This window comes from Rattus norvegicus, chromosome 11, assembly GCF_036323735.1.
Source record: "Rattus norvegicus strain BN/NHsdMcwi chromosome 11, GRCr8, whole genome shotgun sequence".
Taxonomy (NCBI): domain Eukaryota; kingdom Metazoa; phylum Chordata; class Mammalia; order Rodentia; family Muridae; genus Rattus; species Rattus norvegicus.
Window position 1 is genome coordinate 82176512 of NC_086029.1, and position 111725 is coordinate 82288236.

A 111725-nucleotide genomic window follows, 5' to 3' on the forward strand; every position below is an offset into this window, starting at 1 on the left:
CCCAGTAACCACATGGTGGTTCACAACCATCTGTAATAGGATCTGATGCTCTCTTCTGGTGTGTCTGAAGACAGGGACAGTGCATTCATATACATGAGTTAAATCTTTTAAAACTTGTTAAAAGGGGATATGCAAAATGGTTTACGTTAAGCTTGCTGACCAGAGCTCAGAGTCCGGGATCCACACGGTGGCAGGAGAGGACTGTCATTAGTTGTCCTCTGATCTCTACACATAAAAGAAACTCAAGCTAGGTGTGATGTTGCATTGCAGTAATCCCAGTATTCAGGAGGTTGAGGCAGGAGAATCAGGAGTTCGAGGCCAGCCTTGACTGAAGATCTCATATATAACATGAAATGAATACATATCAACTCATTTATGAGGAGGGTAAGAGGCCACCTTGGCTTAAGTCTTTTATTTATGATTCATGCATGTGCATGTCCGTGTGGAACAAATCTACTATCATCTCCTCCCCTCTAAATCTTCCCTCCCTCTCAGTCCGCGTGTTTTCTCCCTTTCTCTTTTTTGTTCAGATACTTGTGAAGAACCGAAGACTTACAGGGCATTCAGGGAGAGATGTTGAAATTATATTTTGGTTAGCTATGGACATGGTTAATGGTGACAGAAGAATAAACCACACTCTCCATGGTTAACTTCTTTCCTGGGCAGAGACCTTCTAGTTAACATAGGAGCGCACACTAACTAGGCTCTAATAAAAAAGTAAATAGCAAAGTTAAGCAGCTGTTTATGGAAGATCAGAGCTGGGGTTTAGGTCAGTGTGGTAGAACACTGCCCAGGGAGCACAGCACCCTGGTGTCTGTCTTCAGCTCTGGAGAAAAGATCCCTCCTGTAACTTCCAAGCATTTATATATATGGTTGGGAAGACATCAGCCTCAACTCTTGCCTCACTGGTACAATCGCTACAAGTGGATACACTTCCTTTCCTTACTAGCTGGTGGTCCCACTTTTAGGGTTTTGTGTATGTAGTGGAGAGGGAGGGGAAGAGAGGAAAGGCAGGAGATCAGAGGGTTTGGATACAATGAAGCTTGAAGCTTATATCACACCTTATTTTCTTCCCTAGCTTGTCTCATTTACACTACGTCTCTACCTGTAGCTGGCCTACCTTTGCCTCCCCAGTGCTGAGATTAAAGGCATTACCATGTCCGTCAAAAATCACCAATTTTATTTATTTCAACAATGGATACATAAATACACACATATCTTCCTATCAGTGTGGTATTATTTTAGAAATTTTAATTTATCTCCTCTATTTCTGTACATCATTTATCAGAAACAAAGGATACTTTTGTCTTGTTGAAGACAGGATTTCAGTGTGTAGGGAAAGCTAGTCTTTTTTTTTTTTTTAAAGATGTATTTATTTTATTTATATGAGTACACTGTAGCTGTCTTCAGATGCACCAGAAGAGGGCACCAGATTCTATTACAGATTGTTGTGAGCTACCATGTGGTTGCTGGGAACTGAACTCAGGACCTCTGGAAGAGCAGTCAGTGCTCTAACCACCGAGCCATCTCTCCAGTCGGGGAAAACTAATCTTGAACTCTGATCCTCCTGCCTTAGTGTGGAGCGCTTTGGTTACAGGCATGCACCACCATACTAAAGCTAATGTAGGACTGATTAAACTATGAAAATTCTTTAGGACTTAGCATCTAACAAGGAGAATGTAATTGAGACTATTTAATAGTAGCAATCATAGATTTCTTGGCTTTGGTTAAAATTCCCTTCTAAGCCAAGAGGCATATAACTAAGCTATATCATCTGGCTGCAATTAACAAGGTCATGGGCAACCAGGAATTAACAGTCAGATGTGCCAACGTAAGAATTCTCATCCTAGCAAAGTTTCCTGGGACAGGAGTCCAGTAAATAAGGAGGGTTCATTTCATCTGAAGGACACTCCTTTTGTCTTGAACATAAACGATCGATGCAGGCCATTACAGGATACTGGAAATTCACCCCACCCCCCAAAAAGAAAACCTAGAGAAAATGGATAAATCCTAAGACACACATGACATAGTAAAATTAAACCAAGACGACATAAACAACTTCAACACACACATCACAAGCAGCGCAATCCAAGCACTGAGGAACCCACAACAGACGCTGTCTGCCTTTGCCTTTCACCTGCTGAAGTAAACAGTGGCTGTCTGCCCAGTTAAAAATAAACAAGGGTCCACATGACAAACCCACAGACCACACAATTCTAAATGGGGAAAACGTTAAAGCGCTTCTCCTAAGTCAGGAATGAGACAACGGTGTTCCTTCTGCTTGAAATGTCAGTGAGATAATCAAGAGGAAGGAACAACTTGACCCTGTGAGGTCAAGCTTTCTTAGTCAAGCTAGTATAACCTGTGAGCAGGGACCCTCAACTGAGGAAATGCTCCTATTAGACAGACCTGCCGGCAAGTCTTTGAAGCATTTTCTTCATTAATCATTAACGCAGGAGGGCCCATGCCAGCATGGGTGGTGCCACGTCTGGGCAGGCGTCCTGGGCTGCACAGGAAACGAAGCTGAAGACAGGTGGTGGAGGAGGAAGTGGAGGCAGCGTAGACCTTTAATCCCAGCACTCAGGACGCAGAGACAGGAGGATCTTTGTGAGTTGGATGCCAGCCTGGTCTACAGAGTGAGTTCCAGGACAGCCAAAACAAAACAAAAATTAAAGAAAAAAAAAAAACCCAAGCAAATAAAGAAAAGGAAAAAAAAAGGAATTAAAAAAAAGAAAGAAGGGAAAGTAGAGGAGAGAGAAGGGGAGGGGAGGGGAGAGGAGAGGGGAGGGGAGAGGAAGGGAGGAGAAGAGAAGGGAGGGGAGGGGAGCAGAGGGGAGGGAAGCTTAGCAGGCCATGAGTAGCAAGCCCAGTAGCACTACTCCATGGTTTCTGCTTCAGTTCTTGCCCTCCCTCAAAAACTATCTACAGTCTGTAAGGGGAGCCCTCCCTCAAAAACTATCTACAGTCTGTAAGGGGAAATAACCCTTTCCTCCCTACATTGCTTTGGCCATGGCATTTATCTCAGCAATGCAAAGCATACTAGGGTAGAAAGGACGTGAAGATTTGTCCCTATGACATAGGACTCTAAACACTCCTAGAGACCCTAGAGACTTTACGAGAAACCCCTCATACCCAACAAAACACTTTCAGCAAAGTAGCACGATATAAAATCAACGCATAGAAACCACTAGCCTTTCTATATACAAATAGTAGACTTGCCTAGACAGAGATCATAAGAGTCAAGCCCACCCCTAGCCGAAGAGCAGCTGCAGCCACTGGAAGAGGGAGACCTCATTTTTCTTCAGCGGTGTGGTCCACGGTAGGTTGCCCATGCTCCAGTGGATGGCACCCTCCACCCACGTACACACAGAAAGCACTAACTGGACTCCGTGTGTCAAAAAGAAGTCATGAAGGAGGGAAGGGATTAGGGGATATTGTCAGGGAGGAGTCAGAGCTGGAGAGTGGGCAGTGGAGATGCTCCAAACGCACTGTACTCATGTATGAAATGAATAAAGAATTAATAAACAGAACACCTAACTAGGGAGGTAAGGGAACTCTCTAATGAACACTGAAGAAATAAAAACGAGAAAACATTAAGCCTGTGCTTGTGGATTAGAAAAATTAATATCAAAAAAATGTTTGTATTACAGAGAACAATTTAAAGATTTAATGTGATCCCTATAATGTGATCAGAATTCCAGTGACATTGTTTACTAAAAAAAGCAATGGTGGATTTTTTTTTTCTTTCCTTTTTTTTAGAGCTGGGGACCGAACCCAGCTCTGCCACTCACTGAGCTAAATCCCCAACCTCATGGTGGATGTTTTATATCTGTTCTAAAACTGAAACTGTACTGTGTACAGAACCACAGTAACAAAAATCAGCACGATACCAGCACCAGATCAGAAATGCGAGAGGACAGAGGAGCCATGCGTCTACAGCCATCTAGGTTTCAGCAAAGGTGGCGAGGACATACATCAGAATGAGAAGAAAGCCTCTTCAGCACACAGCAGGGAAAACTAGATACCCACACATATAGAAAAGTGAACTAGATCCGTACCTTTTAGTTGACACAGAAACAAATTCCAACAAATATAGCAAACTCCAAATGTGTCAATGACCTTAGAGTAAGACCTAAAACTCTCACACAGATGGAGGGAAACACTAACGTAGGTGGTTTAGGGTTTTACTGCTGGGAACAGACACCATGACTAAGGCAAGTCTTATAAGGACAACATTTAATTGAGCTTTAGAAGTTCGGTCCAGTATCATCAAGGTAGGAGCACGGCAGCATCCAGGCAGACATGGTGCAGGAGGAGCTGAGAGTTCTACATCTTCATCTGAATACTGCTAGTGGAAGACTGACTTCCAGGCAGCTAGGGTGAGGGTCTTCAAGCCCACACACACAGTAGCACATCTACTCCAACAAGGCCGCACCTCCTAATACTGCCACTCCCTGGGCCAAGCATATGTAAACTATCACAGTAGGTGTAAGCTGGAGCTTTGTGGAAAGGACTCCAATAGCATAGGAAACCATCCATTTTTAAAAATTATTTATTTTATGTGCATTGCTGTTTTGCCTGTATGTATGTCTGTGTGAGAGTGTTGGATCCTCTGGAACTGGAGCTGTGGACAGTTGGGAGCTGCCATGTGGGTGCTGGGAATCGAACCCAGGACCTCTGGAAGAACAGCCAGTGAGTGGTCTTAACTGCTGAGCCATCTCTCCAGCCCCTAGGAAGTCATTCTAATTTCTAACCTGTGACAAAGGTTCCGTGCAGAAAACAATCAGCAATAAAGAGATAACCTACAGAATGGGAGAAAGGGGCTGGGGACACAGCTTGATGGTTAGGAACATATACTGCTCTTGGAGGGGACCTGAGTTTGGTGCCCAGCACCTACACAGGGCGACTCATAGCCACCTCAAGCTCCAACTATAGAGGACCTGATGCCCTCCTTTGGAACGCTCAAGTGCCTATACGTACATACACACTGTAAACAAATATCGTGTGGTTGTTTTCTGTCAACTTGGCAGAACCTAGAGTCGCCTGGGAGGAAGTGACATCAATTGGGGAATTAGCTCCACACATTGGCCTGCGGCAATGTCTGTGGGGCACTTTCTCCATCAATATGATAGGATGCAGCCCAATGTGGGCCCTTGGCTGTCTAAGAAAGCAGGCTGAGCAAGCTAGGGGGAATAAGCCGGGGAAAACTCGCCCTATCAACCCAGAGATCCCTCTGCCTCAGACTCCCGAGTGCTGGAATTAAAGGCAGGTACCACCATGCCTCATTTAAAAAGAATGAGCAAATCTAGTTGTATATATAATTATACAACTAAAAACATATGTATCACCTATCTATGAAAGATTTTGAGTTCTTTATATAATGTTATATAGATAGATTATATAAGATGTAATCTAAGGCAGATGATTACATAAAGGAGTCACAATATTAAGCACCAACCCTCAGCCCCAAATCATTTAATCAGTGAGTGGGACAACAGAACCTGAATACACAGCTCTCGGAAGAGCAAACGCTAGTGGCCTGGAGCAGTTCACTGAACTAAACTGGGCACTGAGAAGTGTTCACATCCTTAGTCATCAGAGAAAGGCATATGGAATGGCTCCATAGCCCCAGTCAGAATGGCTATCAGGAAACTAAATATCAACAAATGCTCTTGAGTGTGGAGGGGAAATCTTTATGCGGTAGTGGCGGGAAGGTAAGCTGGCATAGTCTGCATGAAGGTTCAGAAGAAAACTGGAAACAGAGCTACGAGATGACCCAGCTACACTACTCCTGCAACAGCCTAATCAACACAGTACAGACAGACTCGGACATCACGGTAGTGCAGCTCTGTTCACGACAGCTAGGAAATGCAACCAGCCTAGATACCCATGGACAGATGAACCAGGAAAGGAACCGAACATATACACAGGGCAATTTTACTTAGCCATAAAGAAATCTCAATATTTACAGGAGATGGAGAGAAAAGGGAATCATCATGATACACAACATAAACCAGGCTCAGGAAAACCGCATTTTGGCTCCTTTGGTTTTTGTGTGGGTATGGATGTGTGTGTGTGTGGGGGGGGTACTAGAAAGGACACTCTGAGAGGGGCGCAAGAGACTTCCAGTGGTACAGAAGGTAACGAAGTTCATGGCCATGGAAGCAGAAGGGGGATGGCTTGGGAGAAAGGGATCAAAGGGGACACAGTAGAGAAGCGGAGCAGAGAGGAACAGAGGACACTGAGACATATGTCCTCACACTACTCTGTCCTCCAACTCACACAAACCAGGACACCCCAAAACCTGGAAAACAAAATACCAAACTGGAGGACAGAAAAACCGATGAGACTGAACATTGCATTCACGGCTTTATTCGATGCGTAATGGTTTCCTTGTAGAAAACATATGATTTCTATCAATCAGATAACATTCTAGTAAGAACAAACACATCTGCACACAGAGGCCTTGTGAGGCTGCGATCTTTGCACAACTAAACTTACGAACAGGTCTGAACAGCAGCACCTATCGCTCATTGTGGGCAGACTTCCCATTGTACAAACCAGTCTTTCACAGGAAGTGGCTCTGGGTTTCAGAGTAACGTTAGAACACATTTCCTGATCGCGGAGTAGACTTGCCTGCCTTCTGCCACATGTACTTGTAGCTGTGAGACATTTTGCATTTATAGGTATTCCTGTCTACCCCAGAGTTAATGCACACAGGGTCCTAATGAGCACAGGTTAATTCTAGTCTTGTCAAACTATAATTACTCACCCTTTCCCAGATTTTCCTATTTCTTGTCTCTTTACTTCCCCCTTCCCCCTTTGCTTCATCTCGATTTCTATAAAATACATCTGTAGCATTTCAAGGTCAAGCAGGTATTGACCTTTCTACAGCCTTCATCAAATACCTGGCTCTTAGCTTTTTCCTGAGTAATATAATAAAATACCTTTTTACAAGTTCTCGAGTTACTTTCTCTTTAGATTGCAGATTCCTATCTTGTGTTTCTGTGTTTCTCATAGGGCTGTGTAGGACATGTTAAGTGTCTTGGTTTTACGGATCATTCGTGTCTCAGTGTTTTCTAGAACCGCTCTTCCTTCTTTGTGGAAACGTGGCGTAGTCTCAGAACTCATCGACGGATGCTGTGTCCCAGCTGCAGGACAGCAGCTGCTCATCCTGAGGGAACTCAACCTCCACGTCATACACAAAACTGGGGTCATCCTTTCTCTTCTGATTTTTCTCGAAAAGCTCATCCATGATGCTCTTCCTTTTGGCGAGCTCCTTGTCGTCCAGTTTGTTCAGGTCTTCCTCGGGATCAATGGTTGTTTCCCGCTGGATCTGTTCCATTGTTTCTGCCAGGCTCTGCCCCTGTAGGGAACCTCGTAAAAAAACAAACAGCTTCTCCAGCTGCTTCAGGGACACCTGTTCCAGGTAACTCTTGTGCCGTGGGTTATTCTTTAATTGTTCAGCAGCTCTGGTGCAATCTGGGAGGGAGAAGAGTATATTACAGCACACAGCACACCCATTACAAACTACTGCGTGGACGAACACAGACCGAACCCTGAGATCACTTGCTCCGAGGTAGACAACTGGCTAGAGGGGTTTATTAAATCAATTATGCTTTAGAACTGTTTTTTATAATCAATTGAGTTTTAACACTTCTCAGTTACACATGCTGTTACATGGCAGCCTTCCACATTAAAACATCCCACCTTACAGGGAAGTTCCTTCAGACAAGAGTAAACAATTCAAAGTAACACAGGAAATCCCTAAAACTGACCAAATTCACTAGGTTCCTCCCTTCTGGAGGATAAACAAAGACAGCTAAGGGTCACTCTCAAAGGAGCTTAATTTACACACAAGACTCTAGAGACCTGCCAAACAGCCTAACAGAAACAAGAGGCACTCTCCACCCTCTGAGATGCCTGCAGGCTGAGCAGTGTTCCCAGCTTTGTGAGCTGTCACCTATGCTGGCATAGGCCTTGGTGATGCAGCTGTCTCTGAGTCATTTCTGCTCCTGTGAGTAACCCCTCACCCATATTCCTGTAAGTGACCTCAGTAAAGCTTGTGGGTTCATTAAATTGAACTTCAATGGTATTCACACTTTGGTCATGGGTTCACTATCTGAGATAAACACACCTAACTATGTTGTTTCAACCTAGGAGAAGTTGGTCATACAGCACACATATGAAGAGTTGGAAGGACAGAATGTTTGAGGCTAGCCTGGACTATTTAACTAGGTCCTGCCTTCAAAGCAAAAATTACAACAGGGTGGGTATGGTGCTATAGGTTTATAATTGTTTCTCATCCCAGCATTAGGAGGCTGAAGCAGGATACTCATGAGTTCTTGGCCATCCAAGGTGAAGCAGAGAGATCTTGTCTCAAAGAAATACCAAAAAATAACATAATTTTTAAAAAGAATTTCTTTATTTCGACTGTATATGCTGAGTGTTTGCCTGAATGTGTTAGTGTGTACCTTATGTGTGGTGCTGGCAGAGACCAGTAGAGGGCGCTAGATCTCCCGGAACTGGAGTTAGAAGATGGCTGGGAGCTGCAATGTGGGTGCTGGGAACTGAACCCAGGTCTTCTGAAAGAACAGCAAGCCCCCAAATAAAACATTTTAAATAAACAAACAAACAAACTTAACTTTGGTGTGGAGAGAGAAGGATGAACTGTTTCTTTTATTTATTTATTTATTTTTTACTTTGTAAACTTAAAATTACTTTGTAGAGTTGTTAAAAACTTTCAACTGAAGAAAATGTCTAAAGGTAAAAAATGGCATGATTTTTTATTTGTTTTAGACTATGTAGCCTCTGCTGGGTTAGAGCTCACTATGTAAGACCAGGTTTGATCTTAAACTCACAGAGATTCACCTGCCTTCTGAGTGCTGGGACTAAAGCTACCCCTCCTACCAAAAACAAAAGGGGGGGGGGGGCATGATCCTGGAGGCAGGAGCTGATGCAGAGGCCATGGGCTTACAGGCTTGCTCACCACCGCTTGCTCAGCCTGTTTTCTTATACTAAACAGGACCATCAGCCCAGAGTGGCCCCACCCTCAGTGGGCTAGGCCCTCCTACATCAGTAATCAATCAAGAAAACGGACCACAGGTCTGCTACAGATCAATCTGTTGGGGGCATTTTCTCACTTGGCATTCCCCCTTCCTAAATGATTCCAAGCTTGTGTCAGGTTGACCTAAAAATACCAACACAGAAACTGAAGTGGATGAATAAGTGATCTCACAATGATCACAGGCGGGTCTCTGACGATCTAAACCCAGGGTTGTTGAACTCTGAGGAGCCTGTCATTCCATCGCAAGGAACTGAAATATCCTCCCTCCCTCCCTCCCTCCCTCCCTCCCTCCCTCCCTCCCTCTTCCTTTCCCTCTCTCCCTTCTCTCCTTCCCTCTTTCTCTCCCTCCCCCTCCCCTTCCTTTTCCCTCTCAGTAGGACTGACCCAGGACCTTGCACACAGTAGGTCAGGGTTCCACCACTGACTTTCAACCCCTCCCCAACCCATCCCTTTTGTTTTCTGCTCTCATTTTGAGACAGGCTACCTCAAGTTGTCCAGATATTTTGCATTAGCAACTTTCCTGCTTGGGTTATAGGTGTGTGTCACCATACCTGATGATGTCGGGTTATTTTTATTAAACGACTTAAGAATATTTAAGACACAGCCACAGCAAACACAGAGGCGTATGCCAGCAGCAAACCACTGAATTGAGAATAGGACCCCCGTTGAAGGAATCAGAGAAAGAACTGGAAGAGCTTGAAGGGGCTTGAGACCCCATATGTACAACAATGCCAACCAACCAGAGCTTCCAGGGACTAAGCCACTACCTAAAGACTATACATGGACTGACCCTGGACTCTGACCTCATAGGTAGCAATGAATATCCTAGTAAGAGCACCAGTGGAAGGGGAAGCCCTGGGTCCTGCTAAGACTGAAGCCCCAGTGAACTAGATTGTTGGGGGGAGGGCGACAAGGGGGGAGGATGGGGAGGGGAACACCCATAAAGAAGGGGAGGGGGGAGGGAGATGTTTGCCTGGAAACCGGGAAAGGGAATAACACTCGAAATGTATATAAGAAATACTCAAGTTAATAAAAAAAAAAAAAAAAAAAAGAATATTTAAGACAGGAGGTAAGGGCTGAAGAGCTGGTTCAGTGGTTAGGGGTGCTTGCAGGGTTCCCAACTTCAGCAACGATTAGGCTTGCAACTCTAGCTGCAGGGAATCTGATGCCCTCTTCTGGTCTCTGTAGACACCAACTCACGTGGACACAGACACATGAATAAAATAAGCTGACAGCTAGGCAGGAAGCGAGATAAAACGAGGCGTACCTGAGAACTTCGAAAAGTTTCGGACAGGCATGATGCGCTGGCGGCTCTTTCCTTCAGCTTCATTCTCATAAATCAAGATCATGGCCGGAGGCTGGAACCTAACTCCACACTTCTTGGCAATGTATTTCATCGTCTCGTGTAACTCAGGGTAAACTGGAGATCTCATACAGATAGGACAGCTGTGCAACAATTTCCTAAGAGAGGTCAACCACATCGAGCTAGGTGTTGAATAAATCCTTCCCCATCTCCTCGGTGGATCTGGCTGTGGACTAGCCCCGTGATTGTATGCTCACAAAGTTCCAGACTTTGAGGGATACCCTGAAAGTTTAGTCTGGTCCAGGCTAGCCTCAGCTCGTCGGATCTCTGAGTAGGTAATGCCATTCTGTCTGGACCCCTTAGTGTGCTGCACTCGTACCAGAGATTACACACAAACCTCCCAGGGGCCCAAGAACTGACCTGCTGGCCTTCGGAATCACTTTGATGTTTCAGTTAAAGGACTTCTGAGTCACCCTCTATGTATACGTTCTTTTAAACTTTTTCCTTTTTCGAGACACTGTCTCGTGTAGCCCAGATTGGCTTTGAATTTGTTATGAAGTGGAGGATTACCATGAATTTCTGATCCTCCTGTCTCTGCTTCCCAGTGTTAGAATCACAGCATGTGCTATTAAACTTGGTTTATGGGCTGCTCAAGACGGAACCCAGGGATTTATGCAGAGTAGGCAAGCATTCTTTTAGCTATGCTACGTCCCCAGCACTTTCCGCTTTATAAACATTTTGTACTGAGAAGTCCACTAGACCAGATGTAATTGCCTTGTGCTTTCCAAATTCATCCAATTCATTCTTTCTTTCCTTTTCTTTCTTTTTTTTTTTCAAGATAGGGTTTCTCTGCCTATTCCTGGAACTCTGCAGACTAGGTTGGCCTGAACTCAGAGATCTGCCTGCCTCTGCTTCCTGAGTACTGGGATTAAAGGTGTGCACCACCACTGCCTACCCCCACCATTCTTTTATTCATCATTTTTACTTACCATGTATCCTCCCTGTTATTCTATTTGCTCTAGGAAGGCAGGAAGTGTGTCCATTTTCATTAAGCTCTTAGTACATGTCTGGAACATAATAAAGGTAATACTTGTTCAGTGCTGTGTATTAATACAAGCAAAGTTACTATATATTATCCTGGGGCATTGGGGCAGGAGTCAAATGCTGGTACACATTGTTATATAATATGAAGTACTGTTACAGGAATTGTTAGTTTGTGTTGAGGCTTCTCTAAGACCATGTAGGCCAACATTTTCACAGGTCCTTCTCTTAAACCTAGCAGCCTGGGGTGGAACTGTCAGCCCTTTACTCTTAATAGCCAGACTCTGGTTCCTTCCTTCCTTCCTTCTTTCTTTCTTTCCTTCCTTCCTTCCTTCCTTCCTTCCTTCCTTCCTTCCTTCCTGTTTCTCTGAGGATACTACAGAAGCATAGCTGAAGACAGTCATCAGGAGCACTCCACCAGTCTGCACAGGTCTCAGAAAGCCCGGGCTGAGCGGAAGCCTCAATGAGCATTAGGCAGAGGGGCACTCATCATGTTGGCTCCGCGGCAGGTCTGTGATGCATGAAGGGATGTGTTGTGATTGCTGCAAATATTCTGGCCTCTGTCCACCTGGCAGCTCACTTCTGAAGTCACCTGGATACACCCTCATTGTGCTGCTCCCAGCGTTACATGCTATAACATTAGGCTCATTTGAAAGGCTCTGCGAGTGGCCTTTTCCCTCCTGCCTTTGACTGTTAGTATTAGCAGACCAGACTGAGCTATCGGCACAAGGAAGACAAGGTTAGAACTGGCACACTGGTAGCAGCTTCCAACTAGTAACAGTTGAAGCCCCAGGAAGGCTTCCAGAGAGGAAGCAAATAACTGAAGTGGAAACACTGGAGTAGAGGCAGAGGAAGCTATGAGAACTAGGTGCTGAAGAGTTTCAGGAGGCTTCCTGGCCTTAAGCGGTAATACTAGTCATTGTAGGAATGAAGTGTCTGTTGTTATTAAAATCTTGTTGTTGTTAAATATCGGCCTGTACCCATCCAGATAGAGCACACCAAACCAATACGGTTCCACAAGGAGAGATTTATGAAGAATGAGACTAGGGGAAGGGGCAAGAGAAAGAAAAGAAAAGAGAAGGAAGGCAAAGGAAGTCTGCTTTTTATTTGGAATGTGATGTAACTATTCCCAGGTCGAGGTGGGAATTGAGCCAAAAGGTCTTCTGGGAATGTATGGCTGTTGCCATAGCAACAGTGACCAACCGTTGCAGCTGTTGGAGGTAAAGGCAATTCCTGATACCAACAGTGTCTCAACAGTCAAGGCCCCCCTCCAGGATCTGTAAGTCCAGCAGATGACTGCTGCTCTCACTCACAGCCGCTGGGCGCTGAGCATTACAGTGGCTGGCAAATGCTTGCCAAATGAATGCCAACAGCATCCAACCTGAGCACCCAGAGCCATGCGTCACTAGCTTCTAAATCAGGAGCCCTAAGTCCCGACCTCTCAGTGTTTGGAATTGCAATCATCTAGTCTGCTAGTCCAGGCCTTGGACACTCAAGGGCCTGGGAACTTCTCCTACTGATTTCTATCCAGTTAGAGCAACATGACCCCAGCCAGCTGACAGGTGACAACCGAAATATCAATCACAGTTAAAATGGCGGATCTGAACAGGCATAGTGTCTGAGTTCTGTAATCCCAGAACGCAGAAGGCCAAAACAGCAGGACTGCCCTGAGTTCCAGGACAGCTGTTTGAGAACTCTGTTTGTTCCCTTACGTCTCAAGAAAAAAAAGGGGGTAGGGGTGGTGTGTAGATAATCAGCCTCTCCATATGCAAAACAGTAATGTGTATGTGGCCTTTACTACAGCTCATTTGTCTGACTATGGTACTTTTCCAGGTATAAGAAACGCAGATATTTTCAGATTAATACTTTCTGCTCTCTCTTTCCTTCTCTACCCTCAGTGGCAAAGTAGTACACTCAACTTTAAGAATGACTTAGATTCTTACACTTGCATAGTGGCTATGGTTTGCAAATGTTGAAACTGGATTGATGTCATACAGGTGAAGGCAGGTACAAGATAGAACGAGGCCTGTCATTGGACGAGAAGGAAGGATGGGCGGGAGAAAAGTTTTAGAGAGAGGAGGAGACTGGAGGAGGCAGGAGAAGCAGCAGAGAGAACATGGAGGCTGATGTTAAGATTCCTCTCTGCACATTTACAGGTTGTTATGAATAATCTTTTTTTTTTTAAAAAGATTTATTTATTTATTTCATGTATGTGAGTACACTGTAGCTGTCTTCAGGCACACCAGAAGAGGGCATCAGATCTCCATTACAGACGGTTGTGAGCCACCATGTGGTTGCTGGGAATTGAACTCAGGACCTCTGGAAGAGCAGTCAGTGCTCTTAACCTGTGAGCCATCTCTCTAGCCCCCTGTTATGAATATTCTTAAGGGATGGATGTGTACAGGGCTTTTTGTATGTCTAGGTGAGCAAATTATATATTATCAATTGTATCGGAGGTTATTGTGTTGTGTGTTCTTTCATGTTTTAAGTTCAAGAGTATATGTGGTGACTGGAGACGTGTATTTCTGGCATGGTGGCAACCTGCCTTGGGAACTAGATGGGTAGAGAGACTGTTGTCAGGCTCAGAGAGAAGCCATCAGCAGTGTGATATGGGATTGAGCAAAGCGGGTGAGAGGAAGATATCTACAAGATATCTTGGGGCACTAAGGTGCTGGACCTAGTGTGGGATAAATTAAGGCATTTTTAATAATTTTACAGCAACAGAGGTAAGGTAGCATAAGGTAATAATATCTTTATAAACTTAGTTCTGGTAGGAGGACAAGTCTAGGTGCACTGTTTAAGAAACTAACATTATGGGGTTGGGGATTTAGCTCAGTGGTAGAGCAAGGCCCTGGGTTCTGTCCCCAGCTCCGAAAAAAAAAAAAGAAACTAACATTATATTAGTTCGTTATAGAAAAATAGGGGAAAATGGGAAAGAGAAAATGAATATTCATCTAGCTTCTTTTTTTCTAGCTATATATATGTGTACATACATATATGCATAAATATAAAAACTACGGTTTAGTTTTATATCACACATATGGTTTCCTTATTAAAATGAAAATTTTACGGTTGCTAGGTAGACTTATCATATAGGGTCATCATCTGTATTTTCACCCCTAGTGATAGATATGAGATTTTTACTCAGGTTAGTCATAATAAAGAGCTCCTTTTCATATTGCTGTGGTTTGCCTTTGATCTGAGTCAATGACCACTCACTATTCCCAGATCACCTCACTAAAGTGTGATGTTAGTAAACTTTCTAGAACCTTCTAGACACTCTCTGGTCTACAAACACAAGCAAATGGCCACATTTGTGAATAGAGTCGATTATAATGTTAAGGTCTTGACTATGGAGTTTTCTTTTTAATTTATTGTTGTTGTTGGTATTTCAAGACAGGATTTCTCTGTGTAGCTCTGGCTGTCCTGTCATGGTCTCACTCTATAGACCAGGCTGGCCTCAAACGCGGAGATCTGACTGCCTCTGCTTCTCCAGTGCTAAGATTACCCGGCTTTTTGTTTGTTTGTTTCGTCCATATTTCTTAATAGCCTGTTTGTAGTGTTATATTACACTATCTTCCTACTTTTGAGAACTCCGAGCCTTCTGATCTGTAGTATAGCACTCTCTAAGCCTGCTAACACATTCCGCAGTCGGGAGGAATGACATCATATTTAACAAATGTACTTTTATCTAATATACTTTTTCTACCAGGGATCAAGTACTGTGCTCCCTAGAGCACCTAAGGGGATACAGAGTTTCCGATTCATGCGCTTACCAATGCAAGGAGACCCTTCCTACCCTCCGCGGCCCTTCTTACCCTTGAAGACGTACAGGACGTGAAAATCTGAACAGCAGTGAGGGGATGGTTTCCATCCTATCGCCTTGCACAGAGGAGCACTTAGATCGACTTTGAGGCGAGGTGGAGCCTGACCCTGCAGGAAGCGGCGACAGCCATAGCCTACAGGAGTAACCATGGGGTGAATTCAGCGGCAGGGGGCCCGGCCCGCACGCATCCGGTTGAGGACAGGAAGCGGGGCTGAGCGCGGCGAATGCGGTCCTAAAGCAGCTCGTCGGGTCCAGGGCCCGCCAGGGCGCCCCAAAGATCGTTCTCTAGGCAACAGCGGGGCGCGCGAACTGCGCTTGCGCAGCCTCTCGCCCCGCCCCGGCTGAGATGACGAGGGGCGGGGCTAGGGGCCGGCCTCTCAGGAACCTGGAGTTACAGGGGGTCCTAGGGTGGGAGCGCAAGGAGCGTTCTGTCCGGGTCACCGTGGAAGGTGGGGGTACGCTCTGCGTGCTCAGGTTCCTCCCGTGACCGCAGCTTGCTCCGCGCGCCCCTCTCGGGCGTCGGGCTCCGGCGTCCTGGCTGCCAGCGCCCTTGCCTGGCTGCTCCTCTGGGCAGCTGGGCTGGTCGGCAGGCTCGCCGCAGACATCAGCGACGCCCGCTTCAGCGATGGTAAAGGTCAGGGGGCTGAGGTGGGGAGCATTCGCGGTGCCTGGGGTACCAGAGTCCAGAGGAGGTTAGCAACGAAGGCTGCGTGCGCCCTTTCCTGCTTGATCTTTGCTGGGTGTTCCATCCCGGGCTTCAGAGCCTGGCTTTGTCTTCCCGAGGCGGGACTGGCCACGCTGTGACTAAAGTGCTAATAAACAAGAACAGCCAGCCACGAAGCACCTTGAGATGTTTATGGTTCCCCTTAAGATGCTTTGTGCTAGCTGAGAAGCAACGAACCCTCGGCAACCAGCGAAGTGTGAGAACGCCCAGACAGCATGTATGGGAGAAGGGGTGAGGTGGTGTGTTATGTGACACACTTCCTAGAGAAACACGCACGCACGCACTACTCACTCCAGAAAGGTAACCTTTGTACCAGTGTCCGGTCTGGTAAACCAATTAATTTTTTTTTTTTGGTTCTTTTTTTCGGAGCTGGGGACCGAACCCAGGGCCTTGCGCTTCCTAGGTAAGCGCTCTACCCAATTAATTTTTTTATTGGCTTTACTAGTAGGAATATGGGTGAGGGGTTTCTTACTAGGAACAAGGATAACTCAAAAGAAGTTTCATCGCTCATCCCCAAATGGGTGGCTCCTGAAAACTGCAACCCTGGAGCTCACTAAGCAACTTCCAGGCAGATTTCAGCGCCAGCACGATTTTCCCCCCATCTCTTTTCTCTCTGCAGTTTGCCCCCAGCAACTGTTGACTCCCTGTTGGTAGGACCCTCAAGCTTCTCCCATCTGTTTATCTCCTGGCTTCACGTTACTGAGTAACAGGTTTATCAGTGATTCACACTGTGTTTTAATGTTCTTCCCACACATTTCTAGCCAGTGTTTTATAGCAAGGTATCTGGCTACTGAATCTTTAGGGTTTTTTTTGTTTGCTTCTTAATTTGTGATATCTGAGAAAGGATCTCTCTTGGAGCTTGTATGTAGACCAAGCTGAGTGCTGGCATCAAAGGTGTGTGCCATCTTGCCTGTCTTGAATTTTTAGTCACTGAGTAATTGTTTTAGTGGCCAAAAGAAGCATGGAATCAGTTTATGAAGATTTCTGTTTATTCCAAGTGTGTAAGTGAACTGTTTGAATCTTACGTGCCCCTGATTCTCTTACCTTGCCTTTCTTTTCTTTTTTTTTTTTCTGGAGCTGGGGACCGAACCTGGGGCCTTGTGCTTGCTAGGCAAGCGCTCTACCGCTGAGCTAAATCCCCAACCCCCTTGCCTTTCTTTTCAAACTCTCCTAACATCTTCACAGAGTGTCTGTGTACAATTTTCCAAGACTTGTAGATATGGACATATAAGAATACAGAAGCTGCGGGGTTGGGGATTTAGCTCAGTGGTAGAGCGCTTGCCTAGGAAGCGCAAGGCCCTGGGTTCGGTCCCCAGCTCCGGAAAAAAAAAGAATACAGAAGCTGCTGTATTATGTATTAAACATGATTTGGTGAGCCGGGGTGATGTCTCAAGGTCACATGATCAAAGTCCTTTGTGTATGGTAGCAGCTTTCTGACTGTGTCTACTTGTGTTGAATACCTCAGACATCCACAGAGAGGACTGGTCTTACTCAAAGACAGCTGTTAAATGATGGAAAACAGAGAAGCCAATTCCAAAGGTGTTCTCAACCTCGATGATGTACTACTGGGAGTAGATTTCTGTGTAGCTGAAATGTGTACATTTAAAGTTTTTACCTTGGGCTGTTGGTGGTTAGGCTTTTCTAGCAAGTAAAGCTTACTGTAGTAGTTATTTTCTAACTACTTAAGATTTCTTTCCTTGAATGTATTTTCATTTTTAACGTCTTGATTTTTATAGGTGTAAGGGCCACTTGTTCTGAAATTATTTTGAGGCAAGAATTTTTGAAAGATGGTTTCCACAGGTAGGTTGCCCACTGGTTTCTACTTATATTAAGTACTTTCTCATCATTCACAGCAATAAATTAATAGTTGAAATATGGATAAATTGAAAATTTGTTTCTAGGGGTTGGGGATTTAGCTCAGTGGTAGAGCGCTTGCCTAGCAAGCTCAAGGCCCTGGGATTGGTCCCCAGCTCCGGAAAAAAAAAGAAAGGAAAAAAAAAAAGAAAATTTGTTTCTTTTTTTTTTTTGCTTGTTTGTTTTGAGACAAGGTCTCATCTAGTCCAGGCTGGCCTCAAACTTGCCATGTAGCTTGAGATAACCTCGAACTCTTGATCCACCCAAAGGCTGGGATTATAAATGTATGCCACTAAGCCTGTCTTCCTTTTTCTTTTTTTTTTTTAAATATTTATTTTATTCATATGAGTACACTGTAGCTGTCTTCAGACACACCAGAAGAGGGCATCAGATCCCATTACAGATGGTTGCGAGCCACCATGTGGTTGCTGGGAATTGAACTCAGGACCTCTGGAAGAGCAGTCAGTGCTCTTAACCGCTGAGCCATCTCTCCAGCCCTGAGCCTGTCTTTCTTAAAGTCACAGAGTAACAGATTTGTCATATGTGGTTCGCACTTTGAAATGATTACATGATTACAGTGGATTAATCGTTGCTTGCAATGTACATATATGTGTGTAATTTTATTTAATTTTGTATGCCTTTATTTTTCTTCCTTGAGACACAGTATTGCAGTGTAGCTCGAGTTGGCTTGAAACTTTTGTGATCTGACTTAGCCTTCCAACTGCTGGAATTACAGCTGTATACTGTGCGATTCCTGGTTTATTTTGCTCTTATTTTTAATAATTATCTTGCCTTTTGAAAAGATTACTTCTTGCCAGGTTACTATTCCTAATACATAAACTTTTTTTTTTATTAAAGTTTTCTTTATTTATTATATGTGAGTACACTGTAGCCGTCTTCAGACAACACCAGAAGAGGGCATCAGATCCCAGTACAGATGGTTGTGAACCACCATGAGGTTGCTGGGAATTGAACTCAGGACGTCCGGAAGAGTAGTCAGTGCTCTTAACCGCTGAGCTATCTCTCCAGCCCATGCATAAACTCTTAAAATAAGAAATAAAAGGCCAGGGGTTGGGGATTTAGCTCAGTGGAAGAGCGCTTGCCTAGCAAGCGCAAGGCCCTGGGTTCGGTCCCCAGCTCCAGAAAAAAAAAAAAAGAAGAAGAAATAAAAGGCCAGCCTGCAGTGGTAGCACACATCCTTCACTTCAGCCCTCTGGAGGCCGAGGCAGTCATATCTCTGAGTTCTACGCCAGCCTGGTTTACTGAATGTGGTTTATTTACCATTTACGTAGTTACTAGATCATGTGCTGTTACTTTGAGTTCACTGCTTCTGTTCCTTCTTTGCTACCAGCCTTTCTCTTTGTTGGTTTTTCTTTTTAAGCTCCGGCTTTCATACTTTTCTGTTGCCGTCTCCAACTCCCTTGGTCTCTCATTATTCAGTCTCTAATTGCTTTTAATGAGGCATCCAGAAAGCTTACATCTTTTGAAGTTATGGTCAAGTCTTTAAAAATTAAAAACAGACTTAGGCAGTGAAATGGCTCAGTAGGTGCTTGCCCCAGAAGTAACATAGTGGAAGGAGAAAGCTGACTCCCACAGGTTGTCCTGTGACCTCCACATGTTAACACATGGCAAGTGCAAGCCTTCACATGTCCATACACACACCCTATTATGTAGGGTTTCTCATGCTGACTCCCATTTTATATAATAAAATTATATAATAATTTTATAATTATTAAAACACACAAAATAAATAATTATTAAAAACACTTCCCTTTCTCTCCTAAAGTTTTTGCTTATCTTTAAATCCTTGGTCACATTAGGTATATTTACAGATACCTTAAATGTATTAGATTTATTCATTCTATGTAAGTTTTGCCTGCATGTGTGTATGTGTGTACCAGTTGCATGCTTGGTACCCATGGAGGACAGAAGATGGATGGCATTGGATACCCCGGAACTGGAATCGCAGACAGTAGGGAGCCACCCTGTGGGTGTTAAGGATCAAACTCTGGTCCTCTGTACAAGAACAAAAGCTCTTAATCTATGAGTCACGTCTCTAGTCCCTTAGACAGACTTCTAAGGTCTACTTGCCCTTATGATTATTTCATAATCATAATCATAAAGAAGAGAGGTTTGCTTTGGCTCTTGTTTCTGGAGTTACAGGGATGAAGTATGTCTTATGTAGGGTTTCTCATGCTGTGATTAAACACTGTGAACCAAAAGCCACATGGGGAGGAAAGGGTTTATTTCATCTTACGGCCCTCAGGTCACAGTCCATCATGAGGGACATCAGCACTGGAACCCTGAGGCAGGGACCATAGGAGAGTGCGGCTTCCTGACTTGCTCGGCACCGCCCACGGTGGACTGGGCCCTCTCATATCAATCATCAGTTAAGAAAGCTCCCCAACACTTGTCTACAGGCCAGTCTGATGTAGGCATTTTCTCAGTTGAAGTTGCCTCCTCCCATGTGACCCTAACTTGTGTTAAATAGACAGATAATAAATAATAAAAACAAAACACAAGCCCTAACCCGCCCAAGAGGCCACACCTGGTAGGGACTTTCTTTCTTTCTTTCTTTCTTTCTTTTTTTTTTTTTTCAACCAGAGGTAGCACTGAAACAGCAGGTCCAAGCCAGCCTTTTTGTTGACTGGTATTTTTCTTGCTTTTGCTCCTATCATCCTGACTCTTTACATGTTCAGGAGCGTGTGATGAATGTTGACGATGTCAAGACTTTGTTGTTTGTAGTTCCTGTTTTCTTTCTTTAAAGACTCGTGGGTTCTTCCTGCTGTCAGGTACAGTTTTTATTTATCCACTTGATCCTATAACCTCTTGTTGATTTATTTATAAAGTTACGGAGGTCTTCACTTTGAGGCTAACTTATCTAAGACCTTATCCTATAGGATCCGTACCGAGTGCTTGTATTTTATGTGTTGACCAGTCAGAACGTGAAAGCTCTCTAATCATGTGTGACGCTTTGGAATGCTTTAGTCTCCAGCTCTTTTTTCTGGAGCTGAGGACCGAACCCAGGGCCTTGTGCTTCTTAGGCAAGCGCTCTACCACTGAGCTAAATCCCCAACCCCTAGTCTCCAGCTCTTTGGTCACGTTTTGCTCAGGCTTCTGGACTTTCACCTTAGCATGCAGAAATTTCTGTTTGGACTTTTGAATTTTATTCGTTTCTTTAATTTTAATGTAAGCTCTTTTCTGGACTTGGTTCTGTGACTTCCAGCCACTCCGGTCTCTGGCAGCCTGTTTCGCTGTTTCCTTAAGCAAAGCACCATGCTGTGCTTGGATCTCCTCTTCACTGTCATCCAGAATTGCCTCTGGACAGAAAGCTGGGACAATTGTGCATCTTACTTTATTTTATGTCGTTTTTGCTTGTTTTGGGATAAGGTTTCACCAAATAGCCTAAACTGGATTTAAATTTTCAGAGATTCTTCCGTATTGGTTTGAGGGCTGAGATTATAGGTGTCTACCCTTCTCTTCCAGTTTGTAACTTATTTTAAGCTAATTTTTATTATTTCTTATATATTTGGTTGTGAGCCTAGCCTTTAACGGCTGAGCCATCTCTCCAGCCCTATTTTTATTATTTCTTATTAACTATTTTTTAACTTTATTTTTTTTTTTGAGACACCTCCTGGCTTAAACTAATTTTTTTTTTCTTTTTTCTTTTTTTCGGAGCTGGGGACCGAACCCAGGGCCTTGCGCTTGCTAGGCAAGCGCTCTACCACTGAGCTAAATCCCCAACTCTTAAACTAATTTTTAAAGAAGACATATTTTAGCCAAGGATGGTAGTGCCTGCCTTTAATCCCAGCACTCAGGAGGCAGGGGCAGGTAGATATCTGTGAGTTTAAGGCCAGCCTGTTCTATAGAGTGAGTTCTAGGACAGCCAGAGCTACACAGAGAAACCCTGTCTTGAAAAAAAAAAAAAAAAAGAAGCAAGCAAAAAGACTTAGTGTGTGTGTGTGTGTGTGTGTATGATGAGTACCTGTGGGTAGGTATATATATGATGTGTCCAGGTTGGCGTGTGTGTTTGTATTTATGTGTGTGAATACCTGCACGTATGCAGGTGTGTGTACCTGTGGGTATGTGTGAGTGTAGGTGTGTATATATGTGTACCTGTGGGTAAGCGTGCAGCTATGTATACCTGTAGATATGTGTACATGAATACGTGGACCTGTGGATATGTATGAGTGAAGAGAGGCGTCTAGTCTCTCAGAGCTAGAGTTACAGGCTGTGTGAACAACCTGGCATGGGTCTGAAACTGAACTCAGGTTCTCTACAAGAGCAGCACTCTCCTATTAAACACTGAGCCGTCTCCAGACCTAAGTCAATTCTTGTAGATGCTTGTGAAGTAGTCAGTCTTTTTCTACATAGATAACCAGTGTCCCCTCACAGGCTCTTCTCTGGGAAATATTAACATAAGTGTGACTACTTTTGGATTCTATTCCTTCACTCTGATCTTCTGTTTTCACATTAGCCCTGTGCTGTGACAACTCATGGCATGGGTCATGAAACACATGATCTCTTGTGGTGTAAATATTTCATTCAACATGATAATCTACGTTTAGAAAGTGAATTCAGGGCTGGAGAGATGGCTCAGCGGTTAAGAGCACCCGACTACTCTTCCAGAGGTCCTGAGTTCAATTCCCAGCAACCACATGGTGGCTCACAACCATCTGTAAAGAGACCCGATGCCCTCTTCTGGTGTGTCTGAAGTCAGCTACAGTGTACTTATATATAATAAATGAATAAAATCTTAAAAAAATTAAAAAAAAAAAAGAAAGTGAATTCAACAAGGCCCTGGGTTCGGTCCCCAGCTCTGAAAAAAAAGAACCAAAAAAAAAAAAAAAAAAAAAAAAAAAAAAAGAAAGTGAATTCAAAATACAGTGTCTGTGCTATTATCAGTGTAATATAAATCTATCTTGTTTAGTAACTGAGTGAGGAGATTTACTTTAAATACCCTTGTCTTCCAGAGACCTTTTAATAAAAGTGAAATTTGGGGAAAGCATCGAGGACCTACAGACCTGCCGGCTCCTAATCAAACACTACATCCCAACAGGACTCTTTGTGGACCCGTACGAGTTGGCTTCATTACGGGAAAGAAACATAACAGAGGTGAGGATACTGGGGAATGTGTAAAGAGAAATTAATATAGGAACGCTAGGACATGGATTAAGGCAAGATAGCAGGTAAAACATCACTGTAATTTTGTTTAAGTTTTTGAGGTACTTTTTAGCAATAGCGTAAGCATATTCTTCAACCAATGAGTGACAGTTGTCAGGACTAAGCCAACCAGCCTGAGGCAGTTAAAGGCTTTGCAGGGTTATAGTTCATAGGTTAGTGACTAAGAAGGTTAATGTATACACGTGCGTCTCAGCCTCTGAGGAGATAAGGGTTAATAAATAGTGATCAGCTTTGGTAATAGGAAAGACACTGGCGTTTTATTTTCGTGTTTGCTGTGTATGTACTTGAGTTTGTGCATGCGTGAAGGCCACAGGCTGATACAGGATGTCTTCCTCTATCTCTCCCTCTTATATTTTGTTGCTATCTCTATTACTTTCCTATTGCTGTGATAAAACACCATTACCAATACAACTTATAAACAAAAGTTTAATCGGAGTTATGGTTCCAGAGTCAATGGCAGGCTGCTGGACCAATGACTGAGAGGTCATGCATAAGCAGGAGGCAGAGCACACACTAGGGTTTGTGGAGGCTTTTGAAACCCAAAAGCCTGCTCCTCCCCTCGTGACCCCTGTGACCCCCCCCACCTCCTTCAACAGGGACACACCTGCTAATCCTACCATAGGATCTCTCACTGAACCTGGGGTATGGTCCTTTTTGGTTGGACTGACTGGCCAGCCAGACCAGAATCTACCTATCTCCCCTCCCATCCCTCACCAGTTCCAGGGTTACAGATAACAGGACTGTTCTGGCTTTTATGTGAGTTCTAGAGAGCTGAACCCAGGTCCTCAAGTTTGCTCAGTGGGTATTTTACACATTGAGGCGTCTTCCATGCCTCTAGTATTTGGGGATTAATGTCATATTTCCAGGGGAAATGAAAAATAGTGTATTATAGAACAGTAAAAGTAAGTCACCATTAGTAGGTTGCTGCTAAAACTACTTAGGAAGAAATGCATAGTGTCAAATGACTATGTAAGAAAGAAGAAAGATCTTGAGTAAATAAGGGTCTGGAGAGAAGGTTCAGGGGGAGGAATTTCTTGATAAACAAACATGAGGACCGGAGTTCAAGTCCCTACAACTCATGTAAAATCCAGGCGCTGAGGAGCAGAGCGTCTGCAATCCTGGAGCTTCTGTGGGGAGAAGGGAGGCAGAGAAAGGATTGAAGGTGATTCCAGAAGCTCACAATCCAGCTAGGCAGGCATGGTGGGGTCTCAAGTAAGTAGCAAGGCCAGGGCTGACACCTGAGGTTGTTCTCTTGGTGCCCAAATGTGTACATGTTTGCTGTACGTATAAGTGTGCACGCACACACATGCACACACAGACACAGACACAGACGCACACACAGACACAGGTGTGCACACACAGACACAGGTGTGCACACACACATGCACACACACACAAACACAGGCACACGCACACACATCTCAGGACTTCTTCAGGACGAGCAAACGAAGAGGCTGAGAAACAGCTTAGTGGTAACAGTGATTGCGGCCCTTTGGTTTCCAGCTCACAGCTGCCTGTAAACTCCAGCTCCTGGAGGATCTGATCCCTGTATAACAGGAAACAGAATTACTGCAACTCCACAAGCAAGAACAAGTGGTATTATAGGCTAGTACTTAAAGTTTCCACTTATGAAAACAAATACCCTTTTAACGGTAGGTAGGATGGTCTTTAATGAGCTCTCCTGTGCCATTAACGTATGAAGTAGTGGCTGAATACTTGGTAAATATCTTTCCTGAGACAGTGGTTTAATGTGGTCACTTCCGAGGTCCCTTAATGATTCGTGTCTGTAGAGAACATTTGCTAGTGGGTGGTTACTCCTGTGGGTAGGAGGAAAAGAACATGTAAAAAGCATATAGGGCTTGCTGTCACAGCTAAATAGGGAAATTGTAATGCTTACTGCGACATGGAGTTAATGCTAATGGTTTCTCTGAGGTGTATCAGAGCTTAGCATAGAAAACCTAAAGAGAAGAGCGGGGTACGTGAGTATGTGTATGTGCACTTGTGTGCATTCATCCATATATAAATATGTATATATTTCATATCCCTGGATGTGGATTCACAGACGGTACCCCTGGATGTATATGCGGGTATATCTATGACATATGTATATGTGTCACATGAATATTGCTAAGTAAATACATAACAGCATTTCACTAGTTGTTCTTGCTTACGATATCTGCATTAATTCTATTATACTACAGACATTCAAATATCAGAATGTAGCCATAGCCGGCTGTGGTGACACCTGCCGTAAGCCCCACACTCAGGAAGCAGAGGCAGGTGATTTCTGTGAGTTAGAAGGCGGCCTAGTCTACATAGAGTTCCAGGCCAGCCAGGAATATATTTGTGTGTACAGATTTCCAGTGTAGCCAACCTCTGCACCTCTGTATTTCCTCTGCTAGTGTAGAATATGCACCTATTTTTGAGACACAGTAGTCTAGAGTGACCTGGAATTTGCTCACTAGGTTCCCTGGGTAACTGAACGTGTCATAGTCTCAGCTCAGCTGGCCTCACAGGGATTGTCGCACCCTGCTTGGCTTAGGGTTTTTTTTTTTTTCCTTTTCTTTTTTTCGCAGCTGGGGGCCGAACCCAGGGCCTTGCACTTCCTAGGCAAGCGCTCTACCACTGAGCTAAATCCCCAGCCCCAGGGTATTTATTTTAAAATGTTCTAAACACATTTTTGTTTGGCTAGTTTTGTGTTTTGAGACAGGGTCTCACTGTGTAACCCTGGATGGCCTGGAACTCATTATGTAGACCAGGCTAGCCTTGAACTCACAGAAATCCATCTGTATCTACTTCCCAGGTGCTGGGATTAAAGGTATACATCACCATGCTGGCACATAACTTTTTTTTTTTTTTTGGTTCTATTTTTCGGAGCTGGGGACCGAACCCAGGGCCTTGCGCTTCCTAGGCAAGCGCTCTACCACTGAGCTAAATCCCCAACCCCTTATTTTTTAATCCTTTATTTTGCGTGTGTGTGTGTGTGTGTGTGTGTGTGTGTGTGTGTGTGTGTGTGTGCGCGCGCGCGCTCGCGCTTGTGGAGGGCAGAAGAGGGATTGGATTTCCTGGCGCTGGAGTTACAGGGAGTTGTGAGCTGACCAACATGGGCATTATGAACTAAATTCAAGTCCCCTCTGAGAGCTCTTAAACTCCGGAGCCATCTCTCTCTCTAGCACCTGTTTTATTTGGTGTTGCATCCTATGACAGACATGTAGAGATCAGAGGTCAACTTTTAAAAAAGATTTAATTTCTTTATTACTGATTTTTACGTATGCTTATGTACGTGTATGTGTACATGCACGAGTAGGTGTTCACAGAGTCCAGGAGAGTGTGTTGTGTCTTTTGGAATTAGAGTTTGCAGGCATTTGTACGAGTCCATCATGGAAGCTAGGATTCAAACAATGCTCTACAAGACAGAGAAACAGTTGCTCTTAACCACTCAGCCTTCTCTTTAGCCCAGTGGGAAACTTTGTGGAGTCAGCGGTCTCCTTCCGCCATGTACACCAGAGTCTACAGTCAAGCCGTCAGACTTGCTCAGCAAGTCCTTTATCTATGGAACCATCGCTCAGACTTTAAAAAAACGTGGCTTCCTGTTAGGAGTCCTGGTGCACACCTGAAGCTTTAGCACTTGGGAGGGTGAGGCAGGAGAGTTGCAGGTTAAAGGCCAGGCTGAGCTGCAGAGTAAATTCTGATGCAGCCTTAGCCTAACAGTAAGGCACTCTTGTTGGAGGGGGAGGGAGGGAGGGAGGGAGGGAGGGAGGGAGGGAGGGAGGGAGGGAGGGAGGGAGGGAGGGAGAGAATATGAGAATGATGTGTTGCTCAGTGGTAGATCCCTTACCTGTATAAAGGTCCTGAGCCCCAGCACCTCAAAGATAAAAGTGTTTCTCACATTTTCATTCTATGCACACCCTAGGAAGTTGCTGACCTTTGCTTGGCTTCCTGCCTGCACTCTTGTCTTGCTCAGTACCGTCTTACTTCACCAAAAAACAGGAAATGGCCGGGATGATACCAGTCATTTTAACCTAACACACGTTGGGCGGTTTTTGTCAGTCGTTGTTCCCTGGTCTACTCTTTTTTTTTTTTTTTTTTTTTGGTTCTTTTTTTCGGAGCTGGGGAACCGAACCCAGGGCCTTGCGCTTCCTAGGCAAGCGCTCTACCACTGAGCTAAATCCCCAACCCCCCCTGGTCTACTCTTATTATTCATACATCATATCCTGTGTTCTCTGCATACAATTGAGGAATGGCCCATGGCAGGATACAGCTGAAGCTTCTGCCTGTGTGTACAGCAGCCCCTTTGTCTTCTTCATTTCACTCATGTTTTTTCCTCGGTTGATATTTGTTTTCTCTCCCACAGGCAGTGATGGTATCAGAGAGTTTTAATCTAGAAGCCCCCAGCTATTTATCCACAGAGTCTGCGGTCCTCATTTATGCCCGGCAGGACGCACAGTGCATCGACTGCTTCCAGGCCTTCCTACCTGTGCACTATCGATATCACCGTCCACATAAGAAGGATGGAGACACCCTCATTGTGGTCAACAACCCTGACTTACTGATGCACTGTGACCAAGGTGAGGGCGGAAACAAGTGGAAAGGCGTGCTGGCTCAGTGGAGGACGGAGAGGGCAAATGCAGTCCCTTTGTAACTTTTTTGTTACAATTTTAAACTCATAGAAAACCACATACACATGTGATCTAGTGAATTGTTGTAAGGCGGATGCCTATAAATACCACCTAGGTCAGGAACTAAAGCTTCACAGGCCTGTGAGGTAGCTCAGCAGGTACGGTAACTTGCTGGTAGGCCTGGCTACCTGCATGGGTTCCCATGACCCACATGATGGAAGGACAGACAGACTCATGCAAACTCCTCTGACCTCCGAATTGTGCATGGTGCAGTGTACACACAAACACACACACAAGGTACACATGTACATACACACATGTGTACACACACACACACACACACACACACACACACTGTAATGTTTTGTTTTGTTGAGGTAGGGTTCCTCTGTGTGTGGGACAACCCTGTCTTGGAACTCAATTTAGACCAGGCTGGCCTCAAACTCAGAGATCAGCCTGCCTCCACCTCCCAAATGCTGGTATTAAAGGCGAGTACCACCACCGCCCTGCTCTAATTCTTATTTTTTACTTTTTATTTAAAGATAATACCCCGCAGCTATTCCATGTGGTCCGTCTCTGTCACAGTCTCCCCTGTCCTCTAGGACCAACTCGTTTACTTACTCTAACACTTGCTTCCTCTTTTAAGATTTTTAAATTTTATGTATATTTGTGTGTCTGTGTGTGGATATGTGAACCTCGGAGGATAGTGCCCAAAGTGCCCAGAAGCTGCTGTTAGAGTCCCTGGAGGAGCTGCAGTTACAGGCGGTTGTGAGCCACCCACCATGGGTGCTGGGAACCAGACCCAGGTCCTCTGGAAGGGCAGGAAATGCTCTTAACCTCTGGGCCGTTTCTCCAGCCCCAATCCTCAATTCTTTTTTTTTTTTTTTTTTTGGTTCTTTTTTTCGGAGCTGGGGACCGAACCCAGGGCCTTGTGCTTCCTAGGCAAGCGCTCTACCACTGAGCTAAATCCCCAACCCCCCAATCCTCAATTCTTAATGGTAATTAATAATTTTTTTCCTGGTGTTTTCGAGACAGGGTTTCTCAGTGTAGTGGTGGCTGACCTGGAACTCGGGGATCTGCCTTCCTTTGCCTTCTGAATGCTGAAATTCAAGTCGTGCTACGCCACCATCCCTGGCTTAATGAGCACTATTCCTAAATACTATAATTTAGTCTGTTCATTACAAAACAAAACAAAACAACCTCCCCCCAAAAAACAAAACAAAAACGAAAATGTTTCTCTTAAGTCTCTTGAGTTTACAGTTCCCATATCTCTGGTTGATGACTCCAGATTCAGTCGTGTCTGGCTCCTTTTTCAATACCATGGGTAACATGATGTTCTCTTATGAGTAGTCATGAAATAACTGGCCATTTCTCTTTTTAGGGGAAGGAAATGAGCTAAGATCTTCCTATGTAGGTCTCTCTTGCCTTAACAGTCTTGATCCTCTTGCCTCAGACTCCTGAGTGGCGGCATTGCTATACTCCCTTTATGGTGATTTGTCTCCCCTTTGCTGCTTTCTGCTCTATTTTTAGGTCTATTTTATGTATGAATGTTTGTCTTCACGTATGTATATGCACCACGTACTTGCCGTGGGTTGTTGTGAGCTTTGGATGCTGGGAACTGAACCTGGGTCCTTTCGAAGAAGAGTGAATGCTCTTAACTGCAGAATCCCATCCTGCTGTCTGTTTTTACAATGGCTCACAGGGCTTTGAGACTTTCGTACTTTGTCTCCTCTGTCCTGTGCTGTGTTTGTGGGGTTCTGTGTTTGTGAGATGCTGTGTTTGTGGGGTACTGTTTATAGGGTGCTTGCTCACCTGCATTGGTGACAGACATTGTTCGTGAGCTTTGGGGCTCACTCTACAGTTCTGTTTTATGTGGAGATGTGGGTAAATTACAAAACTATTCTTGATGGACTTGGTGGTGCATGCCTCTAATCCTGGTGGCTGAGAGAGAAGGATCAAGAGTTTGAAGGTATTCGAGGCCCTGTCTCAAAAATGCAAGAGGGAAAAAGCCAGGTGTTTGTATGCTTGTAAAATTGGAGTGCGGGGATGGAGAGATGGCTCATCGGTTAAGAGCACTCACTGCTCTTCCAGAGGTCCTGAGTTCAAACCCCAGGAACCACATGGTGGCTCACAACCATCTGTAATGGGATCCAGTGCCCTCCCCTGGTGTGTCTGAAGACAGCGACAGTGTACTCATATACATAGCGGGGATCAGGAGTTAAAGACCATCTTTAGCTCATAGTGAGCTCAAGGCCTATCTAGGCTCCACGAAATTGTTGTCAAACAACAAAATAAGACTAAAAGTCCTCCTTTGATTAGTTCTTCATACCTCAGAATGGAGGCCTTTTCTTTAGTTTGAAAAGCTCTTTGAATTTTGATTTGTCCTAGTGTCCAACAGTGCTGTTACTATTAATCAGCAGAGAGGGGTTTTGATCTTAGGCTGTCTCTGATGATGTGAGCATTGAGACTTTCACTCTGCTCACCTTTATCCAGTCAATTTTCTGTTCCCTTTCATGATACCGTTACTTATCTACATAAGCTTTGAAGAAGTTTTTCTCCTGAGAAAACACAGAATTCTGATACTGTTTGCTTTGATCTGCGCGTTCTTCATAGGGATGTTTGATATGGAAATTTATCAGGCTGTACACTGAAGAAGTCTTCTTACTTTTCTGAATATAATTCAGATACTTCAGAACAGGTTTTTGAAACAGTAGGTCTTTTTTTCTGAAGTGATCCTTCAAAAAGAGGTAACATTACATTTTTAGTGGAATTTATTCTGTTTTGATTCTGTGATCACCATTGCAATTTCATATGTCTTAGGTATCCACGAAAGAACGGACACCAGCATACCAGCCTCTGACAGATGGCTCCGAACCATGTACAGTGTGTGCTGAAATGTTTGCATTCTCATATCCTAGCAGGAGTGACTCTGGTGAAGTGAAAGTCAGCTCTAGCCTTGAATCTAAATACAAATTTTCTGACATCTTATCCCCCAACCCCTTCTTTTTTCAGAGTTCCCAATTTTGAAATGCTGGGCTCAGTCAGAAGTAGCAGCTCCTTGTTCTTTGAAGAGTGAGGAGATCTGCCAGTGGAAAAACATGCAGTACAAATCAGTAAGATGCTCTGTGCTGCTCTTAAATAACACTGCCTCATTTCAAAGTAAAGGGTTAGCATGTTAGATTCTAATACAGAACGCTTTGGCTGTTTTAATATTGTTTCTTCGCTACTGACAGCCACAGTCGGTAAAGTCGGTATCATTTAAATTGGGAGCTGGTGGTGGAGGGCAGTCCCTTTCCTTATTGGTTCAGAGCACACCGTACGTAGTGGGCACCCTTTGTAAGGGTGTGAAATGGCAAGGAAAAGCAGTGTAAATCCATTCCGTCTCCTTTAGCACGAAGACTAGAAGTTTAAGGTTTAAGGCCGTCCTTAACTATGCTGTGAGTTGGAGCCCAAGAGAGTGACTCTTCCTCCCTCAAAAACCATCAACTGCCTGTAGCTCCCTCAGTAGCAGTAGGGCCCTAGAGGGAATTCCAGCTGCTGTGAGCTGACGGTGGTAACAGCCATAGCACGTCCAGAAGTTTACATCTGGCAGCTGTCTTACATCTTCTGGCTCTCATTCTTTCTGCCCCTCTTGTGAGAAGTTCTCAGAGCGTTGAGTGGTAGGAACTTGGTGTGGGTGGCCCATCCGTAGTTGAGCCCTGAATGTGTCTGATTTTCTGTTCCCCTCTCTCCACAGATACTTAAGAATTTGACAGTGCAGGTGCCAGTGGGACTGACTATACACACCTCCTTAGTGTGCTCCGTGACACTGCTCATTACGGTTCTGTGTTCTACTCTGATCCTTTTAGCTGTTTTCAAATACGGCCATTTTTCCCTGTAAGTTTTATGCAGTTAAGTGTTTTCTACCTAATAAATGAGACATATTCATTGTGACAAGAGTGTTCTTTTCAGAATTACCTGGTCATTTTGCCTTCATTTGTGGTTAAAATTCTGTTTGCCAGGCAGATCTGTCAGTTCATGGCCAGTCTGGTCTATATTGTGAGACACTGTCTAGAAAATCAAACGACAAAAAATATTTTGTTCCCCAGAAGAAATTTTGGGTCATTGTCAGATAATTGGAAATTTTAGCTTTCTGTTGTATAACCTTCAAATGCTCTTTGATTGTCTAGTAGAGAAGCTACGTTGTGTTAAATTAATACTTCGAAGTGACTGCTTTCATTTGATATAGAAAAGTGAGTTCATTATTTTTTGTTTTGTGCATAGAACCTTTAATTTACCCTAAACATAGAGATACTCTTATAATTAAGAATAAAGTAATTTAGATGATTATTTATAAAAAGTACAATCCTCAGATGATTTTTTTTAAAAACAAAACAAAACAAAACAAAAAACCCCCAAATAGTCTTGATTTAGTGTTACACTTGGTGGAAACAAAATTGGGACATAAATGCTACAGGTTAATTAACAAACACATTCTACAGCTAAGGGAAACAGTTCAGTCAGTGAATTGCTCACCACATAAGCATGAAGACCTGAGTTCATTCCCCAACACCCCTGTAAAACACTGGGTATGGTGAATACTTATAGTTTCAGTCCTGAAGTGGGTATGCATTCGTGGTGGGGAGGTGGAGGAATGTGGAGGGCAGGAAGATCTCAGGAACTGCCTGGCCAGCGAGCTAGACTAACTGGTGAGCCCCAGGTCCCAGGGAGAGGCTTGACTCAAAGACAAGAACTAAAACCACTCGGTGGATAGCTCCTGGGAACACCCACTCAAAGTTGACTTCTGGCCTTTACAGACACACACACACACACACACACACACACACACACACACACACACACCCCTTTAGAATAAGAATGTTGCCCAGTGTGGGACATGCCTTTAATCTGGCCCTTGGGAGACAGAGGCAGGAGTCCAAGTGTATTGACATTGGTCTATGTCGAGTGATGGGAAATGATAACTCTTTACATACCTACAGTTTCTTACTCTGCTAAAGTCTTTTAGTGTTTTTAGGCAAATAAGCCATTTATAATTTTACATATAAGATTTGATTTGCCACAACAATCCTTATTAATTTAAGTATTAGAAGAAGCAACCCAGTGCCATAAAAGTTAGTAATATTAGGAATCTTTTTTTGTTGTTATTTTTTTATTTTGGTTTTTCTAGGTAGGGTTTCTCCTGCTTCTGTCTCTGCCTTTCAAGTCCTGAGATTAAAAGTGCCACTGCCAGAAATCTTTAAAATGACTATAAAATTTCGAACCAACTGAGTTCCATACCTGTTTTGTGTTTTTATATAGGAAGCAATTCCAGACTGGGTGTGGTAGCACCTGACTGTAGTTTTACACTGTGGCATCCAAGTCAAAAGGAGGATCAGGACTTTGAAGATAGTCTGGAACAGCAAGACCATTTCAAATACATGTGTGTCTGTTTGTATGCATGTATTCACATTATAAATACATATAAAATATATATTTGTAATACATGAATACATAGATACTAGTATATATATAGTTATAAAGAAAAATAAATTTGTTTTATAAGCATTAACTATGAGATTAATAATGTGACATTGAAATTGGATTACTTTTTTTTCTTTTGGAGTGGTGATATACTTACTGTGTTTATTTACTATTAACATCCAAATATTTGTTACTTAATCCCCATATCACAATTAAAATCCAAAGTGTTTTTTTAATTAGCAAACTCAGTCAAAATCCATTACATCAGAATCAACTGTTTCTTTCAAACCACAGTAATACTTAAATAGGATTTAAGAATTGAATGCAGAAACTTGGTTGGTTGGCTGGAAAGCTGATTAAGCTTCCAGCTTGCTTAAATAGAATCACAAAAAGGCACAGTGTGTCTTCACAGAGGCAAAGTCCACTAGACTCACCAGTGTTGGACAACCATCAGGAATTTTTAGAACTAGACATAGTGGCTCATGCATTAACCCCAGTACTCCAAAGGCAAAGGCCGGTGAATCTACGAGTTCGAAGTCAGCCTGGTCAACATAGTGAGTTCCAGGACAGCCAGAGTTTTGTGTTTTTGTTTAGTGTATTTGTATTTAATGAGACCTAACCCCCACCCCTAAATAAAAATAGGCTATTGAGAGGAGAGTGGGGGTGATGGCTTACACCTGTAAACTCAGCACTTGGAGAGGAAGATAATCAGGCTTTCAAAACTAGCCTTGGCTATATAGCCAATTTGAGGCCTTCCTGGATTACATGCTACATGAGACCATTCTCAACTTCCCCCCTCCCAAAGAGAGAACACATAAAATGCTAGTTTTGTTCAGTTGAACCAAATTTCATCAGTCTTTAAACATAAAGTTAATATTTAAGATCGTGTCTTACTATATAATCCAGCACTATATTCATTTATGGGGGTGTTGAGAAGTGCAAGGAAAACATGAATGACACCCACCTTTACTATGGTTCTTGTTGCCTGATCAGTAGATGGTACTGATTTTGATACAAGCATGTGTCTGAGTTTGACTGATTTACGATTTATACTATCGTCCTTCCATAGACGATAACTGAGTGGTGTTCAATATTTTTAATCAGTTTTTTTAATACGGTGTGTGGTCCTTTTTGTCTCAGGCCAAGAGAATGGATATTGTTGTCCTATTCATTATCTCCCAGGATTTGTTCCATTTTTATGATTTATTTATCTTGCAGAGTTGTGTTAGGTCCTTTTGGATGCAGAGGACAGAAAAACAGCTCACCTCAACTAGGGGTGGCGGTAGGGACGCAGGTGTGTGTTAATGTGAATCTCAGTCCCTTTCCAAGAATGTTTATGTTAGCTAGTTATTTTGAAGAATGCTACATGCTTTAGGAAATAAAATCATCTTCTGCAGCTCTATTGGAATATAATGGCTTTAAGGATTATTCTCGGGAAGCTACTTATTTTGATAATCCATGTTCAGTGCTAATTATAGGAAAACAGAATTAGAGTTAAGCAGCCAACATCCATGTAAAGTGACATACAGTCCTATGTTACTCAAGTGTACTGGCTGGTTTTGTGTGTCAACTTGACACAAGCTGCGGTTATCACAGAAAGGAGCTTTCCTTGAGGAAATGCCTCCATGAGATCCAGCTGTAAGGCATTTTCTCTACTAGTGTTCAAGGTGGGAGGACCCAGCCCATTGTGAGTGGTGCTGTCCCTGGGCTGGTGGTCCTGGGTTCTATAAGAAAGCAAGTTGAGCAAGCCAGGGGAAGCAAGCCAGTAAGACACATCCCTCCATGGCTTCTGCATCAGCTCCTGCTTCCTGACCTGCTTGAGTTTCAGTCCTGACTTCCTTTGGTGATGAACAGCAGTGTGGAAAGTGTAAGGTGAATAAACCCTTTCCTCCCCAACTTGCTTCTTGGTCATTATGTTTGTGCAGGAATAGAAACCCTGACTAAGACATCAAGGGTACACCCTATGTTACTAGCAGGTGGCTGAATGTAGGATTTGATAGGCTGCAGAGAATAAAATGGTACACACTAGATATGCACTTCAGAACTGTCCTAAGCAGCCATAGTACTGGTTACTCATCGTCTTGCTTCTTCCAGGATCATGTAGTTTATCTGACCTCCAAGTCACTCTGTATCCCCTTATCCTTCCTCTACCTGCCAGTACTCTAATTCCTCATCTTACTTCAGCCATCCAAGTGCTGGAATTGTATCTTGTACTGTAGTACTTCCTAACCTTCCCATCTTAGACCAAGCTGCAGCTACACAAGTCTTCTTGTGGCTTGACTGTGAGCCTGGCCTTCCACGGTTCAGCCATCTCTCCCAGCCCTACATGGGTCTTCACTGACCATAGCATTCCTTTTCCTGCTTGTACTTCCCATCCCCTCAGTCCTTCTAGGTTTCCTTTTCTGTTTTCACTTTAAATGCTACTTTCTCTGACTACTTTGTCCACAGTAATCCCCCAGGTTTTTTTTTTAACCTTGTAATGGGTATCAATGTTTTGATTATTATGTTTTCATATCTTTAATTTACAAAGACTAGGGGAAGCATGCCCATCCTCAAATCTCTGGTGCCTAATGGTGTCCTTTGTAGATATTAGATAGTGACATAGTTATGGAATAAAAATACATAGATTATGGGTTGGGGATTTAGCTCAGTGGTAGAGTGCTTGCCTAGCAAGCGCAAGGCCCTGGGTTCAGTCCCCAGCTCAAAAAAAAAAAAAAACAAAAACAAAAAAAAAAAAAAAAAGAATACATAGATTAACTCCTCCATTGATAAAAAACAGAAAAATTAAAAAAAAAATCTTTGCAAAGAGAGAGGGCCTAATTTAGCAGCATAATCTGGTTAAATTTGTAGGTTAAAAAAAAAACAAATAATAATAATAAAAGCAAAGTGAGCTGGGCAGTGATTTCCAGCACGCAGGAGGCAGAAGCAGGTGGATCTTTTAGTTCAAAGTCAGCCTGGACTAGAGTGACAACACAAAGAAACCCTGTCTTGAAAACCCACCCCCTCCCCAAAAAGAGCCAAGTGGTGAATGGATAAATTTTCAGAAACAAACACCCTGTATACACAAACATGTACGGATCAGGTGTTCTCCGTCAACATCTTCAGTAGGTAAAACATAACTGCAGACAATGCAGAATGCAGAATTAAATGAGGGACAGGTTTTCTCCTTAATGCCCACTGTCCCGGGCCTCCCCGGCAAATGACTGGACTACGGTTCCCAGCAGCCCTGTGAGAGCCCGCCCCTCGGGGCATGACCGCGGTAGGGGCGGGGCTATCTTACGGTCCCGCCCCGCGCCCTGCCGCCGCCCTCCCCCAGGGTTGTGGCCACGCGCAGAGGCAGCGGTTGTTCCGCTTCCCCTCCGGCCCGGGCCGTCGCCATTGCCGAAGGCTCCTGCCCTCCCCTCCCTGGCTCAAGGGGTTCTGCGCCTCACAGCCTCGGTAGCGACGGCCGCGCCCCGCGCCGCTCCTCTCCGCCCTGCCATCCTCCCTCTCTGCTCCCCAGCACAGTGCTCGCCCGCGTCGGCCCGGCAGCCCGCCCTGGGTCGGGCGGAGACCTTTCCTCTCTGGTAAGTGCGAACACCGCTGGCCCGGGCCGGGCCGAGCCGCCGCCCTCCTCCCGCCTCCGCGGCCTGGGCCCAGCGGCTCCGGACGCCGGCACCTGCGGGCGGGCCCGCGGCTCCGGGCGGTGGCTCATTGTCTGCGCCTTGGCTCTCCTCAGCTTCGACCGAGAGGAAGCTTGCGGGGCTGTGGGGACCCTGGCCACTGCGGCCGCTCTTGCCCTTCTCTCCGGCCGGCGCTGCACCGGACGCCTCGGGTTTGTTTCTGGATGTTCCCTCCTTTACCAGCTGCGTTCTCTGCAGCCTCGTCGCTCGGGAATCCTGAGCCCCTTAAGTTGAGTCTGTAAACTCTTCCTCGTTCTCCACATTAGGAGAAAGTTTTGCAGTGCTCTGGGAGCCTGTGCTTAAGAACAGAACTTAAGGATCTTACAGTTTTTGCTTGATCGTCAGCCAGGAGGTGAAGATTTGCTTCTTAAGGTTAACTTGGGCTGAGGTTGGCTTTTCACCATGTTTGGCTGTCTGAAACACGCGCGCCCTCACTCAACAAAAAAACGTTGCTGCAAATAACTTAGTGGACTCAGCCTTTTGAATAGTTCTAGATCAAGTCGTCCAAGACAGAATGTTTAAAATAATTACCATTGTGGCTTGGTGGGAGGCTCTCCTCATCCCGTCTTAATAGAAATAGGTAGAGTGGAAGTGAGATTTGTTTCCTCTTTGACAAATCACCAACTCCCATCGATAGCCGCCAGGTTCTTCTTTACAAGTGACCTGTGGATCTTCTAGCTTTTCATTTCTAATCTTTTAAAAAAGACAGCCAAACCGGTTAGGCCCAAAATTAGACAACGTCGAGCTGTGTTTTGGATGAAAGCTGTGCACGTCACGTTTTTCCCCTGCTGTGTTCGACTCTTCCGCTCTTATAAGTAGGCAGGATATTGAAATAAATACACAAGAATTTGCTCTGGGGAATTTTTTTTTTTTTTGGTAGAGCTATCCAAAAGAATAGTATGAATAAAATTAGGTTGGGGTGAAGGCAGTGAATAGTAATTTTTAAAGCAGGTTAGGGCATGTCAACTTTGCCAGAAGCTCTGTGGCATTTGTAGAACATTCTTGTCTCTACCTCAGTTCTTCAGGTGTGTGTGTGTGTGTGTGTGTGTGTGTGTGTGTGTGTGTGTGTGTGAAGGAAATATTTTCATGTACTTTTACACCCATCCTCTTTGCCTTTTCTAGTCAGGGCCTCATTCCAGCTCTGGCTGTTCTGACACTCTTCCTGTCTCAGCTTTATGTGCTGGGATTACACGTGTTACCCAACACATTTGGCAGCCTCTGTTTTTAGATCTTTCTAGAGATTAATTAGCCAGGAACACTATTGTACATTTACATAGGGAAGCTAAATTTTATATTGTTGCTTACATAGATAGATAGATAGATAGACAGACAGACAGACAGACAGACAGATTGATATGATATGATAAAGTAACTTTTGGGTTTTGGTAAAAGAGGTTGCCCTAAATTAAAAATGTTTTGTTCTTGTTTTCAGTAGTCTATCATTACCTTTCCCTCTACCAAGCTTTCGGGGGGGAAATGGTTTAGTATCAAGTACTGGCATCCTTTGGTGCTAGGAATTTAGGTGTAGAATTGTCAGGGAATGGAAAAGTACCTTGAAGTGAGCTTCTGCTATTTCTTTCTCTTTTTTAACCCCTCGTACTGGATTGAACCACAGACCTCCCTGTGATGCTAGGCAAGCCCTCCATCCCTGAGCTACAACCCCGGCTCTCCCTTCCCTTTTGAGACGTCCCACCCAGTTTCCCAGGCTGGTATTGAGCTCCCTCTCAATCAGGTGAGCCTTGAACTGGTGTTGATTCTTCTTAATCTCCCTCGTAGCTGAGATTGTAAATCTGTGTCAGCAGAATGGTTCATTTCTTTCCAGAAGCAGGTGTTTGTTTATTTTTCTTTTAAAACTGGCTCTTTCTTTTTTTTTTTTTCTTTTCTTTTTTTTCTTTTTTTTCCGGAGAAGGGGACCGAACCCAGGGCCTTGTGGTTGCTAGGCAAGTGCTCTACCACTGAGCTAAATCCCCAACCCCAAAACTGGCTCTTTCTTTGATACCCAGGTTTGTTTCAAACTTCTGGACTTAAGATCTGTATCAGGATCCTAGTAAGTGGGTTTACAGATGTGCACCATTGTGTTGGGCAAGCATACATTTTTTTTTTTTAAAGAATTCTTGAATATTTCACTTATCTTGGGGCCTTGATTCCAAATTTACCTTTTGAGAGAAAGAGATTAATTCTTCTGGTATCTTATCATACCAGCACTGCAAACCTAAATTTATAAAGTGATAATTTTTAGTTGATATATGTCTAATAAAGGGTTCTCATGTTTCTTTGATCTTTGATAGGCAAGTTTCCAAGTAGACTAGACGAAGGCTAGTTTTCTTGTTCTAAATGAGGGGACTTAGAACCTGTGCTGGTTAGCTAAAGTTAGGCTCTGAATTATACTTTCACAAAGGGCAGGAACTTGTATAGGTAGCCAAGTAGAAAACAAGTAGCTGTGGTTGAATCTTGACTAGCTTCATCAGTGTCGGTTAATACAGTGATAATGTTCAGTATACAGTCCTTTCGGTTTTCTGGATTTGGTTCAAATTGGACTGTGTTCAGTTCTTGCGACTAGATCAGGTCTTTCTCCTCTCAAGCACTTCTAGTTACAGAATTGACTGATTCTTGTCTAATTAGAGGGAGGTTGCTACTAGCAAACTGAGCTACTGAGTTCTCGTATCCTTCTTATTCTTTAAGGAATATTTCAATCTGTATGTGTGTTTTGCCTGCATGTGTGTATATGTACCATGTGGGTGCCCAGGAAGGCCAGTAGAGCATGTCAGATTCCTGGAACTGGACTTACTGACAGTGGTGAGCTGCCAAGGGTGCCCGGTGCTGAACTGAGCCATCTATCTTGCCCTTTTTTATTTTATAAGCCACTGTAGAAGCAGAGAGAGGTTTAAAATGTTCCTAATTATAATCACGGAATACTGTTTTCTGTGATCAAAATTGGTTTTACTGCTTCATTTCTTCCTTCGTTCGTTCGTTCGTTCGTTCATTCATTCATTCATTCATTCATTCATTCATTCATTCATTTGTGACAGGGTTTCTCTGCATGGCCTTAGCTGCTCTGGAACTCATTCTGTAGACCAGGCTGGCCTCACCTTAAGAGGTCCACCTGTTTTTGCCTCTGTAGTGCTGGGATTAAAGTGTGCACCACCACTTCCTGGTTTGGTAATTAGCCTGGATGTTCATTCAGGATAGTGAAGTTCTTGCCTGTCTTGTATAGTGAAATTTAACTCTGTCTATCCCAGGAGCTTGAAGACCTGAGTTTAAGTCTTGGTATTCTAATTGATCTTGGACAAGATAACCTTTTTTTTTCTTTTTGAATTTGTTTTTTGAGTCAGTTTGAGAGAGAGAGAGAGAGAGAGAGAGAATATTCTGATTATTGTAACCCTTAATTTCCCCCTCTCTTACAAGTCTTTTGTTTGGTGTTCCTGAAAACAGTCTTGAGTATGTAGTGTGGCTGGCCTTGAACTCATGATGTCCCCCCTTTTCTGAGCCATTTAAGTGATAGGATTATAGGTTGAGCTACTATGACCTGTTTACCTTGATTTTAAAATTGGAAAAAAGACCCCTTGTATATTGATTTCCATATACGTAACACAATGATGCCTCATCTTTTTAACAGTTATGAGCTGCCCCATTATATGGTACTCTTATCTGTGAGCTGCCCCATTATATGGTACTTTTTTTTTTTTTTTTTTTTTTTTTTTTTGTTCTTTTTTTCCGGAGCTGGGGACCGAATCCAGGGCCTTGCGCTTGCTAGGCAAGCGCTCTACCACTGAGCTAAATCCCCAACCCCAATATATGGTACTCTTATCTGTGTTCATTTATGACTTTCTGATTCTGAGCCTTCAGAGCCTTAATGAGCTTCCATGTATCTGTACATTCTCGTAAGAGGATTAAATGTTTTTATTATTAAAGTTAAAAAGTATTTCATAGTGGAAGGGGAAGCCCTTGCTCCTGTTAAGACTGACCCCCCCAGTGAATGTGATTGTTGGGGGGAGGGCAGTAATGGGGGGAGGATGGGGAGGGGAACACCCATATAGAAGGGGAGGGAGAAGGGTTAAAGGGATGTTGGCCCGGAAACTGGGAAAGGGAATAACAATCGAAATGTAAATAAGAAATACTCAAGTTAATAAAGAAATTAAAAAAACAACAAAAAAAAGTATTTCATGTACATTGTGGGAGGGGACATGTGAAGGTCAGAGGGCAACTCGTGGGACTCTGTTCTTTCCTGTGTTCTCTCCTTCCATGTGTGTGGTATTGAAAATGGTCATCAGGCTTGGCAGCCGGCACCTTTACCCACCCACTGAACCCATTTTTCCTACCAAGAGGTTTTTTTGTTTTGTTTTGTTTTTTTTTTGTTTTTTTTTTTTGTTTTTTTTTGTTTTTTGTTTTTTTTTTGTTTTTTTTGGTTCTTTTTTTCGGAGCTGGGGACCGAACCCAGGGCCTTGCGCTTCCTAGGTAAGTGCTCTACCACTGAGCTAAATCCCCAGCCCCTGTTTTGTTTTTTTTAATTTTTTGAGCCCCGGCTGTCCTGGAACTCACTCTGTAGACCACAGTGGTCTTGAACTCAGATCTACCTGCCTCTGCCTCCTGAGTGCTGGGATTTAAGGTGTACACCACCACCACAACCTACCTCTGGCTGTGATTAAGTTTTTTAATAGTAGCCATCTTACTGTGTATGACGTATCTCATAGTAACTACTAGTGACACTGAATGTCTTTTCATGTGTTGTCATTTCTTAACTTTGAAGTTTTGTCAGATCAGCTCCTTACAGGTTAGTTTTTCTGAGGGCTTAACTTTTCTACTGATGGGGTTAAATAAATTAAGGAGCTAGATTGTGGTAGTGATATATTTAGTTTCATGAGAAGCTTCAGTACTGTTTTCAAAACTGAGTTTTCTTGCATTCTACATCCTTGCAAGCGTGTGGATTTTATCTTTTCTAAAACACGTATTAGCAGTATGTACTTGGTTATTGTTTCTTAAAGTCTTCCAATGATGTGTAATGTTGTAATCTTTTTATTTGTGGTTGTATGTCATCTTTGATAGGCTGTCTCGTAAGCTATTTTGTCCATTCTTTCTGTTGTTGTTGTTAAAGATTTATTTACTTTATTTATAAGATTTTTTTTAATTTATTTATATGATTACACTGTAGCTGTCTTCAGACACACCAAAAGAGGGCATCAAATCCCATTACAGATGGTTGTGAGCCACCATGTGGTTGCTGGGAATTGAACTCAGGACCTCTGGAAGAGCAGTCAATGCTCTTAACCACTGAGCCATCTCTCCAGCCCTATTTTGTCCATTCTTAATAGAGTTCATTTTTCTGTTACTGAGTAATGACTTCTTTGAGTTCATGTAAAAGTCTTATGAGGAACTTTTTTTTTTTTTGGGTAGATATTTCTACTGGTCTGTGGCTTGTCTCCTCGTTCTCCTAACTGGTGACTTTATGATGTGCTCTGGTGTGGTATTGTTTGGTGACAAATAGGTTCTGCATTTCTTGAGGTCCTGTTTACAGATTGTATGTTATCAGTAAAATAATTGTCCTATTTAATATTTTTGTATCTTTGCTTATTTTTGGTATTTATTTCTGTGGTGGTGGCAAAGGTGCATGAGAGGGCACCTTGCAGCATCTGGATCTCACCACGTGGGTTCAGTGGATGAACGGAATTGTTAGGCTTGGCCTCAGGCACCTTTACCCACCTCACCACTCCCTTATTTTCTTTGTGAGAAGGAGTCTCATGCAGCCCAAGCTGACCTAGGAAAAAAATGTCTAGCTGAGGATGAGCTTGAACTCTTGACCCTCCTGGCCTAACCTATCCACTCTCTTAGTGCCTGGGTAACTAGCATCATAGGTGTGTACTGTTTTGCTCTGTTCGGTCTTGGACTTGTTTTAAAATCTTGTTGGTACCCTTTTGACTCAATATATTATTAAGCTTTGTCTTTCTTTCCTTTTGGTTTCGTCTTCTCTTGTAAACTGATGTAGTCTGGGGCAGCATACATGCCTGTGACCCCAGCACTCGGCAGGCCGAGTGAGGCAGAAGGATGGAGAGATGGCACCTAGCCTTCGTTACAGACTCTCAAGAATAACCTGTTATGGTTTCTGTTTTATTCTAAAATGGATGTTTAAAAATGTTTTATTGTAAAAGATGATAATGAGTGATTGCTTTCTGATGTTTATTAATGATTGCCTTTGTAATTGCTGTTGGGAGTTTTTTTTAAATTTTATTGAACCCATGTACTATGAAGTTACCTTCTTAACTTTTTCCTTTACTTTTTCTTTTTTTGGGGATGGGGGTTCTTTATAACAGCTTGTTTATTTTTATTTTATGTACATTGGTATTTTCCCTGCATATATGTCTGTGTGAGAGTGTCAGATCTTGGAATTACAGACAGTTGTGAGCTACCATATGAGTGCTGGGAATTGAACCCTGGTCCTCAGGAAGAGCAGTCTTAAAAAAGAGTGCTTGCTGCTCTTTCAGAAGACCTAAAGCTTGGGTCCCAGAACCCACATCCAGATTTAACACCTTCTTCTGGACTCCATGGGCACTTCCTCCACATGGTATTCACTCACATAGTGATATATAAATTAAAATAAAATAAATCTTTAAAAAATCGTTTTTTCTCTAAAACATGACTTTCCAGATTTAATGATTGTTTTAATAGATCGTTTCCCTTACCCAACCGAAGACTGCATATGCGAAGCACAATCTGACCACTGAGCCATGTTTCGTTTGTGTGTCTGTGTGTGTCAGAGAGAGATAGACAGACACATGACACTCATGGGCACATATGTACTTGCATGTGTGTGGACGTCCCAGGTTGACCTAGAGTCTTCCTTGGTCCTCCTGCCTTATCTGTTGAGTCAGTGTCTCTAGCTGAACCCCACAGCTTGCCAACAGGGCTAGTGTGCTGAACTGGTTCGCTCCTGGGATCCCGTCCAGCAAGTCAGCATCTCACCTGGTATCTCTGCACTAGCACTTCCAGCTCTTGAACTGCTGAGCCATCTCTCCAGCCTTATTCTGGGGTTTTAAGATAGAGTATACTCCAGGAGTGGTAGCACAAACCTGTAATCCCAGCACTCCAGAGGCTGCGGTGAGAGATTGGGAGTTCTGGTCTCAAAAGAAAGAGGAGGAAAGACATGTTGCTACTCAGGCTTGACCTTCATTCTTCATTAAACAATACTTTGTTTTAGACCGTGTGGGCATTCCTTTGATAGGAAAGAATGGAGTTGTCCCAATTCGCTCCTTTGCTGTTGAGTGAAGCTGTGCTTAGGTATTTACTGCCCCTTCTACCCTCTGTTCTGTGTGTTGGTTTTCCTTTCCCATATTTGAATTGCCATTTAGAGTTTGACTAAACTTAAGGAAAGCTAGATCTCCAAGTGTTTTGTTCACTTTTTAGGTTTTAGTAATCTTTGTTGCTTGTGTGCTCTTAATGTCATTGTAGGTCATGTTTTATTCTGAGAGATGGTGCTGGGATGGAGGCCAAGGAGGGAAGCCAGTGTCACAGTGTGGATTACAGAGTTTATTTACACTTGCTGTTTCCTCTGCATACCTGGAACATTCCTTCTTTATTTTTAAAAGCCAGGTGTGGCTTCTGGCTAATGCGTGTAAAATAGGGAGCCTTTCCCCAGTTTACTGCCCGTTAGCTTTACCATGGTGTAGTGCCGTTCTTTCCCCATGACCTGTGCTCAGAACCAGGACTGAATCTTCACTGTAATATAGAACAAATTCGTGCTCTAATAAATAGGTTAATGTCTTGTTGTTTGTTTGTTTGTTTTTTTTAAACAGTCTCTCCATGTAACTCTGTCTAGTCTGGAACTCTTATAAACCAGGAACTGGCCTTGAACTCAGAACAGGCCTGCTTCTGCCTCCCAAGTGCTGAAATTAAAGACATGAGCCGCTGTGTCCAGCTTAAGTAAATATTTGAATGAATGAATGGATTGAGAATCTTTATTCTTAAGTATACTTTTAACTTCTAGTGTGAAAATATTAAAAAAATGAGTTATTTCTAGAAAGTAGGATAATGAGTTCTTATTTTTATTTCAGACTTGATTCTGGATTGAGGGGTTATTTTTAGACATGTTAAATAGGGTTAAGAGAGTATTAAGAAAAAGAGGGGTGTTCAGGAAGACTTGCCCCAGGACATGGGTGTGGTCTGTAAGACCACGTTGTAGTGTTCGAGGTTTGTGTCATGAATGACCGTATACTGCTTTTATTTTCAGAATAAAACACTATTAACACTAACCCCTCACAAGCTTCTACATGTTCCCCATTGCCCAGGAACTGCCAGTGTGGCCTTGATTTCCACCACCTGCCCCCACCGTGTGCCTTCTGACCTTACTGTCTCATGAGCGACATCATACTTGTTCTTACCTGAATCCCGCCTTCTGCTGCTTGCCACTTGGATAAGTAAGTTAACATTCAAGCAAAACCAGAGTGTTAAGGTCCTGGGCTTTGTCTTTAACATGAAATGGTGAAGGTGTAAGGCTTCTGATCTGTCTATCTGATTAGTTGTTAGGATCAAGATAATGAAATTTTTTGTTGTCTTGGTTTTCAAGAATATTACCTTAAATAATAGTGATATGTCTTCTAATATTTGGGTCTTTCTCATCACAAAGAACAAAAAAAGCCCTTTATTCAACTCTAATACCATTGAACATAAAAATTCTTTCATACATATTCACTTTACAGGAATTAAATTCTCTCTCTCTCTCTCTCTCTCTCTCTCTCTCTCTCTCTCTCTCTCTCTCTGTGTGTGTGTGTGTGTGTGTGTCTGTCTGTCTGTCTGTCTGCCTGTCTGCCTGTCTGTCTGTGTATGCTTAAGGGTGTACAAGCCCCAGTGCTCTCCTCCCGTGTGGTCTTGGGAGGTGAACTCAGGCTGTCAGGCTTGGTAAGCAGGTGCTTCCACCTGCTGAGCCGTCTGGCCAGATGCTATCGATTACCTGGCCAGCCCAACAGATACCAGATCCTATCGATCACCTGCAGCGGGCGAAAGCCAGTGCTGAGACTGCGTGAACAGTATGCTTAGCTAGTCAGATGACTCACTTGGTGTGTGCTTGAAGGACTTATAAGTAGTAAGGGAAGAAATATTCATTTACTGTAGTGTTAACTTAGAAGAAAATTAATGCCATGGGTGTGGTTGGCAGTTTCCTGGGGAATGTGGCAGTAGGGCCAGACCTTAGAGTGGTGCCTACTGAATAGCATTGGGGTAGAGGGAGTAAGGTGATCAGCTCTTCCTAGTTTGCCCCGAGGCCTCTGACTGTAGCAATGAAAAGTCTGTGGCTCAGGAACTCCCTTGGTTCTAGAGGAGGGGAACGGTTAATCACCAAGCAGAAAGCCTTTTCGGGAAGGTCATGTGTGAATGTTTGAGGTGGCTGGTAGAAAAACTAAGGAGTGGATATATTTAAAGCTTAGACAGAAAGAGACTAAAAAAACATATCTCTGGACAGAGAAGCAGCCTAGTCCTGAAGGTGTCATTGGGCTTTATCCCAAACCCCTTGAAAAGCTTTTATACAGTGAACCAAAGCATGTGCTATTTCTAAAGTTACTACGTGCCCTGTGAGGGATAGGCCTGCAAGTCTGAGAGTGAAGAGCAAATGAGAGGATAGTTGGGTAATGCATAAGACAGGCTGGAGTGAACGAGAAATCTGGTTTGGGAACTGAAAACTAGAGCAAGGTATGAAAACTCAAATGATTTTAAAAATCATATTCTAAAATGTTAATTTGTTAAAAATAGGAAATAACTAAGTAGTTTTACTTTATTTTTTATTTATTTAAAAAATTTTATATGAATATATTGTGACTATCTTCAGACACACCGGAAGAGGGCATCAGATCCCATTACAGATGGTTGTGAGCCACCATGTGGTTGCTGGGAATTGACCTCAGGACCTCTGGAAGAGCAGCCAGTGCTCTTAACCGCTGAGCCATCTCTCTAGTCCCATATTTTTACTTTGATTACTTTTGTCATTAGTTACTAGAAGAGTAAATCTGGATAAATGTTTGGGACACACATACTTGTACACAGAACTGTGACAGCAGCCTGGTGTGGCGGTGGTGCACAACTTTAACCCCAGCACGCAGGAAGCAGAGGCAGGTGTGTCTCTATGAGTTTGAGGACAGCCTGGTCTATGTAGTGAGCTCTAGAACAGCCAGAACTACATGGTGAGACCATGTATCAAAGAAAAAAGAAAGATGAAATAAAATGCAGATAAAAGTGAATCATAAGATAGAATCATAAAAGTGACTCTTTTCTAGAACGTAGCAGAGTGTGTAAGTGGTTTTGTCACCTTCTAAAGTAGCCGCTCTCCAAAGCTGTGCGACCACTCCAGTGACACTTCCATCATTCAGATCACATTTACAACCTAAAAACTGATGGTTCTTTGTGCATTTTCATTGTGTACCCCAGTCCCACTCTTGCAACCTACCCCCTCAACAGAGGAAAAGAATATCTGTTATGGAAGCTACAATGTGTGTTACAGTATACCCTCTTGTCCATATTTCTTTTCTTGCAAAATGGCTTTTTGCAATGACTCATTGGTCTGGTACGAGGCCTTTGGCTTCTTTCTGCTAGCCTATCAATACTGGAATCTCACTGAGACTCCTCAGAGAGGAATCCTCAAGGATATCCTGTTGTTTGTTGCCCTGTATCATGGAGATCCTGTAGTTTTGGATCTGTGGGGCTGGCCCCTTTATACACTCCAGCAGTTACTCAGTGGGGTAGTTGTTGGCCAACTCAAAGCCCTGGATCTGAGAAGTGTCTGAGATGGTCAGCCTCCTCTGCAGGCAGGCTCACTAGCAACACTTACCACAACCACAGGCACAACCAGAAGCAACTCTACCCTGCTGCCCAGGTGAGGTGCAGGGCCCACTCTTCTGAGGTTACAGTCAGTGAGGGATATGGCCAGTTCTCCCACTTTCATGACCCTGAACCAGCTCTCCCTCTTGCCATGGATGGCAGAGATGATGGAGGGGAGGGGAGGCATCTCTCCCTTGCACACGTCACCACACTGCAGACAAGTGGCGGAGCTAGCTTTCCTACACTCATGCCCTCCGGGCCAGCTTGCCTCTCTGTTCCTCCCAAACATACCAGGATCAACTCTCTGTGCTGCTCAGGCAAGGGGCAGGGCTACTCTCATGATACCAGGGTCAGATCTCCCTCCTGCTGCAGGTGGTAAGGGGTAAGGGGCAGGAGGTATCTCTCCCTTGCCCATGCCAACACAGGGGAGAGCGCTCCCATGCTCATATCCTCTGAGCCAGCCCACCTCCAACTCCTGAAATGTTGAGCCTGCTCTCCCCGGTACTACAGCTGGCTAAGGGCAGGGGCAGCTCTTCTGTTCTCATACCCCTAGGGCCAACTCTCCCATGATACCCAGATGAGGGGTGGGGCCAGTTCTGCACAACCTTCAGACATCAGCATGTCCCCAAGCAGCAACCCTGACCAGGGACATTAGCCTGGCCTTTGGTGGAAACAGGCCCTGTTGCTGCAGGGCCATGGACACATATGACCCTAGTGGCAGCACAGGCCAGGACCCCTCAAGGGTCTCAGGTGGCATCACCAGTTACTTCACATCAGGCCGTTCCTCACTACCCTCGGCTTTCCAGTGCTGCCTCTCTTCATTGTGCCCACATCCTTCAGTTTCTCTTTCTCTTCTATTTCTCCACCACCTACTTGCTCTGCTTAGTGGCACCTGGACCTCTGAGTGACTGGGGTTGTCCAGAGTGCTATGCCCTGCTCACGCACTGGTACCAGGCAGGGTTTATCTTGGGTATGGCCTGCCCTCCAAGGCCTCCCTGGTACCAGATTGGTGGTCACCTCAGGCAAGCTCCCTGTCCATGTCCCCCTGGCACAGGATTGTTATCTCAGCCTCGCTGTTTTCTGGAAATGTTAGGCTCTTAATCATGCAGGTGTTCACAAGTCAGAACACTGAGACTACACATAGCCTGTCTTCTCTGTCACCTACTCATACACAGGTGACACAGCAGCCACACGTGCAACACCTTTCAGGACAGGGTTAGAGCTTATAAAACTTGTTTTAGAAACATTAGTATAGGGCTGGAGAGATGGCTCAGTGGTTAAGAACACTGACTGCTCTTCCAGAGGTCCTGAGTTCGATTCCCAGCAACCACATGGTGGCTCACAACCATCTGTAAAGAGATCCGATGCCCTCTTCTGGTCTGAAGACAGCTACAGTGTACTTGTATACATAAAATAAATAAATCTTAAAAAAAAAAAAAAAGGAAAAAAAGGAACATTGGTATATTCTGCAAAGCCTAGTTATTTTTTTCATAAAATAAAAAAAATTTTTATTTTATATGTATAGTGTTTTGCCTGCATAGATGTCTGTGCATTGCTGTGCTCATAGAGACCAGAGGAGGGGCATATGATCCCCTAAAACTAGAGTTACTCATGTGGATGGGGGATTTGACTCAATCTCTCTGGGAGAGCAACTTGTGCTCTTAACCACTCAGCTATCTCTCTAGCCCTCTTCTCCTTAAAAAATTATTATTATTACTATCATTATCATCATTATTATTATTCCAAACAAAATAATAAAAATGTCAAAATGAAAAGAGGTGTCTTGTTATATAGCTCAGGCTGACCTGAAACTTTTTTGGGGTAGGGGTTGTTCGCTTGCTTGTTTGTTTGTTTGTTTTTACCTTGTGAGTTTCACATTATATATCCCAGTCCCATTCATCTCCCTGTCCCCTCATATTAGCCCTCTGTCCTTGATACTCCCCTCTAAAATAACACACAAACACACAATAAAACAAGCATAGAAAACACCTCGTCATGGAAGTTACTGTATGTCCCATGGTATACCCCTGCCTATGTACCTTCACTTGCAAGGGAGAGAGGGAGAGGGAATGAATGTGACCGTAGATCTGCTCCTTTGCCTGGATCCCTCTAAGCAGAATTAGACAGAGTGGGGGAGTGAACCCTGGAAGGAGTAATAGCACCTAAAGGGAAGTGTAACCAGTAGTTTCTGCATTGTCCCATCCAACACAGTGTGCACTACCAGATTTTATGTGTCGGTGCAACGTAACATGGCAGTGTTGTGGGGTTGGGGATTTAGCTCAGTGGTAGAGCGCTTGCCTAGCAAGCGCAAGGCCCTGGGTTCGGTCCCCAGCTCCGAAAAAAAGAAAAGGAAAAAAAAAAACCATGGCAGTGTTGTGAATTTTACTATGCTGTACCTGAATAAAAAAGTTGACCTCAACAAAAAGCTGTTTGCTGGGGTAGTAGCTTGAGCAAGATGAGCCCAGAGGATCTGAAAAGCTACAAGTAACACAGTATCAGAAACTAATTTTATACTATAAAATGTTTTCCTATTAAGGTGAGCTAAACATAATTATATACCTATATACTTATTCTTCCAAGGCATCCTGAGCCTTTGGTCTCCCATATGTTTTAGAATTTGTCCCATTGTTTCACAGAGGCATCATAGAATTGATGAGGATTGGAAGGTGTCTGTAGATCAGTTTGGGGAATGGTGATTCTTTACAATTTTGAGTAACTTCATAAACATTAATGTCTCTTTCCACCTAGGGCTTTAATGTCTTTCAGTACATTTTCCCCTTTTAGACCTGTTAGCCCCCAGGTCCCAAGCCATGTGTAGAGTCTAGGGCACCCCACTGAGTTCATAGGCACCATGGAGTCTTTTAAGGTTTTAAACAGTAAACAAAGTCTACTGGCCTTAGCAGGCTTCTAGTTCCAGGAAGACTCACTTGGCCATGGGCTTGTAGCGTGGTGTCCAGCTCAGTGAGGTGCCTGTTGAGCTGGACTGATTGCAGTCAGTGTGAAGGAAAGGAGTCAGGTGGGTAAACTGGGGGCTCGGAAACCTGCAGTGTGCATTGAAGGATGCTCCCCTTTCCCCTGACTCACGTGTAGTACTTTTAAATAAGTACTACTTTTTAAAGACATGAATGGCAAATTGTTTCAACCAGTTCAATAAAGAAATGACATGGTTAAAAACTTTTCTTTTGGTGTTGGGGTATCATGCAATAATTAAAATGAGATAAGAGAAATACAGTGAATTGAGAATGTGTCATAGGAACTTTCTACTTTGAATGTTATTATAAATGACAGTTTCATCCAAGCTCGTCTCAGCCAGGTGGTAGTGGTGCACACCAGGGAGCGGAGACAGGCGAATCTCTGAATTGGAGGCCAGCCTGGTCAACAAAGTGAGTTCCAGGACAGCCAGAGCTACAGAGAAACCCTATCTTGGGGGAAAAAAATCAATCAATCAATGATAGCCTTTAACCTTTTCTTGAATTTTATAGGCAACTATTCGTGATAAATAACACTTGGAGACAAAAGAGTTTTGTAATAGAAATTTATTTAGATGATGTGATGGTTAACATTGGTTGTGACCCTGACAGGATTTATAATAACCATGGAAACAAAACTCTGTGTATCTGTGAGAGGGGTATCTGGACTAAGTGTGTTGTGGGAAGAACCAACTCTGGACATAACCATCCCATGGGCTAGTATCCTAGACTGAATAAAAAAGGAGAAAGAAGCTGAGAACTAGGGTTTTGGCTCTGCCTCCTGAATGTGACTTCAGTGTGGCCAGCAGCCTCATTTCCTGCCACCACACCTTCCCTACCACAATGGGCTGTACACTCAAACTGTGAGCCAAAATAAACGTTTCTTCTGTAAGCTCTTTTTATTAGGTATTTTATTACAGCAACAAGGAAAGTAGCTGGTGAAACTTCAAAAATACTTTGCACATCTGCCATTCCCCACCCTGCTTTTGTGAAAGAACAGACAATTCATAGTGTTGATCAGTTTGCTGGTGACTAAAGGAAAGGTTCACTTTGTTTTTAAGATACAACTTGAATGAATGGGAGCAGTTTGCTTAATGTGGCTATCATTGTTCATCTGAAAAACATTTTCAGGTTTTGTTGTCTGTGTAATACCTTGCTATGTACTTCTAGATAATTCAAAAAAGATATGCCAGACATGGTGGTACACATGTGATCCCAGCAATCTGTAGCTGAGGCAGGCAGGTGGAAGGTTCAGGTCCACCTGGACTATGTTGGTTGGGAGCCTTTCCATCCTCCCTCTGTAAACCTATAAAGTTAGTGTCTTCCCCCTCAGGAGAGGAAATAAGATACATCATATTAGGTAATATAGTGGCATTGTCCTAATTTAGTCTGTTTGTTTAATATGCAGTACAGAAAGTTCCCGTTGTAGTTGTCATTGAATATATGAAGACAAGATGAAAGTTAGCAGTCACTGTTCAGTCAGCTTTGTTCAGCCGTTCACATTTCATTCTCTGCCCTCCACATGGCAGCTCACAGTGGTCTGTCTGTAACTCCAGATCCAGGAGATTGGATGCCCCTGACCTCCATCAGCACCAGGCATATATGGGGTACTCATACATTTACATGCAGGCAAACATTTATACACAGAAAATAAACCTTAAAAAGTAGCTGTGGTCAAGCACACCTGTAATCCCAGCACTTGGAAAATGGAAGCAGGAAGACTGAAGTTTAAAGTTGCCAGACTTGGTGGCTATGCCTAATCCCAACACTTGACTTTGAGAGCTAAAGGGTGAGACTCTGTCTAAACAGTTGAATATCATACTCCATAAATAACAAGTTTCAAGTCAGCCTGATACACCAGACCCTGTTGCCAGTGTATGTATGTATCCATGAGTATTAGTTGATAAGAGTTTAAAGCTCATTTTCCTGAAGAGGTTTTATACTGGCTTGTTCTGTTTTTGACTCTTCAGAATGGATGTGGTGGTTCATTTCCGCATCCTCAGTGTTCAGGAGAATCACAAGTTGAAGGTCAACCTTCACTACACAGCAATCAAAGGATGGTGGAGGTAGTTAAGGTTTTTTTCCTTCTTTTATGCCAGAGAGGTTTATTTTTAATTTGTCCCTGTAGACTGTAGCTTTTTAGATCCTCTTTATGTAAAAGGGACTTATAGTATAGCTTTCAGACTTAGGCAAAGTCTGGCATTGTTGCCTATCTCCTTCTGTCTCCCATCAAAGTAGAAGCGTGGTAGGTCTAGTCAAACATCATTGAGAATTAGTAGGCTTGGCCCACTCACTATTTAGAGTGTCTATTTTCAGTTTGTTTTTGGATTCACTGAAATCTTGTTTCATTTACTAAAATTTTAAAGCTTTTGCTTTTCTATTTATTTAATGTGTGTGTGTGTGTGTGTGTGTGTGTGTGTGTGTGTGTGTGTGTGTGTGTGTGTGTGTAAGTCAGAGGACAGTTTGTAGGTAGGTGTAGGCATTCTCTGCACCATGTAGTTTCTGGAGATAGAAAGAACCAAGTTGTCAGGCTTGGCAGAAAGTATCTTTGCCCATTGAGCCATCTCCCTGGCCCCATGGCATAAATCTTTTAATCGGTCCCATGGACTTGTGTTAATCTGAATTGGGTGCAGTCTCCTTACAAGTCCTCCCTGCGTTTCTGCACCTCTCTGCATCGTGCCCTTGCTTTGGCGCTTTGCCATCTTGGCCTGACGTTCTGACTGGCATACTCACCAGGTGAACGCATCACTTCCTTCCCAGTGTGGAGCCTCTGTCTCAGTGTGTGGCGGCACCTGCAGGTAGTTTGGGCTTGTTTCGTCTATATTTATGTATGCTCACAGGGGTTCCTAAGGTTTGGGATGCAATGGTGTCAGCTCATGAAGAGATTATTAGAGTTCTGGTCAATGTTATTATATTAATAAGCTCCTGGAAACACATTTAAAACTTAAGTAATATTTTGAATCATGAACCATGTTTTCTGGTAATGTGTTTTTCACTTCTGTGCCACAGTTGATCCCAGTAGATAATAATAAATTCATTTCCACCAGTGAGACTGACTGATTCCAGATACCACCTCTTTATTTCTGTCGTATGTAGCTACCTCTGGTCTTCTTCAATACACAGTTGAGGAATTGTTTGTGTTTGAGGCTCACCACAGTTAAACAATGGGCCTGTTAAAGAGTACAGTGTGTTTTGGGCACACTTTTTGTTTTGCCTACTTGATTGTTACTGAAAAGTGTCAAAAAGTGAACAGATTGGAGAGAGGCGCTATTTACTTGCCTTTTTTTTTTTTTAATGTAGCATTTTTGAGTAGTGGTAAAACAGAATATAGGATAAATTATCATGTTATTGTGAAGTTTGTTTGACTTGTTTTGGTCTGGGGACAGGGTCTTGTGTATCTCAGGCTGCGTTCAACTCTCTATGCATCCAAGGATGACTTTGAACTCCTTGCCTCCAACCTCTCTGTGGTATGATGTGTGCATCCCTTTGTCTGGTTTTGTACAGTACTGGGGATTGAAGCCAGAGTTTTGCACACTAAAGCACTCTCTACCAATTAAGCTACATCTCCAATCCTGTGAATTGTTCTTGCGTCTGTTATACTTGTCTAAAATACAAGATTAAAGAATTTCAGCCAAACCTTACTAGGGACTTTACAGGCACTTAATACTGTCTATAGAAGAAGCATTGCCCAAAAGCTGCTTTGTGGGAAAGAAACGAAGGCCATAAATCAGCTGTGAGGGGCAAGCACAAATCTTTTCAAAGGTAATCCTGTTACTATGTCATGCTTTATCTGTGTCTAGTGAACTGCTGTGTGAGAAAATGACCACTATATTCAGGAAGGATAGGCTTCATTGGGGACTAGAGTGTGGTCAACATGAGTCAGTCAGCAGTCCTGCCTAAGATAGGCACAGTCCTTGCCCTTCAGGCTGAGTGTAGTTGGGGAGGGAAGTGACATAGGTCATTGACTATTTGTCACAGTTATAATTCAGTGCCAGAAGTTATCCAGCACACTGGATTAGTATAGAGAAAAGCATAAGGAATGTTGGTTTTCTAACATACAGACTTTTACGTCAGACTGATGTAAGGTAGAGATCTTCTACTGCTGTACTCTACAGTTTTTGTAAGCTTAGGGTTTGGTACTAGTACGAGATCTGTGTGCAGGTTTTAGGTAAGTCTTACTTCTTGATACTCGGCTCTCCAGTGTGGCAGATAGTATATGTCAGAGTAACGTGCCAGAGTAGGTAGTGCGTGTGACGTGATCTCTAGAAGAAAGGAAAGCTGCACGGTTCAGAGGGAGGAATAATGTCTGTCTCTCCCAGTTGTTCTCAGATCATAGCTACTTTTCCCCAAGTCCTAGAATTTGAGCTAACTTGAAAAAAATAAAGATTATTTTAAATTTTGTCTGGATATAGTTACTTTCATTTTTGTTGTAGATAAAAGTTTTCTCATAAAACATCAAGATCCAGTTACCATTCGGTACCTTGCTTACTGAGGAGTTGTTTGGTTTCTAACATATGTACTTGAATTTGTGTACTGTAGGGATCTTCTACTGCTGTACTCCACAGTTTTTATAAGACAGACTAGAGCTCAGCTGGTCAGGGTAGCCACCTCCAAGCCTGATGACCTGAGTCTGATCCTCAGGACCCACACAGAAAAAGGAGCAAATTCACTGTCTCAGGTTGTTTTCTGACCTACACACACTCCTTCATGTTCATCCTGGATGGATGGATGGGTGGATGGATGGGCGGGTGGGTGGATGGATGATTTGGTAGGTAGAACACACAAAGCTGGTGTCAGGACTTGAGTTTGGATCCCCAGTATCCATAGTAGCACATTCCTGGTGTTCCTGTAACAAGATGGGAGACAGAAACAGGAAAATACCTCAAGAGACTCATGAGCCAGAGAGCCTGGCATGCACAGCAATAAATGACTCTGGCTCAAAACCTGGTGGAAAGCAAAGGGCTCATACATGAAGTTGTCCTCTGACCTCCGTATGTGTGCATACACACTCTCAAGATTAAGTAACAAAGACAAGGCTTAGACTTGGAGATAGCTTAGCAGTTATCTTCGAGGGGACAAAGTTCAGTTATTGGCACCTTCATCAGGTGAGTCACAACCTCTAGTAACTCCAGTTCCAGTGGATTAGATGTCCTCTTTTGGCTACCTCAGGCACCCCCACACAGGCAGAATATACTCACACAAGCACACACACAATTTTTTAAAAATATAAAAGACAAAATATATATCTATACATGTATGCAAGTGGAGTTAAAATGTCCACCAAGTTAGCTATGAGAAAGATGTTATCTGTCTATCTGAGCAGGGTATTAAAGGTAAGAGTCTTGGCATTACAGTCACACTGATGCTCGGGCTTGCTATACATTTAACTTTATCACTGTACTCATACCAGTCAGGTTTCATATTTCATATTTTCAGAGACTGATCTTGTATGCACAGCACATTCCGTAAATTTTAGTCCTAGTACACTGTTGTATTTGAGTCTTTGATTCCCTACAATGCCCTGTGCTCCCTCTTCCTTGACTTTCCCATTAGATCCTTTTGTCCCATTAGATACTTCTGGGTCAGATAGCTCCGGTTTTCTTGATCCTCTTGTTGGATGCCTATGGTTCATGCCATGGTGTAGTTCCTTTGACTAGTGTTGCAGTGAGCACTGGCCTTCTAATGTCTCCGTGACACGTTGGCTTGGAGTCTGTTGGCAGAGCCATCAATGATACAGCCGGGGCTTACAGAAGTTCTTGTTTTGGGTTTTTGGTGAACTCCACCACTGCTTTCATAACAGATGAACTAGTTTACACTCCCACCAGCAATGCTTGAGTCCTCTTTGGACTCTTTAATAGCATTTATTGTTACTTGTTCCCTTAGTGACTGCCATTCTGATTACCGTTAAGCTGGAATCTCAGCCTAGCTTTGATTTGCATTTCCCCAATGGTTTATTGAGATTGGGCATTCGTCATATTGCTGTCTGTGTTCAGATTTGTTTTGTGTCCATGTGTCTGAATGCCACAGTGCTGGAGGATAAGGTTGGAATTGAGTTCTCCTGCTGTCACCTTATAGGAGTCTATCAAGTGTGGTCAGGCCTGGGTGTGAGCAACTCTGCCTACTGAGCGCCACCCCCACCCCCACCCCGCTGGTCCTTACTTTGTGAGGCCTGTCTGTTACTTTCATTAGCCCATTGATTGATTGTGCTGCTTGATTTGGGTTTTGTTGTTGTTGTTATTTAGGGTTTTTGTTTATTTTTTACTTCTTTGTATATTCTGTCAAGAATGTCCAGCCTGCAGTTCATGGGCCACATGGGTAGAAAGAAACCCAAAACAAAATATTAAACTTAGTTCAAGTATTTGAGGTTTTTGTCTTTGTATGTGTGTGATTTAGTTGTTTTGTTTGTAGGTGACCCTGAGCTTCAGTAGCAGAAGGCTTGAATACACTCGTGTGACACTGAACCTCACCAAGTGTTTTCCCTTATTATCTGGGCTGTCTCTCACTTGATTAACTATTTCCTTTATTGTGAAGAAGCTCTAATTTCATGATGTCCCGTTTGTCGTTTGTTGACCTTATTTCCTGAGTGAGAGGAGTTCATTCAGAACAGTGTTAAGTGTTTGCCCTAGTTTTTCCTTTAGCAGTTTCAGAATTTAAGGGCCCTGTTCAGCACTTCCTTGCACATGCCAGCATCTTAAATCATTTTCCCTCTAGCAGTTTCAGAATTTCAATCTTATAGTAAGATCTTTGATCCATTTCAGGTTGATTTTTGTGAGATATAAGAATCTAATTCTTCTGTATATGGACATTCAGTTTTCCTAGCACCATTTGTTGAAGAGGCTATCTTTTCTCCAATGTAGTATTCTTAGCATCTTTGTCAAACATGAGGTTTTTGTAGTTGCAGGGTTTCATATCTGAGTCTTCTGTTCAGCTGCTCTGGATGTCTGGTTTTGTGCTGTCATTATTACCCTGGCTTCATAGTGTCAGTTGGAGTCAAGTATGGTGTTACCTCCAGAATTCTTAATTCTGATAAGGATTGCTTTGACTCCCTGGGTCTTTTGTGCTTCCTTGTTAACTTTAAGATTCTTTTTCCTATTTCTGTTAGGAGTGGCATTGAAATTTTGATGGTTGCCTTGAATGAGCAGATCGCTTTGGTAAGGTGGCCATTTTATAACACTAATTGTACTAATCCAAGTGTGGCAGGTTTTTTCCATCTTCTGGTGTTCAATTTCTTTGATGTTTTAAAGGTTTCATTTTAGAGGTCTGTTACTTCTTTGGTTGGATTAATTTCTGTTTTATATCTGTTTTTCTTAAGATTCCATATTATGTGATGTGCCATTCCTGTAATCCTAGAATTTATGAGGCAGGAGGAGCCCTACAAGTTTAGGTCTGATTACTTAAAAACAAATGGGCTGGAGAGATGGCTTGATTTCTAGTAGCCACATGGCAGTTCATAGCTGTCTACAACACAGGCAAAACATAGCACATACAATAAAATTAAATCATAAAAAATACAAATGGTTCTATTTTGCTTCTCTAATGCTGTGTTGAAACACTGATATTACGTGGAAATTTTAAAATAAACAAAAATTAAAATACTGACTGAAACCAGTCTGAGGAAGGATATGTTAATTTGGTTTACAGATTGCAGTCTGTTACCAGGCAGAGCTAAGGCGAGAGCTTGAGGCAGAAACCAGGAGGAATACTGCTTATTAGCTTGTTCTTCCCCATGCCTTGCACAGCTTGCTTTCTTATATGGCCCAGGACCCACCCAGGGGCAGCACTGCCAGCAGTGGGCTGGGCCCTCCCACATTAGTCTTTAGCCAAGACACCAGCCACAGGTTTATCCACAGGCCAGTCTGATGAGGCAGTTCCTCAGCTAAGGGTTCTTCCTCCCTGGTGATTTAGTTTGTATCTTGGTGAGGAAAATGAGGCAGTACACAAACGTTTCTTTTGTATTCTGGAATCATCTCAGAATCGCTAGGTAAATTGCTTGTAATGAGTTAGTGTGAACATGCTCTTCAAACATTTCTGTGGCTATTTAGTGAGGATTGATTGGTTTTATGAAATTTGTTTTATCTTTTATTAAAAATTTTGCAAATGTCACTAACTGGATTATATTTTTCTAATTCGCAGCTGTGATGGTGCTGTCTTTCAGCTTGTAATTAATTGGTGCTTTGGGGATTGTCTCTTTCAGGCCGTTTCCTAATTCTGAATCATGTCTGATAACGGGGAGCTAGAGGACAAGCCCCCAGCACCTCCAGTGCGGATGAGCAGCACCATTTTTAGCACTGGAGGAAAGGATCCTTTATCAGCCAATCACAGTTTGAAGCCTTTGCCTTCTGTTCCAGAGGAAAAAAAACCGAGGAACAAAATCATCTCCATATTCTCAAGCACAGAAAAAGGTAAACAGCTGCTGTAACTTGAGAAGCCTCACACTGGCTTATGATTCCTTGCCCATCTTGATATCTTCATGTGAATTACAAACAAATATAAGAAACATGGGGGCTGCCGACATGGCAGGAGTCCAGAGCACTGGCTGCTCTGGCAGAGGGCGACCTGGGATGACTCCCAGCACCCACAGGACACTTTACCAGTCTGTAACTCCAACTCCAGGGGATCCAACACTCTTTTCCGGCCTCTATAGGCTCCACCTACATCAGGAATGCACCTGGTGCATACATACATGCAGGCGTACACCCATACATGTAAAGTAAAAATAAATAAATCCGAAAAAAGAATGGAAACACTTGATGCTGGTCATAGGCACTATTAAACAGAATCTCCGTGGGCTTGGTGGCACACCTCTCACTTAGAACTTGGAAGGCTGGACTGGAGAGACGGCTCAGTGGTTAAGAACACTGACTGCTCTTCCAGAGGTCCTGAGTTCAAATCCCAGCAACCACGTGGTGGCTCACAGCCATCTGTAATGATCTGATGCCCTCTTCCGGTGTGTGTGAAGACTGCTACAGTGTACTTATATAGAATAAATAAATCTTTAAAAAACAAAAACAAACAAAAAAAAAAGAACTTGGAAGATTGAGACAGGAGAATCACTTGAGCACAAGAATTCAAAGCCAGCTAAGAGGTATTTAGAGAGACCCTGTCTCTAAAAACAACAAACAAACAAACTCATTCATTCATTCATTCATAGTCTTACCATCTAGCCAAGCTGTTGCTCCTCCTGGCTGCAGGCATGTGCTGCCATACCTAGCAAGATCACCTTATTAACGGTGACTGATTGTTTAATGTGCTTGCTGCAGATGGTGAATTTCTGCACTTTGTTCTCTGAAATATTTTTACAGCTTCCTAACATTACATTAATGAGATTTTTGATTTCCCTGGTCTATTCTGAGTAGCTTTAACAAAGTATCTAAGTCTAGGTACTTTATGTAGGTATGGTGGTACACACCTTTAATCCCATCACTCAGCAGGCAGGGGCACGGGCACGGGCACGGGCAGGTTGATCTTCACTAGTTGGAGACCAGCTTGATTTACATATTAAGCTCCAGGTCATCCAAGGCTCTATAAGTAAAACCCTGTCTCAACTCTTACTCCACTTCCCCAAAAGAGGTTTGTCTGTGCCTCTGGTGGCTAGAAACTATAAACAGCACAGCCCAGGTGCCTGATAAAGACAGGGTCACAGCATGGTGAAGATTCAGAAGAGGATCCTGTGAGACTATTCAAATCCAGGAGCGGGCTTTTGTGGGATTGTGCTCACTCAGAAGTCATTGTGCTATGGGCAGTAATATTAATCCATTCTGAAGGTGGTCGTGACCCAGGTACTTCTGTGAGGTCCTTCCCCTTAGAGTTGCAGGCCCCTCTCTATATGTTTATTGTTGTTGTTTGGGTTTTTTTGTTTTGTCTTTAGACAGTCTCCTGTAGCTGAGACTGACATCAGTCTCTGTATGTAGCTATGACAGGTCTTGTGACTGCTGGTCTTCCTGCTTCCACCTCTGAAAGAACGTGAATGATTTCAGGCATGTAGAACTGCACCCCCTTTTTCTATACTGCTGACTGGAAGTCAGGCCTCCAGGAGATGAACTTTTAGAGAAAAGTCATAGCTAAACTATAGCAGTGATATTGAGGGTACCTACTCATTAGTCTTATTAGTCTCAGTGTTACCTTGATCATAATCAAGATGGGAACACCTGCCCACTGTGGGCGGTGTTTTCCCTGGTTAGAATCCTGGACTGTCTAAGTGGGAAAAGGGAGCTGAGTGAAAGGCAGAAGCATTCTTCTTTCTTGGTTCCTGATTGCAGGTACAATGTCAGTGAAAGACAATGAAACTAAAACATTGCTGATATAAGAATGGCACTTTGAATGAAGCCCCAACATCCACATAATGAAAGAGAACCAACTGTCCTCTTACTTAAACACACACAAGGGGGGGTGGGGGGGAGGAAATATGGGACAGTGGTGGGTAAAGTGCTTGTGCTGGAAGCCTGAAGGTCTGAGTTCTGACCGCAGCACTTACATAAAAAGCCAAGTGTTCCTGTAAGCCCAGCATTGGGAGGGTGTGGTCAGACACATTCCAAGGGTGCACTGGCCAGCCAGTCAGTAAGAACACTGTCTGACACTGTCTCAGAAAATAAGGTAGAGAGGGTGATACAGAAGGACATCGTAGACCTCTGAACTCCAAGGTACACTCATGCATACACCACACACACACACACACACACACACACACACACACACAAATGACTGCATAGGGGCTGTAGTCTTCTGAAATATGTAGTTGGTTGTGATTAGAAATTAAGAGTTTTTCTAATTTTTCAGTGGTAATGTAATATTTGGTCCTATGTCCTATCATAGTCAGAAGGAATTGATGCAGCCTTAACATGTCTTCTTTTAAGAACTGGCAGAGGCAGAGACAAGCAGTTCTGTGAGTTCAAGATCAGCTGGTTTATAGAGTGAATTCCAGGATAGCCCATGGATATGCAGAAAAACCCTGTCTCAAAAACAAACAAAAGTAGTGGCAAGGGTTGGGGATTTAGCTCAGTGGTAGAGCGCTTGCCTAGGAAGCACAAGGCCCTGGGTTCGGTCCCCAGCTCTGAAAAAAAGAACCAAAAAAAAAAAAAAAAAAAAAAAAGTAGTGACGAACACCTTTAGTCCCACAGTCCCAACACTGAGAGGAAGAGGCAGGGAGGCCTCTGACTTTCAGGCTAGCCAGCCAAGGCTGTGGAGTGAGACCTGTCTCCCCAAAGAAGAAAAAAGTCGTTCAGATCTGAGTGTTGGTTTGGTTGGTTGGTTTTGCTTGTTGAGTTCCTCATATATTCTGGATACTGATCCCTTGTTGACTAGTTTGCATATTTTCTCTCATTCAGGAGGTTGCTTTTTTTATGCTGTTGACTCTTTTATGTTAGAAAGGCTTGTCAGTTTGGCACAGTCCCATGGAATTACACTTTTTATAACAATTCAGACGGGATCCTTTTTGGTTTCCTATTAATGTTTTCATACTGTGTGAGTCACCAGGAATAAAATGATAGGCAGAGCAGACGGTCCCCACCATTATGACACTAGCCCAAAAGCTAGTGGAGCTGGGGCTGTAGCTCCTGGGTTACAGAGTGCCCAGCATGTTGTGAGGCCCGAGGTTCATTTCAGCAGGGTGGGGAAAATGTTGAAGCTTGTAATTGTGAGCTATGAAAAGTGGCACAGCGCTATGGGGAAGGCTTCCTACAGAAATGAAAACAGCTTGACAGTGAAGAGTAAGGATGCAGCAGCATTCCAAGTGTATTCTGTGCCTAGAGAGGAGCTGTTAATGGCCAGGCCACAGGGTCATGTGCACCCATGGGACTTACTACACGCTAACGTAATTTAACAACAGGGCACCTGATAATTACAGGTAAGTGTGATATTCACACAGAACTGCACACAGCAGAGAAGGTGGGGAAAGATCTGGTCACAAAGGGCCTAGTATTCTGTGGTATGGAGTTGAGATTTTTTTGTTTCCTGGGGAACCATTGCAGACTTTAAATCAGGACAAGAGCTGGCCACATTTCTATTTGAGGTACTGGCAGTAGCCATACAGAAACAACATTTTATTGGAGGTCTAAGACTGACTGCCTTGGAAACTGTCAGGCGTTTGCAGGAGCCCTTAGCCGTTTAGTGGTTTTGACAATGAGAACAGGAATGAGCCTTCATCGTGGCTCAGTCAGAGAGCTGTGCTGAGCTGGTGGAGCGGTCTACTGAGCCAGCTTTACACTCTATAGTCTAGAGTGTGCGCATACTAATATCTGATAGCTTACAAAGGTGGTGTGTGAACATCTTTCTTGTCCAGAAACCCAGTATTAATGTTAATACTAGTTTATACTTTAATCTACTTCCCTGAGAATAAATACCCTTGTGTGTGATAGAACAAGTTTAATTTCTCTCACTTGAAGCTATTGCAAATCACAAGAAGAGCCTTCTGTTTAAACAAACAAATATTTTCTTTCTTCCTCTTTTCTGTTCTGGAATTCACAACGGTATTCCACCTCATTCTGCCAAGAGCTGGGATCCCAGGCATAGGACACCAGACTCAGCTTCAGATGAGGCTGTTAACTGTGACTTGAGCTAGGTGAAATGTAGAAAAAGGAGTGGCATCAAGATACCATGTCAGTATGTGCCTTGGGATTTTACTCCTTCCCACTGCTGCTGTTTTGTTTTGTTTTGGGTTTTTTTTTTTTTTTTTTTTTTTGTTCTTTTTTTTCGGAGCTGGGGACCCAACTCAGGGCCTTGCGCTTCCTAGGCAAGCGCTCTACCACTGAGCTAAATCCCCAGCCCCTGCTGCTGTTTTGTAATTTACTAGGTTTCAGAAATGATTCGAGAAGTTTCCATGGTCCATTATTTTCCATCAAGTCATCTGTTACCTGTAGATAACTTATTACGTGTGGCATGCAAAAGTGGGAAATGGACTTATGTTTTTAAACATGACTGTTTTTCTTCTCTAAAGCTAGGGTGTCTCGCATAATTTTATTTTAATTGCAGATGCCCCTCTTCTTCCTCCCCTTCTTTTCCTGCTCCTCCCCCCTCTTCCTCCTCCTCCTCCTTCTTCTTTTTGGTCAGAGGTAATGGTGCACATCTTTAATCCCTGCACTCAGGAGGCAAAGGCAGGTAGATCTCTGAGTTTAAGGCCAGCCTGCTCTGCAGAGCATTCCACAGCAGTCAGGGATATACAGAGAAACTGTATCTCAAAAAAAAAAAAAAAAATAGGCTAAGAGTGGAGACATATCTTTAATCCTAGCACTCAGGAAGCAGAGACAGGAAGATGTCTGTGAGTTCTCAAACTCTCGCCAGGGCAAAATATGACGGGAGATCCTGGCTCCAAACAGACAAACAAACAAAAACATTTACATGAACTGAATCACAGTGCTTGTGGAGAAGTCAAAGGACACCTTGTGAGAGTTGTTTTTTTTTTCCTTCCACCATGCATGTCCAGGAGATGAAGCTCAAGTTGGCGGCTTGGCAGCCAGCATCTTTACCCGCGGAGACACCTTGCTCATCCGCCATTTTCATTGAGTGGACGAATATGTCTTGTCCATCTCTGGGCTGCTTAGTCATGCTCATGTCTGCCTGTAATATTTTCCTCTATATCTCTAACATTTATGAGGTGTTCTGTCCACACCAGCTGGCCTTCCTTATAATCTGGTCACTGGAAATATGGTGATTTTTCTAGAACTCAGATAGTCACCCTATGAAGCAGCTGCCTGGAATGTTAGGTCAGCAGGGGACAGTTGTAGTTGATGTAGCTTGAAGTGGATGCCCATGTTGGACTAGGTATCCATGATCAAGGTCACATAAAAAATGGCATCTTTCCCAATAACACACATTGGGGAATAGTGAGGAACTTCCCAGGATGACAGGGGAAACTCCTCTGGAGAGGATTTAAAAAGATGGATTTAAAAAGGTTTTTCTTAATGCACAAGGTTTTGTTTCTCTGTCATTTCTACAAAAACGATATGCAAATTAAACTGCTAGTTTGTAGCCAGCAAATACTTTTTGTTTGCATTATGAGTTAGAAGTACAAGGACATAAAGAAAACTAGAAGTCCTAACCTCAGATTACTCAAGTCAGTCTGGTGGAAAATGAAAGGTTGCATACGGTAGATGTAATTGTGTGTTTTAGTAAAGACAACAGAATTTTATGCAAGCTTAATAATTGCCATCCCTCCGCTCCTTTCCGCAATCGATGTGACTTGCCTTCCTGCCGAATCTCTTGTTGATGAATATGTGTACCTGGAGGATCTAGAAGAAGTACGGACATTTTTCAGAAATGTGTCATTACTAGTCAAAAACTGGTATTGTTTCCTGTGAGTGTAATTAGTAGTGTCTTTGTGAGCAAAGAGAAGCATGTGCTGGCATGTTTACCTTCATATGTACAGACTTATCAAATAGCAGTGCAGTAGAATCTTAGTTAAACATGACATGTGGACCACGTTTTTTGTTTTTTCCTCCTGGAGCTGAGGACCGAACCCAGGGCCTTGCGCTTGCTAGGCAAGCGCTCTACCACTGAGCTAAATCCCCAACCCCGTGGACCACATTTTTAATTGTTCAAATTCTGTTTAAAAAACACTTTGCTCTCCCCCTTGGGATGACCAAATCTGAAAAGTTGAAGCATCAGAATAAAAAGTAAAGATTTGATCCAAGTCATCACACAAAACTTCTTTTGTCTGCCTTGCTTTCAGAGTACTTTCTGCTTGACCTGGCCCTCAGACCAGACACTGGAAGGTTTCTTTGGATAAACAGAATGTTCTGGAGAAAGTACTTCTGACACACTGAATCCTATCCTGATCTTTGATCTAGTTTGTCTCCCACTTAATTGTGTAATGTTTTTCTGTAAAAGTGGACAGCAGATAGTCACCAGACATCACGGAGACAGAAGAGCCCAGAGCAGCAGGGAGTACCAGATGACACATTCCTGTGAGGCCAGCTTGGACTACTAAGTGAAAAGGCTACATTGCCCTATCTCCAAAAATCTGTAATTTTGTTAAATAGAAACTTAAGGGCTGGAGAGATGGCTCAGGCGGTTAAGAGCACTGACTGCTCTTCCAGAGGTCCTGAGTTCAATTCCCAGTAACCACATGGTGGCTCACAACCACCTGTAATGGAGATCTGATGCCCTCTTCTGGTGTGTCTGAAGACAGCTACAGTATACTGACATACATGAAATAAATCTTTAAAAAAAAAAAAAGAAACTTAAAAGAAGCATTCCATTTAAGCAGAAAACCAGTAAGTCAAATATCTCAGCCAACGCACACATATACACAACCTACTCTTTGAGGACAGAAGACAAATTCACGAAAACTGTTGTCAGAAGAAAATAATGATCAAGTGAGAAATAATTCTTGGGGAATGAGTATTTAAAATTAACAGAACAGGTGGCTGGAGAGCTGTCTCAGTGGTTAAGAGCACTGACTGCTTTTCCAATGGTCTTAAGTTCAATTCCCAGCAACCACATGGTGGCTCACAACCATCTGTAATGGGATCTGATACCTATCTCTTCTGGTGTGTCTGAAGACAGCTACAGCATGCTCATAGACATAAAGTAAATCTTTAAAAAAAAAAAAAAAATCAGCAGAGCAAGCCAGGCAGTGGTAGCGCATGCCTTTAATCCCCAGCACTTGGGAAGCAGAGGCCGGCAGATCTCTAAGTTCCAGGACAGCTAGGACTGCACAGAGAAATCATGTCTTGAAAAAACAAAAATTGGGGTTGGGGATTTAGCTCAGTGGTAGAGCGCTTGCCTAGGAAGCGCAAGGCCCTGGGTTCGGTCCCCAGCTCCGAAAAAAAAAAGAACCAAAAAAAAAAAAGGATAAGAAAAAACAAAAATTAACAGAACAAATGTGTAGCAGTTGGAGGCTGAGAGAAGAATCAAGAAAATTCTCCCACGGTTTTCTTTTTCAAAGGTAACTGAATGGGAAATGTGAAAGATAATAGTTGGAAATAATGAACAAATTAAATAGAATAAGGGAAATAAAGAAATAATATGAAAAAAAGACGCAGGAGTTGGCGAGGTGGCTTGGATTTAAGAACAGTTATTGCTGGGTTTGGTTCCTAATGCTCTTAGGATGGCTCACAGCCATCTGACACTCCAGTTCCAGGAATCTGATGCTTCTTCTGACCTCCGTGGATACTGTGTAAAGGTGGTGCCCTTATATACATATGGTCCATATACATACTAGGAAACAATTTTTTTTTTTTTTTTTAAAGAAACTGGAGGATGGAGAGATGAGTCAGCAGTTAGGAGCACTGAGCACTTGCTGTTGTTACAGAGGATCCAGGTTTGGTTCCTAGCGCTCACATCACATAGATGACAGCTACCTGGAGCTTCAGTTCTGGGGCAGCTAATGGCTTCTTTTGGCCTTTGAGGGTACCTGCACATAAATAGTGCGCATGTACTCAAGCAGACACATGCACATAAAAGTCATAAAAAACTGAAAAGACATTATTATTTGATGAAGGGTTAGAGTAGAATGAGGAGTGATTGCTAATTGAGAAAAGGTTTCTTTTTTGTTTGTTTGTTTGTTTAAAAATTTATTTATTATATATAAGTACACTGTAGCTGTCTTCAAACACACCAGAAGAGGGCGTCAGATCTCATTACAGATGGTTGTGAACCACCATGTGGTTGCTGGGATTTGAACTCAGGACCTCTGGAAGAACAGTCAGTGCTCTTAACAACTGAGCCATCTCTCCAGCCCGAGAAAAGGTTTCTTTAGGGGTTGATAAAATATACTAGTTATATGGTGATAATGATTGTGACATTATGAATATATTAAACCTCATTGGATCATACATACAACTCAAACAAGTAAATACAGCATAGATGGGAAAGAATAATAAAACTAGATTCAGCCAATTGCAAAAAATGATCAATAAAGCAGCCGAAACTGTAGCCTATAGGAACTCTACTTTTTTTTTATATTTTGTTTTGTTCGAGATGAGGTTTCACTGTGTAGCCTTGGTTGTTCTGGAATTTGCCCTGTAGACCAGGCTGGCCTTGAACTCATAGAGATCTGCCTACCTCTGCCTCTGCCTCCCGAGTGCTAGGATTAAAAGCATGTGCCACTACCACCTGTTTATGTGAAGTAGTAGTTGTTGTTGTTGTTGTTGTTGTTGTTGTTGTTGTTGTTTTAAATTGCATGTCAGGTTATAATGAAAGGTTTGCTGGAATTGGGAGTGAAAGCCAGGGCGGAGCATCTGGTTAGCCCATACAAGCCCAGGTTCAGTCTTCACTAAGGCACAATGGAATGTTATATACAAGTATGTACTGATAAATTCAAGTTATGGAAAGTGAATTTTTTTCTTAAACGATATAGATTTCCAAAGTTTACTTTTATAAAAATGATTAAAGACTGTGTATGTCCTAGAAGAATTGAGTTTATAGCTAAAACCCTTTCTACAAAGAAAATTATTAAAACCTACCTATCTTCATTAGTGAATCAATAAAATGTTTATGGATGAAATAAAACAATTCTATATAATTTCCATAAAATAGAATATGAGATGTTTCTGACACATTTAGTGACTTCAGTTTACCCAGACCAAAACATTACAAGAGAGCTATATTTTTCTCTTGAAGTTGGCGAAGTTTTAACAGTGGTACTCCAACAATGTGTGAGAAGAGCGATAGACCAGGGCCAGATAGAGCTTGTTTCATGACTGCAAGGACGATTAAGGTGGTGTAACTTAGGATAAGCAGTGTGGTTGTACAAGTAGAAAAGACACTGAACATAACTCAACATTCATTTCTGACATGTGCTGAGCAAACTTGAAATCAAAGGAAATGTAATAAATTTGATAAAGGGCATGTTAGAAACATTGACTGTTTATTAAACTAAAAAAAACTGACTATTTTCATTTCCTGTTTCAGTAAAAACACAAAAATACTTACTAAGGCCTTTACTTAACCATGGTCTGGGGACTAGCCAATTCAGTAAGGTGCGATGAATGAAAGAGTAAGAAAGCTCCAAATTAGGAAGGATATGGCCACCTCTCTTTGGTTCACTATAGCATATTACTTATAGAAAACTCTGTGAGGCCTACACAGATTTTAAAGTAAGTAAGAGAGTGTTCAAAGGTCAGGCCTAAAGAATGAAGTTTATTTTGTGTTCTCTGGTGGGGCTGATCCCTGTGCTCCAGTCATGCTAAGCAAGCAAGCTACCTCTGAGTTACACTCCAACCCACAAACTGTAGCGTCAAAAATAAGTATTCCTTTACAGAAATATGAAAGTAATGGCAGGGTCAGTATTCTGTCTCCCAATAACTAGCAAACATTGCTGAGAGAAATTAAACTCCTAATTTATAAAGATTTGTTATTGGCCATGGATCAGAAAGCAAAATGTGTATAAATTCTAAGTTGATTTATAGGTTAATGCAGTTCCCGTCACAGCCTGAGAAGGCTTTTTGTAGAAATGTAAAGCATTGTTAATTTCATATAGAAATGTAGAGGACCTGAAATCATCCTAGCAGATTTGAAAACAGTAAAAAAAAAAAAAAAAAAAAAAAAAAGGCCTTAGACTGTTCTTTTGATGTTTGTTATAAGGATGACAGTAATCAAGGTACACGGGGTTGGCATAATGATAGAGAGATGACTTTAAGAGAGCAGAGCATCCAGAAATAGATTCATGGTTTTAAGAGCTACAGATTAGAGGAGGAGGACTGGAGAGGAGAAGGAATTGATGTGTTTAAATGTGCAAAAAATGTTACTGATGTTGCAGTAATTTTTTTTACAGTGCAACTATAGGAGAGTTGGGTAATTTAAAGATGTAATATTTACAGACTGTAATAAAAAGGAAAGTATAAGCCAGGTATGGTGACTCATGCATTCAATCTTAATATTCTTAGGCTATACAGGAGAATTGCCATGAATTTGAGGCCAGTGTGGGCTGGAAAATGAGGCCCTGTCTCAGAAAAGCAAGTTGGAAGAAGAGGAAGGGAATGAAGGAAGAAATCAGCTTTCACAAGTGGCGTTTGTAAATTGTGTCATTGGAGGCCCCCTCCGTCAGGGCGCGAGATGTGTGTACCTGGGTCCTATCATAATTTTATTCATAATTGGTTTCAGGAAAATACAAACACAGTAACAAATGCCATAATTAGCTTTGTTTAAAGAGATAATTTTCTCCCTCATCCCTCAGGAAGTAAAAAGAAAGAAAAAGAACGGCCAGAGATTTCTCCGCCGTCTGATTTTGAGCATACCATCCATGTTGGCTTTGATGCTGTTACGGGAGAGTTCACTGTAAGTTACCAATTGAAGTTTGTTTATTAAAGCAGTGCTGAAAGGTTGGGGAATCGCTCTGTGGACAGAAGCACTCACTAGCTGGGCAGTAGCAGCCTTTAATCCAGGACTGGGGAGGCAGAGGCAGGTGGATCTCTAACTTCAGGACCAGTTTGGTCTACATGGTTTCAGGACAGTCAAAGCTGCATGGAGAAACCCAGTCTCCAAAACGTGAGAGAGAGAAAGACCTACTATGCAAGTATGAGGACCTGAGTTCAAATCTCCAGCTTGCACATAACCAGATAAAGTAATTGTAGTGCTCCTACTATGTAGTGGGGGACAAGAGAGACTGCATGCTCATGGAGTTGTGTGGTTATGGTGACGCAGTAAGAGCAAGCGACCTTTCTCAAGGAGGAAGACAACCATGCCTGAGATGATCCACTGGCTTCTGAAAATGTGCACACAGTCAAAATAAGAAACCAAAAAAGGAACTCCAGCATTTTGTTCAATGTTAGGCTTAAAATTAACTTTTCTCTCTGGTTTTTTGAGACTGGATTTTTATGTAGCCCAGGCTGGCCTCCCACAAACTTTATTTTGTAGTTAAGGCTGGTCTTGAATTTAGTCCTCCTGTCTCTGCTGTCCATGTGCCAAGGTGATAACTATGGGGTCACATGACTGGTATTGAACTTTTCTATCCCATATGATGATCCTTTCTTTATTTGTTGTTGTTGTTTGTTTAAAACAAAGTTCACTATGTCCCAGTAAAACCTGGAATTCTAAATTCTCCTGCTTTTAGGTGTCAGAGTGTGGGGTTATACACTGACTACATAGAATTAGTTATCAATTCTTACTGGTCATAAAAATATTAGTGTGACTCAGAAAATTAGAGCATTTGTTGCTCTTGCAGAGGATCTGGGTTCCGTGTCCAGCACCCACATGTGGCTCACAATGATCCACAATTCTAGTTCCGGTGTATCTGACACCTGTTTCTGACCTCTGAGGGCATGAAACATATAGGTGGACATACGTACATGCAGGCAGAATAGTCAGTCACATACAGAGCATAGCCTTCAAAGGGATTAGTAATTGGATGACCCTTTTCTCCAGAGAGCCAAGCCTATCAATTATAGTTATGAAAAACAGGTACAGAGTGTGATGGTTTGTATAGGCTTGGCCCAGGAAGTGGCACTATTAGAAGGTATGGCCCTGTGGAGTAGGTGTGCCATTGGGTGTGGGCTTTAAGACCCTCATTGTAGCTGCTTGGAAGTCAGTGTGTTCCGCTAGCAGTCCTCAGATGAAGACATAGAACTCTCAGCTCCCCCTGCTCCATACCTGTCTGGACACTGCCATGTTCCCACCTTGATGATAATGGACTGAACCTCTGAACCTGTAAGCCAGCCCCAATTAAATGTTGTCCTTATAAGAGCTGCATTGGTCATGGTGTCTGTTCACAGCAGTAAAACCATGACTAAGACACAGAGAAATGAACTTTTAGGGATAGGATGATGGCTCAGTTGGCAAAATGCTTATCTTGCAAGTATGAAAAGATCTGAATTCAGATCTTTCCTTAAAACTCATAAAAAGCCAAATGCTGGGGCTGGGGATTTAGCTCAGTGGTAGAGCGCTTACCTAGGAAGCGCAAGGCCCTGGGTTCGGTCCCCAGCTCCGAAAAAAAGAACCAAAAAAAAAAAAAAAAAAAAAAAAGCCAAATGCTGTTGCGTGATTCCACGCTCCCAACCTATTTGGTAGCATTTTAGGCCAGTAGAAGATCCTATCTCAAACAAAATTTGGAAGGTACTGGAGGACCACACTAGAGCCTGTCAGTTGACCACATAGTCCTTTTAAAAAAACCTAGACTTTTTGCCAGACATGGTGGCATACACTTTTAATCCCAGCATTTGAGGTAGGTTGATCTCTGAATTTGAGGCCAGCATGGTCTACAGAGTAAGTGAATCCTAGGACGGCTGAGGTTACACAGAGAAACCCTGTCTCAAAAAACAGAATAAAACCACTGTACATTTTAATCCCAATACTAAGGCAACTGTGGGCAACTAAGGCAACTGGAATTTAAAATATTTTGAGTTCCAGGCCAGGCTGGGCTATATAGTTAAAACTCTGTGTCAAAAATAAGTGAGTAGGGCTGTAGAGGGCTCAGGTTCGGAGCACTGGCTGTTCTTGCAGGAGACCTGGTTCAGCTCCCAGCACCCACACAGCAGCTCAGAGCCTTCCGTAACACGACTGCCTGGGTGTTGTCGTTGGCCTGTGAAATGTTTTTCATTAGAGCATTAAACCGTAACTGATTTGTGGATTTCTTTTGGTTAGGGCATGCCAGAGCAGTGGGCACGGCTGTTGCAGACCTCCAACATTACCAAACTGGAGCAGAAGAAGAACCCGCAGGCTGTGCTGGATGTCTTGAAGTTCTACGACTCCAACACTGTGAAGCAGAAGTACCTGAGCTTCACTCCTCCTGGTAAGACCCAGACCGTGGTAAGAGGCTGGACCAGGTGGGAGAGCCGAAGCCCTCCCGGGTGAAAGATGGAGTACAGCCGCTGTCGCTCCCTCTCTCCCGCACAAATCTCCCTTTTCGAGGGTGATGAGGTAGGCCCAGAGCATGTCTGCAGATCAGTTAACCTCATCGTTTTGCCAGAAATAGAGTTGGGGATGTTTGGGCTCTTTGCTTATTTAATCTTTTTCTCTTTGATGCTCTTTTTTTTTTTTTTTTAAATTATTTATTATATATAAGTATCCTGTCTTCAGACACACCAGAAGAGGGCATCGGATCCCATTACAGATGGTTGTGAGCCACCATGTGGGTGCTGGGAATTGAACTCAGGACCTCTGGAAGAGCAGTCAGTGCTCTTAGCCGCTGAGCCGTCTCTCAGCCCCGTTTGATGCTTTTAGATGACTGCCAGCAACGGAGGGCGGAGGCAAAGCTTCTCAATACACAGACAGGTTCATGCCGGAGGTGGTGCTGTGAGTGCGGTAGAGTGGAAGTGACTACTGTGCATAAATGGCAGCTTTGATGTGAAAATGCCTTTCTGTTCATCTGGTGTTTTGTAAAACACCCTCAGTCCCATCACTTAGGAGGCTGAGCTAGGCAGATTTCTGAGTTCAAAACCATGCTGGTCTACATTTCGAGCTCCACACCAGCCAAGGATACGCTTAACCCTATACATGCAATAAATAAAATCTAAAATAGAGATGGGGTGGGGAGGAGAAACAACTATCAGAGACTGTACAGCAAATACCAGGCCAGCCACGACTGCATAGCAAAGCCCTGTCTGCTTGCTTTTTTTTTTTTTTTTTTTTTTTTTGTCATTTCCCAGTTCTCTTTCTCAAATTGTTAATATCTTTTCTGTTTCACATTCAGAGAAAGATGGCTTTCCTTCTGGAACACCAGCAGTAAGTTAATAATTTATTATAGTTTCTAATTTGGGTTGCCTAGAACAAGTCTATTTTTACTTTGCTTGGTAAATATATAAGGACAGGGGACTGAAAAGAATATGAATAAATGTAAACAGTTAGATGTGGTAGGCATGTCTCCAACCCCAGCTCTCAAGAGGCCACAGTCTTGAAATCACTGTGAATTTGCACGACTGAGTGACTAGCAAAACTGTATCTCCAAAAAAAAAAAAACAAACCAAGAGTAAAATAAAATTAACTATCAGATAAATACCTTTTTAGTTACTTTTTCTTTCTTTTTTTTTTCTTTTTTAAAGTTAGCCATTTGATTAATTGAAGAAACTATATTAAGTAAATAGGATTTTCCTGTCGGACAGTTTAAAGCAACTAATCTTCATAATGGCTTACAGAGCAAATTAACTACTTTTCCATTGTTGCCATTTTGAACCTGAATATGGTGAACTAGATGGCATAGTCTCTCCTCCCCAGACCTCCTACCAGTACCATTCTGGGTGTGGTAAACTGTGTCGCATTCTAAATAGGTAAAAACCTTTGTCAGCTCCCTTTCTTGCTTTGTTAACTGGTGAATCTGGATCTTTTAAAGCACTCAAATGTCTACAGATCCAGAGAGCCTTCAGTTTGGTCCTCAGAAGAGGAGTGCTTATTAACAGAGCACCACGTGTGCTTATGTGAAGGGCAGGAATAGTGCCTGCCGCACTTGGGAGCTCTGAAGGTAGCTCAGAAGGTGAGCAGTCACACCATACACAAGCCTCAGGACCAGTCCTTAGCTGAGTCCCCTCCCCACTAAAGTGATACTCAACCGTATATGTTTATTTCCTTTTTAACTGGTTATATTGGAACCAGTGAAGTTCTGTAGTTTTTATATACTAGCTATTGAAGAAATAAGCTTGTAAGACTTTTTATAGGGGAGTCGCATTTTAACCTTTGATGTTATTGGTTTATCCTCCGTTTGCTGCTATGGTGAACGCAGCTGAACACCAAGGGGTCAGAGACATCAGCTGTGGTGACAGAGGAAGACGATGACGATGAAGATGCTGCTCCTCCCGTCATTGCCCCTCGGCCAGATCATACAAAATCAGTGAGTGACAGACTGATGATCTGTAACTGTTTGACTTTTGAACACATTGATCTATGTTTGACCTGCAGTCAAAACATTAGAAAGGCTTCAAGCTTAAAATACTGTACTGTGAGAGACCGAGTTGTCTTTCAGAACCTGTGTTTTGGAGCTGATGAAACGACCCAGCAGGTAAAGGTGCTCGCCACCAAGCTGACTGCTCGAATCCAATTCCTGGGACCCATATGGTGCAGGGAGAGAACCAGCGCCTGCAAGCTGTCCTTTGACTGCCACATGCGCACTGTGGCGTGTGTTCACGTACATACACACAATGAGTAAATTAAAGTTCATAAAAACCCCTTTGAAACGTAATGCCCTGCGTAGCTATGGTGGTGTACAACTTTAATCCCAGCAGGGCAGGTAGTGTCTGTGAGTTCCAGGCCAGCTAGAGCTGCATACTGATACACTAGACCCTGTCTCTGAAGTAACAAACAGAAAAGAAAGTTGACAGCTTCTTCAAAAGTTAGAGTTCTTAACTCACGAGGCTCTCCTTTCTAGATTTTCCCCCTATTCTAAAGAGTATGTATTTCTCTATCTTTCTCAATGTAGGTTACTGTTATATCTAAAACTTAACATCATTGCTGTTCCCTCGGTTATATATTTTAATCTTGTTCTCAAAGGCTGTATGTCTAATGAAGAGGTATTTAAGACTGAAATTACTCACCAACTAAGGAATTTTAAGAGTAGGGGCTTCTATGACTCCAGGCAGTAAGGAACTGCTCCAGCACCACCTTTCCCGCTGTGGTGAGATTGGCATGCAAACTGAGGCTCGTGCTGCCACAGGACTCTGAGCAGGCTCGGCAGACAGGTCTGAGACTGGTTCAGGGATAGACGACTATGTTCTTTATGACTTAGGATAGGCTGTTTGAAAAGAAAGGAAAATGTTGAATTGGTGAAAAATTTACAGGGCAGGTAGTTACAGTTATTTCAATATCAAGACCCGTTTTCTTTTTTCCTAGTAAGTTGTGTTGGGGTTCATTTTGTTTTTGTTTTGAGCCAGTGTCTCATGTAGTCTAGGCTGGCTTCAAACTCACTGTGTAGCTCATGCTGGCCTGGAACTCCTGACCTCTGTCTCTGCCTCTCAAGCCCCCGAATACAGGTGTGTGCCACCATGCCAAGCTGCAAGCTTGCTCTTCTGTCATTTTTATCTGATGTGTAGGAGGTATATATCTGTGTGACATACTGTTCCCATTCTTCAAAACAGTGGCAGAGATAACTTAGTTCTGCAAAAAAAAGGTGGGGGGGGGGGGTCTGCTACCAAGACCGTCTGAGAATGTGTTTTCTAACGCCCATCAATGGACCTGTGTCTCTGCAGATCTACACAAGGTCTGTCATCGACCCTATTCCTGCTCCAGTTGGTGACTCTAATGTCGACAGTGGTGCCAAGTCTTCAGACAAACAGAAAAAGAAAGCCAAGATGACCGATGAAGAGATTATGGAGAAATTAAGTATGCAGTCTGTACTTTAATTTTTAAAGAACATTCGTCCCAGAGCTGGGGATTTTTTTTTTCACATTTGGGAGCACTTGCTTAGTTTGTGTAAAACATTGATCCCTGCCAGCCACATTGAAAGGACATAATGTGGAACTCTATCAAAGGGGGCTTGCATGTTTGTGTGTGTGTTTACAATTTCTCAGGGCAAACCTATGAACATGTCTCCTATGGACTGTCATAGGAGTTTTGTGAGAAAAGTCACAACACCAAGTCTGATGACCCAAGTCCCATCCCTAGGATCCAACTGTAGAACAGACAGAACCACTCCCAAGGTGTTCTGACCTCTATGCACAAGACAGTAAACAAACACCAATGTTCCTAAAGAACATCCTTTTCTGATGTGTCAGCATAAAGTCTGTAGGGGGTAGGTTCTTTGCTTTCCTTTTAACCCACAACCCACCATTGTTGGTTTAGTTCAAGCATTAAAAGGTAACAATAATATCTGCTGGCAAATCTCCAGCAGCTTCAGAGGCTTGGTGGAAGTGGTGATGGTGGTGGTGGTGCTGCTGCTGCTGCTGCTGCTGCTGCTGCTGCTGCTGCTGCTGCTGCTGCTGGAGGTGGTGGAGGTCAGGGAGAGGGAGTCAGGGAATGGTTCGGTGTGGATGGTGTTTAAGACATGGGTGTGCTCTAGTTACTGCTTTTATTCCTCAGTACTTTAAAGTGTGAGCCCGCTGTTACCTTGGCATTTTGTAGAAATACATAATGTTCCTTCTCTTAGGGGAGCTGCTAGAGCAGCAGAGAGATGATGGCTAGAACAGTAATGCCACCATCAAGTCATGACTCAGTTACTTCATCCTCTTTGCTGTGGTTCTCTCTGCAGCTTTGTCTCACTTCAAGTTTTAAGTTTTTGTGTAGCTCAGAGTGAAGCAGCTGGCTTGCAGCGGGGACTTGTAGACTACTCTGAGCATCACATGTTCGTGTCTTACCTTGAGCACATGACAGTGCTGTGTCATTTTCTCCCATTTGACCTAATAGTAAATATGAGTTTAAATTATGAATTTTTCCCAATTTCCTAGATTTAATATCTCAGCATATTGAAGTTTTTTCAGTATAAGTTTTCCATAAGGATACAGAAAGAGAGAGACTGGACTAGAGACATCTGAACAGCCACATAAGGGTTACTTGACTGTTTGTTCATTTTTTCTGATAGTAAGTCATTTCACAGTTTATTAAAGTCCTACATGGGCATGGTGACTCTTACCTGATCTCAGTACCTGGGAGCCTGATCAGGAGTATTGGTTTGACTTCAAGACTAGCCTAAGCTACAGAGTAGGTTCTGAGTTAGTCAAGGCTTTCTCAAACAAATAATAGTCTGAGGAAAGGGCTGAGGATGGAGCTCAGTTGGTAGAGTGCTTGCCTAGCATGTGCTAAGATGTTAGATCCCACAGTTACATACATAGGATAGGATTCTGAATGCTTGCATCCCAGCATTTGTTAGGTGGAAGAAGATTGTCAAAATTTCACGATTATCTTCAGCTATGTAGTGAATTCCAGGCTAGCCTGGGATAGATGAAATCCTGTTTTGTTTTGGTTTTGGTTTTTAAATTAATAATGTTATACTCCTACATTTTGAGGACTCCATGAGTTTTAGACTCACTAAGACAATTGGTTATACTAAAACATCATGATTCTTTTTTTTTTTAATTAGATTTATTTATTTGTATGTGAGTACACTGTTACTGTCTTCATGCACACCAGAAGAGGGCAGCCAATCCCATGGTGGATGTGAGCCACCATGTAGTTGCTGGGAATTGAACTCAGGACCTCCAGAAGAACAGTCAGTGCTCTTAACTGTTGGGCCATCTCTCCAGCCCCCAACATCATTATTTCTAAGAAAGTAATTAAGAAGTCTAACCTGGTCAAGCATGATGACGTACACCTTTAATCCCAACATTCAAGAGACAAAGGCAGGTAGATCTCTTGAGTTTGAGGCCAGCCTGGTCTACAGAGCAAGTTCCAGGACACAGAGAAATCCTATTTCAAAAAACAAACAATCTAACTGATGCAAAAGTACAACCACCTTTTATTGCTTATTCTTGATTTCTTTTCAACTTTAAATTCTGTGTATTAAGCCTTTTGCCTGTGTGTGTGTGTGTGTGTGTGTGTGTGTGTGTGTGTGTGTGTGTGTGTGTGTGTATGTATGTATGTATGTATGTGTACTGAGTGCATATCTGGTGCCAACAGAGGTCAGAGGTGGGTGTTGGATCCCTTGGAACTGGAGTTGGGGTGGATGTGATCCACTACGTGGTTGCTGGGAACTGAACCCAGGTCCTGTGCTTTTAACCATTGAGACATTTCTTTAGCCTCTACTTCTTTTTCATTAGTGTTCATTATTTAAAGCAAATTATTTTTGAAGCTTGGTGTATATGGAAAAGCACTTTTATAATCAATGTAGATTATTAAAAGGAATAATTGTCAAATTTTGTTTACATTTAGTTTGCTTGACTGATTTCTAATTTTTGTTTAAAACAGGAACTATTGTGAGCATAGGTGACCCTAAGAAAAAATACACAAGATATGAAAAAATCGGGCAAGGGTAAGTATTGCTCTCTTGTGACATCATGGCACTTCCCTCTGACATTAAGCACAGAACTGTTCTGCATGGTGCTTTGGGAGAATGTAAATATATAACTCAGTTGTATGTATATTATGTATGTATGTTAAAATAAAACTTGCACTTGTAAGTCGACTGTAATGATGCACCCTTGTAAAACTATCCCCTGAGATGCGAGGCAGGATTGCCACAGGTTGAGGAATAGCCTTAGCTCACAGTGAGACCAGTCTCAAAAAGATAAACGTAGTCCAGCACTGGTTACTAGTAGACCGTCTGCTAGCCTTCCACTGTCTCCCTCTTTCCCTATTCGCCTCCTTTTCTCTTTCTCCATCGTTGTCATTTTCTTCAGTAAGGTTTCCCTATGTAGCCTAGGCTGGCCCTACATGCACTGTGTAGTTCAGATCTTAGTGATCCTCCATCCTCGGCTTCCCTGGTGCTAGGACTCCAGCTGTGTGTCACTAGGTGTGGTTTCCATTGCTTTTTTTGCTGTGTGTCATTTCCCATAGGTGGTAGGAATCAGATTGATAGAAATGTTACACTCACAATGTATTTTAAAGACAATTAAAATATTTATTGCGAACTGGAGAGCTGGTTCAGTGGTTAAGAGCACTGACTGCTCTTCTGGAGGTCCAGAGTTCAAGTCCCAGCAACCACATGGTGGCTCGCATCCATCTATAATGAGATCTGATGCCCTCTTTTGGTGTGTCTGAAGATAGTTCCAGTGTACTCATATATAATAAATAAATCTCTAAAAATATATATATATATATATTTATTGCAGGCTTTTGGCAGTATTGGTTTTTGTTTATTCTCTGCAAATCTTATTTATAGCACTGGTTTTAAAAACAAAACAATGGGGGTTGGGGATATAGCTCAGTGGTAGAGCGCTTGCCTAGCAAGCACAAGGCCCTGGGTTCGGTCCCCAGCTCAGGAAAAAAAAAAAAAAAGAAGTTTTGAGGGGAAAAAAAAGAAGTTTTGAGGAAAAAACCAAAACAATGAAAGTTACTTCTTTTTCGCTGCTGAGGATTAAACCTAGAGCTTTGTGCAATCCAGGCAAGAGCTCTACCACTGAGCGACTTCTCCAGCCTTTTTTCGCCTTTGTGTTTTGCATAAATGATATAGAAGTGACATCGTAATAACGATGGAAGAGCAAGAATAAATCTTATGTGTATGGATGACAGTCATAAAGCCAGCGTTGAAACTGCAGAGAAATTCATGAGACAAAACACTGTAAAGTTTAAAATTAAAGTCAAATATATTTTCTTGAGAAACATACCGATGTCTTTTTGTGACTAGAAGTTCAGAAAAATGTTTAGGAATGGACACATCTGTAAAGTTAGGTCCCAGTTCTTCCTCCCAGCCCCATGCTTCCTGAAAAAGACTCAGACTCAAAATATATTTACAAATCTCTTGACCATGTATCTAGGCCCTTCTCTGACTAGATCATAACTTAGATAACCCAGTTATTTTAGCCTACATTCTGTCACGTGGCTGGTTACCTGTGCTCAGATGCCATGTGTCTGTCTCCTCACATCTTCCCAGGTGATTCGCCGGCCTGGCTCTATCCCAGAATTCTTTTTCCTCCAGGGTGTCCCACCTATTTCTTGCCTAAGCAAATTTACTATTGTTAGTTGCTACATCCATACAGACATAGGTGTTCTTTCTACACATATCAAACCCAGGATACACATAGAACATAAACCAGAGCCTTGTTACAGAGGCGAGGAGGCAGCCTTGAAGTTTGTCGTAGTTCATTGATTTTGATGGTTGATTTGAGTTTTGCTTTCTTGAGACAAACTCTGACATCCAAGTTAGCATTGAGTCAGTCACCACCCTGCCGTATTTCTTTGTTTTGCAGAGAAGGGGTTATTTATTTATTTATTTATTTATTTATTTATTTAGGTTTGTTTTCTGTTTGGGGGGAGGGGCATTGCTTGGGTTTTTTGTTGTTGTTCTTGTTTTGTGTAATAGGGTCTTTCTCTGCACAGCCCTGGCTATCCTGGAATTCACTCTATAGAACAGGCTGTTCTCAAACTCCCTGTCTCCGCCCTCTGAGAGCTGGGCTAACAGGTGTGCACCACCATACCACGTCACTTCTTTTTGTCTTAAGCACAGAGTAGATTTGTGAGAGTATGCTGTTTTTCTATGTTTATAGGTCTGAAATACTTCATGTGTAAGTCTTGGCCATAAGTATTGCCTCTTCATTTTCTCTTTGTTTTTTATAACTCTTGAGTCTAAGATGTTAAATCATGTTTTAGTTGTTCAAAGTCTGAAGTCTTCGAATTGTGTAAATGCTGTAATTTAAGAACTTGGATTTCATTCTGTCTTTGTTTTTTCTGCAGGGCTTCTGGTACAGTTTTTACTGCAACTGATGTGGCCCTGGGGCAAGAGGTAGCTACTGCTCGAGTCTGCATGTTAGCTCTTTGTTTGGGAAAGGGAGAATGCATGCTTCATGGACAGGAATGTGTAGCTACTGCTCGAGTCTGCATGTTAGCTCTTTGTTTGGGGAAGGAGAATGACTGCATGCTTCATGGACAGGAATGTGCAGTGACCGGAGGCTGTCTTCACAGGAAGCCAGCAGCTCTGCTTGCGTGCACTTCCCTGCCCTGGGCTTTATAAGCACAAACCACCACAGCAGGGTTTGGGCTGGAAGGAACTTAGATGGCAAAGAAGGAATATGTTTAATATCATGAATAAAGAAATATTTTTAAAATATTTACCAGTTTCAAATTTTAAAAATTAATTTTTGTATAGCCTGACCTTGGGTTGGTTAGTAACCCTGAAGATAAATCTAGGGTTGGTCAGTGAGATGGCTCTGTGGGGAAGGGCACTCCCAGTCTGAGCTCACCCCTCTGCTTCAGCATGTGTAGCCTCACACAGAAAACAGACAGAATATCATTTTAAAATGTTTGAAGTACAGATTCAAGCATAATTTAGAATCTGTATCACCAAACACTGCGTAAGTTGTATGCATGTGAAAACAGCCTTGCTGTGTGAAATGTACTTGGTGAATCACCAGCTAATTGGTGCTTGTAATTCTGTTAGAGAATTAGCAACGCCGTCATGATGCTTCAAATATGTTTATTACAGGTTGCTATCAAGCAGATTAATTTACAGAAACAACCAAAGAAGGAATTGATCATTAATGAAATTCTGGTGATGAAAGAGTTAAAGAATCCCAACATAGTTAACTTCTTGGACAGGTAACTAAGTATTTTCTTTTTTTTTTTTTCCCCCCGGAGCTGGGAGCCGAACCCAGGGCCTTGCGCTTGCTAGGCAAGCGCTCTACCACTGAGCCAAATCCCCAACCCCAAGTATTTTCTTTAAAAGTGAGACCAACTGAAGAATGGTGAATCATCTCTGTAATCTCAGCCGTGGAGGCTGAGACAGGAGGGTTGAGAGTTCAGAGTGGGCCTGATGAGGGCCTGTCTTTAAAACCGAGATGGATGAAATGAGAGGGCCCAGCACCCGCAGGGCAGCTCTCAGCTGCCTGGAAGTCAACTGCAGAGGAGCCACACCCTGCTGTGGCCTCTGCTAGCACTCACATGTACACAGAAGCTCACTAAGGCAGACATATGCATAAAAAGTCATCAATAAACCTTAAAGCATAAATAAATGAAGAAAGAAACATACACTGAAATAAAAATATGGAACTGTCTGGCTGGAGAGATGTTGAGTTGAGAGCCTTTGAGAACACAGGGTGGTTCCCAGCACCCACATAATGGCTCATACCCACCTGTGACTGTGGTTCCAGGGCATCCGGGTCCCTCCTCCAGCCTCTGTACACATTACATGCAAGCAAAACAAACAAAATAAAACCTGACAGTTAGTACCTACGATCTTTTTAGAAAATACAGAAATTTGCAGTTTGATTGTTTGGTGCTGGTGTAGCACTTCAGATTAAAATGGCAGGGGGCGTCGGGGTGGGGCAAGACAGTCGCCTGCACCGGAGGGAGGGCCTTTCCTCAAGGTTCTCGCTTGACAGTAAAAGAGGGCATCCCCTGAAGGGCTGCTGGTGGTGCTTGGCTCCCTGAAATGAACAGAGCAGAGACACTGAGGAGTGGCTGTCTGTGGTACGTGCTGTGGTCTCAGAGGTCACTAGCCACCCAGTTTGGAACTATGAGATTAGTTGTTTTACAGCTTCCTGGTCTCCAGAGTCTGTCACGATGTCCCTCGGTTCTGTTGCAGACCTTACTTTCCATGTCTCCACCTCAGGTGACTCTCAAAAGGTCTCTGGGCATAGCTATTGTGTTAGACCACAGAGGACAGAATATAAAATTGTATATATTACAAATGATGGGGCTGGGGATTTAGCTCAGTGGTAGAGCGCTTACCTAGGAAGCGCAAGGCCCTGGGTTCGATCCCCAGCTCCGAAAAAAAGAACCAAAAAAAAAAAAAAAAAAAAACAAATGATGTTTTAAAAAAGGAATCACATTTACTTTAGTGAATAATAGCATAGATTATATTAGTTATAATAAATTACAGATAATTTTCTATATTTAAATTTGCTTAGAATAAGGGAAAGATAACATGTTTTGAGACTTTAAGCCTTATTTGTGAGGACTATATTCAAAGAAACAAAATTTTCAGGTCCATTTCCTTGCTTTCTTTTTGGAATCTTCTTTATCTTTTTAATTATATATAGTATGGTTATATCACTTACGCTTCCCCTTTTACGAATGTTTGTAACTGATGTTTATGTATGTGTCTGCTAGTCTGCGTTTGCACTACTTGGCATGATGGTGCCTGTGGAGGCCACAGGAGTGTAGAGCCCTAGAACTGGAGTTACAAGGGTCTTTGAACTCCAATGTGGGCGCTGGGAACCAGACCAAGATCCTCTGGAAAGGCCGGAAATTCTCACACCGAATCGTCTTTCCAGCACTCATTTTCTTGCCTTATTAAAATAACATTTTCACAGTGCTGGAAGGATGGCTCAGTGGTTAAGAGCACTAGCTACTCTTACAGAGGACTGGGGTTCAACTCTGATCACCCACCCACTCATACTCTGTTTCCAGTCCCAGGGGATCCAGTACTCTCTAGGCAATGTGCTACTACTAGACAGTGCACACTGATGCACAGAATAGGTGCAGGCAAAACACTCAAATATATAAGGCAATTTAAATAAGAAGCTGTTTCCCTTGGATGATTCTAATTGTAATAACATATATACACACATATACTCAAGCTGTGGGCAAACTAGCTTTAAAATGATTCTGAAACTTTTTTTTCGTGGCTTTTGTTTTGAGACAAGCCTCTAATTCAGAGTGATCCTTCTAATTGTTTCCTGAGTTTTGGGATTGTCCTCAGCCTGCAGAGAGCATCTTAATTTTTTTGCTTGTTTTTGTTTTCTTCTGTTTGTTTTATCTAGAGAGTCTCGCTGTGTATCTCTGGATGTTTGGGAACTCACTCTGTAGACCGGGCTGGCCTTAAACTCACAGAGATTTTAACTCCTCAGTGCAGAGCCATGTGTATGTCCTGTGTTCTTTTTCAGTTACCTGGTAGGAGACGAGTTGTTTGTGGTAATGGAGTACCTTGCTGGTGGGTCCCTCACTGATGTCGTGACAGAAACCTGCATGGATGAAGCGCAGATCGCAGCTGTGTGCAGAGAGGTGGGTTTGCCCCCTCCTTTGGACATTAGGGAGCTGTGTGCTTGCAAGGGTGAGAAAAAGAAAGGTTCTGTGAGCAGAGATTTTTCTCTGTATGCTGGAAGGTTTTCCTCTACCATGTCATCAGGTAAGAGCTAAAAACAAAACGAACTTTAGCTCTTTCCTTCCAGTGGAACAAGACTTAGTCCTGTGAGGCATGGATCTCACAGGCTGACCTTAGCAGCATTAATCATAACAGTTTATGCCATTCAGATAGGACACTTTCCAAAGTAAAATGTGATAGCATTAAAAATGTGTAATTCAGGACTAGAGAGGTGGCTCAGTTAAGAGCACTGACTGCTCTTCCAGAGGTCCTGAGTTCAGTTCCCAGCAACCACATGGTTGCTCACAACCATCTATAATGGGATGTGATGCTCTTTTCTGGTATGTCTGAGGACAGCTATAGTGGACCGATATAAATAAATAAATCTTTTTGTAAATATGTAATTTAGTAGCGAAAAGCAGAGCCAGTGTGATAAACAAGACATATTTGCTAAAGTGCATTGCCCTTGGTCTTCGTAAAGACCGCTGAAGGTAAAGAGACTAGTTATTTTCTTACATATTTTAAAATTTTTACTTGTATGTGTATGCATATGTGTGAGCATGTGCATACCATGACACATACATGGAAGTAACAAAAAAAAAAAAAAAAAAAAAAACTTGTGGGAGCCTGTTCTCACCTTCCACCATGGGTGTCTGGGGAAGTGAACTCAGATCTTGAGGCTTGGCAGTAGGAAGCCCATACATGCTGCAGAGCCCCTCCCTGGCCTGCCTTCCATATTTACTATTGAATGTCTGGACTCCTGTTTGCCTAAGCCAGAGTGCTAAGTTGGCAATGCTGTCCTGTGCTCTCTGTCATTTGCTTTAGCTTTCAGCAGCTACAGTGATGGATATGTGAGCTGGAAACATTGCATATATGAGATCGTTCTTTTTCAGCTTTTATTAAAGGTGTTTAAAACATGATTCTTAGAAAATATTAACCCATTGCTATGTAAGATAAAGCCTCATGTAGTCCAAGTTGGCCTCAAACAGTATGCAGGGAGGATGGCCTCATGATCCTTGTCTGAGTCAGGGTTTCTACTCCTGCACAAACATGATAACCAAGAAGCAAGTTGGGGAGGAAAAGGTTTATTCAGCTTACACTTCCACATCGATGTTCATCACCAAAGGAAGTCAGGACCAGAACTCAAGCAGGTCAGGAAGCAGGAGCTGAAGCAGAGACCATCGAGGGATGTTACTTACTGGCTTGCTTCCCCTGGCTTGCTCAGCTTGCTCTCTTATAGAACCCAAGACTACAGCCCAGGGACAGCACCACCCACAGTGGGCCCTCCCACCCTTGATCACAGGTTGAGAAAATGCCTTACAGCTGGGTCTCATGGAGGTATATCCTCAGCTGAGGCTCCTTTCTCTGTGATTACTCCAGCTTGTGTCAAGTTGACACACAAAACCAACCAGTACAATCCTCCTGCCTCCACCTCCTGAGTGCTGGTATTATAGGCATGTACCACCATGCCCAGTATGACAAGGTACTGGAGATTTACCCAGGATTTACCCATCCTTGGCCAGTATTCTACCAACTGAACTCTTTCATATCCCACACAGCACTCAGCCCTTTTAAAGCGGGTTTATGTTTGATCACCTAAAAGCTGACTAAGGGTTTGTTTAGTTTTTCTTTTTTTTTTTTTTAGCAGTTCTTCTCAGTTGATATAACAGTTGATATAAAGTTCTGTCATCCATTCAATTTGACTTTCTTTATGTGCCAGCATTTTAGAACTGTAACACATTTGTACATTTGTATAAGTATTTTCCTACCCTTTATCCTTTCCAATAACCTGATTGGGCGTCTGTTTTATTTTTTCCCCCTTTGAGTAGTTGAGTATTTGGAATAAGATTTTTTTTTTAGTTGTTATAAATGGTGTACAGATTTTGTTCCACTCTGATGGGAATAGTTTTTAAGAAAATACAACTGACTTTCCTCAGATTCACAGTTTACAATCTCTGATATTTAAGAGCACTGGACTAGGGGTTGGGGATTTAGCTCAGTGGTAGAGCGCTTGCGCAAGGCCCTGGGTTCGGTCCCCAGCTCTGGAAAAAAAAAGCACTGGACCAAACAGTTTTGTTTTGTTTTGTGTTTATGGGTATTTTGTATGTGTGTATATCAGTGTACGGTGTGCATGCAGTTCCTTAAGGAGGCCAGAAGTGGGCACTGGATCCCCTTGGACTGAAGCCACTGTGAACAAAGACCTCTAGCAAAGTGGCCAGTGCTCTTAGCTTCTGAGCCATCTCTCCAGTCCTCCTAAAATCTCCTTTTCTATTTAAGGAAGGGAGAAACCTAGTCTTTTCTACTCAGTGCTTTCTGGTGTGAAGCATCAGGGTAAAGTTCCCCTTTTATACTGAGGTCTCTCTATCTTGTCTTTGTTGTGCTGGCACTGAAACCCAGAGCTTCATGGGTGCTAGTGCTTTGCCCCTGGCCTACTGCCAGCCCTCATCTCATCAAACTGCATTGGGGAAAGTATGAGAATGTCAGCCTACACACTGCAGCCCTGACCCACAGCCAGACTACCCAAATCTACTTTTTCCATGGCTTACATTAGACCTTGAAATATCTCAGTTTCTTTTTTTTTTTTGGTTCTTTTTTTTTTTTTCGGAGCTGGGGACCGAACCCAGGGCCTTGCGCTTCCTAGGTAAACGCTCTACCACTGAGCTAAATCCCCAGCCCCCAATATCTCAGTTTCTAATGAGAGTAATCACAATTCATTCTTGTATCTGTGTGCCAAGGTCTCATTCTGTCTGGCCTCACAAAAACGCTCCTTCCTCTGCCTCCTAAGTGCTGGGATTAAAGATGTGTGCCTACTCTGTGCCTGGTCATAAGTCCCCTTTACGTTGACATCATTTCTCAAGAACCCGTGTGTGCTTACCAAATGCTGTGTACCTTTCGTCATTTAAACCCCAAAAGACCTAGAAGTTAGAGAGGCCCAGTCAGCATTTTATAAGTGAAGCCACTGAAAACAAGTTTGGAAAATCAGTGGGAAGTGGAGCTTGTAAAGATGGCTCAGTGGTTAAGAATGCTCCCAGCTCCTCAGAGGACCAGGGTTTGGTTCCCAGAACCCGCATCCGGCTACTTTCAACTACCTGTAACTCCAGCTACAGGGGGTCCTCTTCTGGCCTCTGAAAGCGATGAACTCATGTGCAAAACTACCCTTCCTACACATAAATAAATAAAAACTACCCTTCCTACAAATAAATAAATAAATAAATAAATAAATAACTTTTTTTTAATGATTTGGGAAACCATCCTTAGGTACAGTGACTTGCACCTGTAGTCCTAGTACTTTGTGAGACGGAAGCAACAGGATTGATTACGGGGCTCTCCAAGCCGGCTTAGGGTATAGGAGAAAATGCTACCTCCCTCAACCCCCAAAAGCAGTGACCAAAAAAATAAGGAGGCTTTATTTAATAAATCTGGTGAGGCAGGAGGATCAGGAGTTCTGGTCATCTTTTGCTACACAGTAGAATTCAAGGGCAGACCGGGGAAGAAAACCTTGGTTTTGAGGCTGTTTTTTTTTTAATAGTGTTCCTTTGTACAGCCTGCTGCCTCCCAGTGCTTAGATTCTAGTCATGTTGTACCATGTCCACACAGAGTTGTGGCATCATGTCCACACAGAGTTGTGGCTTTGTACTTAACTTTGCAGGTGAGAGGTTATCTTTTCTCTATAGATGTTCAGTCTTAGAGGGTCTCCTACTAGATAGAGCAGTAGTACTCGAACTACTGCAGCTCTGTGTGACCTCGCTTAGACTTGTTGAGCTGTTTCATTGATAGATGTTTTCTCTGTTCAGTGTTTACAGGCGTTGGAGTTTTTACATGCTAATCAAGTGATCCACAGAGACATCAAAAGTGACAATGTGCTTTTGGGAATGGAAGGCTCAGTTAAACTCAGTGAGTAGCAATGAAGTGATATTTTACTAATATATATGTGAATTGGGCACCTTGTGTTCATAGCAAAGCTATTACAACTTGATGAATATTTTGAGTGAGTTACTTGATCTATTTTTGCAGATGTACAATAAGGAAAAAATGTTGGGAATTATTTTTGAGATTAAAACAAAGTAATATTCAGAGGACCAGTGTCTGGGCTACCTTACTGCCTCTTCACCCTCTTAGAATTTTGTGGAGATAGCCTAATTAGAGGAAGGCTGTGTGACCTTTGCCTCAGGGGTGACATGGAAAACAGTCTCCTTTTCCTAAGATCTTATTTGTCAGATGCAGGAAAGTCATGAAACAGCCAGACATTTTTCCTTTAGGAACATAATTCCACAGTGCCAAGAAAACCCTCTGGAGGAGTCAGCAAGACTCAAGAATTCTCTAGTTTCAAAACTCAAAGCATTGAATAAGAAACCAAGATTATTTTAGATCTGATCTGCTAAAAGGGCCTGTTTCCCACTCCCACCCTCCTTTCTCAGAGATATTTTCTAAAATGTTATTTAATAATCAAAAATTGTTATTCTTTTGCTATGGGGCTTGCTGTATAGCCAAAGCTGGCCATGAACCTGCAGCAGTCCTGCCTTTTTCCTCTCAAGTTACAGGTGTCCCACCATACCCAGTTTTATGCAATTTGAGGATTGAACCTAGATAACTCTTCCAAGCTGTGTGTTTATATTTGAGACAGTATCCTGTATTTCCTCTAGCCTCAAGATGTTTGTGTGTGTATTCATTTTTCTTTCCCCTACACATACTAAATAACTTTTTTTTTTTTTTTGTTCTTTTTTTCGGAGCTGGGGACCGAACCCAGGGCCTTGCGCTTCCAAGGCAAGCGCTCTACCACTGAGCTAAATCCCCAACCCACTAAATAACTTTTTAAAGGTTACTTGCGATGTCCCTGGCTTATTATAAATACTCATTTTCACTATAAATAATATTTTACCCAACAGTTACACTTTTAATAGTCTTCATTTATAGAATTACTGAATATATATATGAGGGCGCCCCAGAACATTATAAGGGAAAACTAAAGTATCTTAAATGTTGATCAGAACATTGATATTTAATATCTTTAGTTTTAAGAATTCACCTAATAAATGTACTAAAATGAAAAGATAATCTAAAAATAATTTGGAAGGGGGCTGGAGAGATGGCTCAGTGGTTAAGAGCCCTGACTGCTCTCCCAGAGGTCCTGAGTTCAATTTCCAGCAACCGCATGGTGGCTCACAACCATCTGTAATGAGATCTGATACCTTCTTCTGGTGTGTCTGAAGACAGCTACAGTGTACTCATATATATAATATACATAAATAAATAAATATTGGGCTGGAGAGACAGCTCAGCGGCTAAGAGCACTGACTGATCTTCCAGAGGTCCTGAGTTCAATTCCCAGCAACCACATGATGGCTCACAACCATCTGTAAGGGATCCGATGCCCTTTTCTGGTGTATCTGATGACAGCTACAGTGTACGTATATATAATAAATAAATAAATCTAAAAGAAAAAGAGATCATTTTTCAAAATAAAAATAATAATTTGGGATGGGGCATACCCATAGTCCCTACACTCTGCTGAGGCAGAAGGATTGCTGCTAATTTGAGGTCAGCTAATTTGAGGACCATAGTAAGAGAGACCCTATCTTCACAAAGCCAGAAATAAAGCCAACTATGGTGGCACATACCTTTAATTCCAGTGAGTTGAAAGCCAGTTTAACTACACATTAAGACTCTATCTCCAAAAAAATGAAGTTTCAAGTTACAAAATAAAACACGTCAAGCAGTTCATCAATATTAGTTATAAATAGTAAATGCATAATTAGCATCTAAGGGTTACGACCACTTGCTAACAGAGGTTACATCAGGAGTCAGTGGATGCCAGATGGACCTGGTAGCACATCCTAGCACTCAGGGAGAGTTAGGAGAGTCCAGATTCAGTTGAGATCATGTTGGGGCGTGATTTTTGTTGTTATTGTGTTTTTATTTTTGTTTTGAGACAAGGTCTCACTCAGTAGGTATCCCTGGCTGTCCTGGCACTCACTGTGTAAACCAGCCTTAAATGCATAGGCCTGCTTCTGTCTCCCTATCAGTCACTGGGATTAATGGCATGTGCCACCATGCCTGACCTTCAAGGTCTTTCTTGATTATATTTTGAGTTCAAAGCCAGCCAGACTACATGAAATTCTGTCTGAATAAAATCTAAAACATAAAGTGAGGAGTTAATAGGTTTAACATTAGAAGGAAAGAAAAGATTGTAACTTCTTGTCCCAGCCATTTAGCCTCAGGTGCTGCAGAGCCCTTGTTCCTTGAATGTAAGGAAGATGCTGGAGCACCTTCCTGTGCTGTGCAGCCCAGTAAGGTGTGCTCTTTCTAACCTTCTGCTCAGTTGGATGCATAGTGACTCGGGCTTTGCTTATTTTACTCAAGTGTGAGTTCCCCTGGCCAGGTGGTTCAGCCAGTGAACATGTTTGCTATCAAGCCTGCTGTCAGAACTCACACAGTGAGAGAAAATGAACTTTTGAAAATTGCCCTTTAAACTCAGGTATACATCTTATATACACAAATAAATGTTAAAGGAAAGTTTTAAAAAACAACAGCCAACCAAAAGAGAAATGTCATTCCATGTACTGAGCATGTTCAAATTCAGTCACTGCCTTTAGTTTTATAGTTCACCTTAGACAATGTTTTTAGACCTCATTCAGTTTTAACTCTTAGGAATTAAGTTACTCAGAAGATAAAGGCCTGATAACTTAAATGCTGTTGTCAAAAGTAAATGTGAAAATTATTAACAAATTAGAACCTTAAAAATCTTTAAGCTTGGCATACTTTGCTTTATTTTCTCATTCTTTACAAAGAAGAAGTTGGATGGAGGACGTGCAGCCGTGTCTAGTGACGTGGATATGTGGGCGCCTCAGATGTTAACCCTGGTGCTCTGCTTTATTCTGAAGAGGAGACAGGGAAACTCCCCTGAAGCCATTAATCTTGGTGCTTTGCTTTTTCTGTAGCTGATTTTGGCTTCTGTGCCCAGATCACCCCTGAACAGAGCAAACGCAGTACTATGGTTGGAACACCATACTGGATGGCACCGGAGGTAGTCACGCGGAAAGCCTATGGCCCCAAAGTTGACATATGGTCTCTGGGCATCATGGCTATCGAAATGGTGGAAGGAGAGCCTCCATACCTCAATGAAAATCCTTTACGGGTAAGACTAACAAAATACTAGCCTAGCTGTAAAAAATAATAGCTTGCTTTCTTCTTTAAAAAAATGTTTTGCATATAAGTTTACCACAACCCATGCACTGAGGCCAGGGGACAACATGTCGGGGTGGTTTCTCCCCATTACCTTATAGGTTCTCGGATTTAACTCAAGTTGGCCCAGAAAAGGTTCTTCTCTTCAGAACATACTCTGCACTTGCTTGTGTCTACCATTGTACTAGAATTTTGAATATATATGGTTGATGAAACTAATCTCCTCTTCTGTATTTAAGTATTGTATTGCTTCTGAGTTACAGGGTAGAATTCAAAGGTTGTAGATTTGGGGTAGTGAGTTACATAGTTTTGTGTGTCTGTAAATCTAATCACCTAAATTGCCCTAAATAGGTGGGGTTGGTTTTTTTTTTTTTTCTTTCTTTTGGTTACAGTGTGTGTGGTTGCTTTGCAGCTGTAAATGACCTTGAATTTCTGATTCTCCTACCTCAACTTCCCAAGTTCTGGGAATACAAATGGGTACATCTACCACACAGTTTTATGTGGTGCTGAGAACTGCACCCATGGCATCATGGATGCTGAGGAAGAAGAACCCTTGTTTGGTCACGAACCAGCCCACTCGGTGCCTTTCCCTACACATCTAGGTCCCCTACACTGTATTCTCACAGAGTAGACTGGCTGAGAGGAGGGGATTCTGCCACTCCTTCCTTTAAATTCCTTACAGTAGCTAAGGCAGGAGGATAGCCACAAGTTTGAAGCCAGTCTCAGTTACGTATCCAGGCCAACCAGAGCTACAAAGCCAAAATGCTATCTCAAGAGACCAGGAGAGGGTCTGGAGAGATGGCTCAGCAGCTAAGAGCACAAGCTGCTCTTGGAGAGGACCAAGTTAGTTTCCTAGAGTCATGGTGGTTCACAGTCATCTGTACACTAGGTCCAGGAGACCCACAGCCTCTTCTGACCTCCAGAGGCACTGGACACACAGGCTGCAGACACACATGCAGGCAGAGCAACCAAACGCATGAAGTAAGAGAATGCAACTTTAAAGAAAGAAATGGGCTAAGAGAGGGCTGTTTGCTAACGTGGGCCTTTGCTATGCTATGATGGAGATAAGTGTGTCCTCACTGAGTAATGCCACTCTCTCCATGAGCAGTGAAGTACGCCCTGCAGTAAGAAAAGGGGACTGGCCCCACACACCCTTAATCCCAGCACTTGAGGCAGAGTTAGATGGATCTCAGAGTTTATGGCCAGCCTGGTCTACAGAGTGAGTTCCAGAATAGACAGGGTCACACAGAGAAACCCTGTCTTGAGTTTTTAGCCACCGCTTCCCTCCCCTCACCACTCCTCCCCCCCCCCCCCAAGGAAAGGGAGTATGGGAGTAGGGAAATGTTTCCTGGTTGTTGGAAACACTAATCCTATATGAGGCAATGAGGGGTATTTTTACTCTATTTTGGTTGTGGTTTTGTTTTGTTTCTTGGGTGGGTGGTAGGCACCGTGAAGCCCTGCTTGGCCTAGAACTTGCTGTGCATACAGCAGCTAACTCTCCTGCCTCTGCCTCTGGAATGCTGAGATCGCATACCCAGTTTAAGCAGATGTCAGTTTTGAGAGATGTTAGCCAATATGATTTTGCTTTTTTGGTCACCATACTTATCTGCATAGACTTAGGGAAGAAGTGGTAAGAACTTTAACCACATTGAGCCAAGAGAATACTGTGAAGTAAAGTAGGCAAAGAAGTGACAGGAGCTGGCAGTGAGGCCTGATCCCCACTATGCACACCACACACACACACACACACACACACACACACACACACACACACACACACACACGGAGATGATGGACACTGGGAGGAGCAGGGTCCCAGCATTGCTGGTGTTGGGGCACTCCATGTGCAAAGGATGAACTGTGGAGTGCGTCAGTTACTGCAGCTGCCCGTGCTGACGGAGGGAGAGTGTGCCCAGAAGCATGTGTCTGCATCGGGAGAGCAGTCGGGAATGTGATGTGCTTCTCTGTGGCTGCTGAAATTACCACAAATTGGGACACAAGTTGGTGTGTCCTAACCCAGTGCTGAGAACTAGTAGCATTAGAGATCCAGGTGCAAAGAGCTCTAGTGAAGGAGTGAGGATAGTCACCTGCACGTCCTTGGCACTGAGACAAGAAGAGAGCCATACGCCATTGGGTGCATGAGTTAGGTGGGTGCAGAAGGTCTCAGAGCAGCGAGGAGCCTAAAGCCTTTGGCCTCTCTAGTCCCTGCCTCTAGTGGCTCCTAGAGGCCAGAGTGTGAAACTTGGTGCACGGTGCACGATCATTTTGTGAAACCTTAATGTGCCAAAATGTTGTATTTCTAGGCATTATACCTGATAGCAACGAATGGAACACCTGAGCTCCAGAATCCAGAAAAACTTTCCCCCATATTTCGGGATTTCTTAAATCGGTGTTTGGAAATGGATGTGGAGAAGAGGGGTTCAGCCAAAGAACTATTACAGGTAAGTTTGGTGAGGGGGTAAACTTGATGGTGCTGATGTTTGCCTATTTATTCGCCAAGAACACAGCAGCTGCTGCATTTTAGGCTTTCATTTCTGTTAGTAAAGTTTGTTTTAGAATTTAACTGTGTGTATTGTGTGCATGTGCGAGTACATGTATGTGTGCATACAGACATGCATGAAGGAGACTCTAAGAGTTGGTGGTTGGTGCTCTCCTTCCACCAAGTAAGGCTCAGGGATGGGAGGCAGGTCATCGGACGTGTTAGCAAGTGCCTTTATCTGCTCAACTATCTCTTTGGCCCTTAAAAAAGAATGTTCATTTATGACTATTAACTCTGAAGAACTAGTTTTTATTTCTTTATTCATTTCTTTATATGTGACCCGAGCTGGCCTACAGCTCACTAATGTGCTTAAAGATAGGGAGTGATCTTGAGCATCCTGCCTATGCAGTGCTAGGGATTGAACCCAGGGCTTTATGTGTGTAAGGCGGAGTGCTTACTCCTTCCGAGCTGTCTTTCCCCCCCTTAAGTGTTAAGCAGTGAGCAAAACTTACTTGGTGTTGGTTAAATGGTTCTCTGGGTAAAAGTACTTACCACCAAGCCTGAATGCCTAAACTTGATCTCTGGAACACTCCCCACCCCCAGTACACACAGTTGCACGCGAAATAAATATGATTTGAGAAAAAAAAGGATACAAGTGTAGTCCTGCACTTTGAGGATCTTTGAATTCATGGACAGCCAGAGCTACACAGTTAAACCTTGTCTCAAAAGACAGAAAAGTAGAGAGAGAACAAGGAGGTGGGAGGAGGGGGAGAAAGTGGGTAACTTCTTAGGTAGTAAGCAAGAAGACTGCTGTGAGTTTGAGGCCAGGATAAGCTGTACAGACCCTAGCTCAGAAAGCCAAAACCAGGGCTGGGAGATTTCTCAGTGAATGAAGTGTCTGCTACACAGACATGAAGAACTGATGAGAAGCTCAGTGAGGAGGCTGTGTGTGTCCTAACCCAGTGCTGAGGAGATAAACAGACCCCTGGAGCCTGTCAGCTCAACCCCACCAATAAGTGGGGACTGTCAGGAAAGAAGGGGAAGAGTGACAGCAGAGAGCTCCTGACGTTGACCTCTGGCCTCCACAGATGCACACAGATGTCATGACATCATACAGACATAGGCAAGCTCGTACACCACACACAAACCACCCACTTGGAGCTGTACAAGTGATGTGCTGAGTGTGAGGGTTTGAGGCTGTTAAGTGGCAACTGGGGGGCTTTAGTTTCCAAATGAGTAACATGTACGCTTCCTTTCTCCCTCCATTTGGCAGCATCCTTTCCTGAAACTGGCCAAACCATTATCCAGCTTGACGCCTCTGATCCTGGCAGCTAAAGAAGCAATGAAGAGTAACCGCTAACGTCGTCAGCGAGGCCTCATGTTCCTTTATCCATTTTCTAAAGAAGTCTTTTAATACATGAAATTGTTACTCTGAGGGGTGTAAAGAGACAGTTTGCATCACATGGAGAAAAGCAAGCAAACTTATTATTTTCTAAAGATGACCAAGAGAAAATTGCAGTAAAAGAGTTACAACTTTGCAATGAGCCCCTGCTTTAGGGTCCAAAAGGAGTTGTGGACTGCATCACTAGCCTTACATTTCCCAGCAGACAGTGCTTGACGTTTGCATATTGTTTTAATGACTCTTAGTATGGTAGATCCTGCTCAGTGTCTCCTTTGGGTCTTTCCCATACTTGAATGTCAGATTCGAGTTTTTCCTAGATTGCATCTGCTGGTCTTACCTCTCCTTTGTAACCTTCCCTTCCTCTAACCCGTTCCTTTCAAGTTGTTGCTTTGAGTTTTTCTTATGCCTAAATCCAAGAGAGATGTGATAAAAATTATGTAGTTCTTTATATTGGGAAAGGAGCTTGACATGTTTTAACTTTTTATAGAAGTTAGGACCAGCTGTTGTACGTGTAGTATTTCAGTTAGAGCTTAAACTGAAGGGGAAAGAAAGTATGTGATTTTTACCTTTTTTAACAAATGTGAAAGAGTCAGCTTTAGAAATTTCATGGTAGTGAGTTTGACATTTGTTACATGTATAGAAAAAAGACTAATAATCTATATTTATAGCTAAATCATTGATACAGAGAAAAAAATCCCACTGACTGTATGTTCTCACCATTTTGTCTTCTTCTCTGCCTGTTTCTCCTCATACTCGGCTCTAGGAACCAAAGTGATCTGTGCTTGTTCACACAAGCTTTATGGCTTTGGTGCCACTGCCTCCCTGCACTTCCTTGGGAATGGGTGTCTGTGTATGTTCTGATTTAGGTGTCAGTTTTGAATCAACCCTTATTTCACATATTTCACCCCCTCTACCCTCTAGGGCAAATAACAACCATTGAATTGTCAGAATTTAAAAGTTAAAAGACTTCCTGTTTAAAAGGAAAAAATATTTGGGACTAGCAGAAACCAAGGAAGATTTGAACCTTGGTAGGTTCTAGGCTAGTTGTAATAATGAAATGTCAATATTGTAGAGGTGAAGCTTATGGCAGTAAACTGTAAAGACTCATCTAATCTACAGTATTCCCAGCCCATTGTCAGTGTTTACTGTTCACGAGAGGTGAAGCTTGATGGATCATCTGGGGTGTTGGGTACTTTGTTTTTCCAATGAGTAGGGTATTCATTGTAAAACAAACAAACAAACAAACTGGAGAAAGAACTGCAGTGTTCATATTGTTAGTAATACTTTTTATTTTAAAGATTTAATAAAAGGTCTGTGACCTGTAGTATTAGCTGTTAGCTGCCCTTTCCCCCTCCTGTCTTTCCTTCTCTCTGCTTTGTTGCTTTGCCTGTGGAGGAGGTGTTACTGTCTGTTCTACGTTCCTGCCGCCATAGAAAAGAAATCTCTGTGGTTGGTTCAGGTTTGTCCCCACCATCCCCTTTCAAAGAACTTGACACATGCTTGCCACTCTGCAGAGTACGAACCATGGATGAGTCACGAATGCTCTTCAGGGTATTAGGGGAAGGGCAGGGCTTCATCTCCTGTTGTTCCCATTAAAATACAGGAGTAAGAAGAGATCACTGGGGGTTTTTGATAACAGATTTTCAGCGAAAGTCAACATCCAGAGAACTTCCTGGCCTGTTTTCCATGAGTTCTTTCTCCTATGGACTATATTTTTCTACAACTGTCACTAAATTACAGAGGCAAACTGGTCTGTTTGTGGTGGGACGCTGTGCTGCCTCATGCTCTGGCTGTGTGCACTGTTTGTAAACAGCTGTCTGGGTGGATTGTGGTGACAGTGCTGCCACACAGTAGAAAGCCAGCCACACAGTGGGACTGCTTGTCTTGGACTGCTCAAGGAGGTGCTCCATCCTACGTCAGAGACAGCGCAGGGGACACGTGCCCCTGCCCCTCCTGTGCTGTGACTCCACAAGGGCTTTTAGGCAACAGAGCAGTCTGGGGTTTGTATTTTCACTTTCTTGGATGGTTATCTGCGTGTCCATTGCTGGCGACGGACTCTGTCATTCAAACCTGACTCCGAGGTTAAGGGAGCTGCACTGTGGTTTATTCTTTCTGACCTGGATAAACTAACCTGGAATAGCAAAGAGAAATGGCTAATGTTGAGATGTGTCATTTTTAAACAAAAATAATCTTTAAAGCAATATAGAATTGTGATTTATTAGTTAATTTTAAATTAAAATGTTGAGATCCTGTTGAAAGACAATTGTATGAATTGAGATTCATATTTTTTTAATAATTGCCTCTGTATTCCCTCTTTGCCATCTCTTAGATTAAGAATGCCCATCGGAGCCTCCCTTAGCAGTCCTATTGTGTCGTTAGGAACTGTTTGCCTTACTATTTATTACCTTACAGACTTTGTGGTGGCCACAAAGGTATCTTCTCTCGTTCTCCCGCTGTGTTTACAGAACACCATGCCCAGCTAGAACAGTAGAGTGTGAGCACCCTGGCTGGGACAGCTGTGTCTTCATGCATCGATTTCCTGGAGATCCCTTCAACAGAGACAGTCACGCTGCTTGAAATGCATCTAGTGACCGCCAGTCCTAGACCTGCTGTGCCTTGACAGGCAGCTTTAAGCCGCCAAGAAATATTTCTTCATGGGCACACGTGTGTGCACTGTGTTCCTGCCTGAATGGTTTTAGACCATATCAGACCATGGTTCGAGTTAGAAGGCAGGTGTTTAAACAGGTGCATCCAGCTTTGAATATGAAAATCTTAGAAGCATATTGAGATCTGTAATCAACAAATTGTCAGAATGTTATGGGGCCGGTGAGCAGTGAGCAAGGGCATTGTCTGCTAAGCCCAGCCACTAGAGTGAGAGAACTGATTCTTTTTCATTGGCTTTGACCTCAGTGTACACTCCCCCATACACACAGTCTCATAGACAACAAAATGGTTTCTTTCTTTTCTGAGGTAGGGTTTTGTCATATAGGCCTGGCTAGCCTAGATGAGTCTAGCCTGGAACTCACAGCTGTCTTCCTGCCTCTGCTGCCCAATTAGTGGAATTAAAGGCATGCACTATTGTGTCCTGTGTTTAAGTTTTTTTCTAGTGTAGATTCAGACTGTAACTAATGGGACCGGTGGGGAATCACATGCTTATCATGCACAAAGCCCCAAGCCTGATTCCTCGCTCCACTAAAATTAGAAAGTATCTAGGCCACTACTTGACAGTCTTATATAATTTCAAATTTTAAAATGCTAAAATCTTGTTAAGTATTCCTTTTTGGTTTTTCTAACAGAATCTCATCGCACTGTACAAAACAGATTGGCCTTCCACCACTACTCTATGATAGGTATTTGAGTGGTTTTTCTGTAGCACGTGTGCAGGAAACATCCACACACCCTCCATCTCCTGTCCGTGCATTCGCTAACCATTCTGACAAGGATGCTGTGTTTGCCGGTGTTAGAGTTCAGAGCAGATTCAAGCACTGGCCTGGCCTTAAAAGACTCAAGACTTTCTCATTCACTGCTCTGTGCTACCCAAAGAGCAGAAAAAAATATGATAACCCTGTCAGACATGCTCATTCTGTGTCAAAATAATTGGTTGAAGTTCAAAGGATTTGGAAAGTAGTCACTTTTTTATTTATTTATTTTTTGTTTTGTTTTCCTTGTTTTGGTAGGTAGAAGTTGAGTTGGGTAAAAGTAGCCTATTTCTGTTTTGTTTTCAAATTTTATATTGCCCTCTATTTTTAATTTAATCTAACATAATCAACTGTACTTTGCTATTAACTGCTGTATTTGATGACTGAATAATTTTGTTCTTTCAGGGCTAGAAATAAACTTTCATGTCCATTTTCTTTTCATAAATTTCCATTTTTGTCAGAATAGCATAAAAGCATAAATACTTAAAAGTCTTAACAGATTTTCAGCCAGGCAGTGGTGGCGTAGACCTTTAATACCAGCGCTCTGGGAGGCAGAGGCAGTTGGGTCTCTAGGAGGTAGAGGCCAGCCTTATCTACAGAGTTCCAGGACAGCCAAGGTACACAGAGAACCCAATCCTGAAAATAAAAGGGGGGAGGAGGCTGGAGAGACGGCCCAGTGGTTAAGATCAATTGTTGCTTTTTCAAGGGTCCTGAGTTCGATTCCCAGCACCACCATCTGTAGCTCAAGTTGCAGAGGCTCCAACACCCTCTACAGACATACATGCAGACATACATGCAGAATACATGCAGACAGAATACCAGTGAACATAAAATAAAAGGATTTTAAAAGCCAAAAAAAGAAATAAAAAGATTCTCAAAGAAAATACTAGTATTTTGGAGGGGGCAGGAGGGACAGGGGTTCACATAGCTGAGGCTGACTTCAGATTTTCTGTACTGCCCGAGATGACAAACGTCCCCTGCCTCACATTCCCAGGTGCTAAGATTGCACTCAGACACACACCACATAGTCAGTTTCATGCAGTACAAATGCTCACACCCTGGACTTCACAATGGTGGGCAAGCACTCCACTGACTGAGTCCACTCTGGTATTTTTTTTTTTCGGAGCTGGGGACCGAACCCAGGGCCTTGCGCTTCCTAGGTAAGCGCTCTACCACTGAGCTAAATCCCCAGCCCCCACTCTGGTATTTTTAAGGATAAATTTTTTTTTTCTTTTTTTCAGAGCTGGGGACCGAACCCAGGGCCTTGCGATTGCTAGGCAAGCGCTCTACCACTGAGCTAAATCCCCAACCCCAGGATAAATGTTTTAAACCTGTTAATTGTGTCGTGGTACCATGTTTGTTTTTTATGTAGCTCTAGCTGGTTTTGGATCTGATACATAGCCAACATTCGTGTTGGACTTCTGATCCCCACCCCCACCTTCCAGGTGCTAAGAGTACAAGCTGTGCTGCCTCACCTGGCATTATTTGACTCTATACCCAAGCTGAGGCAGGGGGACAGAGATGGCTTGAGGGTTAAGAGTACTTAATCCTGAAGAGCATCCAGGTTCAGTTCCCAGCAGCCACAGAGTGATTCACAACCATGCATGTGGAATCCCAGTGGTAAAGATGGTGTAGAGGTGGGCAGGTCCCTGGGGCTCACTGGCCAGCCAGTCTGGCCAATCCCTATAATCTCCAGATCCAGTAGTGACAGACACTCTACCTTGAAATGTAAGGGGAATAGCAGCTGCAGAAGACACCCGACATCCACCTCTGCGTCCCAATACACATGTAGACTTCCATAACACACTGTCCTGAGCTGGAGGGTGGGGAGCGCTTCAGATCTGTTTGAGGACCATAGAAACTAACATTTACCTGTTTGACTTGGTAATAAATGTCTAGCCGGAATTTCTGTCATACACAAAGAACTTACTATACATAATGGATTTCATTATACTTTCTTTATGTATATTATCTTTAGTCCTATCATGCACACCCCATTCATTACCTTCTCTCGTCTCCTTTTTCTACTTTATGTTTGGTTTTATTGGGGGAACCCCTAGTAAACTTAATTAGGGTTGCTTATAAGAGTGTGAGCATCTTGCCCAAGTGGATATACCATGAAGAAAATAATGTCTCTCCTTGTCAGCAAACATTAAACTGCCTCCAAGTCCTGGAGGTAGGAGTGCTAATGACCTCATTTACATACGTTCATGAGTACATACATAATTCTGTATTCTAAAGTTTTGGTCTTTTTGTTTTGTGGGGTGTTTTGTTGTTTTTCTTGAAGCAAGGTGGTCTTTGTGCTCCCCATACTGGCCTTAAGCTCTTTGAATCAAGTAGTGCCTTTTCTCAGCTTCCCCAGTAGCCAGGGCACATACCATCAAATCAAAGAAAGGCCAGCAGTGGTGGTGCATGCCTTTATTCCCAGGTTGGGAGTTCGAGGCCAGCCTAGTCTATAGAGTGAGTTCCAGAACAGTCAAACCTACACAGAGAAACTCTGCTCCCCCATCCCCACCCCACCCCAAAAAGAAAGAAATCAGAGAAGGACTTGGGAATTCAACTGAGGTCTTAGAGTATCAAAGGCATTTACCACTGAGCTATCTTCCTGGCCTTTTACCAGCTCTTTTTAGTCTTTCTGGATGACTTCTGTCACATTGGACATAGTAGTTGATTTGACTCACAAAAAGAAAAAATGAGATGCCCAGTGGGCTGGCAGACTTTTGAACAAATGCCCAGAACCCACATAAATGCTGGATGTGTAAGCAGGAACATTTGTAATCATGACATGGGCATGTGCTATGTTTAGATGATTATCCCTAGAAGCTAATGTACATGCTGGTCTTGAAGTTGAGGACAAACATCTAGTGCTATCCTCTGACTCCTGCTCACTGTAAGGCATGTACCCACATTTATACACAACTACTCACAACAGAACGTACATGGTAATACAATTATGTTTATGTTTGAGACAAAGTTTCTCTACATAATCCGAGCTGTCCTGGGGAAAAAAAATACACACTCCACTTGCTTCTGCCTCCTGAGTACTGAGAGTAAAGAAGTACACAGTTGTGTCTAAGCATGCACAAAATTTAAAAGATGAAATAAAACCTGACTGGAAAAATAGCTCAGTCATTAAAATCACGTGTTACACAATCATGAGGCCCCAAGTTCTGATCTCAGTAAATGCCTGTAACTCTAGCTCCAAGAGGCCTAAGGCCCTCTTCTGGGCTTTGAGCCACAAAGAAATGCATATTTATGCAGACAGACAGATGGACAGATCCTTTTTTTAAAAAAAGCTGTGCAAAGCAAGTGTGGTTGTTTTGCCTTTAATTGCAGCACTGGGAAAGCAGAGACACTTCGATCTCTAGGTTCAAGATCAGCCAGGAGTGCATAGGCCCAGTCTTAAATAAACCACCTCTGGGCTCCTGGCCTTCGCCCCTCTGCCCCCTTCTCTTCCTCTCTTGTCTACCCAACTCTCCTCTCATGGCCAAGTTCATTCCATGCTTGGTCTGCTTTCCCTGCTCTAAACTCTTCCAGATGCAGCACTCTTCCCTCATGTCTACAATAAAACCCTTCCCTTCAACTGGGATGCATGGATGGACGGACAGAGTTTAGGCATGGTAGCACATACCATTGATTCCAGCACTGGGGAGGCAGAGGCAGGTGGATCTCTGAATTTGAGGCCAGCCTAGTCCACAGAGAGTTCCAGGACAGACAGAGACACCCTGGGAGTTGTGTGTGTGTGTGTGTGGAGGTGCTCCATAAGATCATGTTGTAGGGTATTAAGTAGTGATAGATGTGGGAGGACCTAGGCTGGTGGTCCTGGGTTCTATAAGAAAGCAGACTGAGCAAGCCAGTAAGTGCCGGGTGCAGTGGCTCCTGGCCTTCATGGCTCCTTCAGGTGCCTTCCCTATTAGAATTCTTGTCCTGACTTCCTTAGATGATGAGCTGTGGTGTAAGAGTGTAAACCAAATAACCCTTTCCTCTACAACTCGGTTTTGGTGTGTTTAATCGTAGCAATAGAAACCATAACATACCTGGCTATATAGATTGAGACTAGCCCCAGATACAAGTGATCTGAGAGAGGGAGAGGGGAGAGAAAAGTGAAAACCTGTCAGACTAGATTCCCTCGTCAATAGCAAAAGTGCCCAGCCTGACAGTCCTTGGCCAACTTCTAGGTCCTCTTAGTCCTCTGCCTATACCCTATCTGAAAGTCCAGTTGAGGCAGACAAAACAGAGGCCTAGATTCTGTTACCTTTAAAGATGGCATCATTTAACTATAACCATGGTACCTGAGTTTGTGTTGCCTGTCACCCCAGCAAGTCACGAGTCAAATCCCTGAGTTGTTCCTTTTTCATAGAGCTGGTGATTTGAGAAGGTGACACATTAACATCTTTAAAGCATTGCCTCATCTTGGACTGAAGCCATGGGTAGAATGCCCTCACAGTAAGTACACAGGAGGCTCTGGATTGCAGCATTAGCCCTACCAAAAAAGCCGGGTACAGTGGTATGTATGTGTGGCACCCAGAATTTGGGTGGTGGAGGCAAGAGATCAGGAGTTCAGAGTTGTACTCAGCTGCATACAATGTGTAAGGCCACCCTGGGCTATATCAAACCTGCCTCAGAAACAGCCAAAAGCTTGCATGTTTCGTAGGGATGGGAAACAAAGACGGGGGGGGGGGTCATTCCCAAGTTCCGTCTTGCCCCTCTGGTTGTGCAGTCAGCCTCATCTCTGTTATCTCCTACACCTTAGCATAATGGTCTCTGCTGAAGAATTTGCATGCCTGCCGGGCCTTGAAGCCTTACGTTTCTCCTGAGGCAGCACCTGGGTTAGAGATCCAGTCAGAGCAGATGAACCATTAGAGAGTGTCTATGCTAAGTCACTTAGAGTGTGTGTGCAGATCCCTTTCTGCAAATGTGAAGCATACATATGCCCTTGCAAGGCATGGCACGGGTGAGATGGCTCAGCATAAAGGCCTCTGCTGTCAAGATTGACTCCTGAATGGTGGAAGGAGAGAACTGATTATTCATTCTGACCACATGCCCTGGAATGCATCCCTCCATAAATGTAATGACAATTTACAAAATAACTCTTGGGATAAATTTTTCACCCAAGAGGATAATCCAACACCTCAGTGTCCCTCGAACCCCAAACCCAGATCTTCCTTTTAAATTTTTAAAAAATAGCCAGGTAGTGGGCCTTTAATCCCAGCACTCAGGAGGCAGAGGCAGACAAGTTCATCTTAATCTTCAGATGGAGATCCAGGACAGCCAGGGCAATGCAGAGAAACTGTCTTGCAAAGACAATAACAAAAATTAAAAATAACGCATTGCTGGATGTGGTGGTGAAAGCCTTTATTCCTAGGACTCAGGAAGCAGAGGCAACTGTATCTTTGCAAGTTAGAGGCCAGCCTGTCTAGAGGCCAGTGAGTTCAGGACAGTCAGAGCTACATACATAGTGAGACCCTGTCTTGAAAAAAAAAAGTGTGTGTGTGTGTGTGTGTGTGTGTGTGTGTGCATGTTCGTGTGTGTGTGCACACATGGTGTGCTAGTTCCCTTTCTTTTGCAAAACAAAACACTGACCAAAAGCAATTTATGGGAGTAAGAGTGTTTATTTCGGGGGTTGGGGATTTAGCTCAGTGGTAGAGCACTTGCCTAGCAAGCGCAAGGCCCTGGGTTCAGTCCTCAGCTCCCCCCACCCCAAAAAAAAGAGTGTTTATTTCATGGTAGACTTCTACTTCCAGGTCACAGTTTGTCACTGAAAGAAGCTAGGGCAGTATCTTAAGGTGGCTCCAGTCAGCATTTCCTCTGATCAGGGAACTCCATCCAGGGACGTACAATAAAAACTACTGCTTGCTGGTGCACTCATCCTCTGCTGGCTTTTGTATACAGCCCAGGACTCCTTGCTAAGGGATGGTGCCACTCGGAGTGGGCTGTGCCCCAATCCACTCTTCACAAACATAACCTACAATCAAATCTGATCAAGGTAATTAATTCCTCCACGGAAGCTTTTCTTTGATGACTCTAGGCTAGGCTATGTCAAGTTAACAATCCTAACCAGGATGGTGTGTGTTAGGTCCGCATGTCAACACATTCCCAAAGATGTGACTAAACATATACTTCCCCCCCAGATAAGTAACCAGGGACAGACCAAAGTAAGGATACCACAAAAGTCCAATTCAGCCAACCATGTGAGGCTCCACCTTCCCCATGCTTATGTAAGCAATGAGGACTGAGAGACACTCTCAGACCATCTGAGCTGCCTGAAAAAGAGACTGAAACCTGTCAAGCTGCCTGCAGGCTGTGCAGTGTGCTCCAGGTTTCCAGTTTTCATGAGCTATCACCTATGCTGTCTGGCTCTGGTGACACAGCTGCCTTTGAGTCATTTCTGCTCCTATAAGTAACCCCTCACCCACACTCCTGTAAGTAACTCTTGCTATCGTTCTTTTTTCTCCTTTCCTTTTTAGATAGGGTCTTGTGGAGCATAGTCTGGCCTTCAGCTCCAGATCTTTCTGCATCCTTCTAGCTCCCAAGGGCTGGGATTACAAGTGTGCATCATCATGCAGAGTGCAAGAAAATTCTCCTTCCGAGTTTCCTTCTGAGTATCTTTTGTCGCAACACAAGATCTTGTAAAAGGGACCACGACTGGAGTTTTTAGGGCAAAATCTTGCCTGGGCCGCCCCTCAATGCTAGGCTATTCTTCCAGTCTCCAGTACACCAATTAGAGAGGTGGGATGGTGAAAAGCAGTGTGGCCAGTGAGAAATAAATGGAGCCCAGGGATCCCACATCTGTAGTGGAGAGTGCAGTATGAGGGCAAGCACATAACTAGACAGTCCTGGCTAAGGTGGAGTCCAGGCCATCCCAGAGTTGCTGACCTCTGAGATCACTGGCTCTCAACCTTAGAGTTGAATGACCCTTTCACAGGAGTCTCCTAAGACTATTGGAAATCAGATATTTACACTAAAAGTAATAACAGTTACAAAATTAAACTTATGAAGTAGCAATGGAAATAATTTTATGGTGGAGGTCACCACAACACAAGGAACTGTATTAAAGGGGCGACAGCATTAGGAAAGGTGAGAATTGCTGTATTCATCTAGGTGGGGAGATGAGCCTGTTCTGTATGGTTTTGTTCCTCATGGAATTCAAGATGACTCCAGAAGAAACTGACCTCTGTGTCCCTGTGGAAGTACAAACCAAAATGAAGGAAGGACAGAGGAGCTAAACTTTGCTTCAACCTCTAGTTAAGTTTTTGGCACAAGTAAGTCCTGCTTGGAGCAAGCTTGAAATGTCTGTGTCAGGACCCTGCCCTTGGTGACAAGATGGCTGAAGACTTGTCAACAGAGAATTTATTTACTACCCTCCCCTGTGTATATGTGCTGGGGTGGGGGGGAAGGGGGAGCACTGGAATGCTCTGGCCATGACAGCACCATTTTGTAAAGTGCCTCCATTTTGGTTAAACAATGACAGTTCTCAAAACTAAAGTAACTTGTTGGTCCAGATTCTTCCCTGAGGGGAGATGTTTGTCTATTACCTGACATTCTTTAACCCACTGTTCATCTTCATTCCCTGGATACTCCTAGCAACGCCGGGCCAAAGGGCAAGAAAAAAAAGAGAGAGGATTTTAAATCTCTTCCCACTTCCTTTTCTCTGCCCGGCAGCCACTACCTGCTCCGGGCTGCATTCTAGAGGCCCAGTGTGCGGGCCTTCTTCCTGCACCATGCCTGGGCCTGTGCTGCCTGCCCTGAGGTATTACCGCTCAGCTGTCTGAGCTTGTTGACCTTTCATGTGGTGACCCACATGGGGATCAGGATGTGGGGCCTCCACTCCTCCTCCTCCCTTTCTTGGCTCCTTGTCTGCCTTCCTCAGGTAGCTCCACACTGACTTAACCATCGTAGTCACCCACCAGGTACACGTCTCTGAATCCTCTGTGCCAACTCGAGTTTCCCCTGACATGCTGCTCCTTTCCTCAGAGACGTCCCTTTATGCAGTTCTGGCTCTAGCTCTGTGGATGAGGCTGGCCTTGAACTCACAAAGATGCTCTTGCCTCTGCCTCCTGAGTTCTGAGATTAAATGTTAATCCATGCTTAGCTAGGATGCCCCTTCTTTTTGGCCCACCTCTGCTAGGAAATAGCTCCTTTCTATTCCCTCCTCACAGCCACAGACCAAAGTCTCTCTAAGATGCTTAGGAACTCTGCCTTTGTGTGTCTCTCACAGATTTATCTACCGCAGGCTCAATTAAGTCAAAAAAAATCTCAAGTTCTACTGTAACACTTATAGTCGCACAGTATTCCCTTGACAATGGGTATACCCTGACTACTGGTCAGAGGAGGTATGCCCTAAAAATGTCCTGCAAGGGAAAATAGCTGTTGACATTCAGACCTGTTACGTTATTTCTCTACTGGTGAAATGAGACAATTCAAGCCTGATTAGTGTGTGTGTGCGCGCGTGTGTGTGTGTGTGTGTGTGTGTGTGTGTGTGTGTGTACAAGTTTATTGAGATGCTGCTACCAGGTGGGTGAGTTCACTGGCCTCAAGGAAGGAGGCCAGAGAAGTTCATGTAGAGAGAAGGAAAAGGGAGAAGAAGGAGTGGCGGGGGTTAAGGAGGAGGAAAAAGGTGAAGGAGGAGAAGAAAGAAGGAGAAAGGAGGAGGCGGCAGCAGCGTCTCTTGGGCCCAGACTCTTGTTAGCTACCTGTAAAGCCTCCTGTACCCAGCACTCTCCCTACTCTTCTTTTCTGCCTCTCTTTAAACTGTACACACATTTCCACCGCCCTTAGTTTTCTGGATGACCTGGAATACTTGACACTCCCTCCCAAGGTCCAGATAGCATTCCCCATATGAACTGACCTTGGTCTCATCCTGAATCCCTCTTCCTACCCATAGCTCAAAACTGCAAAGTTCTGGGGCTGGGGATTTAGCTCAGTGGTAGAGCGCTTACCTAGGAAGCGCAAGGCCCTGGGTTCGGTCCCCAGCTCCGAAAAAAAGAACCAAAAAAAAAAAAAAAAAACTGCAAAGTTCTAATCCAGGATATAACCCTCCCCAAACAAACAAACAAACAAACAAACAAACCCTAAACAGTCACCTTCTCTTCCTCCTGGGCTTAGCAGATTATCTTTGTGTCTGGATTCCCAAATTTGAAGTCTTACCCAAACCTCTCTGGACCCCTCCCAACCTAGCCAACCCCCGCTCCCCAAGATCAACGAGACCCTTCTGACTGCCACAACACTAAAGATTCTAGACCCTGCAAACCTTTCACCCTGGTTTTATATTCCTCTCAGAGCCGAGCCTTAGTCTTAGTTCTACGGCGAGGCAATACCTACCTACATGTCCAAACAACACCCTGCATGTCCAAGGGCTAGCCTGCATGTCCAAACCCTTTCAGCGTCACAGGACTGGGCTAGTCTTAATGCTTAGCATTGGAGCGTCTATAATGCTCTTAGAGCTGTCTCCCTCCCAACTTTTGTTTTAAAGATTTACTTTTATTTTTTTTTCTTTTCTTTTCTTTTTTTTTTTTTTTTTTTTTTTTTCCGGAGCTGGGGACTGAACCCAGGGACTTGCGCTTGCTAGGCAAGTGCTCTACCACTGAGCTAAATCCCCAACCCCTTACTTTTATTTTTTAACATATATATATATATATATATATATATGTATGTATGTATATACACACACACATATATATATATATATGCACATATACATATGCACATATATATATGTGTGTGTGTGTGTCTATATAAGCATATGTCTTTGTATGTGCATGTCCTTAGAGGGCAGAAGAGGGCATTGGATCCCTTTGTACTTGGGCTGTATGCGGTTATGAACTACCACACAGGGTTATGGGTACTAAGACTCAAACTCAGGTTTTGTTTTTTGTTTGTTTGTTTGTTTGTTTGTTTTTAAAGATTTATTTATTTATTATATATAAGTACACTGTAGCTGTCTTCAGATACACCAGAAGAGGGCATCAGATCTCTTTACAGATGGTTGTGAGCCACCATGTGGTTGCTGGGAATTGAACTCATGACCTCTGGAAGAGCAGTCGGGTGCTCTTAACCGCTGAGCCATCTCTCCAGCCCTGTTTGTTTGTTTTAACAGGTGGTTTCTCTGTGTAGCCTTGGCTGTCCTGGAACTTGCTCTGTAGGCAGTAGAGGCTGGCCTCAAACTCAGAGATCTACCTGCCCCTACCTCCATATGCCTGGCTTCTGCCCTGATCTTAATGTTTTCTTTTCCTCGACTGTTTCGCTTCTTTGCAGGGCTTTAGGCTGTTGTTGCTGTAAAAGTATAAAAAATGGCTTTACTTTGTCCCACACTAGCTCCTGCAGCCAAGTGCACCAAGATATCTGGTGGATATCTTCATCTCAGTCAGCAAAGCGTCTCACCTGATCTGCTCCTTGCCATATCACACTGCCGATGGCCTCTCTCTGAGCCTGGCAGCAATCTCTCTACCCATCTAGTTCCCAAGGCAGGTTGCCACCATGCCAGAAGCACACATCCCAACTCCGTGGCAGCCCGGGGTCTCTAGCCGCTGCACACTCTTAAACTTAAATCACTGTATGAAAGAACACACAACACAATAACCTCTGATCCAATTGATAAGATACAATCGCCCACCTGAACATACAAAGCCCTGTACACATCCATCCCTTAAGAAAATTCATGGGTTGGGGATTTAGCTCAGTGGTAGAGCGCTTGCCTAGGAAGCGCAAGGCCCTGGGTTCGGTCCCCAGCTCCGAAAAAAAGAACAACAACAAAAAAAAAAAAAAAGAAAAAGAAAAAAAGAAAAAAAAAAGAAAATTCATAACAACCTGTAAATACACAGAGTGAAATCTTAACATCAGCTTCTATGTTCTCTCCCTGGCTTCCTCTGCCTTCCGGTGCCAGTCTCTTCCCTCAAACTTTTTCCTGCCATCCTTCCTTCTCGTCCAATGACAGGCCTCCTTCTATCTTGTACCTGCCTTCACCTGCGTAATGAGATCATCCCACAGGCTGTATCCTTGAGTTACTTGAGGTTTATCTGATTACCTAAGGTAGGCACTTAGAGCTCCCCCTTTGGACTGCTTTCCTTCTGTCCAGTGGGTTTTGATGTTTTCATTTGCGTTTGTTTCTATGGTTAAGTCTCCTTGGTTTTGTCAAGGACACATTTGTTGTTCAGCCGTATGCTCTTTAACTTCCATGAGGTTTCCATGCTCTAGCATCTCTCTTGCTCTTCATTGGTAGCTTTATCCCCTTGCCATCAGAGAGAATACCTGGGATCATTTCAACTTTCCTAGTCTTGTCCTAACGTATGACCTAAAAGAAAGGCTGTGGAGAAAGGGTGCATTGTGTAGTGTTGACATATGATATTCTGGACATATCTGTTGAATCCATTGACCCGTGGTGTCATATAATCCAGACGTTTCTGGTTTTGTTTTTTATTTTATTGTATTTTTGTTCTTTGGTCAGGATGACTTGTCACTTGATGACAGCGGTGTATTGAAGTAACCCACTGCTATTGTTCTGGGGTTGACCTGTGACTTTAGTTATATTTGTTTTATGACGTTGAGCACACCTGTGTTCAGGCGATATGCTCTTAGATTATTAGTGTCCTTTTATTGGCTTGTGCCTGTGATTAGTACAAAGTGACCTCTTCACTCATCTTACTAGTTTTACTTTGAGAATTATATTTTAAGGTATTTGAAAGAACAGTTGTGCTAAAACACAAAAATCCCAGACATTTAATTTTACCAGTGACAACTCAGGACCCAGGTGCTTTGCTGAAAACCTGCTGCCTCAGAGAGTCAGAGAAAGCACCCAGCTGACATTCCTGCTCCACAGATGTCCCAGGAAGAAAGGGCTCTGTCTCCTCGCAGAGGCTTCAACGCAAAGGCTCTCCTTCCCGTTTACCTTTTCAGGCCCTATCAGCTGGTTGCTTGCTCTGCCTCTTGACCTAAGGCTGATCTCTAGCACAACTACTTGTTTATAGTAAACAGAAAGCTCTAGGATCAAAGGCTGAGCCACAGTTAGAAACATTGTTACATTCGGTCCCCAGCTGGGGTGGGGGAAGGGAAGAAACATTGTTACAGTTCACAATCTAGGAGTTCACAATGTGATCAAATATCCCGCAACAGTAACACCCACTGTTTCCTAGCTCCATTTTACTTTGAACATCTTTTTCCATCCTTCTACCTAACAGTGCATGTGCATGCATGTGTTTTGAGTGTCTTGGAAGAAAGAAAGAGATGGTTCCTTCTCTGTGATCCAGTGTACTGGTCAGAATCTTTTGATTGGGAGTGGAGACCACCAATGAACACATTATTATAACTGAGAGCTGATTCTGGTTCTTCATTCCTGCCATTTTGCTGAGCTGGCATTGTTTGTTTTTTTCTTCTTCTTCTTCTTCTTCTTCTTCTTCTTCTTCTTCTTCTTCTTCTTCTTCTTCTTCTTCTTCTTCTTCTTCTTCTTCTTTTTTTTTTTTTTCTTTTTTCTTTTTTTCAGAGCTGGGGACCAAACCCAGGGCCTTGCGCTTGCTAGGCAAGTGCTCTACCACTGAGCTAAATCCCCAACCCCCTTCCTTTTTTTTTTAAACTGTTCTTCTCCTATGGGTTATTTTTTTCCTGTGGCCTCATGAATGGATTTGTTTTTCTCTTCAATCCTATGGATTTGTTTTTCTCTTCAATCCTAAGGATTCACTCAGGTATGCTGTGTAGAACTGGTTTACTGGCTATGCATTCCTTTAGTCTACTCTAACTGTGGAAAGTTTCTGTTGGTTTTTTTTTTTAAGTTATGACAGTGTTGCTGGACACATTAGGTCTAGGTTGGCAGTTGTTAGGTTTACTACTTTTTTAGATTATTTATCTCATGGTTTTGTGTGTATGAATAATTTGCCCACAGGTATATCTGTGTACCACGTGAGTGAGTGCCTGGTGACTAAGGAGGTCAGAAGAGGGCACCAGATCTCTTGGGTCTGGAGTTGCATACGGTTGGTTGTGAGCCCTCGTTTTGGTGCTGGGAATTGAAGCTGAGCCTTCTGTGACAGTGACGAGGGATCCTAACCACCAAATCCCTATCCAGCCCCGACTGTTAGCTTTCAGAACTTGAAATACATCGTGCCAAACCTCTTCTGGCTTTTAAGTTACGGGCAAATAATCCTGTATTATTCCGACGAGCGGGCTTTGCTTGTAAATTGGTGTTTTTCTCTTGCCACTCCAATGTACTTTCTTTGTTCTGTATAGTTAACTTGTTAATTGTAATACGATGAAGGGAAGCTCTATTCTGGTCTTGTCTGTTTGGTGTACTA

General features: G+C 43.1%; 3 protein-coding genes and 1 non-coding gene across 8 annotated transcripts; 2 read left to right on the forward strand and 2 right to left on the reverse strand.

The window, feature by feature from the left end:
* Positions 1-6356: 6356 nt before the first annotated feature.
* Cep19 (centrosomal protein 19) lies at positions 6357-15623 on the reverse strand. 3 transcript variants are annotated; one of them, XM_008768697.4, is made up of 4 exons: positions 15230-15623; positions 11360-11437; positions 10335-10513; positions 6357-7482 (listed from the first exon to the last, which is right to left on the reverse strand). In XM_008768697.4, the coding sequence occupies exons 3-4, from the start codon at positions 10498-10500 to the stop codon at positions 7121-7123; spliced, it is 528 nt and encodes a 175-aa protein (XP_008766919.1). In that variant the 5' UTR covers positions 10501-10513; positions 11360-11437; positions 15230-15623; the 3' UTR covers positions 6357-7120. The 3 variants fall into 3 exon arrangements, with proteins under 3 accessions (XP_008766919.1, XP_008766918.1, NP_620220.2); XM_008768696.4 differs by having other exon boundaries at positions 10335-10528; NM_138865.3 differs by having other exon boundaries at positions 10335-10528; positions 15244-15521.
* Pigx (phosphatidylinositol glycan anchor biosynthesis, class X) lies at positions 15614-31551 on the forward strand. Its single transcript, NM_001100651.1, has 6 exons — positions 15614-15865; positions 17698-17761; positions 22789-22930; positions 27354-27567; positions 30631-30731; positions 31355-31551. The coding sequence occupies exons 1-6, from the start codon at positions 15772-15774 to the stop codon at positions 31496-31498; spliced, it is 759 nt and encodes a 252-aa protein (NP_001094121.1). The 5' UTR covers positions 15614-15771; the 3' UTR covers positions 31499-31551.
* A 4833-nt stretch (positions 31552-36384) lies between these two features.
* On the forward strand, positions 36385-97292 carry Pak2 (p21 (RAC1) activated kinase 2). 3 transcript variants are annotated; one of them, XM_063270441.1, is made up of 16 exons: positions 36385-36644; positions 45017-45145; positions 58698-58905; positions 69615-69715; positions 72017-72164; positions 73065-73096; positions 74088-74195; positions 75547-75679; positions 78197-78260; positions 80621-80669; positions 81369-81481; positions 83770-83887; positions 87761-87860; positions 90905-91101; positions 93452-93589; positions 94901-97292. In XM_063270441.1, the coding sequence occupies exons 3-16, from the start codon at positions 58719-58721 to the stop codon at positions 94985-94987; spliced, it is 1575 nt and encodes a 524-aa protein (XP_063126511.1). In that variant the 5' UTR covers positions 36385-36644; positions 45017-45145; positions 58698-58718; the 3' UTR covers positions 94988-97292. The 3 variants fall into 3 exon arrangements, with proteins under 3 accessions (XP_063126511.1, NP_001380632.1, NP_445758.3); NM_001393703.1 differs by lacking the exon at positions 45017-45145 and adding an exon at positions 38356-38472 and having other exon boundaries at positions 36424-36644; NM_053306.4 differs by lacking the exon at positions 45017-45145 and having other exon boundaries at positions 36424-36644.
* On the reverse strand, positions 48620-48749 carry LOC120095749 (small nucleolar RNA SNORA17). Its single transcript, XR_005491541.1, has one exon. It is a non-coding gene; the product is annotated as a small nucleolar RNA SNORA17 (small nucleolar RNA).
* Positions 97293-111725: the final 14433 nt, after the last annotated feature.

Bases quoted from the DNA above. Each gene is read 5' to 3' on its own strand.
- Cep19 (XM_008768697.4), bottom strand. From the start codon at position 10,500: ATGAGATCTCCAGTTTACCCTGAGTTACACGAGACGATGAAATACATT. The intron at 7,483-10,334 runs GTACGCCTCGTT...TCTCCCTCCCAG, and splicing joins AAACTTTTCGAAGTTCTCAG to ATTGCACCAGAGCTGCTGAA.
- Pak2 (XM_063270441.1), top strand. From the start codon at position 58,719: ATGTCTGATAACGGGGAGCTAGAGGACAAGCCCCCAGCACCTCCAGTG. The intron at 58,906-69,614 runs GTAAACAGCTGC...CTCATCCCTCAG, and splicing joins ATTCTCAAGCACAGAAAAAG to GAAGTAAAAAGAAAGAAAAA. The intron at 93,590-94,900 runs GTAAGTTTGGTG...TCCATTTGGCAG, and splicing joins CAGCCAAAGAACTATTACAG to CATCCTTTCCTGAAACTGGC.